The 140,599-nt window shown below is 37.0% G+C and overlaps 15 protein-coding genes and 3 pseudogenes across 27 annotated transcripts; 8 read left to right on the top strand and 10 right to left on the bottom strand.

The window, feature by feature from the left end:
- Positions 1-19,809: 19,809 nt before the first annotated feature.
- Positions 19,810-21,249, top strand: LOC140826815 (uncharacterized; annotated as a pseudogene).
- A 141-nt stretch (positions 21,250-21,390) lies between these two features.
- On the bottom strand, positions 21,391-23,006 carry LOC140826679 (transcription factor DUO1-like). Its single transcript, XM_073189183.1, has 3 exons — positions 22,648-23,006; positions 22,121-22,370; positions 21,391-22,035 (listed from the first exon to the last, which is right to left on the bottom strand). Exons 1-3 carry the CDS (start codon positions 22,854-22,856, stop codon positions 21,550-21,552), a joined length of 945 nt encoding a protein of 314 aa, XP_073045284.1. The 5' UTR covers positions 22,857-23,006; the 3' UTR covers positions 21,391-21,549.
- Positions 23,007-32,881: 9,875 nt separating this feature from the next.
- On the top strand, positions 32,882-34,843 carry LOC140828289 (homeobox-leucine zipper protein HAT4-like). The gene is made up of 4 exons (XM_073191275.1): positions 32,882-33,300; positions 33,592-33,881; positions 34,014-34,093; positions 34,384-34,843. The coding sequence occupies exons 1-4, from the start codon at positions 33,102-33,104 to the stop codon at positions 34,619-34,621; spliced, it is 807 nt and encodes a 268-aa protein (XP_073047376.1). The 5' UTR covers positions 32,882-33,101; the 3' UTR covers positions 34,622-34,843.
- Positions 34,844-39,598: 4,755 nt separating this feature from the next.
- On the top strand, positions 39,599-42,535 carry LOC140826677 (phosphatidylglycerophosphate phosphatase PTPMT2-like). Its single transcript, XM_073189181.1, has 6 exons — positions 39,599-40,416; positions 41,186-41,308; positions 41,552-41,645; positions 41,767-41,849; positions 41,953-42,042; positions 42,140-42,535. Exons 1-6 carry the CDS (start codon positions 40,207-40,209, stop codon positions 42,512-42,514), a joined length of 975 nt encoding a protein of 324 aa, XP_073045282.1. The 5' UTR covers positions 39,599-40,206; the 3' UTR covers positions 42,515-42,535.
- Positions 42,536-43,891: 1,356 nt separating this feature from the next.
- On the top strand, positions 43,892-46,655 carry LOC140826678 (peptidyl-prolyl cis-trans isomerase FKBP20-2, chloroplastic). The gene is made up of 7 exons (XM_073189182.1): positions 43,892-44,051; positions 44,660-44,732; positions 44,835-45,049; positions 45,131-45,240; positions 45,552-45,660; positions 46,023-46,099; positions 46,227-46,655. Exons 1-7 carry the CDS (start codon positions 44,003-44,005, stop codon positions 46,344-46,346), a joined length of 753 nt encoding a protein of 250 aa, XP_073045283.1. The 5' UTR covers positions 43,892-44,002; the 3' UTR covers positions 46,347-46,655.
- Positions 46,656-48,473: 1,818 nt separating this feature from the next.
- LOC140826676 (uncharacterized) lies at positions 48,474-51,042 on the bottom strand. 5 transcript variants are annotated; one of them, XM_073189177.1, is made up of 4 exons: positions 50,909-51,042; positions 50,095-50,208; positions 49,636-49,926; positions 48,474-49,111 (listed from the first exon to the last, which is right to left on the bottom strand). In XM_073189177.1, the coding sequence occupies exons 2-4, from the start codon at positions 50,200-50,202 to the stop codon at positions 48,545-48,547; spliced, it is 966 nt and encodes a 321-aa protein (XP_073045278.1). In that variant the 5' UTR covers positions 50,203-50,208; positions 50,909-51,042; the 3' UTR covers positions 48,474-48,544. The 5 variants fall into 5 exon arrangements, with proteins under 5 accessions (XP_073045278.1, XP_073045279.1, XP_073045280.1 ...); XM_073189178.1 differs by having other exon boundaries at positions 50,095-50,221; positions 50,909-51,027; XM_073189179.1 differs by having other exon boundaries at positions 50,095-50,221; positions 50,914-51,021.
- A 1,831-nt stretch (positions 51,043-52,873) lies between these two features.
- LOC140826675 (serine/threonine-protein kinase D6PKL1-like) lies at positions 52,874-57,011 on the bottom strand. 2 transcript variants are annotated; one of them, XM_073189174.1, is made up of 4 exons: positions 56,700-57,011; positions 56,303-56,419; positions 54,572-55,858; positions 52,874-53,907 (listed from the first exon to the last, which is right to left on the bottom strand). In XM_073189174.1, exons 3-4 carry the CDS (start codon positions 55,810-55,812, stop codon positions 53,028-53,030), a joined length of 2,121 nt encoding a protein of 706 aa, XP_073045275.1. In that variant the 5' UTR covers positions 55,813-55,858; positions 56,303-56,419; positions 56,700-57,011; the 3' UTR covers positions 52,874-53,027. The 2 variants fall into 2 exon arrangements, with proteins under 2 accessions (XP_073045275.1, XP_073045274.1); XM_073189173.1 differs by lacking the exon at positions 56,303-56,419.
- A 6,310-nt stretch (positions 57,012-63,321) lies between these two features.
- LOC140826673 (RGG repeats nuclear RNA binding protein A-like) lies at positions 63,322-67,739 on the top strand. 2 transcript variants are annotated; one of them, XM_073189172.1, is made up of 7 exons: positions 63,322-63,754; positions 64,568-64,895; positions 64,993-65,058; positions 65,166-65,301; positions 66,400-66,555; positions 66,697-66,753; positions 67,241-67,513. In XM_073189172.1, exons 1-7 carry the CDS (start codon positions 63,580-63,582, stop codon positions 67,250-67,252), a joined length of 930 nt encoding a protein of 309 aa, XP_073045273.1. In that variant the 5' UTR covers positions 63,322-63,579; the 3' UTR covers positions 67,253-67,513. The 2 variants fall into 2 exon arrangements, with proteins under 2 accessions (XP_073045273.1, XP_073045272.1); XM_073189171.1 differs by having other exon boundaries at positions 63,323-63,754; positions 67,296-67,739.
- Positions 67,740-70,501: 2,762 nt separating this feature from the next.
- On the top strand, positions 70,502-73,531 carry LOC140826672 (ubiquitin-conjugating enzyme E2 28-like). The gene is made up of 4 exons (XM_073189170.1): positions 70,502-70,723; positions 71,463-71,590; positions 72,405-72,509; positions 73,208-73,531. Exons 1-4 carry the CDS (start codon positions 70,654-70,656, stop codon positions 73,349-73,351), a joined length of 447 nt encoding a protein of 148 aa, XP_073045271.1. The 5' UTR covers positions 70,502-70,653; the 3' UTR covers positions 73,352-73,531.
- Positions 73,532-76,906: 3,375 nt separating this feature from the next.
- Positions 76,907-81,893, top strand: LOC140826670 (uncharacterized). 4 transcript variants are annotated; one of them, XM_073189167.1, is made up of 10 exons: positions 76,907-77,060; positions 77,163-77,460; positions 78,492-78,601; positions 78,899-78,967; positions 79,086-79,201; positions 79,383-79,437; positions 80,243-80,363; positions 80,767-80,814; positions 80,972-81,066; positions 81,523-81,893. In XM_073189167.1, exons 2-10 carry the CDS (start codon positions 77,364-77,366, stop codon positions 81,622-81,624), a joined length of 813 nt encoding a protein of 270 aa, XP_073045268.1. In that variant the 5' UTR covers positions 76,907-77,060; positions 77,163-77,363; the 3' UTR covers positions 81,625-81,893. The 4 variants fall into 4 exon arrangements, with proteins under 4 accessions (XP_073045268.1, XP_073045267.1, XP_073045266.1 ...); XM_073189166.1 differs by having other exon boundaries at positions 77,151-77,460; XM_073189165.1 differs by having other exon boundaries at positions 76,907-77,460.
- A 653-nt stretch (positions 81,894-82,546) lies between these two features.
- On the bottom strand, positions 82,547-84,770 carry LOC140826671 (nucleoside diphosphate kinase 1). The gene is made up of 4 exons (XM_073189169.1): positions 84,544-84,770; positions 84,147-84,195; positions 83,196-83,427; positions 82,547-82,815 (listed from the first exon to the last, which is right to left on the bottom strand). Exons 1-4 carry the CDS (start codon positions 84,592-84,594, stop codon positions 82,701-82,703), a joined length of 447 nt encoding a protein of 148 aa, XP_073045270.1. The 5' UTR covers positions 84,595-84,770; the 3' UTR covers positions 82,547-82,700.
- A 2,770-nt stretch (positions 84,771-87,540) lies between these two features.
- On the bottom strand, positions 87,541-95,049 carry LOC140826669 (uncharacterized). 2 transcript variants are annotated; one of them, XR_012116851.1, is made up of 12 exons: positions 94,627-95,049; positions 92,169-92,719; positions 92,000-92,089; positions 91,675-91,914; positions 90,931-91,152; positions 90,553-90,850; positions 90,163-90,479; positions 89,952-90,061; positions 89,790-89,875; positions 89,546-89,622; positions 88,021-89,455; positions 87,541-87,972 (listed from the first exon to the last, which is right to left on the bottom strand). XR_012116851.1 is itself a non-coding variant. In XM_073189164.1 (12 exons), exons 1-11 carry the CDS (start codon positions 94,847-94,849, stop codon positions 89,363-89,365), a joined length of 2,307 nt encoding a protein of 768 aa, XP_073045265.1. In that variant the 5' UTR covers positions 94,850-95,049; the 3' UTR covers positions 87,541-89,176; position 89,362. The 2 variants fall into 2 exon arrangements, 1 of the variants encoding a protein (XP_073045265.1); XM_073189164.1 differs by having other exon boundaries at positions 87,541-89,176; positions 89,362-89,455.
- Positions 95,050-95,714: 665 nt separating this feature from the next.
- LOC140826668 (tubulin-folding cofactor A-like) lies at positions 95,715-108,164 on the bottom strand. Of its 3 annotated transcripts, none has more exons than XM_073189162.1 (4): positions 107,937-108,164; positions 106,494-106,580; positions 104,095-104,153; positions 103,246-103,536 (listed from the first exon to the last, which is right to left on the bottom strand). In XM_073189162.1, the coding sequence occupies exons 1-4, from the start codon at positions 108,087-108,089 to the stop codon at positions 103,515-103,517; spliced, it is 321 nt and encodes a 106-aa protein (XP_073045263.1). In that variant the 5' UTR covers positions 108,090-108,164; the 3' UTR covers positions 103,246-103,514. The 3 variants fall into 3 exon arrangements, with proteins under 3 accessions (XP_073045262.1, XP_073045263.1, XP_073045264.1); XM_073189163.1 differs by having other exon boundaries at positions 103,246-103,533; XM_073189161.1 differs by lacking the exons at positions 103,246-103,536; positions 104,095-104,153 and adding an exon at positions 95,715-95,953 and having other exon boundaries at positions 107,937-108,161.
- Positions 108,165-109,269: 1,105 nt separating this feature from the next.
- On the bottom strand, positions 109,270-111,099 carry LOC140828288 (uncharacterized protein At1g28695-like; annotated as a pseudogene).
- An 8,000-nt stretch (positions 111,100-119,099) lies between these two features.
- On the bottom strand, positions 119,100-122,044 carry LOC140826666 (rac-like GTP-binding protein RAC2). Its single transcript, XM_073189160.1, has 7 exons — positions 121,479-122,044; positions 121,234-121,321; positions 120,682-120,791; positions 120,499-120,562; positions 119,772-119,836; positions 119,452-119,517; positions 119,100-119,362 (listed from the first exon to the last, which is right to left on the bottom strand). The coding sequence occupies exons 1-7, from the start codon at positions 121,617-121,619 to the stop codon at positions 119,264-119,266; spliced, it is 633 nt and encodes a 210-aa protein (XP_073045261.1). The 5' UTR covers positions 121,620-122,044; the 3' UTR covers positions 119,100-119,263.
- A 522-nt stretch (positions 122,045-122,566) lies between these two features.
- On the bottom strand, positions 122,567-128,381 carry LOC140826811 (cytochrome P450 714C1-like; annotated as a pseudogene).
- An 826-nt stretch (positions 128,382-129,207) lies between these two features.
- On the bottom strand, positions 129,208-130,948 carry LOC140828287 (large ribosomal subunit protein eL43). Its single transcript, XM_073191274.1, has 5 exons — positions 130,830-130,948; positions 130,187-130,226; positions 129,730-129,818; positions 129,517-129,599; positions 129,208-129,424 (listed from the first exon to the last, which is right to left on the bottom strand). Exons 1-5 carry the CDS (start codon positions 130,830-130,832, stop codon positions 129,361-129,363), a joined length of 279 nt encoding a protein of 92 aa, XP_073047375.1. The 5' UTR covers positions 130,833-130,948; the 3' UTR covers positions 129,208-129,360.
- Positions 130,949-132,734: 1,786 nt separating this feature from the next.
- Positions 132,735-136,902, top strand: LOC140826665 (probable serine/threonine-protein kinase PBL19). Its single transcript, XM_073189159.1, has 5 exons — positions 132,735-133,241; positions 133,513-133,939; positions 134,720-134,980; positions 135,609-135,731; positions 136,209-136,902. Exons 2-5 carry the CDS (start codon positions 133,589-133,591, stop codon positions 136,743-136,745), a joined length of 1,272 nt encoding a protein of 423 aa, XP_073045260.1. The 5' UTR covers positions 132,735-133,241; positions 133,513-133,588; the 3' UTR covers positions 136,746-136,902.
- The last annotated feature ends 3,697 nt before the right edge of the window (positions 136,903-140,599 follow it).

The following is a 140,599-nucleotide window of genomic DNA, read 5'->3' as shown; positions in this document are numbered from 1 at the left end:
ACCAATTGGCCCAGTTAATTAATAGGTCTGTAAATGAGGCCCTCCGTCGAAATCGTACTCCATCACCACCGCCACAACAACCTCCTCCTCCTCCTCCTCCTCCTCCCCCTCTTCCCGAGCATATGGAATCCATTTGGGAGGAAGTCAGGAGGCTTGGCAGGCGAATGGGGGGCCGACCTCCCGTATTGGACAGAGAAAGCCCACTCTCCCTCGAGATACTGAATGAAGACCTCCCCGTTAATTTCCGCCAACCAACCGTCAAGGATTATGATGGAAGTACTGACCCCGAAGAACACCTTGGAAGGTTCAATAATTCTGCTTTGCTTCATCGATACTCAGATGGGGTCAAATGCCGGGTCTTCCTTACCACCCTAGTAGGACCCGCCCAGAGGTGGTTCGATTTGCTCCCGCCACATTCCATTACCAGCTTTCGAGAATTCAGCACCCTATTCATAAACCAGTATGCTACAAGTAAGAAATACTTGAAAACCTCATTGGGCCTATTCAATTTGAAACAAGGAGATACAGATTCGCTGAGGGACTTCATTAGACGATTCAACAGTGCGGCCTTGGAGGTCCCAGCTGCAGCAACAGAAACCTTGGTAAATGCTTTCACGCAAGGGCTCCGAGGGGGACAATTTTTCAATTCCTTGGTCAAGAAACCCCCTCAAAGTTATGATGAGCTCCTGAGCCGAGCTGAGAAATACGTGAATCTTGAGGATGCACAAAGGCAAAGGCGAGTGGATATCCGACCCGATGATAAAAATAAGGGGAAAGAGAAAGTGGAACCAAGTAGGAAAAGGCCTGCAGAAAGAACAGAGGAACGGAGCCGAGGTCCTGGACCTTTCCCTTATGCCCCGTTGGCCATGAGTTTGGAAAGAGCCATGGCAATTTGCGAAGAAAGAAGAAAGTTAGAGCGCCCAAAACAAGCTGAAAAGGGGCCACGTTTACCTCCCTCAGATAAGTTCTGTGAGTTCCATCAAGAGTATGGCCATGTTACGAATGATTGCCAGAAATTAGGTGAGGAGGTCCAAAGGATCATGCAGAGAGACCCTCACATGAAGAACCTCTTAGCCCGACCAGAGGGAAGGTACCGAGATGATAGACGAGATCGAGGACCTCCTGGGGTGAATCAGAGGCCACAAACCCGGGAGAACCGACCCAACCGAGGGGGTCGAGATGACCCCCCGCAACATCAAGGCCCTCAGGTTCAGCAAATTGCTAATGATCCGACCAGAGGTACAATTCATATGATAACGGGCGGCGCCACTGACGGAGATTCAGGCAGAGCTCGTAAAGCTCATGGTCGGAGATTGGAAAATATGGGGTTAGACCTTGCCCCCAAAGATGACCCCATCATTGGCTTCGGGCCAGATGATATGAAAGGTGTTATGGCACCTCATAACGACGCCTTACTGGTCACTCTTACTATCGCCAACTATGACGTCGCAAGAATCTTTGTTGACACCGGAAGCTCAGTTAACGTTCTTTTCAAAAGAACCCTGGACCAAATGAAAGTGGAAGGTTTCGAGTTTGATCATATCTCTACGCCTTTATTTGGCTTCACAGGACATGCGGTCCAAACTGTAGGGCAAATCATGCTCCCCTTATCCCTAGGGACGGGACCTCACCGCATCACAAAAATGACATGTTTTACTGTGGTGGATGCCCCCTCTTCCTACAACGGAATACTTGGCCGACCTGCCCTGGCCGACTTCCGAGCTGTAAGCTCTACCTATCATCAAAAGCTGAAATATCCTGTAGGGAATGAAGTAGGAGTCATCAGGGGGGATCAGAAATCCTCTCGACGATGCTATGTGGATGAGGTAAGGCAAGAAGTCAAAAGATCTCGGACAGAGGTAGGGATGATTGTGGCCCAACCAAATATGACCTCCAGAAGAGAGGTTCAGCTCACCTCGGAAGAGGAGCCAGAAACGGTGGAAATAGGGGTCCAACGGAGTGTCAGGGTGGCGGCTGATCTTGATCCCGAAATTAAGCATGATCTGCTGGCTTGTCTGAAAGCTAATGTTGATGTATTTGCTTGGTCCTCACAAGAGCTTCGTGGGATCAGCCCCGGGATAATGGAGCACCACCTCAACACTCTTCCTGAAGCTCGGCCAGTCAAACAGAAGAAAAGGCATTTTGGTCCCGAGAAGGACAAGGTAATAAAAGAACAGGTAGACGAACTCCTTAAGGCAGGACATATTAGGGAGGTCTTTTTCCCTACATGGCTATCAAATGTTGTCCTGGTCCCCAAGAGCTCGGGAAAGTGGAGAATGTGCGTCGACTTCAGGAATCTTAATAAGGCTTGTCCAAAGGATTGTTACCCCTTGCCGAGGATTGACCAACTGGTAGACTCCACCGCAGGTCATCAGTACTTATGTTTGATGGATGCTTATCAGGGATACCATCAGATCCCCCTAGCAGAAGAAGACCAGGACAAAGTGAGTTTCATCACCTCCGAAGGGACGTTTTGCTATGTGGTGATGCCTTTCGGATTAAAAAATACGGGAGCCACTTATCAGAGGCTCATGGATAAGGTCTTCTCAATTCAGATAGGAAGGAATGTGGAGGTCTACGTGGACGATATTTTGGTAAAGTCCAAGAATCCGGCGGACCTTATAGCCGACCTCCGTGAGACCTTTGCCACTCTGAGGTCTTATGGGTTAAAGCTAAACCCACAGAAGTGCACTTTTGGGGTCAAAAGCGGAAAGTTCCTGGGATATATGGTAACAGAGAGGGGGATTGAAGCCAACCCCGAGAAGGTAAAGGCCATCCAATCCATGTCACCTCCTGGGAATCTCCAAGAGGTCCAGAAGCTTGCCGGAAGAATCGCGGCTTTATCACGGTTCATTTCGAGGGCGGCACACCGAAGTCTGCCTTTCTTCCGAGTCCTCAGAAAGGCCAAAAAATTTGAATGGGATGCAGAGTGCACGAAGGCATTCGAAGACCTGAAGACATATCTGGCTGAGCTCCCGATACTAGCAAAGCCATCAGCAGGGGAGCAGTTGTATGTTTATCTATCAGCCACCGAAGCAGCTGTGAGCTCAGTCCTGGTCAGACAAAAGGGCACCGAGCAGAATCCCGTATATTATATATCCCATGCACTCAAAGGAGCTGAGCTCAGATATACGACAGTGGAAAAACTTGCTTTGGCCTTGATCACCACTGCTCGGAGACTGAGACCTTACTTTTTGTCTCATCCTATTATGGTCCTCACTAACAGCCCTCTCGGAAAGATAATGACTCATGCTGATATCTCAGGAAGGTTGGTAAAGTGGACCACGGAATTGGGAGAATATGACATTCAATATGGACCTCGAACCGCAATCAAAGCGCAGGCCTTGGCCGATTTCTTGGCCGAGACTTTGCATGTGGAGATGGAAGACCTTTGGAAGGTCTATGTGGATGGTTCATCCACCAATGAAGGCAGCGGAGTTGGTGTGTTATTAATCTCTCCAAAAGGGGACGAACTAAAGTTAGCCGTGAGACTAGACTTTAGGGCATCCAACAATGAGGCAGAATACGAAGCGGTCTTAGCGGGTCTAAGAGCAGCACGGCAGGTCGGAGCTGCTCGGGTCCACATCTTCTCTGATTCTCAGCTGGTGGCCCACCAGATGAATGGATCCTACGACATCAAGAATGAGAGATTGATAGAATACGTAAAAGCAGTGGAAGCAGCTAAAGAACTCTTTACAGAACTGGTTTTTAAGCAGATCCCCCGGGAGGAAAATGAGGGAGCCGACGCCCTTGCTAAAATGGCCAGCTCGCTCCACAGCTGGAAATCAAGAGAGGTGGTGGTCCAAGTAGAGCTAAGCCCTTCTGTGCACTACCCATCTCCTGAACACGAAGACAATGACTGGCGCGCCGAGTTGTTGGATTACATGAAAGATGGGGTGCTCCCCGAAGATCCGAAGAAGGCTTACAGGATGAAACGAAGAAGCCTTCGATTTGTAATGGTTAACGGAACTCTTTACAAGAGGTCAACCTCTCGGCCTCTCCTCAAATGTTTGGGTCCCAAGCAATCTGACTATGTACTGAGGGAGATACATGGAGGCTGTTGTGGAAATCACTTGGGGCCTTACTTTCTTGCACGGAAGGCACTCTTGGCCGGATATTTCTGGCCCACTATGTTAAAAGACGCTCTAGCCATCGTCATCTCATGCGACAGCTGCCAACGTCATGGTAGGCTCCAACATCAACCAGCTGCATTAATGAAGAGTATTGTGGCGGCTTGCCCGTTTGACCAATGGGGGATCGACATTGTGGGACCTTTTCCCCCGGCCCCAGCTCAGAAAAAATTTTTGCTCGTAGCCATAGATTATTTCTCAAAATGGGTAGAGGCTGAGGCTTTGGCTAAGATAACTGAAAATGAGGTACTCAAATTTCTCTGGAAGAACATCGTCTGCAGGTTTGGGGTCCCGAGGAAGTTGATATCCGACAACGGAAGGCAATTTCAAGGAAGCCGGATCCAAGCCTGGTGTAAAGAGATGAAGATCCAGCAGCACTTCACCTCCGTGGCCTACCCTCAATGCAATGGCCAAGTGGAGGTCACCAATAGATCCTTAGTGCAGAGCCTGAAGACCAGACTCGGGAGCGCGAAAGGTAATTGGGTGGAGGAACTCCCCAGCGTGCTTTGGTCATACAGGACCACCCCAAAAATAGGCACGGGGGAGACGCCTTTCAGCCTAGTCTATGGAAATGAAGCCGTACTTCCGGCGGAGATCGGTGAAGAGTCACCTCGCGTCACATTCTATGATGAGCAAAACAATGAGAGACGAGCAGCAGACTTGGATTTCGTGGAAGAAAAAAGAGAAGCCGCGGCCATAAGAATGGAAGCTTACAAGAGACGCATAGCCCAGTCCTACAACAAAAAGGTCATTCAGAGGAGCTTCCAGGTGGGGGACTTAGTCTTTAAGAAGGTTCAGGAAGAGAAGGTCGGAAAGCTCGATCCAAAATGGGAAGGGCCTTTTAAAGTGGTGGAAAAGCTTAGCTCGGGTGCCTACTACTTAGAAGACTGGACAGGGAAGAAATTGAAGAGGCCGTGGAATGCTTATCACCTTCGCAAATATTATGCTTAGATATTGCTAGAAGCTTTAGTTTTTTTTTATGTCATTTACTTTCAATGCAAGGACGTCAGGTTTTGATGCTTTATTCAGATACATTAATAAAATTATGCATTTTTGTTAGAAATTATTATTATTGCAGATAAGGGTTTTCACCCTCAGTCAGTTCAGGAGCCCAGAGCTCACCTCATCTTGGTCACGCCAAGTATGAGAAGGGTTTTCACCCTCAGTCAGATCAGGAGCCCAGAGCTCACCTCATCTTGGTCACGCCAAGTATGATACGGGTTTTCACCCTCAGTCAGTTCAGGAGCCCAGAGCTCACCTCATCTTGGTCACGCCAAGTATGATAAGGGTTTTCACCCTCAGTCAGTTCAGGAGCCCAGAGCTCACCTCATCTTGGTCACGCCAAGTATGAGAAGGGTTTTCACCCTCAGTCAGATCAGGAGCCCAGAGCTCACCTCATCTTGGTCACGCCAAGTATGAGAAGGGTTTTCACCCTCAGTCAGATCAGGAGCCCAGAGCTCACCTCATCTTGGTCACGCCAAGTATGAGAAGGGTTTTCACCCTCAGTCAGATCAGGAGCCCAGAGCTCACCTCATCTTGGTCACGCCAAGTATGAGAAGGGTTTTCACCCTCAGTCAGATCAGGAGCCCAGAGCTCACCTCATCTTGGTCACGCCAAGTATGATAAGGGTTTTCACCCTCAGTCAGTTCAGGAGCCCAGAGCTCACCTCATCTTGGTCACGCCAAGTATGAGAAGGGTTTTCACCCTCAGTCAGTTCAGGAGCCCAGAGCTCACCTCATCTTGGTCACGCCAAGTATGAGAAGGGTTTTCACCCTCAGTCAGATCAGGAGCCCAGAGCTCACCTCATCTTGGTCACGCCAAGTATGAGAAGGGTTTTCACCCTCAGTCAGATCAGGAGCCCAGAGCTCACCTCATCTTGGTCACGCCAAGTATGAGAAGGGTTTTCACCCTCAGTCAGATCAGGAGCCCAGAGCTCACCTCATCTTGGTCACGCCAAGTATGAGAAGGGTTTTCACCCTCAGTCAGATCAGGAGCCCAGAGCTCACCTCATCTTGGTCACGCCAAGTATGATAAGGGTTTTCACCCTCAGTCAGTTCAGGAGCCCAGAGCTCACCTCATCTTGGTCACGTCAAGTATGAGAAGGGTTTTCACCCTCTGTCAGATCAGGAGCCCAGAGCTCACCTCATCTTGGTCACGCCAAGTATGAGAAGGGTTTTCACCCTCAGTCAGATCAGGAGCCCAGAGCTCACCTCATCTTGGTCACGCCAAGTATGAGAAGGGTTTTCACCCTCAGTCAGATCAGGAGCCCAGAGCTCACCTCATCTTGGTCACGCCAAGTATGAGAAGGGTTTTCACCCTCAGTCAGATCAGGAGCCCAGAGCTCACCTCATCTTGGTCACGCCAAGTATGAGAAGGGTTTTCACCCTCAGTCAGATCAGGAGCCCAGAGCTCACCTCATCTTGGTCACGCCAAGTATGATAAGGGTTTTCACCCTCAGTCAGTTCAGGAGCCCAGAGCTCACCTCATCTTGGTCACGCCAAGTATGAGAAGGGTTTTCACCCTCAGTCAGTTCAGGAGCCCAGAGCTCACCTCATCTTGGTCACGCCAAGTATGAGAAGGGTTTTCACCCTCAGTCAGATCAGGAGCCCAGAGCTCACCTCATCTTGGTCACGCCAAGTATGAGAAGGGTTTTCACTCTCAGTCAGTTCAGGAGCCTCATAGCTCACCTCAGCTCGGCATAAATTTTACGGTCCAAAAGTATGGTTAAGTTGCTGGCCGAGCTCCCATGGCCGAGCCGATCTCAGCGATGTTTTACTTTTACCAAGTTATTATGGTTAAGTTGCTGCCGAGCTCCCATGGCCGAGCCGATCTCAGCGATGTTTTATTTTTACCAAGTTAGTAGGGTTAAGTTGCTTGCCGAGCTCCCATGGCCGAGCCGATCTCAGCGATGTTTTATTTTTACCAAGTTAGTATGGTTAAGTTGCTGGCCGAGCTCCCATGGCCGAGCCGAGCTCATCGCTGTTTAATTATTACCGAGTTATTAAGGTTAAGAGGCTGGCCGAGCTCCCATGGCCGAGCCGAGCTCATCGCTGTTTAATTATTACCGAGTTATTAAGGTTAAGAGGCTGGCCGAGCTCCTATGGCCGAGCCGATCTCAGCGATGTTTTACTTTTACCAAGTTATTATGGTTAAGTTGCTGCCGAGCTCCCATGGCCGAGCCGATCTCAGCGATGCTTTATTTTTACCATGGTTAAGTTGTTGGCCGAGCTCCCATGGCCGAGCCGAGCTCATCGCTGTTTAATTATTACCGAGTTATTGAGGTTAAGAGGCTGGCCGAGCTCCCAAGACCGAGCTGATCTCATCGCTGTTTAATTATTACCGAGTTATTAAGGTTAAGAGGCTGGCCGAGCTCCCAAGACCGAGCTGATCTCATCGCTGTTTAATTATTACCGAGTTATTAAGGTTAAGAGGCTGGCCGAGCTCCCAAGACCGAGCTGAGCTCATCGCTGTTTAATTATTACCAAGTTATTACTGTTAAGTGTTCGGCCGAGCTCTAAGGGCCCAGCCGACCTCTCTTATGGTTATCGTGTTTGGCCGAGCTCCATGAGCCCAGCCGACCTCTCACAGCTCGGTCTCATTAATTCATTATTCTGGCAGTGCTTGGCTGAGCTTCGAGAATAATACAATAAAATGTAAATAGAGTACAACTCAAACTAAAAGAAGACTCGGGGGATCAGGCATCAGGGGGGAGGTTCTCTACAACCTTTTTGGCATCCAGGAAGTCAGCTGAGGTCCCCTCTGGAGGATAGCCAGCGTCATTGAATTGGGCCACCGCACCATCAAAACCCACATAGATGAAGTTGAGGGCCTTTTCAGCGACGATGTCCAAAAACTCCTCCGACTTCAAAAAAGACTCTTTGAAGACCTCAGTCCCGTTCGCGAGGTCAGCCCGGGCTGAAACAATCTCCTGCTGAGCTACGTTAAGCTCCTCCTTAACGGACTTTGTTTCTTCCTGAGCAGCATCCAGACGAACCTCAGCCAAGCGCAGCTCGTTCTTCAGCTTCCTAGTCTCGGCAACAAAGCCCTCCCGCATGTCGGCCTCCCTCCTCGCCAAGTTGGCCCGTTCCTTGTCCAAGGCCTCCGTGAGGGCAGCAAGTTTGCTTTCCAAATCGGCCGAGGTAGTTTGGAAGGACCTCGCCTCCTTGGAAGATTGCTTCCGGATATTATTGGCCCTGAATGCCACCTCGGCATTCAGCAGAGCGGCCTGCATTAGAAAAGTGTTAGCCAAGCTTAAGTGGCGTAAAGAAACAAGCTGAGGTCCGTTACCTCAGCACTTGCGCTGGTGGACCTCCTGATGAGCTCGTCCCAGTTCAGCCCATCCAAGAATTCCGCATCGGCCTTCGAGGCGATGTCCCGGAGAAGGGCCCCAGCAAGAGGGGATGGCCCTGCCCCCACGATGCGCAGGTCCTCCCGATACATATCGTACAGATTGGAACGGCAGCGGAGAACTTGTGAGGAAGTATCTGACCTCATCTGCCGAAGGGGCAGGACTTCAGTTTGAACAGGACCGAGCTCCCCGCTGCTTCCAGACTGCCCATGAGAACAGGGGGTCTCGGGAGCTCGGCGTTTCCGGGAGGAGCTCGGGGGAACCACTCGAGTCTCAGCAATGGAAGCAACAGTAACCTCCTCCGCGATGACCTCAGCAACCACGGCTTTGCCTTTGTCTGCACCGGCCGAGCTGGCCTTCTGTTGCCTCCGGGCTTCAGCCTTTTTGATAAGGGCATTCATGACTCTGGCAGCTGAGACAAAAGCAGTGGCTCAGGTTAAAAAAAAAAAAAAAAAAAAACTGTGTGTGTGTGAGGGGATCAGCAGGGGTCCGGCTAAAATTCCATACCCTCGTTGCCTTGGGATGTGACCTTGGCCGAGCTGAGCCCATAATAACTCAAGAGGTCCTCGGCTAAGAGAGTGGGTGTATGGAAACGCCGACCCCTGATCGCCCCGAATGGTCCCAGAAAGGTGCTGCTCTTGCGAAAGCCCGAGAGGGGGCACGGGAGCTCAGGAAGAGAAACCCTCCACTGAGAACAGATGTCCCACTGATCAGAGGGATGAACAAAGAAAAAATGGTTTTTCCAGTGTTTGTTAGAGCTCGGGGCCCCCTCAAAAAACTGACAGTTAGGCCGAGCTGAGAAGTAGAAGGGACCCTCCTCTGACCTTTTAGGGAGGTAGAAATGGGAGAAGGAAATAGGGTCGACTTCATAGCCTAAGGCTTTGAAAAGAACTACATAATTGCACAAGGTACGGAAAGCATTGGGAGTGAATTGGCCGAGGTGAATTTGGTAAAACTGGCTGAGCTCCTGAAAGAAAGAAGGAAGTGGAAATCGGAGGCCAGCCTCTAGTTGGTCCTGATAGAAGGTATAGTAGCCAGGAGGGGGATTGTTGGCTCGCTCCTCAGAGTGAGGAAATATGAAATCGTAATCGGCAGGGGCGCACGAGATAGCTCGGATGCGGAGCTCATCCGAGGTATCCAGCCACGAAGGGTGGAGCTCGAACCAGGGGTCGGACGTCCTGATTGGCTCCTCGGGGTAACTGAGACTGAGCTGATTCAGGGCTGCCCCATCATCATCAGGAACGAGGCGGGAGCTCACCCCCTCAGTCTCAGGACACTCACCTGACCCCGAAACGACTTCCATGAGGGGGTCGTACTGATCCACCTCACGGAATATCCCCTCGGAGGTCGACAAGGAAGAGGGGCGGGGGGAAACCATGAAAGCAGTACCTACGGAAGGTCGGGGAATAAGGCAGAGAGTTGGAAAATGAGAAAACGCGTGGAGGGTCGGAGCCGAGGTGAAGGAATCAAAGCGTAAGAGACTGAGTGTGTAGTATCCCGATACCTAATTTGAGTTAATTATTGGATAAATTCTATTTCGGTGGGATCGGAAGGACCGATCATGGTTCGGATCGTCCGATCAGAGATCGGATCGTCCGATCAGGGATCGGAAGGACCGGTCAGGGTTCGGATCGTCCGATCAGAGTTCGGACCGTCCGAGACAGGTGGCTGGACACGTGGAAGACATGCAGGTGGCTGGACACGTGGAAGACATGCAGGGATTCGGATCGTCCGATCAGTGTTCGGATCGCCCGAAGAGTACCGCATCGGATCGTCCGAAGTGGTTCGGATCGTCCGAAGTGGAACGGATCGTCCGATCGTTGTCTATAAATAGAAGCGCGAGGCTTCACTTTTCACTCGCCAATTCCGAGAGTTCCAGAGCGTTTTAGTCGTTTCTGATGGGTTTCTAGTCTTTTTCCGAGGTTCGGGCACTAGCGGGGAGCTACTGGTTTTGTAGCGGAGCTGTGCTCTAGTTGGGGGCTAGCGGCATCAGTGGGCTGACTACGGACGCAGGTATAGTTCTGGGTTCCCTTTGAGATTTGGGAGTATCTATTAGTCTAGTTAAGGCTTTTAGATGTGGTTTAGTGATATGGTATCACTTGGATTGTAGGCTTGATTCTAGGGCTGATTGCTAGGATCTACTGGTTTGAGGTACGAAAGTACTATCCGAGATAGCAGGATTGAGTATGCTTTACTATGTGTTGCATGTTTATATGTTGCATTATTATCTGTCATATGATGCATGGTTCATTATGCGGCATTTGCATAATCATGTTGAGCCTGATTATCTTTGAGATAGCCTGTTGAGAGGGTGCTCAGCCCTCATTTGTTGTGGATGGTTGGACCCCGTTGGCCGACGGTGGTCAGGTCACCGGTATATCCACATGTTCATTTGGTATGGGAGCCACCTCCTGGTGCGACGGCGCAGAGTGCTACATACCTTGACGTCATTTGTCTGAGCAGTATTTCGATATACCCAGATCCTGGTATCCAGTACATTTTGCATACATGCATGTCATAGTCTTGTATACTCATGCTTTCGGTGCTGAGCGTTTTATGCTCACGTCCTCGGTTTATCTCTGTTTTGGACACCCTATTCGATGGGGCAGGTCTCAGGTTAGACGGTCCAGGAGGGAGTGGACAGGGAGCTGGCAGAGGTTGATTCGTAGTTGTTGGTATTTATTCTTGGATTTAGTTCGATCTGGTTGTTTAAGTATTTTTGTACTTACAGTTTCGATTGGGTTGTATTACTTATTCCGCTGTTTACCTGATTCAGTTTTTAATGTTAATTTTGCATGCTTAAGTTCTGATTAGTAGGTGATCCTGGAACGGGTCACTACATTTATGGTATCAGAGCATGCATTAAGATTTTGGGATTTAGAACTGTTCTTTTGGGTTTAATCTCTGGTAACTTTTGTAGCTAAGAGATGTCTAGTTTTGACGACGATGCTAGTAGTCATGGAAGCGTTGGACGCTGGGGAGACCGCGACGATCGGGAACGTCGTCGAGAGCATCGAGAACGTCGTCAACACCGTCGTGATGAGCCTCGGAGTTTTAGTATGCATCGGTTCTTGCAGATGGGGCCGAAACCTCTTTCGGGCGGTGAGACTCCGGATGTTGCGGAGAACTGGCTTGAGAGGATGGAGAGCTGCTTCAAGACTTTTCAGTGCTCGGCGGAGCAGCAGATTGATACCCTTGATTTCTTGCTGGAGGGTGGTGCGCGCAAGTGGTGGAGGTCTACCTCTGCACCGATAGTTCAGCGACAGGGTCGAGTTCTTTGGGCCGATTTCCGAGCCGCTTTCATGTTGCTTTACTTTCCGCCAGCTCTTCTGCAGACCAAGGCGATTGAGTTGATCAATCTGAAGCAGGGAAGTTTGTCTGTTGATGAGTATCAGCAGAAGTTCTTTGAGTTGCTTCCATATGTTCCGCATGTCAGTGACAATGCTAGTGCCAAGTATAACCATTTTCTTCAGGGCCTCAATCAGGAGATTTATGATCGGGTTGTTGTCTGCGATGATCCGACATCGTATGAGGGCCTTGTAAATCGTTGTCGCCAGGCTGAGGGCAGTTTGTTGAGAGGTCGAGCCATGCAGTCTGCTCGTCCTACTAGTTCTTTGGGTCCCCGCGCCCAAACATTTAAGAAGGCTGGATCTACTTCTTCTTCCTCTGGATCTGGAGGAGTTCACCATTTTGGGAGGAAGAAAGGCCCGTGTCATAATTGCGGGAAGGATCATCCGACGGAGCGTTGTCGCAAGGTTGCGGGTGCTTGTTACAGGTGCGGTGAGATGGGGCACATGAAGAGAGATTGTCCACAGACGGGCGGAGGATCAAGATCTGGTTCTCAGGCTTCAGTTCATCAGAGGCCACAGCAGGGACAGTCTACTCAGGGTTCTAACCTCCGACCGCGTACTCAAGGGCAGGTCTTTGCTCTTAACCAGGATCAGGCTGCTGAAGAGAACGAGAGAGTTATCGCAGGTATCTTTTTATTATGTGGATTACCTGCTTACGTTCTCATTGACACTGGTGCATCGCATTCATTCATATCTGCGAGGTTTGCTAAGCGTCATGCATTACCCTTCACTTCTTTGGACGTTGTGGTATCTGTTTCCACACCGATGGGTCATTCGGTGTTAGCTAAACGTCTAGTTTTGGGTTGTCCTCTAGAGTTTGAGGGAAATATTTTAACTGCTAATTTGATGATTCTTGCGATGGAGGATTTTGATTGCATTCTGGGAATAGATGTGCTGACTGTGTTTAGAGCTACTGTGGACTGTTATCAGAAGTTTGTGCAGTTTCGTCCAGTTGAGGGCGACAGTTGGTTTTTCTATGGAGAGGGAGCGCGACCCCCGATGCCTGTGGTTTCTGCTCTGAAAGCCTGTCGTGCTTTAGAGTCGGGCGGGGAAGGCTACCTTATCTATGCTATTGATTCGTCCGCAGTTAGTGTCGGTATCAGTGACATTCCAGTGGTTTGCGATTTTCCGGATGTTTTTCCCGAGGAGATTCCTGGTTTTCCTCCCGTTCGGGAAGTGGATTTCGGGATTGATTTAGTGCCAGGCACGGCACCAATCTCTAGGGCTCCTTATCGTTTAGCTCCATCGGAGATGCAAGAATTGAAACAGCAGTTGCAGGATCTTCTTGACAAGGGGTATATTCGACCCAGTGTGTCCCCGTGGGGAGCACCAGTTCTTTTGTCAAAAAGAAGGATGGTTCTATGCGGCTCTGCATAGATTATCGGCAGTTGAATCGTGCGACGATAAAGAATAAGTATCCGTTACCACGGATTGATGATTTATTTGATCAACTGCAAGGTACCTCTGTGTATTCCAAGATTGATTTAAGGTCTGGTTATCATCAGCTTCGAGTTCATCAGGGAGACATATCGAAGACTGCATTCAGGACCCGGTACGGGCATTATGAGTTTCTGGTTATGCCTTTTGGGGTGACGAATGCACCAGCAGTTTTTATGGATCTGATGAATCGGGTATTTCGGGATTTCTTGGATAAGTTTGTTGTGGTGTTTATAGATGATATCTTAATCTATTCGCATAATCAGCAAGAACACGTACAACACTTAAGGATTATTTTGCAGACACTTCGCGAGAATCAGCTTTATGCGAAGTTGAGTAAATGTGAGTTTTGGACTGACAGAGTTGTATTCCTTGGTCATGTCATTTCTAGCAAGGGAGTTTCAGTTGACCCGAGCAAGGTGGAAGCGGTATTGAACTGGTCGCGTTCAACGACAGTAGCCGAGATCCGCAGTTTTCTGGGATTGGCTGGGTATTGTCGCCGTTTCATTGTCAACTTCTCTCAGATTGCTAAGCCACTCACTCAGCTCACTCGGAAAGATGTTTCATTTGAGTGGACATCAGAGTGCGAAGAGAGTTTTCTGGAACTTCGCAGACGTTTGACATCTGCGCCTGTTTTGGCTTTACCGTCTGGATTTGGTGGTTTCAGTGTTTACACCGATGCCTCTTTGCAGGGACTAGGGTGTGTTCTGATGCAGAATGAGCATGTGATTGCTTATGCGTCGAGACAGTTAAAGCCTCATGAGGAAAACTATCCTGTTCATGATCTGGAATTAGCAGCGATCGTTTTTGCTTTGAAAATCTGGCGCCATTATCTGTATGGTGAGCGATTTGAGATCTTCACTGATCATAAGAGTTTGAAGTATCTGTTCACTCAGGCTGAGTTGAACATGCGTCAGCGTCGTTGGATGGATCTACTCAAAGATTACAATTGTGAGATCAAGTATCATCCAGGATCTGCGAATCTCACGGCCGATGCTCTTAGCCGCAAGGTGAGGTTATCTGCTCTTCAGACTTGTGCTGTATCTGGGATTATTCAGGATTTCTGTTCGATGGGATTCAATTGTAAGCATCGGAAGGGAACAGAGAGTATCCGTATAGCTACTATTTTGTCCGAGCCAGTTTTGTATTCTCGGATTAGAGATGCTCAGATGTCTGATTCTAAGGTTCAGAAATTAGCTCGGTTGGCTGATGGAGATAATACTTCTGGATTCCACTATCAGTCCGAGGGTCTTTTGTGCTTATCTGGTCGTGTTGTTGTACCGGAAGATGACACTTTGAGGGAGGAGATTTTGTCCCAGGCTCATCGTAGCAAGTTGAGTGTTCATCCAGGGAGCAACAAGATGTATAAGGATTTGAGGACTCGATTTTGGTGGAAAGGTATGAAACGTAATGTTTATCAGTATGTCTTCAAGTGCCTAGTCTGTCAGCAGGTGAAGGCTGAGTATCGACGACCTGGATGGTTATTGCAGAATCTTCCTATTCCAGAGTGGAAGTGGGAGCATATCACGATGGACTTCGTGACTCACTTGCCTATGTCTGTGGGGAATAGAGATGCTATCTGGGTGGTAGTGGATCGGCTTACTAAGTCTGCCCATTTTCTTCCGTATAACAGAGATTTCACTTTCGATCGGATGGCACGGTTGTACATTCAGGAGATTGTACGGTTTCATGGTGTGCCCGTGAGTATCGTTAGTGACAGAGATCCTCGATTTACGTCTAGATTTTGGGGCAGCTTTCAGCAAGCTTTGGGCACTACCTTGAGTCTGAGTACTGCATATCACCCAGAGACTGACGGTCAGTCAGAGAGGACTATTCGTACTCTTGAGGATATGTTGAGATCTTGTGTGATGGATTTCGGGCCAGCTTGGCAGGATCATCTGCCACTGATAGAGTTTGCATACAACAACAGTTTTCATAGGAGTATTGGTATGTCTCCGTTTGAAGCATTGTATGGTCGACGTTGTCGTACTCCTTTGTTCTGGGAGGAAGTCGGAGAACGACAGGTCGAGGGTCCGGAATTGATTCAGCAGGCCATGGACAAAGTTCTTGTGATCAAACAGCGGATTAAGACTGCTCAGGATCGACAAGCAAGTTATGCGAACTCCAAGCGCAGACCTCTTCATTTTGATGCAGGCGAGAAAGTGTTTCTCAAGGTATCACCTTTTCGGAGGATTCTGAGGTTTGGACTCAAGGGTAAGCTATCTCCGAGATTCATTGGCCCTTTTGAGATCTTAGAATGCGTGGGAGATTTGGCCTACAGATTAGCTTTGCCACCGTATCTGTCTAGTGTTCACAATGTGTTTCATGTGTCCTTGTTGAGACGATACGTAGCGGATGAGTCTCATGTTTTGCATCCAACAGAAGTTCAGCTGAATCCGGATTTGTCTTTTGTGGAAAGACCGGTTTCGATCTTAGACCGGAAGGATAAGGTACTGCGGAATAAGACTATTCCTCTTGTCTTAGTGCAGTGGCAGCGCCGAGGTACTGAAGAAGCTACTTGGGAGCTAGAGAGTCGCATGCGGTCAGAGCATCCAGAGTTGTTCTAGTTGTAGTACTTCAGTTATGATTGTAATTTCAGTTGTACTTTCAATTGTAATTCATTCTTAAGTTGAATGTATTGATGTTCAGAATTGTCATTCTTCAGACTTGATTTCGCGGACGAAATCCTTTTTAGGGGGGAAGAATGTAGTATCCCGATACCTAATTTGAGTTAATTATTGGATAAATTCTATTTCGGTGGGATCGGAAGGACCGATCATGGTTCGGATCGTCCGATCAGAGATCGGATCGTCCGATCAGGGATCGGAAGGACCGGTCAGGGTTCGGATCGTCCGATCAGAGTTCGGACCGTCCGAGACAGGTGGCTGGACACGTGGAAGACATGCAGGTGGCTGGACACGTGGAAGACATGCAGGGATTCGGATCGTCCGATCAGTGTTCGGATCGTCCGAAGAGTACCGGATCGGATCGTCCGAAGTGGTTCGGATCGTCCGAAGTGGAACGGATCGTCCGATCGTTGTCTATAAATAGAAGCGCGAGGCTTCACTTTTCACTCGCCAATTCCGAGAGTTCCAGAGCGTTTTAGTCGTTTCTGATGGGTTTCTAGTCTTTTCCCGAGGTTCGGGCACTAGCGGGGAGCTACTGGTTTTGTAGCGGAGCTGTGCTCTAGTTGGGGGCTAGCGGCATCAGTGGGCTGACTACGGACGCAGGTATAGTTCTGGGTTCCCTTTGAGATTTGGGAGTATCTATTAGTCTAGTTAAGGCTTTTAGATGTGGTTTAGTGATATGGTATCACTTGGATTGTAGGCTTGATTCTAGGGCTGATTGCTAGGATCTACTGGTTTGAGGTACGAAAGTACTATCCGAGATAGCAGGATTGAGTATGCTTTACTATGTGTTGCATGTTTATATGTTGCATTATTATCTGTCATATGATGCATGGTTCATTATGCGGCATTTGCATAATCATGTTGAGCCTGATTATCTTTGAGATAGCCTGTTGAGAGGGTGCTCAGCCCTCATTTGTTGTGGATGGTTGGACCCCGTTGGCCGACGGTGGTCAGGTCACCGGTATATCCACAGGTTCATTTGGTATGGGAGCCACCTCCTGGTGCGACGGCGCAGAGTGCTACATACCTTGACGTCATTTGTCTGAGCAGTATTTCGATATACCCAGATCCTGGTATCCAGTACATTTTGCATACATGCATGTCATAGTCTTGTATACTCATGCTTTCGGTGCTGAGCGTTTTATGCTCACGTCCTCGGTTTATCTCTGTTTTGGACACCCTATTCGATGGGGCAGGTCTCAGGTTAGACGGTCCAGGAGGGAGTGGACAGGGAGCTGGCAGAGGTTGATTCGTAGTTGTTGGTATTTATTCTTGGATTTAGTTCGATCTGGTTGTTTAAGTATTTTTGTACTTACAGTTTCGATTGGGTTGTATTACTTATTCCGCTGTTTACCTGATTCAGTTTTTAATGTTAATTTTGCATGCTTAAGTTCTGATTAGTAGGTGATCCTGGAACGGGTCACTACAGAGTGGGGTTTGAGAGGGTATTTATAGAGGGACCTTGAGGAGATCGGACCGTTGATTTCGGGTGACGTGGGCGGCTAGGATGTTCTCGAAGATCGTGCAACTAGTCTTTGGCTTGACAGGTGGCAGTGGCGGTTCATATTCAGGTCGGGAACCTACAAAATTGAAAGTGGAGCGCCTCAGCTTTTCACAAGCTCAGCAGATGTCATAAATGGGTAATTCAGTGTAGCTCGGGACCGCTGGTCTCAGCTCCGCCCTCATAAGAATATTTCAGATCAGCACAGCGAACAGCCTTTTATGGCATGACGGTGTAATTAAGGGAATTCATCTGATAGCCCAGGGCAGTCGAAGAAGCCCAAGACTCAGCTCGACTAGAGGGTTTGCCTATCACATCAGGACATACCGACATGATGTCACGAAAGGCCAGCATAGCCAAAACAGCTTCTAAGCTCAGTCCAGCCGAAGACCACCAAGATCAGGCAACGGTGAGCCTCGGGTTTGTAACGTCAGCTCACCCGGCCGCTCAGCCATCTTAAGCTCAGCACGATTCAATAACCTTGACTTCGAAATAATCATGGGCAACCGGGAGCTCGCTCCACTACGAGCTTCTGGTTTTCAACGTCAGCTCGACTCGAGGGGGGGACTCGTGATACCCCCGGATGGAGGATGGGCTCGGCCCGCTCCCGATAGCCCATCTCGAGGGAGGCCCAGCACTCAAAGGAGCACTTGAAGTCATCAGCGGGAGGTCATCCGGGAGGTCATCCCAGCCGACCTCCCAAAACAGCAGGACCGTCGATCAGAGAGGGCGGCTGAGGTCCCGTGCCGACCTCCCTTGCCGACCTCCTCGCATGAAGCCGAGCTGACCTCCTATACCGAGCCGACCTCCTATACCGAGCCGACCTCCAACCAAGCCGACCTCCCAGAAGGTGATTGAAGGACAATTGGAGACTCTCCGGCCGAGCTCCCGAGCCGAGCTCCCAGGAGGTCCCAGCATCAGGCGGACTCATATCCACAAGAGTTCTTATTCAAACAATAAGCGCGTAGCCCACCCAGATCAAAGCCCAGAAAGGCAAAGCCCATCGGAGATCTAAGCAAATCTATCACGATATCTTATCAAATCTTCCGAAGATTCTGAGGATCCAATCCTACCAAAACTAGGACTCTATTGTTTCCCTATAAATATCAGGTTCCTTTCATTATTTTATTCATTCATACTTTTTCACATTCTCTTTGCACACACAGTTTTCTCTCTCAGTTTTCTGACTTGAGCGTCGGAGGGGCTACGCCGGAACAACCTTCCGGCCCCCTTCTAACACTCTTGTTTGTGTTTCTGGATTTCGAGGTATCTGATCCGAGCTCCCAAGGTGAAGATCCGACCTCCCAGACAGCGTTCAAACGTGTGGTCCGAGCTCTCCAAGCAGGGATCTGACCTCCCAGCTAGCATCACCGATTTCAGCGATATCATTATATAAGATTTTTCAATTTATCCCCATTGTTAAACATCATAATTAATCTTAGTGCTATAATATGATCGAGTACACAAATTTTTTTTTTTTTTATAATATTACAAAAAATTATTATCGCGGTTCAACGTGGCAATTCAAGTTTTATTTTAAGATTTTGAAATGTCTAAACTTCAAAGAGTGGGTCTCATGTGAGACCGTCTCACGGATTTTAATCCGTGAGACGGGTCAACCCTACACATATTTATAATAAAAAGCGATACTCTTAGCATAAAAAATAATACTTTTTCATTAATAACCCAAATAAGAGATCCGTCTCACGAATACGACCCGTGACACCGTCTCACACAAGTTTTTGTCAACTTCAAAAGGTATGTTCAAAATCAATGTGTTGCACCATATGATACTATACATTAAATTTTCTTATAATGTTTGCAATTTAGGAAATCTAGTAAAAAATTGCATGGTTGGCACCGATTAATTTTCCGAAAAAGCCAACATTATAAGATATTTTAAATTTTTAAACCTCATATTTTTATATGATAATCTCAAATTAGACTCACCCCTCAAAAATATAGATGATTTCAAATTAACTACACTAAAACATGAAGGTAAAAACTTGTCTGAAACGGTCTCACGGATCGTATTTTGTGAGAAGAATCACTTATTTTGGTCATCCATGAAAAATTATTACTTTTTATGCTAAGAGTATTACTTTTTATTGCAAATATCGGTAGGGAGTTGGTCGAACTCACAGATAAAGATTCATGAGACCGTCTCAGAAAAGATCCACTAAAACTTGAATACTCTTACCATAAAACATGAATACTCTTACCGAACTTTTAATACTTAAAATATAAAAACAAAAATTTTCTCATCATCTAAAATCCATGTCACAAAGTGACATACCCACGTGAGTTTTTGTATCGAGGATAAAGAATGAATCACAGGTCCTCGCGTGTGCTACGTTCAGGATATCCGGGACAAAAACAAAGTTTCAGATTTCAGAGTATTCAGCTAGCCGAGGCTGCCACTTGTCCTCCTGCCACATTAATGGCCGTATTCAACTGCTGTTTATCCCAGAACTCGAGGCCTCTCCTCCTCAACAACTCCAAAAAGCCATTTCCAATCATGGGCTCCTCCGAAATCTATCCTTAAACGTCGTCATTATGCGGCACGGCGACAGGGTAGACTACTTCGACCCGCTCTGGACCGCGTCTGCTATGAGGCCCTGGGACCCGCCGCTGGTTGATGCTGGGAAGGCCCGGGATTTCCGCACGGGCTGGAAGATCAGGAAGCAAATCGGGATTCCGATTCATCGGGTTTTGTCTCTTTATTTCTCCGGTGCCTGCAGATGGCATGTGGAGCGGTGATGGCCCTCTCCTCCGCGGAAGATAAGTTCGACGAGCTCGATGGTTTTGACTTCAACGGTGTTGTTATTGATCCCTCGAAAATCAAGGGTTGTTTTATGAATTTACTGTTTTTTGTATCTTCAAGTTGTCTGTAAATCGTAGCATAAGGAATACTTGGCGAATATGAGTGTCTGCGTTTTGCTTCTCAAAGTATGGAGATGGAAGAAGTTGCGTGGTTGGGTATGTGTGAGCTTTATTCCCAAAATAAAATTAAATTGACTGCTGACAGAGATTATTTCCAATTTACACTGACTTTTGTCTAAATTGTTTCATGGATAAACCGATTTCGTTAGCATTATATCTGCCATTTGTCGTCGAATACGTTAATTATTTTGCGTAGGTGTGTAAGACGATTCAAAATCCTTTAATGGGACTTAACCTTTTTTTGTGTAAGAAACCACTTGATCTTTTGTGCTGCATCAAACCTAATGTGGCTCCCAAAGACGAAATTTTTAGTTTCGACATCTCAAAGTGTGAAGCAGAATTGCCTGCTGGCTCGGTGGATAGTAGTGTCGAACAAATTTATAAAGAGGTATTTTTTCATAAAACTACTACATAAAATTTTTAAATGTCATGTACTAGTTCATCTTGTGATCAAAGTGGCTTCGCTTATAAAATGTAGCTACCAAAATGGCAAGAAACAGCAGAAGGTAGTTGGTCTCGGTATCTTGATGTGATCAAGGCTCTTGCCGATAAATATCCTTCTGAGAACTTGTTGGTTGTGACACATGGTAGGCTTTTCCATTCCCAGTTTCTTAACTTATTTTCAAGTCTTGATTTGATGCAAATATCGATTACAATGACATTGGTGTCAGGGGAAGGAGTGGCATCTTCTGTTTACAGATTAATGAAAGACATAGATATGATCTGTGAAGTTGAGTATTGTGCTTATTCACACTTGCGCAGACCTATCTTTTTTGGTGAATACAGTTCTTTTACAGCTGGAGACTTAGTTGGTTCACCCGAAGGTCAAGTTGGCATAACATATCTTTTGTTTAACAAACAATCAAGCAATCCCAAGCAGAACTCCAACTAAATCAGCATTTCATTCTATTTTGCTTTTTTGGTAATGGCCAGTTTTAGCCATATATTGAAGCATCGCCTCTAGTTTTAATAACACGTTGAACCTGCTAACTTGATTTATAGGATACATTGTTATGTTAGATCGTGATTTAAAGTTAATGTCTCATTTCAAGTTTAAGGGGGCCGACTGCAAGTACACTCGTGAACTCAATCATGCTGCTATATGAATTACTTAAATGTGCGAAGTACAAAAGGAAAAATAAGCATCTGCTACAAGAAACAACAACAAAAGCCAATGAGAGCCTAACTACTGAACGGCTAAAGAAACCCTTCATGACCATTCTGAAGGGCTTGGAAGTGGTTCAATCTGATCAAACATGTCCATTGGAGGGAAGTCTTCAACAAAAGTATCGGGCATAATCTTGGCACTACCAGAAACTTGAGAGCCACTCGTAGGTCCAAAACATGAAGGCACGATAGGAAGCTTGGCAGTGCCCAACATGGACCCGCTAGCATGTCCGAACACATCCAAGAAAGTAGGATCTCCAAACCTAGACACAAATTCTTGGCTTTCTACTGGTACAGATAAATCTGGTTGAAATTGTGGAATCTGATAAAAGGGTGGCTCGAGAAATGGTTTCTTTTCAAGATCATAGTAAAGCTGAAAAAGGCTCGAATCATAATAGAGTGAACTTGGGTAGGTTATATCCGGCAGTGGCTCCATCTTGATTGTCTTCTCGGTGTCATGAATCCTCGATGATGAGGACTGGGATTTGGTCACTGATTCTTCCTCTCTTGATGAACTGAACTTACGAGCCTGGAATTATGGTACAAGATCATAAGTATCAGAATTCCACCTATTTGTGCCGTATTGTGGAGGAAAAAATGAATTTGGTACTTACTTCTACGGAGGGATCATCATGGAAGAGAGGGGCCTGGAAATCCTTGATACTACTCTTATGTGATCTGCTGGATGATGGTGCAGATGTCTGCAGGATTCTTGCGAGCCTCTTCTGCCTGCTGCTCCAGAAATTCTTGACATCATTGTCCGTTCGTCCGGCCAAATACGTGGCAATGCGAGCCCATTTGTTCCCGAATTGTGCTTGCAGATCAATCACAGTTCTCTCCTCCTCTGCTGTAAACTTCACCCCACTGTAGAAAACAAAAATACTGATAAATAACACAGAGGAAAATACAATTGAGTGATTAAAAAAACTAAAAACAAAAAATAATCAACCAAATATCACAAATTGTCAATATCTAAACTTTAGCACATTAGAATTGACGAATGCAAATTTTAAAGCCCTTTAGCAGAGACTTCCTCCCTACACAAATGCAAATTGCACTAAAATGCACGCAAAAAAAACGAGGGTAACCTCAAAAAGTACACTACCAAAAATCCTTAACTTAAAGCACAAAAATTGCGTACTTCTTCAAGTCAGGTCGGAGTTTATTGACCCATCGGAGGCGGCACGACTTTCCGGTACGCTGCAACAGCCCTTTGGATCGAATGGAGCTCCAATCTCTCGGCCCATACTTTTTCACGTGATTCAGCAACACTCGATCTTCTTCTTCCTTCCATGGCCCTTTCTGAATCTCTTCCATTTCGTCGTAAATCATTCTGCTCTTCCCTTCCATTATTCTATTCAGCAACAGTTTTGAAACTATTTCGATCAATTCAACACCAAACCTTACGGGGAAAGGCAATTCACGAAGAAATATCCATGCGTAAATGGTGACCTTTGGCAAGAGTTCTTCAGCGGACTTTTGGCTTCGATTCGTGAAGTGAGATATTATGTTTTTTCAGTGTGTGTATTTGGGGGACACTGACGGTTAAGGCGGTTATGGCCACTATCTGCCCACTAATTAGCCCACATTCTCAACCTTCAAATTAGATGGAGGGGGGAATTCTGAAAGTACGGAATTGCCCTCCTCCTTAACCACTAAACCATGATTTATCGAATTTTCTTTTTTTAAAAAAAAATTATTTAAATGCTTTGTGGTTAGAATTCCAAAATTTAAAATATATAAATATATATATATATATCTATATATATATATATATATATATATATATATTGATTGGTGAAAAAAACAAGGCAAAAACTCGTGTGAGACGGATCTTCCTTTGGGTTATTCATGAAAAAGTATTATTTTTTATGCTAAGAGTATTACTTTTTATTGTGAATCGGATAGGGTTGACTCGTCTCACAGATTAACCCGTCGAGACTCACTCAAAAAACAATACTTAATTTCAATGGTCCAATCAAATTAGATTGTTTAAAATTGGGCTTGGATCTAAAATTTTAAATACCCTTTTCTGCTTAAATCCAATCAGGATCCTGCAGTCTAGCCCACCCAGTAAAGCCCACTTGGCCCCTCACTTACTTTAGAGTTAAATAACACCTTTTATTTTATTTAATTATTAAAAAAACCTTAATTGGTAACGTTTTCACTTATAAAATATGTAAAACTTTTCATTAAAAATTGGAATTTTTTTCGGTCTAAAGGGTATAATAATGTGATTGAAAATTATTTTAAAGTTTTGTGATTTACTATGTGAGTCATGCCTTGAATGTGAATAAAGAAATTCGTCCATCAAAATAAGTTCAATTTCATATCGACCCCCAGTGAAATCTAAATAAGGAAAAAAAAAGTCTATTAAACAATTAAAAAAATACACTTTAATTGTGATGTTATTTTATAACAGGACGAATATTTACTTTCGTAATCTCTATTTTCGTGTTAGGACTTCGCGAGTCTTCCTTAAACTCTAATTCCTTCCTCAATCTTCTTTATTTAATAAAGCGTGCGAGCAAATAGGCCGAAAAAAACCTATAACGAGTCTTTTGTCCGTGTTCTCGCTAACCGCAGATGAATGGAAGCCTTCCGGTAACTGTTGCTTTGAGGGGAGGAGGTCAGTTGCATCTTTGTAAGCATTATAAATACTTTAATGTCAAATGTACATGCGATAGAATGAGTTTTTTAGTAAATATTTTTTAAAAAAAAAATAATTAATTAAATATTTTGATTTAAGTCATCGGCAGTAATATGTGTTTTTTTACATCGTACACTTTAATTTTATCTTTTTTAAAGTTATTTCTCACTCCCCGTATTTTTATTATACAATATTTTTATTGGAGAATGTCTTCCACGTCCTGACCCTTATGATTTTTTATCATTTAAGCACGGGTGTTTTTATTTTAAAAAATTCAAAAAAATTATGACAACAAATATTTTTATTTTATATAAAATTGAAATCTTGCGCTGTACTACTTTTCTCATTGTTGTTAGACAGTGTGTTTTGGAAATGGCTCATCTTTTAAGCTTTACAATATCACGTTAGGGAAGAAACTAAACCACGTGCACAATCTAAGGAGCATGTTTTTGTTCACTTTTGATTCGGATTTTAGGTACCCGATATCTCGAATATCGTAAAATTGCACGTTCAAAATAGGTTTATTTCACCCTATCTTGTGAGGCACTGCCCCCATGAAGTGATCAAAGGCCCAGATTTAAACACACATACACCCCATGAAGTGATTAAAGGCCCAGATTTAATCACCATGTAAAATCAATGGCTGAGATTCTGTGAGGACACTACCTCCACAGGTAGCATCTACTCTACCTTCAAAATATTAATAATAATAATAATAATAATAATAATAATAATAATAATAATAACAATAAATATCACTATGATATATCTTAGTATTTATTCAAGTTAAATCATTAGTATAGTGGTGAAGTTCTTTTATTCTCAAAATACTTCTGGCCATCCAACTATTTTATATCATATTTTTCTTCACATTCTATTTTTTCATATCATTTCGATTTCAAAATTTATAATATATTTTTCTCTAAATTTTTATATAAAACACATGCATGTGGGAGTATTCTCATATACGAGAAAATAATTTAGTTTTAGAATTAAAGATTGTAGTTTTCGAACAAATAATCAAAACGATTATCGAACATCTTCATTATTTGGTATTATTCATCCAATTATCGTAGTACCACGTATTTTTTGACGCGTTCTAATATGAAAAAAACCAAATCTGTTTAGAGCTCAAACTTCCGTTTCACTTATTCGTTGTTCCAGTTTTGCCCTCACAATAAAATATTTATATTATGTAATAACTATCGAATTAATATATGGTATTAACAAATTATAATAAAATTAGGAGAGAAAATAGTAAGGGAAGTTGGTGAAAAATTTTCAATCAAAACATTTTTTTGGGTTCACTCTCTATCCACAAAATTATTGTACTATATCATACAAAATGTGGTACACTTCATGTGGAAATGTGGTATACTTTATGTAGAAATGTGATACTAAAAAAGTACTCAGAGACTGAACACACAAAAAAACAAATCGATGATCGGAGAAAATAGTAAGTGTCTTTAATTTTCAAATGCTGAATTATTATATTTCGACAAAGAAAGATAATGCACAATCCAAAGTGCAATGATTGCATATAGTTTGTACCTTTTTTGGAATTAACAAATAAACAATTATTACATATCTCAATCTATCATCATTTCCAAATAACCCACTGGTTTCTCCTTTGTTTTTTCAGTAGGTTTCCACTTACATTTTTTTTTTCAGAACACTAATATCGGATATATGTGGTGAAGTTCAAGAGAACTGACAGTCAATATTCATCAAAATTAAAATTTCAAGAAAAATAAAATATGTAAATACTATATATAAAATTATAGTGGAGATCAGAATTTATTAAATTTCTCAACAATCAACAAAGCATACGCGTTGAGTAAAGATGGTAACTGTCTCAGTATAGATAATGACAAAAATTTGTGTGAAATGATCTCACGGGTCGTATTTTATGAGATGGATCTCTTACTTGGGTCATCCATAAAAAAATATTATTTTTTATTGTGAATATCGATATTATTGATTCGTCTCACAGATAAAAAATTATGAAATCGTCTCACAAAGAACTTATTCGTTGATAATATCTGAGCTAGGATCAAAATATTACTTATTTTTTAAAAAAAAAATAATTCATCTCATTTCATTTAAATAATGAAGAGAATAAATATAGAATCATGAATAAATAGAATCTGCGACTTGTTAAAGCAACAAGGGTGCCACAGAACTGCACGTGGACTCTTTTTTTACATCATTTTTTTTTTCTCCCCTCCACTTTTTTTTTATATAGAACCACACCACCCCCACGTGAACCCGTGATTACACCCCGTCCACCCCACCACCACAAAATTGTTTTACTCGAAAAAAACAAATGAAAAAAGCAAAAAAATTATCTGAGTTTTTTTTTTAAAAAAAAAACTTTTGATTAATACATATTTAAAAATATTAATTTATTTATGGCTTATGTATCTCTCCCTATATAGCATCATCCTATTTGGATGTCCAAATATATGTCAAGATTTCATTTAAGTCATAAAAATTTAGGATGTATTTTCTCTATTTAATAAGAGTAATCGCATCGTGAAATTCGTTTTAGAATTTCAAATATATGCTAAAAGAAGGAACCCAATTTTAAAATTATAAATGGAGCATTCGAAGTTCAACTATAGATTTGAAAAATAACCCTACACTTAATTACACTTCGAAAATAACCCTAGACTTAATTTCAAATAAAATGGTAGTGGAAAAGTATTTCAAAAATAGAACAATATATTCCAAACACGAAGATTGCATGTCGAAATTACTAGTGGAGCATATATGTCGAAATTACTAGTGGAGCATATATATTGTCCACCGTATCTGATATAGTTGTATATCATTAATCTTTTGATTCTGGATAACGCAGAGGCTCTACGCATTAGCTTACACTTGACCCATTTATCTAGTTCATTGAGGGTTATCAAGTGGCGAGATTTGATGTAGTTTCGAAATAAGTATGACTCAATGTATTGTAGTCGGGATTCACCCGCTCTCACGTTAGTGAAGATATTTCTTGTTATCTGATGAGTTAATATTGCAAAAAATCTCTAACTAGAGTAAGAATATGCATTTGGGAAAGGGGTTTCCTCAGTTGCACATATCATATCACTGTTATTACTCAAAGATAGATCACATCGTTATGAAATTCGTTTGCAACTCTCGATATATCATGCATATTCGGTCGGGTATGAATCGAAGAGATCGTACTGTATGCTAACTATAATTCAATGTTCTTGCATTCAACTATCAAAGATATTCAGGAGATCATGGGGTGTTGCTCTAGACGCTCTTACCATGATCTGATGGGTGTGATCAGACTTGAGTTCTGACGTTCTTGATCAAAGGGTTGATGAAAAAAATTTGGCTAATCAGGATAAGCTCGAATAGGAACAAATGTTTTTCTAAATCACGTGAACTCACGGCAAGTTGTATTCATGAACCATTGAAGGCCACACGAGTATTGGTTTTTGTGTCCCCGTTGGGATAATCAAATTTAAGGAGTTGAATATTTTGAATTTAATTTGTTGTAGATCAAACAAATTTCTTATAAAATAGTTTATAAATTGATTTCATGTAATGAAATTTGTTGAATTTAGCTTGACTGATAGTAAAGCGAGGATAATGGAAATTCATGTGTTAGTTAAAGCGTCCACAAAACTGGCACAAACAAAAAATGGATCGGCACACTCCAAAATTCTAATTTTCATTATGTGAACGAGATTTGTATCCTCAATACATTGGTGTTGTTTGATTATCGATCGATGTTATAATGAGTTCACAATTATTTATTTAACAAATTTAAAATGTGCTAATTAAATAGCAAATTAATAAGAGTAACTGCTAATTGCAAAATTTTCATTGAACATTCTAGAATAGTCTAGCATATATTAATTAATTAATAATTAATTGAGTAATTAAATAAAAATTATTTAATTTAAAGTATAAATAAATATATGTGTATGTGTATATGTATTATTATCAAATTTTGATAATAATTTAATTATGCATGATATTTTCAAGACTGAGGAATACTTACGTGAGAGTTTTTTAATAATGAAAATATAATATCTTGATTCAAGAAGAGTTTTGATTAGATCATGAATTAAAATTTATAAATATTTCTTTAAGGGTTTTATTTGAAATAACATAATTTTTGCAGATAAGTTTTTGTTCCAAAAAAATCTATATCTCTCTCACACACAAAAAATCGACCGCCTCCTTCTAGGGATTTGGACGACACCTTCCATTGCATCTCTTCTGTGCTACCTAGGGCTGTAAAGGAATCGAATTTGATTCGAACTTTTCAAATATTAAATCGAATAATTCGAATCACTGCTAGAAATGGTGGACCTCAATACATGAATATAATACACACACACACACACTTAATAATACTTAATAATATTATATATATGTACTTAATAATATTTTATTTATTTCGCGAACAATACAATTTTAGCTCGAATTCGATTTAAAAAATATTCGAACATGTTCGAGTTCGGCTCGAATTCGATAATTTCGAATTCGAACCATATATTATTCGAACCGGCTCGAAAATTTCGTGAACGTGTTCGGTTCGTTTACACCCCTAGTGTTACTGTCGATTGTCGCCGCCGCCTTCCGGAATTTTAAATTCCGACCATTTATTAGCGAAACAAACTTCGTTTAGATCTTCAGTGCAATCTATACGAGAAATTCAGTTTTTATTCGTGGACCTGATATAAGAGATTGAAGAAGGTGGTTAATTCCAATATATCGTTCGTATGTATTTACAAGGAGGACCAACTCCGCTGATCACATATTGATTTGGTGTCTAGCTTTCTTAAACACAAAAGTAAATAAAATCTAAACTTCGTATTCATAGTTTAAATCATTTCACATTAAAAAAAAATTTAATTGTTAAAACACAACATTTTTAAAATTCCGTTTTTTCTTGAATATAACAAAACAGTTCATTAATATAATTTTGGCCGTATAAATTAAAAAAATGTGACATAGCTATCACACGAGTGGTAGAATGGCGCGTGCGAACAAGGGTCTTCGTAGGAGAGTGGATAAGAATAGATGAGGAATGGTGACGATGACATAAAGAGGGAGTATCCAATGATTGTAGGCAAAGTGGGTGTCGGGCTTGAGAGAGGCATGGTGCAATGCACGAGACTTTTCATGTGGTCCCACCTGTTGCCACGTGTCGACCATCGCACGTGAACTATGTTGTTCCCCCCACGTGATTCAACCTCACCAACAACTACTCTCCCAGTAAACCGATATTCCTCCGCATCCAAATCCCCCCTGATATGCTTTTCTTTTATATGAATAAAAATATTTTCCATTGCACTACCTTTTTTAAAAAACAATTACCTCCATTTATTATTATTATTATTATTGTTTAAAATATTGAATATAATCTTGTGATATAGAACCGGGATAATCAATTGATGTTGATTTTATTAATAAAAGTTCAAAGAAACTTAATGAATCACTAAAGGGCAAACATAAGTCAAAATCGATATAAAAAAATTTCGTTATATTCTGAATAAATTATTTTGGTTATTTATAAAAATTACGACTTCGTGGAGAATGAGTATCTTCAAAAGAATTGATATGTTCAAAAAATTAATGATACAAAATTTGTCAAAATTCAGGCATGGGATTGTATGATATTGTGACGGAAGTGCGCGATAAAATATGTAATTTAATAAATAGTTCTTCTTTTAACCAAATATTCTGGTATAAATACGCTCATGCTAACCTTAATCTTCGGTTGTAGACCAGGGGTGATGGTACGTCATTGCTAGTGAATCTACCTTTGCATTTTAAATTTAATGTTTTTTTTAATATTTTTTTCTGGGAATTTATTCTTTCTTCTTTAACATAATGGAAAATTATGATTTGAACTACACTCCCATTCTTTTAGAACACCAGTTTTTTGTCATTTATTGATCATTGCAAATTTTGGGTAATTTCATAAAACAAATCATCAGAAATTGTCAACCCATGTATTAAATGCTCGCCCCTTCAAGGTGCCACGAAGCAATCCTCGTATGATGGTCTAGGTGGTCTATGCGGATTTCCTTCGTGCCGTGAAGTAGGGGTGTCAAATGCACAGGATCCGTACGTGACTTAACACGAAAAAATCAAGTTCGGGTTAGAGTTTTTTGGATTCGGGTTGGGTTCAGATTAGGATGTGTTCGGGTTAGTGCCATATTAGACGGATTTCGGATTGGGTCATAGGTTGATCCGATTTTTTTGTTGTTGAAAATATTACTTATATTTTTATATATTGTATGTTTGAACAAAATTTATTTTATATTTATATGATAAATTTTCATCATTTAATATTTATTTTGTATATATTTTTTATTTTTTAATAATTGTTTATTTGATTTAGTAAATATACTTTTAATGTTCTATAATTAAACTTTCATATTTAAATCAGAAATTTTATTATTATGTGTTTAAATAATATTATTATTTTTTCCCGATTTTTTTCATTAATTTTTTTAAATAATAAAATAAATAAATAAAATTCAGGTTAGGCGAGTTAGACGGGTTCGTGTTTAGGTTGAGAGTTTTCGGATTCGGGTTGAAAAAAAATAAAGAAAATTCGTGGGTTGACTCAAAACCCAACCCACCCGACACGATTGACACCCCTACCGTGAAGTGCTTTAGTACTTATTTTTCAGTCTATATATATATATATATATATTATTTCGTGGACTTTTTTTGTAGAATTTTATATTATTATGTGTAACTTTAATTTTTAAAATTATGTACAAATTTTATTTTTTCTTGATTACATTTTTAAATTAAGTAAAAAATTCAAATAAAAAATTAATATTTTTATATAATATCACCTTTGCGGAAGAACAATGAGATACATTTATCGACTTCATCTCACCAACATCCTCTAACCATTGAGCATGCCTTAAAATTATTGATAAGAATATATATACCAATAACATGAACCCTAAACATCTATTCATACTAAAAAAGAATAATTTTATCGTACACAAATAAATTTTTTGTATTAATATTTTTGAAAATTCTAATTTGATTATTTATATTTGTTTCTTTGTAATTAATCGCTTATATTGTCAAATTCTATATTAATCAATTTTCTTTGTTTTGTTCCCAAATTGTAGTATTTTTTTCTGACGTGGTTACGATGAAACACTAGTGTGACATCAATATGATAATGTTCCACGTAATATTACATCAATGTTTTAATAGAAAAATATCTAAAATTATCAAAAGTGAACATAGATTAAGACTGAAATTTAACACTCTAAATGATTAAAATAATAAATAAATAAAAATATATAAACAACGAAAAATTTTGATTTTTCCTAAATATTGCAAATTTATAAAAAGAATGCGCGTGTAAGAAAATGCATGGTTATTACTTAGAAATTTCGAAAAACAAAGGAAATGCGAGCTTTCAAATTGATAAATTCGTAGTGGTGATATTTTTTAAAAGAGGACTAAAATATAAATATCCCCGAAAATGGAACTACCTGAATTATATCTAATCACATTATTATTATTTTTAAGATTGAAGATGAGATAGTTATAATTAGATTTCGAAATTTTGTACCAAATTTGAGAAAAATGTCAGATAAACTATAAATAATCGAAAATAATATCACATCATTTTCATTGAGTCCGTTTATTTGGATTGATGAGATTACGTTATGACAAAAAAATTTTTAAGATTATTAAAATGTTTGACTTTGATTTGAAATAATAATAATTAAATAATAATAATATATTTAATTTGATTGAATTTATTACTTTGTCACATCTTGCTAGCGATTAACACGACAGAAACCGGTTTCCGAGTTAGAGGACTGTCTCGTAACGTAGTATTTGTACATCATTAATTAATTGTTTTAATTAGTCTCATAAATTGTTTAATAAATTTAAGCATTAAACCTCAAAGAGACAAAACCAAACCGCACTTCACGTTTCTTACACGCTTGTGGGTTCCATCCAATGGTGCCGTGTAAAAAAAAAATTGTTTAGAAAAAAATTATTATATCATAACAAGATTTTGTCTTTTTTCTTTTTTTCACTGTGTGTTTTATATCTGACCGGGGTTCTTTCACCAATAAATTCAAATTTGACTTATAATTTAATAATATATTATTTTCAAGTCAAGAAAAAGAAATTTATAAAGTGAGACCGCTCCGGTAAAAGCCCTTTTAAATGGGGAGTCTCGCAGAAAAGCAAGATTTGACTTAACCATGGTTAGCCTTTTGGTAACTCGAACAAGTCTTTGGGACATGTTTGGAGAAATCTGATTATAAGTTTTCTTGTTGAATGCCCCACCAAAAGATTCACCGATCCAAATTTTGGTAAATATTTCATTTTAGATAACGCTTGTACCACTTTTCTTGAAGTAAATTCGCAATTCGTTTGTCCCAAACAAGGACTAAAACCCCAAGATTGAACATTGAATAGATGTAGGCACTAGTCAAGTCAAATCCCATGCAAAACTGCAAAAACGAAACTCAAAAAATCAAAGCCAAATCCTGTCATCATGATTGACCCAACACACATATCTGACACGGGTATCATTGAACATTTCTCTTGTATCTCTATACACCTCATGTACATACACATACATATATGTATGCCATATATATATATATATATATATATATATATATATATATACGCGTGTGTGTAGGTTCTGACCTATGTCATTTAAAATTTTCATTGTGATCAATATTTTTTGCCAGAATCATCAATTATGAAAAAGCTGTAACCTTTTCTTGAAAAATAAATAAATAAATTAGCCCATTTCGGAAGCCTCTCTTGTTCTCTTGGATTCGAACAAACTCTCTATAAAATTATTATCTCCAAAAGAGAGAAACAAAAGTTGGTTTGGTATCTTTTCTTTTGAATTGTGAGAAGAAAAGGGGGAGAGAGGAAAAAAAAAAGGGGAGATGGCAAAAAAAGATGATTGTTTAGGGTTGAGTTTGAGCTTAAGATGCCCGGAGAATCTGAATCCTGACCCTCTTCCTCCGCCTTCCGCCACGCGCCTAGCGGCAGCGGCCCCCTTGTCGTTGAATCTGTTTAGATCTCCTTCACCTTTTATGCAGCTGCAAAAAAATTCAAGAACTGATGCATTTCAAACTGTCGCAGGTATCTGAATTGGTTTAGATCAAATTGGTATTTTTTTATTTTACCATATCTTTGCATGTTGATTTTCGTTCAAATCTGAGCTGAATTTATATAAGATTTTAACTTTCAATGTCCGAAATTTGATTGTTATTTAGCCAAATTACTTAACTCATACCCTTAAAATTAAGTGGTAATTGTTATCCTCTGTTACTAGTTAACAATGAAATATTGCATGCATAGCATAGTTAAAGTTAGTCTTTTCATCTATCCTGAAAATCTAAAAGGAGATCTTTTCAATCTTGAAACTTTCAGCTCTCCAGGCGGAGCCCAGAATATTTCTTGGTGGGATCGATATAAATCGAACATTAACTGTAGTAGAATGCGATGAAGAAGTGATTGTTACATCCCCAAACAGCACAGTTTCAAGCATAAGCGGTAAGAGAAGTGATAGGGAAGCGAACGACGGAGAGAGAGCGGCGAGCAGCTCCATGGAGATAGAGGAAGACGGAGGCGACGCGGCGTCGAGGAAGAAGCTCCGCCTGTCCAAGGAACAGGCGGCGGTGCTGGAAGTGACTTTCAAGGAGCACAGCACTCTGAATCCAGTGAGTAGTGGCCTTTTACGAAAATATCCCGAGAGTTATGGATGTTTCGGCGAATAAATTTCCAATTTATTTAGCACTAATTATCAAAATTAAATTGCTTTCTTTATTATCATTTTTTTAAAAAAATTTCAGAAGCAAAAAATGGGACTAGCGAAACAGCTAAATCTGAGGCCTCGGCAGGTCGAGGTGTGGTTTCAGAACAGAAGGGCAAGGTTGGTAATAACTGTACGGATCTTTTGCGAAATAATGAGATTGACCAAATACGAAATTTTATAAAATATGTATTTGATTTAGATTAAAAAAAAGGAAGAAGAAGATCAGATTATGATAATCAATTAGTCAGCTTGAAACCAAATTTTATGTAATTTTATATTTTGTTTTATTTGTTGAAAATTTCTTTATTTTAGTAGAACTCGACGGAACTTTCCATCAAGTACCCACAAAGATATGCTAGATAGTATCCTTGATCTCAATTTGTGTATTGAATGTGTGGATGGTTCAGGACAAAGTTGAAGCAAACAGAGGTAGATTGCGAGTACTTGAGACGCCGTTGCGAGAATTTGACGGAGGAAAACAGGCGATTGCAAAAGGAAGTGAACGACCTTCGGGCTCTGAAGCTCTCCCCGCAATTTTACCCTCCAACAACGCTGACAATGTGCCCCCGGTGCGAGCATGTGGCTGCAGCAACCCGCGCTGCCCCCAGCCGCCAACCTGTCGAGACCAGTCGTCCCAAATCGTGATCGAGGAGGGTGCATGTAGATATGGGCATTTTGTAAAGAATAGATGAATTGAAAGTGTGTCGATTTAGTTTATGCGACGGTACAGAGTACTACCAGTTGGTTTATTAGTTTCGGATCCGAGATAGTCCACAAGCTTTGAACTTTTTAAATTTTTTTTATTTTACAAAGTGAATGAAAAATTAATTAGCTCGAGTACTTTACTTTGGAGCATATCAGTTTTAATTAAATGATATGTATATATGAAGTGAGTTTCAATTGATCTTTCGACTTTCTGAAAATTCAAATGATCTTTGACATTCTGAAAAATCAAATAAGCTTTGATTTCCTGAAAAGTTTATTTAATAATTTTTCCTTTACTGAAATCTCAAATAACATTTTCTGAACTGTTAATTAAGTTTTATTTTTTAAAGGGTAATTAACATTGTCAATTTATTTTTTAATATAAACACATCTTCCTCAATTTCAAATAAAAAACTTTCAGAATTTTTTTTATTTTTCTCTCGACTTCTTACATTGCTATTTATTACAAATCTTAATAAATTTCAGATAATGTTTAGTTTGTTTGTGTAAAATTTTGTGTTAAATTGTTACAGGTATCGCTGTTATTATCTTGTTTCAAATGTGTCAAAATGTTCACAATAGATGGTAATACTCAATGTCCAAAATGAATTTCGTAGCACATAAATAGGAGAATAATATGATTTAAAGAACTTGTAATATAACCTTATCTGAGCGAGATCGAGATAGGCATTGGTTCAAATATGATATTAAATATAATTTATTCTATTATTAATTGTATTGTAATTTACAATTATAACATCATATCACCCCTAATCAATATTTCGAAATTATATCCATCTCCCTCAACAACAAGAAATGGAAGAAAAATTGGTAAAATATCACGAGGTTAGAGATGCATAAACCTGTGATTTGTTACTCTTTTCTTAACCTTTTCGTTGTTTGTCTATGGATTGTCAAAAAGGTGTTGTGGATTATTTCTAATGAAACTAGCAGTCAAATAGGTGGTGGTGAGCAGATAGCACATAATATTTGTCAATTATCATACATAATCTTCAATTCTTTCCCCCTCATACATACACAATTCATGCAATTGAACGAGTTCAGAATAGTATTCGGGCCATTTCAGAGTTTGTCGAAACCTAATATGCATATGTGTATGCAATGTTTGATATTGAAAATTATTTTAGTTGACTTTGGTTCATTAAAATTTTTGTGACGCGACATCATAACGATTATTACACGTTTAAAAACAAAGTAGGTTTGATAAAATGCAGCGAGTGATCATATATTTGGTGGATAAAAAATTACATGTCTTGAATAAATAATGCCAATTGAAGGGTTGAGTAGGATAAAACATCCTATCCAACCTCATGCTCGACGAACACAATTTGTGAGTGAAAATTTTTGTTGGAACATTTCATGTTCGCAATCTTGATTTTGATGTTAACAAAACTTGTTATTGTGTTTCTAACATATTTACTCAAGTGTGAAGTTGCAAACACAAGAAGCAAGCTGAAACTGAATTATGCACAAACTGAATTTCTGGCAAGCTTCGGTGTTTTGATGATACTCTTAATTGGATGATTCAAATGACATTTCGTCAAATGGACTGATCTGAAAACTCAATTTGGAACAAGTCGTATCTAACGTCAGTTGGACAAATCGGATGTTATCATGGTCTAACTGATCGCTCAATTACCGAACTGATCACACGAAAACAGCAATCAGTTGGGTTTGAGCAGCTGCGGTATTTTGGTCATATCTCTCACCTCGGTTATCGAAACGAAGCGATTCAGTATGCGTTGGAAAGATAAGACAAAGATCTACAAATCATCTTCAGAAGTAAAAGTCTGAATCGAAGTTCACGATGCTGATAAATGACAATGAAGCTACTGGTTCTGCACAACTGATTTCAGCACACCAGCTGAAATTGAACCAACTGAACCAGCTGCTGACCAGCTGACCAACCAACTGAACTGAACCAGCTGCTGATCAGTTGAACTGAACGACCAGTTGAGTTGACCAGTTGACCAGTCGGGAAAATGCCCAGCAAGCTGAATTTGACCGTTGCAATTTCAAAAACAGTACAGACACTTTCCAAACGGTCATATTCTTGTGTCTAACGTATATATCATTGTTGGGGCTAATAAATACAACATATTGAAGATCAAACAAGAGCTTTTTAAGTGGATTAAAATCATGGGCAGTTAGCATGAATAAATCAGCTAGTTGAGAACACAAGCCCTTGTGTGAGGATACATTTGAGATGTACACTGTAAAGGATAAATTCCTCATACACACGATCACTCACACATATACAAGAGAGTTGAAGTTCAAAGATTAGTTGAGTGAGTCTTGCACAAAGACGTAAAACTTGTGTATGTAGTCTTTGCATATGAGACATTAAACAATATGCTGATTGTGAGGTGCTGCCTACAATCTTCAGTGCTAGGAGTTCAGTTTAGGCAGTGGCTAAGTCCTAGCCGAATGTGTTTGTACAAGTTGTTGTATAAATCAAAGTCTTCTAGTGAATCCTTCCCGAGGGGAAGAAGGGGGTGACGTAGGAGTGTTGAAATCTTCGAACATCCATAAACAAATTCGTGTCTATTTGTTTATTGCATTTACTTATCATTTTCATTGTTTTAAGGATGCATTGTTGAATCATTTTATGTGTTCGTCAAATACAAAAATATTGTGTACAAATGTTTGATAAAATGCTTCAACTGATATATTTTTACTCATTCAACTTTCATATTTTTTAAATGGTTTACAAAATAAATAATCGGGTTCTACGAAGGATTATTTCGAGTATATTCCGCTTGGTTTTTAACCAAACTCGATTTAATTCATCGGTGTTCAATATTTCAAGAACCGAGCTATTGTAGCTCAACGATTACCCCCTGGTCGTTCCTATCAGTTTTCAAATGTGTTTTATATTAAATATATATAAATTGGAATAAAATTATATTATATGAAGAATTTTATTGAACAAATGTTGGAATTTGAATTAAATTTAATGTTTGAATGAAAATTATGACTCATGAATGTAAGAATGTCTTTTGTTCTCCACATTCTTGAGTTAATCGTGATTCATGATTGTGAGAGTCTTTTGATTTTTCATATTTTTGAGTTATTTGGAGACTTTTGGCTTTTAATATTCTTGAGTTAATTGCGAGATTAATTGAGTTAAATCTTACATGACTTTTGGTGTGCATTTTATAGCTTATTAATAATGTGTAAATTTACTAAATCTATATATATTTTAAAAACATATTCAAGCCCTCACTGTATTACTTAGCTTTTCATTTGTCATCCGTTAAGTTTTGGTGATAAAGTGAATGTACGATTTGAGTTCGCCGAAGTAGTGAATTTGTGCTTAATTTGCTACTGGTTCAACCGTTTGTTTATTTCATTATTTCATAACAAATTTATTTTTCCAATTTATATTTATCTTGCCAATAGAAATACTATTTTATTTTACATTACAACAAATTTGTTTGTTGATATTTTGTTTGCCTATATTTTGGTGCAGTTTTGACATACAAACTCTATTTAGAGTGTGATGTTCGTCAATTCAAAGATAAACTTATTCAACTTATTATCTATTTATTTTGATACTCGACATATTGTGCCTAATATTGTAGATTATGTTATGAAAATATTATAAAATTTATTTCACGAACGACTTCATTTGTTTCTTGTATTTTATATTCGATTCTTGATCGAATCTAACATGTAATTGAGCTTGCTTGAAGATTTCTTCTCTCTTGTCTGGTTCGTGACTTTCTTCAAACCAAATTAGAGTTGATCCCAAAATATGGAAGACTGCAAACCCTAAATTATTGTAAAAAGGACTAAACTAAATTAGAGTTGATTCCAAAAGGTGGAAATAAAGAATAATATTAAGTAGACCAACCAACTCAATTGTCGTACCGATAATTTAAATAAATATGTTTGAATGATGTTTAATTATATTTATTTATACAGCCTAAACCATCCCCAACATAAAGTAAAACCTAACATTGTGGATATAATTTAAGATTTCCCATCGACACGAATTAAAATTATTCCATTTTTTTTAAATCAAAATTATCCACTGTTCTCTAAAATGCCACTGCCTTTTCTGTTAGTCTCCTTAATTTATGTTTGAAAATTCATACGTTCATTTTGTTTCTAAAAAATCTAAATTATAATGATTAATTTATTTTTAGAAAAAAATATACTTGATTACTTTATTTTAACAAGGAGTTCCTCATTTTAACGAACTTGAAAATTTTGATATGACAAAAACTTGTGTGAGACAGTCTCACATGTTATATTTTCTAAGACAGATATCTTATTTGGGTCACCCAAAAAATATATTACTTTTTATGCTAATAATATTATTTTTTATTGTGAATATCGGTATGGTTGACCCGTGTCAAAGATAAAGATTCGTGAGACAATCTCACTAGAGACCTATTATTTTAATATCTAAAGCAAAATTAAATTTGACCAGTAGTTATAACAAATTTTAGAACTTCAATTAGAAAATTTTTCTGACATTTGACCAGTAGTTATAATTTATGTATTTTGAAATAATATACCAAATAAATAATTTAATATAATTTTGAATTGATTTTACATCTCGTTAGGAAATTTTTTATACGTGTTAAAACTTTGGCAAAAACTTGTGTGAGACGGTCTCACGGGTCGTATTTATGAGACGGATCTCTTATTTGGGTCATCCATGAAAAAATATTATTTTTTATGCTAAAAGTATTAGTTTTTATTGTGAAAATGGGTAGGGTTGACCCGTCTCACAAGATAAGATCCGTGAGACGGTCTTACATGAGACCCACTCTTATTATATTACAGATCCGAAATTAATGGAGATTTTACAGAATAACTAACGTTTCCCATAAATAAATATGCACTATAATTACCGAAAAAAGGAATACGCACTGTTTATTTCATTATCGAGATAGGCTAAAACGTTAATTCCGTTTCGAGCCATGTATTTGTGAGAAAAGAAAGGCAGAGAGAGCTCTCTCCAAGATTTCTTGATTTTGTGCAAGAAAACTACACCCAACAACTCCTCAAAGGTTCCCTTGGCGTTTCAGATTCTTCCGAATAGGTTCCTTTCCTTGATTTTTAAGCGTATCATTTTTCACATCCCTTTTGGTGGGAATTGAGTTGAAACTTCAATCATGATCAAGAACTTGTTAATTCTTGATGTTAATTTCCTTCTCTTTTCTTGGAATTTACGGGTTTTCTGTACAATAATGAGAAATAGGAGAGTTTGTTGTTGTTTGATGTGAAAAGGTGGGACTTTATTTTATTTTCGGTGTTCTTGATTTATTTATTTTTCATTTTGAGGGTTTTTTTTATAAAGTTTTGTCTGTGGGCAGCTTTTGAAATTTATCATTTGGTGGAAAGATCAAATCTTGGTTTGGTAATCAGGGAGGGTTGTGTTGATTTTGAATCGGTCTTTCGCTTCTTATAATTAATTTGACGTGTCTAGATAGGGCTTTTCAAAATTTAGTTCAATTTTCAGTCGGTGATCTGTTTATTGGATTTGAGAAATGTATATTGAGGAACTGAGTGAGGAAGGTTGTGAGAATGGGGAGCAGAAAGTCTACAGTGGTGTTGCTGAAGGGGCTATTGTTGTTTGGGATGCGAAACGAGCGTTGGTTGGAGCTGGGGCTCGTGCTCTTTTCTATCCCACGTTGCTGTACAATGTTGTTAGAAATAAGATTCAGTCCGAGTTTCGGTGGTGGGATATGGTCGACGAGGTAGACATAAAATTTACGACACATTGTTTCAATGTTTCTTGCTTAATTTGGCTACATGAGTTACAATTTATAGTATAAAATTTGCACATTTTTTATTGCCGATTATAATTCTAGTTCATGCCTTAGATTTGACTTTGATAGTTGATATTGGCAACACAGATTGTAATTTTATTGGTGGACTGTTGTTCTTGAAGGTGCATATGGTCTAATGATATAGTTTGCTTTCTAGTGTAGGTTTGACTGTTTCCGATACCCTTTTTAAGTCAAAATCTTAGTATAGTTTATTTTTGGCGATAGCCAACTTAATCAAAAGGATGAGAAAAAGGAATACATTTAATTGGGGGTCAAATTTAGTAAAGTTTTAGTATTTTTCCGGTGGATGCATACCAAATTTCCTTAGCATGGATGAGCACATGCATTGTACTGGGTACATGAAATTTTTTTTGTATGAAATTATGATATTTGCAATTTCTCATGTGTTACCCCTTCCATATGCATTAGATCCCCCGTGAACTTGATTTTCTAGGACCACCCCTGGTGAGATCTTTCTCGTTGGTTGCGATTTCTATGTCTTGAATGTATAACTTGGGGATGTTTCTTGCTGATCCTTCTACGTCTTTCAATTCTCTCGTTGGAAATTTTTTTGAATGGTCACTGACTGGCATTTTGCAGTACTCACATGGACATGATTACCTCTAATAATTGTTTCTTGACGCCTCCCTTTGTTCTTATTATTATCAAATTTCTAAAGCTGCTTTCGTTTCGCTAGTTTATTTTGCTAGGTGCTGTACCATTTCCCAATGATGTTCCGCGCCTGAAAGCTCTTGGTGTAGGTGGTGTGGTTACCTTGAACGAACCATATGAAACTTTAGTTCCAACTTCCCTGTATCATGTATGTCTTCAAGCTTATTATTTGAAACTTTTGTTACACTTTCATTGGACACCTCACAGCTTTCTTAATCACTAAACATTGATATATTATTTAATTCCTACATACTTTACATTTCATGGTTTGCGAATGCCCCTCAATTTTTACACATTGGGTCATATTTGTTAACCAACTCCATGTACAAGAAAACTTGAGATACTTGTTTGTTTATTAATTTTACCTGATCAATATTTGCCTTCTTTGTAGGATTATAACATTGAGCACTTAGTCATACCTACAAGAGATTATCTTTTTGCTCCTGTGTATGGGGATATTTGCCAAGCTGTAGAATTCATTCACAGTAAAATTCGTTCTTACCTGATAAATTATTATATGTTTTTTACATCTATTTAAATGGTATTTATAACTTGACTTTATTACCTTAATAGTGTCATGTTATTTTTTTTTTAATTTTTTTTCAGGCAATACACTTTGTCACAAAATTACTTATGTTCACTGCAAGGCTGGCCGTGGCCGTAGCACTACAATTGTTCTCTGTTACCTGGTACGTGTGTAAATAAGCACAATTGAGACTTTATCTGTGTAATAAGCACACTTGAGACTTTTTATTTGAGATTCTTGGTTCAAATTTTATGGCATCAATATAGGTCAAACACAAGAAGATGACCCCCGATGCTGCATTTCAGTATGTGAGGTCAATCAGGCCGAGAGTTCTGTTGGCCTCTTCCCAGTGGCAGGTGTGATTAATTTCCCGTGACTTATTTTTACTGTCTTGTTGGTTTTTAAAACTTATTCTTTGGATAATGGCTGTCATTTGACTATGACAAAATCCAGGCGGTTCTAGATTATTATATGAGACTCAAGAAGCGGGAAGTCAAAACCTGCACGGATAATTCACAACGTAGAAGTTTAATTTTCCCTTTAAATGTGGACCTTGAAGATCTTGACTATGGTTCGATTGTGGTAGTTGATGAATCGGACCTTGATGGATACGAAGAAAATCGTGACACTAAGATAGGGGGACAGAACATGATGGCTGAGGTGAACCTCGCCTGTAGAGTACAGTTTGCTAGTCAGGCAGCAATAGCAAGGCTTTCATGCCTGTGGCTTCGCACCCACTCGGAGCAAAAGGTAACGAGAAAGAAAATGGGAAGCTCGGTGGGGAGCAGTCAGATAGGTAGTATGGGAATCGATGTACATGTTTATTGAGGCAAAGTTTTTGTGTCCCTACCTTCCTACGGGAGCAAAAGGGCATGAATTTATATGCATTTTCTTTTAAAATGCAAATTTGGCCTTACAAAATCCTTTAAATTACTCCATTTTGTCCCTTTTGGTCGAGTTTCTGTTTCAATCCTTTACAAGTTAGTAAATATTCATAACTGGATTTGGCAAGTGTCCAATGGTTTGGTGTATGGATAATGTCCTTTTCAAATTTACTTGCTAAACCGAGTGTTGTTAAATCTTCGTCACTTTACCGGTCTTATTTCTGAATTTTTAATTAATTATTATATATTATTCAAAAAGCACATTTAAATGTGATACATAAATATTTATGTGAAAAATATAAAACATGTATCAAATTAGTAATTTTCCAGAATTAAAGTATGTATTCTGTCGACAGATTAATTAATCGGGAAAAACAGAAATAATTAAAGACAGAGGTAAAATAAATTTCACTTCAAACATAAAATAGATGTTATTCAAGGTGATTGAGGGGGAAAAACGAAACTGAATGAATTTGCAAAAGAACAACAATGACGGTCATCCACGCCTATCTTCTAAACTTAATCTAGTAAAAAAAAAAAGAAGGTAATTTTAAATAATAATTGGACATTATCTTGACAAATATAAAATTAATCTTGCATATTAAAATTATACCAAAAGATATCTACTTTGACTATCTATTAAAATTAATCTTGCATATTAAAACTATACCAAAAGATATCTACTTTGACTATCTCATCCATCAAACTAAACTGTATCAAAGAGTACATTTCATCAAATTGTTTCAAGTGGTGTTGGTCTCACGTGCGATAATTTGAGATAATAAATATGAAAATAAAGAATAAACTGGATATCGAAATTTACGTAGAAAACCCTAAAAATTATTAGGGTAAAAACCACGGACAAGATGAAAAGAATTTCACTATAATATTTTACGGTGTACAACAACTCACTGTGTTTTCAAAGAAAACACACACTCTGTTAATACAAGAGAACAAACACCTCATAAATATTATAGAACTAAACACTCAAATACTATATGATGAGACTAAACTCTAAAAAGGGATGAATTCAAAATGAGGGTGGGAACTTTATTTATAAAACTTTTTGTTCATGTTTTTATTTTCAATAAAACTCAACGCGACTTCCTGTCACGAATTATTCATTCAATTTTCCGACATGCATTTAATTCATTTTTGCCGAGAACCGACACATAAATATTTATTTTCAGACATTAAAGCATAATAAACCAGCAAATGAAACATATGTAGTAAAAATTTCTTATTTTTTACACCAAAGTCCCGAATAAATTTTGCAGTAAAATTGCATTCTGAAACTTTCTCGGAAAAAAAAGACGTCGAATACTGGAAGAAAGATAAGGGTATAAATGGTAGTCCATTTATGTGGAAAAGGATAAAGCTCAAGCTGCACTTGCAAAATATTGAAATTTTGTGAGGAAAAAATAGAAAGATCATGTTTTTCCTCTCGTTTCCCATTCTTTCCTCTGGGAGCCATCTCTCGTGTAAGTCTATCTTTGTTTTCCATGGCTTAAGTCGGTATTTTGGGATTTATGCAAGTAATTTGGTTGCCGTTTGAGAGTTATTGTATAGTCATTCGACCGTGTATCAAATTTGTGTAAGGATGTCACTCTTTATATCTTATGAATCGAAGTGAATTTGAGTTATTTTCCTGCGGTTTTTGCTGGCAAACAGTAAAGCTCTGAAACCGAATGCACAGAATTTCTCTCATTGTTCAAGTTTGAAGATTTGTTGGTTGCTGATATCCTGATAACGGCGGCACTTGAAATATATGAGAAACAGTGATGTTAGAATAATATAAAACTCTAAATCTCACACCAAAAATTATGCAAATACGTGAAATTTTGTAGCTGTTACTGCCTCTGGAGAGTGGTCGACACAACGAGCTAGAATGTGAAAATAGTTGAAATTTTTTTGTTACTTTTCTGAAAATTCAACTTTCTCATCCTCTTGCTGGAATTCCTTGGACTACTGATGAAAGAATAATGCGACCATCCATTTCCATTTATCCGTGAACTTTATTTATATGCCCCTTATTTGTCAAATCCAGCGTTAGTAAAATATTCAGGCATTACTTTTTCCATCTATCCAGCACTCGGATCATTTTCCATTCAGAAGAGACTCTTGTCGGTTTCTTGTTCTCGCCGTAATCTACTGGGAAACGGGTAATGACAATTTTGAGATTACGCAAGTGCAACCATATTTCTCTATTATTAATGTGCTTCATTTGCCCTGGTTGCTTGCTTATGTCAACTCTACATGGCTAGAGAACAGACTAAAAGCTCGTTCAAATTTGAGGAGAATACTAAGCGGAGGCTTCTCCTTGTTCTCTTGGTCGGTTCCGGTATATTTCCTGCGCTGCCATCTTGTGGAAAGACAAAGAAACAAAACCCATATGATGAGAGGCGCCTTTTAGAGCAGAACAAGCGGATACAGAAAGAGAACGGTGTACCTGATGAGTTCCCTAATTTTGTTAGAGAAGGTTTATTCTTGCTTGTCTCGTTGACTCCTCTTTTCCCTTTTGAGGTTTATTCATACAACCTTATCACTACCGTAAATTCAGGCTTTACGGTGAGAGTAGTGACATCAGATGATTATGTTAAGCGAGATTCAGGTCTCATTTTTCGGGACGTTGAAGTTGGTAAGGGTGATTGTCCAAAGGCTGGCCAACAGGTTTGCCTTCGTTTCGCTTGGGAATGCCTTGTGTTGCTTTTCTGAAATCGATATTGATTATATAAAAATGAGAATCATGAGTCCAGTTAATTGCTTAGAATTAGATCCATTTATTTATATTAAGTTGTATTACTCCAGCTATTTGTGGAAATAACCTTATCCAAGATGTGTTTACTCGATACCACCAATAAGTGTTGTCTTGAATACTGTCAACTTCTCTGCAATAGCTTGTTTTTTTAATCTCCATTGTACAGAAGTATATCCTCTAACAAGAGGATAATTTCCATTCTTTTGTTTTTTTTTTTTGAAAGGTGACTTTTCATTACATTGGTTACAATGAATCTGGCCGGCGTATAGATAGTACCTACTTACAAGGTTCGCCTGCAAAAGTTCGAATGGGTACTAAGGCCTTAATTCCAGGTAACAAACATGAGAAAGTTATAATTAAGTTTTAGAACATACTTATCAGTGCTTATCTAATGCCGCACTCATGTACACATGAGCAGTGTGAGCCATTGAATATATTGTTCATCAGGGGCGGAACTGAGCCAATAGTACATGAATGACTTTCTCTCTGCTCAGGGAAAATCTTAAGTAGTAGTTTTTCTAAAAATTTATCTTCTCCCTCTAAATCCTGTTGAGCGCCTACCCCTCCCATCTCATCCCCTCCCTGGTATTCTCGGAATTACCCCAGCTGTGTGAAGCTCAATAACAGTAATATGCTGCGTCTCTGGCTCCATATTATGATGACGTAACCAAGGTGTTGCCAAATTTTTGTACAGGATTTGAGGAAGGAATACAGGACATGAAGCCTGGAGGTAAACGAAGACTGATCGTTCCTCCAGAACTAGGACCACCAGTGAGTACCAACACTAGTAGCTACTAATATCATACTTGGAACAAGTTCTTGTTAGCAAAAAGCTAAAATCATTCATTTTTTCTTCATACATTGACATTTATATTACTGATGAGGAAAACATTAACAGGTGGGGCCTTCCACTTTCTTTAGCTCCAAACAGTTCGAAGTTTTTGATGTTGAGTTATTGAGCATTCAAGATTGCACGAGGAGGACCATCGGGTTTTATTCCGATGTTGTGTGTGATTGAGCTGTTGTGTTTCTCAGTTATTTTACTGTAATGATCCGATGTGCGGGAATATGAAATCGCGAGTAGTTTCGAGGATGGAAACGGAGTAGAAATCGGAAGCTACGCAACTTGCATGAAAAATGACAATTTGCGATGAAATTTGAGGACGGTATCAGATTTAAAGTTAAATGGAGAACAAATGCAGCATCCTTGTGTTTATATAGAACACTTTAGTCACCATCATTTTAAGAAGCATGATAATCGTGTATAATTTTCTTGAACATAATTTTATAATGTAAAGTGCCCAATAATTTTTTAATATTGTTGATATTTATAATCTGTACTACCCTTGTTTCCAAGAATTTATTCATATTCTGTAAATATGTGCCACGCCTCACTTGGAATGCATTTCCATTTAAATCAGTTATGTTTCTGCAAGTATCGGAGCTCAAATTTCTGCAAGTGTTGTCACAGATCGTGAGAAGAGTGCGAAAAGCTATCTATTTCATGTCACCCATTTTACCAAGAAACATCTTCCTGGATAACTTGACGGAAAGAAGCGCCAGCACCGTGGCTGAGGGCACAAAGATGACATCAGGTATTGACTTGATCAGTTTGAGCTGAGGGAGGCTCTCCCTTGCTTTCTTGGCGAAGGCGTTAAAAGTCCAGCTACGATATTCACATTCTTCATAAATTTGATGAAAATCCCTTTTTCTGGCTTGTTTGCTGCTCCTTTCCATTCATCATAACATGCCTGCGTTTGAACAGGTGGAGTTGGCTATCCGTTTAGAACAAGGGTAACCAACACAAATGTTGGTTATTTAGATATGCAATTTCTTAAAGAATTAAAGAGAATAGTAAATAAACTAAGCGTTAAAAAATAGATAATCCATATGGCTCGTGCTCAAGTGGTTTGATGAATGCTCGAGTCTGAGTAGAAGGTACTCGAGCTCGGCTCAACTTCAGTAAAATCCAAGTTCAAGCCTAGCTTGGACTGAGCGTATGTACACAGAAACATAGAGACCAGGGGGGAGAGATAGACCTCAACTTCGTCTGGTCAAGGAACGTCGTAATGTTTGCCTGGCAATGCTGCATTCACGATGCTGAAAAGCATTCAAGGCCAACTCAAGAAATGATGGACATATTTCGTTTATGTTGCCACCAAATTCCAAAATATATTCGAAAATTTAAAGGGCTTTAACATTAATATTTGATAATTGATATTACCGCTGATTCATTGAAACAAAAGTTTATTTATAAAAAAAATTACTTGAAAATGTCAAGAATTTCCTAGATGGAACTCCTCAAAAGTCTTTTTATCTTTCTGTATGAATTGTTTGTGGAGTGTTCCCATCACCAAACTTAGCATATGCGTTGTTGGCAAACCTAAAATCATTGAATAGAAAAAGGTAAAGGTTATTGGGTCGTACCATCCAACCAGACTTGAATTATGTACATTTTAAAATTTATTGTAATACATGCCATTTTTTATATTGCAGCTTAAATTAATTTTCTCTTCATCAAGTACATATAGTAGTATTCCCGTAAAAAACCAATCAAGAATAAACTTGAATGTCTGATTTAGGATAACATTATACAGATAAATGACGTTTTATTTTTTAAAATTCATCGAGTTTTTTTTATCCTCCCGTATCTGTTCCATCCCTGAAAATAAATGATTAACAAAGAATTAAGGAAATCAAATGATACCCTTTTCCCATGAAGCTCAAGAACAATCCCATGGTGAATATGTCCACGGATTTAAAAAAAGAGCTATGAAATAGACATGTATATTGGGAAGACGAGTGAAAGCAAAAACTTTTGGAGTGTCTTGTGACGTTTAAGGTTGTTGACACAAGCAAGGAATCAATTAATAAAAAATATATTTATATTTTGAGATGTTGAAAATTGAGGGGACAAAGAATCTATTTATATATACGTACTTACTAATGCTCGATTCTTGGCTTTGCTTTGACTACAGATTTGAGAAAGATAAGGAGGGTTGCACAATGTGCTAAATTCTCCTTCTTTCAATGTTATCACCAAGAAACGCTTGACATGGTTCTTGAGTCCGAAGATTTTCATGACGACGTGTGCGATTTTATGATTTTCAGATTATTGATTTTTCAAAAAATGAAGTGTACAATCTGAAATATAACTAGCAATTATATAACATGTAGTTAAGCCGATTATAAATGTTTTCACGTGCATCATCATAGTCAACTAACATCCATAACTTCAATTATTTCAAAATGCATTTGCAGATTAGGAAGCTTACTAGGGAAATATAATCTCTCGCGAATTAGTAACTTATCTATATCGTTCCTTGCAGCAGCTGCCCTTTTGAGTAGACGAACTAGCGCATCCTTCTCCTTTCGAATCCAAATCCTCCTCTCATCAGACCATTGTCTAGGTGTTCCATGAAAAAGAAACCGGATTCCAGTTGCTCTACGAGAAAGACATTCAGAAATTCTATCGATCACATCTTTATCAGTGAGATATGCTCCATTAGAGTTTAAGCCGACGTCCACGTAATGAATCTCAGATATGCTGCTTAAGAGGCTTTCTTTTGAGGTGGGTATGACAGAGCTGTCTTCTTGGGAAGTTACTCCTCCACTCACGGTATTTTTTTGGGTCTCATAAAAACTAAGCTCGGTTAAAAGCTGGTTCAGTATGATGCCTCCTTTGCTGAATCCAAGAATTGCTGTCTCAGGTTTGTGTGAAGATGACGAAGAAGCTTCTGACTGGTAAGGCTCTTTCTGTTTCCCCAAGATTGCATTCGTTGCCTGCGATGATGGGAAACATGAATCTTATCATATGATTGCTGACGAAGTGAGATAAAGATATACATAGTTCTTGTAGTTTCGTCGCATAGTAGGTGTATTGTATGTTATCCATATAATTAACAACACTTGGAGTATATTATATACGACACTAACCGATTATTAACAAGTGATACGTCACAAATAAAATCCCCCAATAAGCATTTTAGACCATTTGGCATGTGGCAATACCCCATCAGTGTAGCTGAAGAAACAGATCGAGGTATGCAAAATATAGCTTATTAGGTTTCACTCTCCTACTTCCTCGAAGTTTGGGACCAAAAAGAGGTAGTTAATAAAAAAAAGGAATTTCCAACCACGATTACGTACACAAAGTCAAGAAACTCACCAACCCTTTCCAATGAAAGAATCATTGGCTTACAGTCATAATCTTGCGATCATTCATTATGGACGGAAGCAATAACTTCAAAAGGTAAATATACGAAATTCTTGATAAATGAGATTTCAAGCAATCTTGCAAGCCCTACCTCTCCAAGAAACTTTGACAAAAGCAGGACCAGCGATGTAGAAGCTGGGAATCCAGTAGCATCATATGTTTTTGGCTCTCCATTCTCATTAACAGACGGGATAAAATCCTTAAAAACTGCAAAAGGGCCATTGAAAATGGATGCCTCGACAACATAAGCATTAATGGACCCCCCAAACTTTGAAACCAAAATTTCAGCAATTTTCATAGGATCGGATAATCTCTCAATCACTGGATTTCCAGTCCAGTCCACTCGATCTCCACTAAAGAATATGGCATTTCCAGTAGGTACCTATCTCATGTTAAAAAATCAATATCACCATATAGAAGTCTAAATATTTTTAGTTTGCAACTTATTAGAATCACGTTCTATGGCCCACTTTGAGCTCTCCAAAATACTATGTTTGGTCATATGGACAAGTTATCGAAAGTCATTGTCCTGTAACTTATAAGAACTTACAGCGAGGTTTTTGGGTGAAGAAGAGAGGCCGAGCGATGCTGCAATTCGGTAGAAAGTACTGCTATTTGGATACAACTGAACTTTCAAGACTCTTCTCCAGCGATCCATGATACACTGGAAATTATTACTGGGCAATAAATAAATAAAACATAAAATAAACACAATATACCAATTGTTGCTTCAAGTTTTTACCACTTCCCCTGCAGCAAGAAAATTCTTACGTGAAGTGCAAAATGTCTGTAATAACAGTCTCAAAATATAAAGTCCATTCGGAAACATGTAGCAACCTCAAGGAAGAGAATCAATGGGTGCAATTTGAAGCATGTCGAGAGTAAGCTTGAACCTTTTAAAATATTACATATAAAATTATTTACTTTCTATCTAAGTTCACCTGAGCAAGATCCCATTTTGGCCACTACCCATAGTTTGTGAAGAACGCCCATAACTCTAAAAATCCAACAAGGCATTTTCAAGTGATCAAACAAAATGCAATCTTCGTACACGCACTTAAAAATAATTCTTAAAAACGATCAGCTTAGGAAAAGATAAAGAGATCAAAACAGTGCTAAAATATTAGCATCCAAACATAAAGCAAGTTGAGCTTAATCCATTTTAATGCAAAATCCTACAGCTCCTTTCCAATAATTCGAAACGAGGAAAAAAATTAAATAGAGTGCACAGATAATCTCTTGGGCATATTCACAAACAGCTTGTGAAATAAAAGAACATCGTAAAAGAATGATCAAGACTTGAAAATTACAAAAAAAAAAACATAAAAAGAGAATTAGAGAAAATTTGTGTCCCAGAAACGAACCTCACAAGTTCAATATGGTTGTTTGGCAAAAGACAGAATCTTGAACTCAATTAAAGCAACAGTTAAATCGAAGTCCCCTCCAGGGATTTCGGATTTTCCCCCCACTAAATTATCTTTCGATAAATTTAATAGAAATAATTATTAGTATTAATTAATATCTAAAAAAATTTTTTTATTAAATTATTTTTTGATAAATTTAATAAAAATAATTATTAGTATTAATATCTGAAAGATGTTTTTAATTTTCAGTTTTTCTCCACAAATTATTTCAGTTTTTCTCCACAAATTATTTTCGATAAATTTAATAGAAATAATTATTAGTGTTAATATCTTAAAAAAATGTATTTATTTATTTTAAAAAATCCCATCTTTATCCGTCCATTCTCAATGCAAGTGTGTACCACTAATGCATATATTATTATGTCAAAAAATGCATATATTATTTAATTTAAACTGGTAAATCTTGACACATAAACTAAATTTTAATATAGAAATAGAAAATATAAACTCGGATACTTCGTCGTTTATTTAAACAAGGTGATAGGTTTTGAATGTTCACTAGTATAATTTTCTTGATTTACTTCGTATATTCAATGAAGTCATAGGTAGATATTTGTCGAAGTAGACTCACGTGAAGTAATATAGTACCATTTTACTTCGTATTATCACCGAAGTCGTATCCAAGAAATTAGCGAAGTCGTTGGCCAGTTCAATGAGAGAAAACCGGTCCGGAATTAGATCGATGCCGAAGCAAAACGTCTTTTACGTAAAAATATTTTATAAGTGTCATCATAATAATTTTAATTCATTGATACTTTTAAATTATGTTTGTAAAAAATATATGACTAAAAACTTAACACATTTTTATAATCAAATGACGAAGTATTTGAGTTTTAGATTTTTTTTGTGATCAACTTATATTTTCAACAATAAATTGGAGATACACATATGTTTTTAGAATTTTACTCGTAAAATAAAGTATTAGTTTTATAATTAATTTCAAACAATATTAAAATATTGGATTCTTTAAGTTTGTTTTTTTGGAGTAATTGAATAATTGGTAAAATCAACAATGTAAGTGATAAATTGGTGCAATTAATAACTACATATAGTGAACCGGGTGCAAATTGATGCGATTTTTAATGGGTAATTTGCATCCGACTCCCCCAGATTTCATGTATTTGATATTCATTTCTTTAGACATGTTATAATTGCTACACATGATAATAAGGCATAAAATATTGGGAAGTAGATGCAAATAACCCGGTTTTAATATTAGTGGTTTGAATGTGTATTTTTTTTAAATAATTTGGAAGGACAAAATAATACAACTTTAAGACATCGTTTGGTGCAGAAAATAAAACATTAATTTATTAGACATTCTTGTTTGGGAAGGTGGTGAAAAATTCTCAATCAAAACATTTCTTTTGGTTCACTCCCTACCCATAAAATTGTGATACTATATCATACAAAATGTGGTTCACTTCATGTGAAAATGTGGTACACTTCATATGGAAACGTGGTACTAAAAAAATACCCAGGGATTGAATACAAAAAAATCGACGGCTCATAACTGAAGGCCAATTTCCCGTTCTTGTTTTGTCCAATGTTTGGCAAAATTTGTGTCATATACCATTATCTTATAAAATATACAGACTTTTTTTTTTTTTTTTTTAATCAGAAACTAGAATATACTGACTTCTCATTCTTATGACATCCACAAGTCAAAGCCTGAAGTTGTGTCTAACTATAGTGGAGTGAAATTATATTTGATTAAAAAAAATGAGAATCAAATATCATATATTATATAGTATCAAAATATACTAAATCACTACTTTTAAAAGGTAGATGAAAATGCTTGCTAGTAAAAGAGTTATAGCACAAATTTGTTTCTATTCCTTATTTTCTTGATAAATTCACACGTTAACAAATTGGTTTTTCTATGTGCAACACCCCGTTGCCAGTCTCCCAAATGCAAAAATCAATTTCCACAATCGTTTACTAAATCAATAATATAATAACGTTGAATTTCACACCTAATTGGTTGAGATACATCACCAAATATCTACAACTCAAGTTGGCAGAGAAAAACAAAGAACAAGAATCCTATACTTATAAATTAAAAGAACTCAAAATCCAGAAATTTACCTCCAGATTTCATTTCTGTTGCACCTACAATCGTTTTGCTGCCAGTGCCCACATCGACAGGCTGGAATTGCCCAGACATCACCGGAAGCTCCGGCTCGACTGGTCTTGGCACCTCTGGCGGCGTGCTGCAACGTATCAAAGCCCAATTTATGCCTTCAAAGAAAGGGTGCTGCTTTATTTCTGTTGCTCCTCTTTTCACACCGAGCCTATGCTGCGGTTCTTTAACTAGCAATCCTCTTATAAGATCCCGGCTAGCATAACTGGTAGCTGGTGAATCAGTGAATTTGAGCTGCTGCCCTACAACATTGAAAAGAGTGGCTCGATTTCCGGAACCCTTGAATGGTGTTTTACCATAGAGTAGTTCATGTAAGAACACACCGAAAGTCCACCAGTCTACTGCACTGCCATGGCCCTCGCCCTTGATGATTTCGGGTGCTAAGTACTCATGAGTCCCAACAAATGACATGGAACGTGCAGCAGTAGGTTCTGCAACTAGCTCGGGGAGCGTACCAGAAGTTTTCCCAGGCTCGGCCGGGGGCCTTCCAAACCTTTTCTTATTTTTTGAGGGAAAGATCCGAGGAAGGAAACATGAAGGCTGAATGCATGCTGAGGTGGGCTCAATACATGCTGGCTGTACACAGAACGCAGCCCCTCGTTTGGAGGGGTCAGAATCAAATGCAGAAGCTCTTATCAGGGTTGGTGAAACAGCACATCGCAGGGAAAGATCAAAATCTGAAAGCATAATGTGGCCATCTTCACGGACTAGAACATTTTCTGGTTTCAAATCCCTATAGACAACTCCAAGCATGTGAAGATACTCAAGTGCCAGTAGAACTTCTGCGGCATAAAACCTGCATCCATTAAATTGAGGTTAAGATATTCCTACATAGTGAGAGTGTATCAAGAGATTCAAGAATGAATAATTCATTACCATAATCGATAGGGTTTCATGTTTCTCAAATGTAAAGAAACTCCAGCAATAGGACTTGGTAAAATCTAAATAATTTAAACGTTTAAAACTAGTTTAGTTGGCCTTCGAATAACTTTAAGGTGATTTGAACAGCCAGACAAGTAATATCTAGCAGTTCCAAGAATCTCTATGCTGACACGGGCTGACATTAAAAAATTAGCACACCTCAAAACTTGAATCATAAATTAATCTCATACGATCGCTTCATGCAAAATATAAAAACTAAAAAAATCAGTTTGTTTGCATGGATGGACCATATCGAAAGAAGAGCAATTATCAAGTCGCCCTTCAAATGAAAAGAGAAGTAAAATCTTCTCCAGACAATGAAACTTTGAGCCCATAATTTTTCAAGTTTCATTTGGGTACAACAGAAATCTTGGTCCCGGTCCTGGTTATTGAGCGCACCGGTCACCACTAATCATAGCATGTCTGCAATTCCCATTGGTTCAGCAGATTTCAGAAAAAGGAAACAAAATGCACAGTGTCTCATATCGCAACGAAATTTCACAAGAGAAACTATATGAGCTTAAACGCATAATGATTACCTTGCAGCATATTCTGAAAAATGTTTCCCAGGTTGTTTCTGCCTCAGGGTATGAAGATCTCCTCCAGGACAATATTCCATGACCAAACATGAAAATCTATCTGTTTCAAAATGTGTGTACAATGTTGGCAAGAACGGATGATCAAGTAACTGCAAGATTTCCCGTTCCGTCTGGGCTCTTGTCAACTTCTTCCTGCTAGCAAGGGATGCCTTATCCATTACCTTCATCGCAAAGAAACACTGAGTTGTACTCAACTCGGAAAGATACACACTTCCAATATCCCCGCATCCGAGTCTTTTCATTAACTTGAAATGGCTCATGCCTAAAATACCATCACGTGATCGAATAGCAAGGATAGCCTTCCACCTAGGATCATTTCCCTTGTGAGGCTTATTCGCGCTGCCCGTAATGTTACTCCAGTTACTATCATCGCTTAGTCCGCTGCTATCACTTGCTCGACTGAGGCTAGATTTAGTACTCTCGAGCGAATCCCCAAGAATACTCTCTTTCGTACTCTCATAGTTCCTGTCCACACTAAGCATACCATCACTCATTATCCCATCGCTCTGGCACGTTCTAGTGCAGCTATTTCCCATACTCAAAGCCGTAGCAACACCGAAACTATCAATGCTACTATGTGGACTAACATTCCCACTTGGAGGTAATGACGTGTCCCATACACATTCCTTATCCTCTGAACACCGGAGGGGGTTTGCTTCGGTATTTCGGGATGGACGTTGAACTGAAAATGGGTATGATACAGCAGCTAAATAGATAGCTTCTTTGCTTACAACCTCTGTGGGTGAAGGCGGGATTGGTTTAGTACCCGACACCTTGATTGAAAAATCTTCCATAGAAGGGCCCTTTACAGACATATTTTTAAGTACATATTTTCCATCCCCATTGTTCTGACCAATTGGTAAATAGACAGGCCTCATCAAATCAGTGTCGACTGGTTCAGGAGGATGACTTACCCCATGAAATGAAGTAGAGCCTATATCATCAAATGCATCGCCACTGATGTTAAACGAAAGAATGCCTGGGATGTGTTCTTGATCCTCCTGCAAATAGATTTTCCCTTTCATTGCTTTGGCAGGAGTAGGTGAATCCAACTCAGAAAATTCCACCATCAGGGAAGGTTTTTGAACCTCGTCTCTTCTGGACAAATTGGGGTGACTCTTCACCTTCGCCGCAAAAGGCAGCTGCCTGGGAAGTTGTAGGGATTCGGGTATCCTTTCCATATCAGATAAGCATATATCATCAGAAGAATCTCTACATTAATTTACTCTGCCAAAACAAGAAACGATAGCACTGAAATCACTTCACGGATTAAACTCCCTTCAAATCTACTATTGGTTTGTTTATTCATCAAAATAACTACTACTGACTAAACTACTAAGAAATAAAATACTTGACAACATTGTGGAGAACGGAGCTTAATCAAGCAATGATATTTTTAATCAACAAAATACTCCTTGAAAATCTACAAAATCAACTATCAAATACTTTGAAGGTCTTGTGAATATAAAAGAAAGGCAGAAAATCCACAATGAGTGCCAAGCCTAGCAACAAGAAACAGGTGTAGATATTAACTTGTAATTGGGAGAAAATCAACTTACAAAAATATCACTTCTAAAACCCAAATTAAATGAAGTACCCACAGGTAAGTAATTTTATGTAGAAAAAAAAAATATACAAGCAATCGAAAGACAGAATCCTCGAGAAACTCACCAGCTTAAAAAGACAAAACAAATTACAAAAGATCCCAAGCTCGATCACCAGAACTTTAAACTTTCTTGCGCATTACGTTGTCATACTCTAATAATATCATAAATCAAGCTTCGATACCTTAAAATAGAAAATTACACATAGGCAAGAAAAGCTATAACTTAGATTCCACGTAAATATAACGGTTTCGAAACATAACCCAATAAATAAACAACCTAAAAAAATCAGAAAATAGCATCAAAATCTGGGAATTTCATTCTTTATGGAAAATAGAGAAACCCATATTAAAAAAGAACAGCAGTAATGCCCAAAAGCAAAACACGAGCAAATAGAGCATTAACAAGTGGAAATTGAGAAAACCCGTTAAACAAACAAACTGCAGTTATACGCAAGTATTTACCTTCCTCGTTGACACAGATGGGAACAAATGTCCAATAATTGCTAAAGAATGAGCTCGAGAAAACGCAGCATGCGAAAAGGAAAAAAAAAAGGAGACGACAGGTCGAGCTGTTTCTTGGAATTTTGAAATATCGCAGGGAAAAGAGATTAATAATAGTAGAAAAAAATGGGGATTCGTACAGAAGATCAGTGATTGCAGCTATTGCTATGGCTTTTGCTTTTTCAGAATTTCTTTTTTCCGTATTATTTCTATTGCCTCGTTCGAAGAGGCTTTATTCATGTGTTCACTGTGAGAAAAAGGAGAAGGGGACAGACAGTACTGGCTATGGCCACACCAAAGGGTAAGTGGGCACTATCTGGCTTGTTTCCAAAGATTAATGGTCCGTTTATTTTGCATATGATAAAAATTTGTATGATATAATTATTAAAATATTTGAGTTGAATGTCAAATAATAATGTATAAAATTTTATTATGAAGCGATGGCAAATCTTAAATTGACCGTAAGAAAAAAAAGTAAAAGACAATAATAGTAGTTGGAAGTCAAAAGTAGCGCCGGAGTGGCAGTAGCAGAAAGGAGATGGGGCTATGGTGTAGGGACCATTACACATGTGATTTTATCTCTATTTTAAGATTTTGTATTTCCTTCTTTTTTTAAAAAAAAAAAAAAAGATTCTGAAATTTTGTTTTATCGCAGACAAAAGTAATTTATGTAGGGCTATTACTTGAAAATTTCGTTTGAATACATATTTTAAAAAATTCATGTTACTAAAATATATGAATCTTCACTCACTCAGCTAACAAGAAATTTAGCGACTGAAATGATTGGCCAAGTATTTTATTGTTTTGACCATGAAACAATATGTTAATTTGTTTTGTTGACCATTTAATATTCCCCTCTTGCTTTTGTAGAAAGCTTTGGAATTAAGGAAAAAAACAATGTTAACATTGGATTGGAGGTTGCTTATTTTAATTAGAGACAAAAACTTGTGTGCGACGGTCTTATGAGTCGTATTTTGTGAGACATATCTCTTATTTGGATCATCCATAAAAAAATATTTATTTTTTATGCTAAGAATATTACTTTTTATTGTGAATATCGATGGGATTGACACGTCTTTATTAGCTTAACATGCAGCTTAGACAGTAGCCTAGACAATTAATTATTAGTTAATATAGAAGTTAAGTGGTTGTTAGTTAGTTAGTTAGTTAGTGAGTTTATATACATGTACACAGTGTCGTTCATCATTCATTCAATCAGTAAGGAATACAAGGAAATTTCTCATCTCTTTTCTTCGCTTATTCGCACTTAATATGGTATCAGAGCTAATCGCTCAGTTCTTAATCGAAGATCTCTGATCTACTCGGAGTGCTCGCCGCTCGCATTGTTGAGTCCATCGATTCAAAGTCAGAATTCGATCCACCTAATCGTTCAATTTGCTTGAGTTTCTTCTGCAATGGCACGAGCGATCACTCATTCTGATGATTCACTGAGTCCATACTACATACATCATTCCGATAGTCCAGGACTCGTCCTCGTCTCGCAATTACTGACCGGAGATAAGTTTGCCTCCTGGTATCGAGATATGGTTTATAGCTCTTTCTGTAAAGAATAAATTGGGATTTGTGGATGGATCAGTCCTCAAGCCTGATAATTCTGATCCAAACTCATTGACTTCATGGAAGAGAAGTAACAATATGGTGATCTCGTGGATACTCAATTCTGTTTCAAAGGAAATATCAGCAAGCATTATTTTTGCGGAATCAGCCTTGGAAATTTGGCAAGACCTCAAGGATCGATTTCAGCAAAGCAATGGCCCGAGAATTTTTCAACTAAGGCGTGAGTTGATCAATCATCGTCAGGGCCAAACGTCTGTAAGTGTATACTTCACAAAAATTAAAACCATTTGGGAAGAACTCAACAATTTCAGACCCCAATGTGTTTGTGGGAGCTGCTGTGAAGGGATTAGGAAACTAGAATTACATCATCAGATGGATTATGTGCTAGCATTTTTTATGGGACTCAATGAGTCCTTTTCCCAAGTGAGAAGTCAGATTCTATTGATTGATCCCCTGCCTTCGATCAACGAAGTCTTCTCTATGATCATCCAAGAAGAGAGACAACGTCAAATTGGTTCACAAGTTACACCCACATATTCGACTGATGGAATGACATTTGCAATCAAGGGCGAACCAACAAAATTCTCAAGTGCAGAACCAACATGTCTTTCCATTTCTGTACCACATTCTCTGATGTCATCATCCAGCTGGATAATGGATTCGGGAGCCTCAAGACATATATGCTCAAATCCTAAAGCGTTTATCTCTATGAGACCTATACAAAATTATGTGGTTACTTTACCAAATCATACACAAGTTAAGTGTTGCGTCTTGTGGCGATGTCAAGATAAATGATATTCTGATTATTCGAGATGTGTTATTTGTTCCAGAATTCAAATTCAATTTGTTTTCTGTAGGCTCATTCATTGCACATAATGAGGTGATTATAAGTTTCTTCCATGACCAGTTTGTGATCCAGGATCTCAGCCTCAAGAAGATGATTGGCAAGGGTAGACGAGTGGAGAATCTATATGTTTTAGAAGCAGCCAAGGTCTCTGAGTTTCTCACAAACACGATCTCAATTCAAGATTGGCACAATCGGCTAGGACACCCTTCCAACAAGATTTTGGAGTGCTTACAAAGTCGACTTAATTGTCCAAAGGTTATATTTGACAATGTTAAACCATGTTATATCTGTCCTTTAGCTAAACAAAGAAGGTTATCTTTTGTTTCAAACCATCACATGGCTTATTCTCCTTTTGATTTGATACATTGTGATTTTGGGAGACATTTTAATGCCTCAACCATACATGATCAACGATATTTTCTGACACTTGTGGATGATTGCACACGTTTTACTTGGGTGTTCCTCATGCAAACCAAATCTGATGCATCCATAATTTTTCCACGGTTTTATACTCTGGTGGAAACTCAATTTGACAGAAAGATTGAGGCCATTAGGACTGACAATGCTAAGGAGTTGGCGTTCCCAGATCTAGTTCACACAAAAGGCATGATACACAAATTTTCTTGTGTGCAAAGACCAGAACAAAACTCGGTAGTTGAAAGAAAACATCAACACCTATTGAATGTGGCAACATCTTTGTATTTTCAATCGAAAGTTCCCATCCGACTTTGGGAAGAATGTGTTCTCACTGCAATGTTTTTGATTAATCGAACTCCTTCTCCATGGTTACAACACAAGACTCCTTATGAGCTTCTATACAAGAACACATTTGATCACTCGATCCTCAAGGTTTTTGGTTGCCTATGCTTTGCTTCCACGCTCCATGCATCTAGACACAAGTTCCAACCACGAGCAAGAACGTGTATCTTTCTGGGCTATCCCCCTGGAATGAAGGGTTATAAGATGTATGATGTCCATACTTCAGAGATTTTTGTATCAAGAGATGTGATGTTTCATGAGACCATCTTCCCTTTTCATTCGGGTGCCATATCAGAATTTGTGGTAGATGTATTCCCTGACCTAGGTGCTGCCCAAGTCAGTCCTTGAAGATGTTCCCCCATTCGATAGTCCTCAGAATGCTCCAAGTATGAATATATCCGAGGATCCTCAGATCTCTACAACTGAGAATCTTTCCACTCAATCTGAGTCTCAATCCCCACAAGTTGATCTACAGGTTCGAACTTCTTCCAGAATGTCTCAGCCTCCGTCATACCTTCGAGACTATCACTGTAATTTGCTGACACATACTCCATATTCCGAGTCCTCAGTTGCATACCCTTTAAGCAATCATCTATCATACAACCTTATCTCACAGCAGCATAAAGCTTTTGCACTCAATGTCTCGGCACAATTCGAACCAAAATTCTATCATGAGGTTGTACAATACCCTCAATGGAGAAATGCTATGAAGGATGAACTATCGACCTTAGAAGACAATTGAACATGGTCTGTTGTACCCCTACCTCAGGAAAAACATACCACTGGATGTCGTTGGGTTTTCAAAACCAAGTATGCAACCAATGGATCAGTTGACCGTTACAAAGCTCGTTTAGTGGCAAAAGGATACACTCAACAAGAGAGTGTTGATTTCTTTGAAACCTTTTCACCCGTTGCAAAACTTGCCACTGTCAAGATTCTTCTTGCTCTTGCTGCTGTCAATGATTGGCACTTGGTACAGCTTGATGTTAATAATGCTTTTCTCAATGGTGATTTATTTGAGGAAGTGTATATGGATTTACCACTCGGCTATGCAAAGGCTTCACAATCCAAGTCTCCCTCCAACAATCCCTTGGTTTGCAAGCTTAATAAGTCTTTATATGGCTTCAAACAAACCTCTCGACAGTGGTATTCCAAGTTCTCCCACTCTCTACTTAACTTTGGATTCACTCAATCCAAATCAGATTAGACTTTGTTCACCAAATGAGCAAACTCCTCTTTCATTGCATTGCTAGTATATGTCGATGATATCATCATAGTTGGCCCATCTCAGCATGTTATAAATTCACTCAAATTGTTTCTCAAAACTCAATTTAAATTGAAAGACTTAGGCCCATTGAAGTACTTCTTAGGCTTGGAGATTGCTTGTTCCAAGGAAGGAATCTCCCTTTGTCAACGACAATACACATTGCAACTCTTAGAAGACACTGGTTTTCTTGCTGGCAGGCCTACAAATACTCCCATGGATCTAACTAGGCATCTATCTGTTGTTCAAGGCGAGTTACTTGCTGATGGTGCGATCTATAGACGTCTTATTGGTCGTCTTTTATACCTCACCATCTCCCGGCCTGATATCACATATGCTATTCATAAGTTGAGTCCATTTGTTGCTCAACCTCGCTCCGCACATTTAACAGCAACTCATCACTTACTCAGGTACCGTAAGTCATCCCCTGGCTAGGGAATCTTCTTCTCTTCCTCTTCATCAATTCAGATTAAGGCTTTTTCGGATGCTGATTGGGCATCTTGCCCTGATACTCGACGCTCTGTCACGGGTTTTTGCATGTTTCTTGTTGATTCTCTTGTATCTTGGAAGGCTAAAAAGCAGACCACCACTTCTCGATCTTCAGCTGAAGCCGAATACCGAGCTCTAGCAGGAACCACCAGTGAACTGGTTTGGATATTGCAGTTATTAAAGGACTTCCATATTACTTTAACTTCTCCAGCAACTATATTTGTGACAATCATGTTGCCATCCACATTGCTAATAATCCCATATTCCATGAACGCACCAAACATATTGAAATCGATTGTCATTTTGTGCGAGAAAAGATAGGTGATGGGGTAATCAAACTTTTTCCTTTCGATCGCATCTCCAGCTCGCTGATATGTTCACGAAACCACTCCCTTTTTCTTCATTGTGTGCTACCATGTCCAAGATGGCTATCAAAGACATATATCGTCCATCTTGAGGGGGCGTATTAGCTTAACATGCATCTTAGACCGTAGCTTAGACAATTAATTATTAGTTAATGTAGAAGTTAAGTGGTTGTTAGTTAGTTAGTTAGTTAGTTAGTGAGTTTATATACATGTACACACTGTCGCTCATCATTCATTCAATCAGTAAGGAATACAAGGAAATTTCTCATCTTTTTTCTTCGCTTATTCGCGCTTAATAGACTTATAGATAAAGATTCGTGAGACCTTTTCACAAAATACATACTCCTCGCTACAAAACCAAACACCTTTGATTTAATAACCAGGTACCACCCATTCTAATGGGACTCAAGTGTGATAATGGATCCCATTGCATGTACATAAGTTGGACCTATGGGTCCAATGACTCCTCCGATCCATCACATTAGAATTCAAGCATTCTTCTTCAATCACTTTCAGATATCGCATATAAAAGATGTTCTAATTTAAGTTAAACACCAGGTAGTACAGTGATTTTGGAATTAAAGGGTAATTTAGTAAAAAAAGGCATCTGAAATATTTCTATTGGGAGGAAAAAAGGTAGAGATAAGATAACGTATATGTTTTTCCTTGTAATGTAATAATAAATTATAGTTAGAGTGATACTACATGTAAATCAATATTTATACATCAAATCTTAAATCATAAAAATCAATACAAAAATTCATTTTGTCACAATTTCATGATATATTAAATACAAAATATCACAATATAATAATAATATCTTACAATATAAGTATATATGTAGTATGACATGATTATTGAATAATCAGTAAATAAATAAGAGTATATTTCTTGTGAGATGGTCTCACGAATCTTTATCTGTAAGATGAATCAACCCTATCGATATTCACAATAAAAAGTAATAATTTTATCATAAAAAAAGTAATATTTTTCATGGATGACCCAAATAAGATATTCGTTTCACAAAATACAACATGTGAGACTGTTTCACACAAGTTTTTGCCAATAAATAATAATAAATTGATAGATATAGATAAAATAAAAAAAGAGCTGGGATTTTTTTTTTTGGATATGACAAAGGACATTTTTGGAATAAAATGTGTTTATATGGATTCTTAATATAGGTGATTTTAATTAACCACATTTAATAGCACTTGCTCATTGGTACGGTTGATAGAATGAGTCGTAAAAAAATTGGACCAATCGTGGGTTTTAGGGGCATACCAAACAAAGCCTAAAGTATGCGCTACATAAATCTTCCCCAGTCTCACTCCTCTTCGTACGCTGTCCATTGCGGCTAGGGTTTCATTGAATCCTCCATCTCTTTCTCTCTTCCCTTCGTTTCTGGGTTCAAGTTTATGGATGGATCCGTTACCTTTATCAGTCCTAGCAATGAATAAAGAGTCGGATTAACGGCTTATCTTCTCAGCAGATCCGAAATCCCAGTTTTGCTTCTGTTTCCGTTGGGGTGGGGGAGCAATGGCGACTCTGAACCCATTTGATTTACTGGAAGACGATGACACGGAGGACCCATCTTTGTTGATTGCTGCCCACCAGAAGAAGATCGAGCCGAAGAAACCCTCGGTGCAGCCTGAAAAGCCGGTGCCTCCGCCAGCTAAGCTACCCTCGAAGCCTCTCCCCCCTTCCGAAGCTGGTTAGCTCTCTCCGTCTGTCTCTTTTTCTCAGTTTTACTTGAGCTAATGATGTTTGTATACGATAAATAAGAAGAAAAAGAAGCAAAGCATTTGGAGCCTAGCGTCGTTACGTGGACGTATTATTTGGGGTCTTGTTATCATGTCAGCATCTTTAATTTTCTTATCGGTGAATCTGAAAGTTTTACTTGCAATTAATTGTATTTGTTGAGGCGTATCCTGTCCCGACACGTCATGAGTGAAGTGTGTGTTCCCCAGCCTAAAGGCTCTAGCCCCTCTTTGAAATGCAAGAATTTCAATTAGCCGATTCATATTAGTTTGTACACCAATGGATGTTTTAACTTTTGATGCTAGTAAGTGGATTTTAAACTGTATACCATATGTTGTATGAGTGAATTTCTTTGCACAGAATCACCGATGTGTCCTAGAATCTTATGGCTCAACAGTCCATACTTTGACATGGCACCTACCTTGGGTCCACGCTATAGGCACAGTTCGTAATATTTATTGATTTGAAAAGAACTCATATCACATCCGAAACATCCTGAATAAGTTCTTTGGTTATCTACTGGCTATATTGATTGATATTGATTGTAGAGGCTAGCGCATTGGATTAAACTAGATAGGATATAGAGATTCTGCAATTATAAAGTTTGAAATATTTTGTGGTTATGATTATTTAAAGTTTTGTAAAGGTTGTTTATGTGCCTGTAAGTTTTTCCAAGTTCCAATAGGTGAGCCTTCTTGATGTAGTTTGAACTTCATTTTTTAAGTTTCTCTCTCTTTATTCCATTATTTTCTGCCTACTCGAGCAGTCAGAGAGGCGAAAACTGAATCTGGCCGAGGAGGGGGCAGCAGTAACCATGGACGTGGATATGTGCGAGGTCGTGGTGCTGGTAGTGGGTTCAATGGGGACGCAACCAACACCAGCAACTCACCTGGAAACAAGGCAATATCGGGTGCTCAGGGTACAACTGACGAGGCTGATAGTAGGGCTTCTTCTGGAAGGCGTGGTGGCTATGGTGGACCTCGTGCCCCTTTTCGAGGTGGCCGCCGAGGTGGTTTCAGCAATGGAGGGGAAGATGAAGGTGAACGCGACCGTCCTCGTCGAGCATTTGATCGCCATAGTGGAACTGGCCGTGGGTATGCTGATTTTTGTTGTCTTCTGGCTTATTTTTTCTGGGCTGTTCCTTTGTGGATCTTTTACTTTAATTTCCGATATGACCTTATTTTTTGCCAGAGGCGAATTGAAACGTGAGGGATCTGGCCGAGGGAACTGGGGTACACAGATTGATGAACCAGTTTCGTGAGTATTTTGTCTCCACTGATGAGATGACTTTGCATTGCTTTCTTATTTGCTTATCTTTTATCCACTTTTGTACAACTCTGCTGTTTTCTTTCCTGTTACTTTAGAGTGGTCGTGGAGGCTCCTAATGAAGGAGAGAAAATTGTGGACGCTGAAAAGCCCCCAGGAGAGGTGAATGCTGCAACTGATGGAAACAAGGAAGCTACTTCAAATGAAGTTGAGGAGAAGGAACCTGAGGACAAGGTAAAAAGTCTGTCAATAACATACTGATTTCAATCATTCTGATTTCAGTTGTTTGTTTATTCTTCTGTGGTCCATGAAATTGCTGTCCTAGTCTCTTACTTCCCCTATTAAATTGATTCTTATCTAATTTACACATGGAATTATGAGAACAACAAATATCAGGTTGCTCTTCGGCGTATAACTAGAAAAAAGATTAAAAGAAACTCTATTTAGTTCATGATTAAGTGGTTGAAAACTTACATTTGCTGCTGGATTAAAAACCGTATTATTTACTTGTATTGAGACTGCATATCAGGGCCTGATCGTGATTTCCCTTGCGCCTTACTTTTCTTATCTATCATGTACTATAAAATTTCAGTCCCAGAGTGTATATAAATAATCGACTTATTTCTTTTACATTATTGTGATGTTGTGTATTATGATATTTGTCTGAGTTTATTGTTATTTAATGAGAAATGTCGAAATCACGTATGGCAACGGTTTCTTCTCTAGTAAGTGGTGTCAGCATATTAGCTGTCTGATTGGGCTCCATCATACAAACCTAGCACATGCTGTTATCCACGACAGCTTCTTTCTCGCACGTGCGTTTTTTAAAAGCATTTTGCGTTGGTATTTTCTCATAGAAGATCATCTGTTAGTCTTTGACCTTGAGAGTTGAGACTTCATTGTGAAAGGACCAGTTTGATTGCGTGTGGGCTGTTGTATTAACCTGCCTTGATTTGATATTTGATTTTTGGTAATTTAATCACTACTATACTTGTTGGTTGATATGAATTAGGCTTGTCGCATATGAGAGTTGATTTCTATTTGTGACGTTTTGTCTTGCTAGCCTACTTGTTTCTAATTAGTTGGCCCTGTGACTTACCTGACATCCACAACAACCTTAGTTAGTGAACTCGTGATTGTGCATGACAGTAAACACATCAGTTATAGGTCCTTTCTAGTCATGGTTAATTGATTTTGTAACATTAGTCAGATAAATAGTTAACACACTTTGGAAATCTTATAATTTTGTTCAAATGTTTAGTTAATTTCGTGGTGGACATGGCCGCAGATTTGGTACCATGATTTTTAAATAATCTTTCCTTCAAACTGCAGGAAATGACTCTTGAAGAGTATGAGAAAGTTCGGGAGGAGAAAAGGAAGGGTCTTCAAGCTCTTAAATCCGAGGAAAGGAAGGTTGATGCAAAAGAGTTTCAAGCTATGAAGCAGCTTGCAAATAAGAAAACTTCTGATGACATTTTTGTCAAATTGGTGAATTGGCCTACTCTTCTCCCGAGTTCATTTTTTCCAGTTTCTCAATATATTTTTGCTTTTGCTTGAAATGTCACAGTTCATGGATGTGGCAAACCACTTTTGGGGCCTTGTTTTGAATTTGATGAGTGATTTTTGCAGGGCTCTGAAAAAGATAAGAAAAAAGAGTCAGCTGAGAAAGAAGAAAAGGCCAAGAAGGTATCTAATTTTCTAATTTGTTCTGTATGTGAAGCCAGGGTTTGTATACCGTGTAGTTCTTGTGACTGCATTCTGCATGTGAGCCAAACTTGTTAATTTTTCAATGCTGATTTGTGCCTTGGACCTTAGCATCCATTGAATTGAAATAAGGCACTTGACAATAAATTTTTAATATACATAGTTGATCAACATTTTCTAAAATATTTAAGAACATCAACGACGACTTTTTTAGTTGTACATACAATATCTTTACCCTCTACTAAACAATGTATCTATTGCTTACTCAATAGTTTATGTGATTTGGTGAGATGGGAAAGAATGAGAGATCTGAGATTGGTGAAGAAAAAACAGAGAAGAAAATTGAAAAAGAAGAATGAGAAAAGAGAACGAAAATGTTCGGGCATTGAGTAGGGCGGTGTTGACAATGGCATGCATTTTCATGCACGGGCATCTGTCCATTCGTTATTTTTGTGTTCTGTCATCATAGCTGGAATATTGATGACAAGGTCCACCAAATTCTGATACTATTTGCAATGATTCAGTCTGTCAGCATCAACGAGTTCTTGAAGCCTCCCGAGGGCCAAAGTTACTACAGTTCTGGTGGTCGCGGACGAGGGCGTGGTCGCGGCCCTAGAGGAGGCTACGGTGGAGCCAGTGACTCGAGCAACTTTCAAGCACCTTCAATAGAAGATAAAGGACAGTTCCCTACCTTAGGTGGCAAATAAGCTTCGTCCTGCTCCCCCACCGTTTCTATGCAGCTCGAACTTGGAATAATGGAGTTATTGTATCAAAAATGTTATTGAAGTTTATGCACTATGTATATTTACGTCTTTTCATGCGATCTCCATGTAGCATTTTCTTTAACTACTTTGCTGTGTTATTTTCGTTTCTTAAATTGTCGACATATTAACACTTGATCTTTGATTCTAGACATCGTTTTTGAGTTTTGTTTTGGTAATGCAAAATCACTTGCAGTTTAATTGCCATCACTTTTTGTCGGTCCCGTTTAGACATCAGTAACTATTTTTCCTGTGTGGGGGCGCCTGAATCCTGGTTCGTGACGAGGTATAGTTGACAAGACGAGTTTGGTACCTTTTTTTTTGTCCTTGCGCTGTTTGTGTGAGCGGTACTGATTAGAGTGCAGTGTTCAGAAAAAAACTGAAATAACGTCTTCTTGTACAGTCAGTGAAGGGAGCGAGTGTGGTTAGTTTGAATCCTTGTTGCAAGGGATACATGGCTATGAATGAAATGTAAATCATTCTTATTTTTTTTTTAAAAAAAAAGTGTTGTAGAAGCTAAAATATGAGACTGTTCTTTAAAAAACAGTTGAGAAAAGACAAAACGAAGAAAAAGGTTTTCATTATGAGAAAGAAAGAGAGAAAATCATAGGAGAGGTCAAATAAGATATCTCAACAAAAGTCAAAGTTAGGAAAGTGAGATTTTAGTCCCCATATTTTCATGTCAAGACATTTTCGATACCGGAACATTTAACTTTAACAATTTGATCCTTAAACTTCAAAAACATGACTAAAGTATTGCATTAAAATATTCAAAGACTAAAAATATTTTGACAAGAATGAGATTATAAAATAATTCTACGTTATTGAGTTATTTATCTTGTTATTTTTATAACTATATTAATGAAAAAGAATTGCACATTTTGAAAATAAATTTACACAAATGATTTGAAATTATTCAAATTTATTTATGATTAAATGCGTGAATATCCATACCATTCTATTAAAATCATTTTTTAATATAAAATCTAGGGGAAGTTATTTAAAAATCCCCGATCATAATATTTCTTTGCATTCACTCCCTACCCACAAAATTGTGGTACTATTTCATACAAAATGTGGTACACTTCATGTGGAAATGTGGTACACTTCATGTGGAAATGTGGTACTAAAAAAGTACCTAGGGACTGAAAACAAAGAAAAAAGGCGGCTGGAGACTGAAGCCAAATTTCCCGTAAAATCTATAAAATATTTAAGAAATTATTTTTTAAAAATAAACTCGATTGATTGACTTAAAAATTTACTATGATTTTTTTTTCCTATATTAAAATTTCATGATTATAAAGTTTGTAGGTATATATAGGGATGTCAATGGGTCCGGGTTTTACCCAGACCCGCAATGGACCCGCGTATATGGGGTGGGTTTGAGCATATTAAATGGGTCATGAGGCGGGTCATGGGTCCTATAATACCCGCCCCATATATATGTGCATATAAATATTTTAGGGTTTTAGTTTTATTAATTTTCATTTTTTTAGCAGTTCACCTCAACTATAACGATCTTAGCTATTCTTATGTCAACTGTTGCATTTGAATCTGCTTTTAGCAATAGTGGAAGAATAGTTGGTCCTCATCTTAGTAGACTTAATATTGTCTACTCACTGATTTTATATTGATGTGTTTAAATAATGTTATGACTTTTTTGGGGGATGTCAAGATTTTTTTGGAGAGATAGTAACTTTTTTTTATGTAATTCTTTATGTCGTGAAAATACTTTGTTTGTTATTATTAAGTGTGGTCGAAGACATGAATTAATTTTTCATAATATTGTATTTAGAGGCTTGTCTGTTTCATAATTCAGTCATGTGAGAAGAAAGATTACTTTTTTATTTTAAAAATACGGGTCTCACGGGTCTATCCGGCCCCATTTCGTATTCGAAGTGGGGGTGGGTCCGAAGAATATTTAACCGGGGTGGGGCGGGTAATGGGTCAAAGTTTTTTTCATAGAGGAGTATCTTGGGTTTAGCCAAACCCGCTCCATTGACATCTCTAAGTATATAGTAATAAAACAAGACAAAATAAATGTGTTTATATTATAAACACGATCCTTATAATAATAGTTTAATTTTTAACTTTTAAAATTTAAATATAGCACTTCTGGTCCATAAAATTTAAAAGAGTGACAAATTTAGTCTTCGCCATTAGCTTTTTAGTTAAAGATAACAACAGGGACTAAATATGTCACATTTTTTTTATCTTTAGGAACTAAAAATGGTATCAGTAAATATTTTGGGGCAAAAATTGTAATTATTTTCTTTCAAAATTAAGTATTTGTTCCTCTTTTTAATTTTTTTTATTAATTATTATAACCAAATTAGATGTAGTAAGTTTTTTTAAAAAAATATGCTCCTTCAAAAAATATAGCTAATATATAAAATTATGTTTCTATTAAGAGTTGTATTTAATAACTATTTTTTTTAATGATAATGGAACCTGCAGCCTTTATTTTTAATGTGTAATGAGAAATTCCGAACTAATACGATAATATACAAACCATACTAGTTAAATAAATTACATGGACCAAACTATTTGCGAATAACTTATCCAAAAAAATGTTAACAATTCATTATCAATGACGAAACTCTCACAAATTAACTCTGATTATATATAGTTGACAATACCTTTTCTCAGTTTAGCCCATCATTTTTATCTTTTACCAATTTATATGAACCAAAATAATTAAATATGAAACATAATATATCAAGACAAAAAATAAAAAAAATGCAATGATATTAACTACAAAAAAAAAATAATGAGTTTTTGTGGATGGTTTCACAAATCTTTGTTTTTGATACGGGTCAAACCTACCAATATTCAAAATAAAAAGTAATACTCTTAACATAAAAAATAATATTTTTTAATTAATAACTCAACTAAAATATCCGTCTCACAAAATATGACCCGTGATATGACAAAATACGATATGTGAGGCCACTCAACGAATTTTTTCCAAAAAATTAACAACCCTGTTTCTCGATGGATATTTGGAATAAGTTTAATAAAACTTCATTTTTTTTAAATATCTTTCTCCACATATATTCAATGTTTCAAGTGCAAGTGAAATTTCTGGTATAATTTGCAGATCTGTACGTTCCTTTTCTCGATGGCATCGAAACGGATCTTGAAGGAGCTCAAGGATCTCCAGAAAGATCCTCCTACTTCTTGCAGCGCCGGTAATTTAATGTTTATTGTTGTTTTTTCTTTTTTACTTGGTTTTCCTGCTGTACTTTGTTTGATTTTTGCGACTCTGGGTTTTTAGGGCGTTATGAAAGTGATCTGTGGGAATTTGATTGTTTTTATTTGTGGGTATGCGTGTTTTTGTTTCTTTGACCATTTGTTGCACGTAGAAAAACCATCCCGGGTGTAAAATTTAAGGGTCAATGAATTTCATCACCTGATCTTCCTTGTTGATAGTAGAATGGTTTTGAAATTTATTAAGATAACTAACTCTAAGTAAAGATTTTCTGCGTGAAGGAAATATTAGTGAATAGTGTCCTTTTAGGAGAGGTCTTGCTTAGAAAAATATCATTTACATGCATCAATACCTGAGCATAGTTATAACCGTAAGCTGGTTTTCTCTTTATTTAGTAAGTTAGTGACATGTACAAGAAGGGGTTGATTATATCAAAGTTTTCATGAAAAAGGGGCCAAATCAGGTGATTCGTAGAACTTGTTTCTTTTTCCTTGTATTTGTTAGTAAGATGCGTTTATGGGCATTTGAAACAGAGGATCAAATGATGACACACCATGCTCTTTTTGAACGGTTCATACTATGAATTGGCGTTGCCACTTGTTTGATTCGATTTATGGCTATTGATTTACTATGATATCAGTGGCACAAATGTGTTTACTGTTTTGAATTGCTGCTGGATGGAAACGTAACATGATTCTCTCTGTTGGTGCCATTGGCAGGACCTGTTGGTGAAGATATGTTCCACTGGCAAGCAACGATAATGGGTCCCCAGGATAGTCCTTATGCAGGGGGGGTCTTTTTAGTTACTATTCATTTCCCCCCTGATTACCCATTCAAACCTCCGAAGGTATGTGAACTGTAAATTACTGTCGGAACTTTTGGGTTACCTCTAGTGTTTTTTTTTTTTTGTATTCTGGAAAGTGTTCTCTGAAAAATATATTGAATTTTATGATGTATCTTTGCTTTTATTTTTCGGAGGAGACATTTTTTTAGATACGTTGAGTGACTGGTGCCATATTAGGGATATATAATATTGGTGTATAGGGTTTTTTCAAAATTAAAAGTAAATAATAATGGAGTGTTATTTCAAAGTGTGACAGACACACAGATCTTTTACTCTGCTACACTGGTACTATGATTAGTTTCATGGACCATGTTGTTCCTTGTTGAACTAATGCTACTGAAAAAGTTGAAATTGGATGCGCTGCTATGTAAAGCCCTAATCTTGGGAAATGAGCGATAGTCATTAGGCTTAGACCGAGTATTTGGTTGCTATGAATGAAGAATGATCTGATCCAATCAGCCCAACTGTGTTTGGTTCTGGAGTAATCCTGTGAAAGAAAGTAATTAATTTGATGGGTAAACATGATTTAAATTTCTTTCATTTGCTTTTGAACTTCCAAGTCCCAAGTGGTAGAATCACCTCCTGAAGTTTGTTTATATCCTTATATATTTGTCATGAAATAATCTCTAGTAAATTGCTTAACTCTTTTACTTGGTGCTTGGTCAACCAACTTCTTGAATTCCAGTGTAGTTTATGAACATGGGCGTGTCATCATATCGAAAGTTTCCAATCCATATAACTACCTTTTCTTTGTGACTCTCTTCTTAATTTCGCAACTTGCAAGTAAAAAATTATTTTATTATGGCTGATGATGCAGGTTGCTTTCAGGACAAAAGTTTTTCACCCGAATATAAATAGCAATGGCAGTATATGCCTTGATATCTTGAAGGAGCAGTGGAGCCCTGCATTAACTATTTCTAAGGTGACTTTTACTCAAGTTAAAATAGCCACCCTCTTATTTTTAACAATCTGTTTAGACATGAAACATTTTGGTTAGTTGTCAGTTACGGTTTTCTCATACTACATTCTTCAAATGATTCGTTGCATCTAGATGCAGTTGAAGCGTTCATGTATGCGCAGTTTGTGTTAGTTTTCATGCAGTCAAAGGAACTTGTGTCACAGGTCCTTAAAGTAGAAAGATCATGTTTAATTGTTTTTTTAATACACTGGTAAGACGGTCATATATCTGTGGAATCTGTTTTAAACCTATGTTATAATGGAATCTATGGTCTATATTTTTATTGAAATAAGCCAACAAAAATTTGTGCATCCACCACCTGCATTTATACAGTTCTAAGCTGTATTTGTCAATTGTCAGTGGTTATTCTTTGCAAGTATGGATGCCATTCTGGTGTTGATGAATGCACTCATTGTGCTACTATTAGGAGGTGTCTAGCTTCATCATCTTATAATTCTTTAAACATTTGGCAAAATTTATTAATGTTTTAAAATAGACACTTACATTTCATAAGATAAAAAATGATCTCGTAAGATGTTGAAAATGACTTTGCTAGGTTAGAGTAGGTGTTTCTATCTCGAGCAGAGTTTGTGTATGAAATTCTATTTACCATCTGATAGTCACTAAGCAGGTTCCTTTTGAAATCTTCTCCTCTATTTCAGGTGCTCCTCTCAATCTGTTCACTTTTAACGGACCCAAACCCTGATGATCCATTGGTGCCAGAAATCGCACATATTTACAAAACAGAGAGAACCAAGTACGAGCAAACTGCTAGGAGCTGGACCCAGAAGTATGCTATGGGTTAGTATCTGTTGGCTGTGAAGGATTGTACCGCAGCTATGTAGAAAACATGCGTGTGTGTCCCTTTAAGTTCTTGTATAATGGATAAACTTAGAATAGAACGTGTAATTTAATCATGGCCCTCTTTGAACGACAATTCGATGGTTTCTGTTATTTATATGGAATTGTTATTTCAAGGGATCCAATGTTTTTATTCGTCTATCGACTTTCCTCTATCCTTTTATGTAAGAATTGTATTGACCTTGGAACTAAAGCTGTACATCGCTTGAGTTGGTCGGGAGTTGTTTTAAACAGTAGACTCGTGTAATTATATAGTCATATCTAAATTTGTTGGTTTCAACTCTTCAAGCTTCTCCCTAAAACCTCAAATCAGGGACAAAAATCTTCAACTTTCTCTTCTGAAGTATATTATAATGTTTCTCTCGACCCCGTTCGTCCCTTGGGGTTACACTTAGATTAAATGATTTGATTTGGAGAAAGAAATTTAATTTGGAGGGGTTGAGAAATGAAATCAATCGTATCTCTTATTGTAACTGCTCAACTTTTAATTGAAACTCACTTGAATGATTGTGGGTCGGGGTCAGCAATAATGGTTGCCTCCCATCTCAACTTGCAAAGATCCATCTGTAAGATACTTTTCATAACTTTACAGAAAGAGGTGGGCAAAAACACTCTCTCTTTCTTTTTTTAAAAAAATTTCTTCTCTTTCTAAGAAAAACCCATAATTTTTTGAAGAAAAAGAAACTGAAAATATTGCTGTTTTGGCTAAAAGTGGCACCCCTTTCTTTTGGCGCCATGCTATAATGTAATTGAGTGAGTCTCATGTGAGACCGTCTCACGGATCATAATCGGTGAGACGGGTCAATCTTACCCATATTCACAATAAAAAGTAATATTCTTAGCATAAAAAGTAATACTTTTTAATGGGTGACCAAAATAAGAGATCCGTCTCACAAATACGACCCACGAGACTGTTTCACACAAGTTTTTGCCAATTAACTCCAACTATATAGTTTTCTAAACTTTTAAACAATGTACAAAGAGACAAGCAAATGCGTATGTATGTATTCGAATTATTATTTAGAAAATTATTATGTATGTTATCGCCCCTCCTCTTGACTTGGAATTTCGTCCACAATATTACGAGAAAGTGGGATCGACAAAGTTGTTTGAAAATGTTCATTCAACTTCAACATCCCACGCATCGTGAAAAGAGACTCGTTTCTTTTTAATATTCAATTAATTCTTCTATTAATTAAATATTAATACTATATTGCAGACTCGAGATCTTCATATGCGTGCGAGAACCGAGGAAAATATTACTGAATATAATGAAGAAATATTTTGGAGCTGTGGCTGAGATTTTAGAATAATAGTAAAAAGTAAATTAGATGATCGTAATTGCTTTTGTTTTCAAAGATAATTAAGAAATATTTTCGAGAATAAAACGAAATATGTACCCTCGATATGAAAAATTCAACTAGGAATTAACGAAACATTTGTAAAATAATTTGAAAATAGTATATTAAATTGGCGTAGCGGACTATCCACCAAACACAATGGCTTGAGGACGGAAACATTAATATTATACAAGGAAACAATTTGGCCATAGTTAATTTCTAAATCATTTTCACATGGACGTACTTGGTCGGTGTTCGCATTTCCCTAAAAATCTGAAACACACAGATAAAAGTGTGTTAATTGGTACATTATATATATATATATATATATATATATATATATATAGAATAAGAAAATTTTAATGTTTTTAATAGGGATATCCAAGAAAATCAAAGTGTACGCTAGATTAATTTAAAATCTTGTATTGATTCACTGACATGTAGTACTCCATTGTGAGAATATATTAAAGATTTTTTTTTTATCGTACCCAAAAAATTATAGGTTAATGGATTCCGATTCTCCCTTAAAATATATAAACATATAGTTGTCATTTCGAAATTGCAGGTTAGGCACACGGCATGCTAACCACGTCTATGTTTATTTATTTCATAGAATGAAGATATACATATATATATATATATTGCGCATTCAATGGATGAGTGATACTTCATTGGTGTTCACATAGGTGTGCACGGTAAATATGCAGCATATCAAAACTATATATATATATATATATGAGAAAGAATCCTGAAAATAGAAGTTTGCATGCCCCCACCAATTGAAAAGCACAAAAAAAAAGGGGGATGATTTAGCTAAAGCTTTACGCACTCTCATTACTTTCTTGTTATCGAATATTTATACTTTTACTATTAATATATATATTTCTTCCTTTTTCTTTCTCTCATGGAACTCATGAGCTCGAGTTTCACAATATATTCGAATGAAGAGACAAGACGAGCATCATGCATCGTGTATAATTTGTAACTCGCTAATTGTATTTTTATTATAAAATCTAAAATTCAGCTATTAGTAATATAATAGCTGAATAAGCGTGTTAGTATTAAGAGATTTGGATTTGAGGAAGTAATTTAAAATAACTCTATATTAGGATGAATCTGTCACAATGATTAAAAAAATAATTAGTTAGAAATTTGAAATCATTACCATACGAGTTTACTCAAATAAATTGACAGATTTGAATTTCTTATTTTCAAATTCATCGATCCAAATACAACCTAAAATATCGTTGCAACCATTTTTCAAAATGAGTCCACGTTCCTCCAACACATGCGTGTTGGCCATTATCATAACTGGTAGATGGTAATCTGGACATGCAATCACAACTTTAAGACAACACTTGCATTATGAGATGGTCCACTATTCCAAACATCTAATGTGGGAATAATTCCTTTTAAAGCTTAGCTTTTTCCTAACCACTTTTAAAACCTTCTTTTTTTTCTAATTCGCTATATATTTTTATTTATCGTTTGTTTCGATAAGTTAAACAAAAATTGAAGATTAAAAAAAAATTTGAAATTAATTTTTATATTATATGTTTTAGGGGAAGGATGACTGACTATGCCTTGTTTGGAAAGAAGAATAGGCTCATCAACTACGCAATTAACTGCAATTTTTTGACTTAGACTTGGATATAGGAAATGAGTTATTGTGATGCCGCATGAATTTATTGCTATCGACAAAATTATATTAAATCAGGAGAAAATAAGAGAAGAAAAAAGAATTTACTTTAATACACCAATAATAAATTTTATCAAAACGAGTAGAATAATGTTATATTTGCCAAAATCATCAAGATATAACAATTCATCGTATAATTATAGGCAAAAACTTGTATGAGACGATCTCACGAGACATATTTTGTGAGATAAATATCTTATTTGAGTCATCCATGAAAATGTATTACTTTATATGCTAATAATACAATTTTTTATTGTGAATATCGATAGGGTTGACCCGTCTCACAGATAAAGATACGTAAGACCATCTCATAAGACAACTACTCATGATTATATTACAAAAGTAGAAGCATGTGCGTTTAGAGTCATAAAATGTAGTTGCATTAAGCAAAACAGTAAAATTAGATATAAGATGATAGGTCGAAGAAACTGACAACTGAGAGGCTTTATTTAAAGCAAAAACCGTTACAAGTCCTCGCGAGAAATATCGCATCCTCTCTTAAAACGGACACATCAGGCAACAGAATGACACATTCTCCATTTACGCGCACAAACACACAGCAGGGACTCCAACCCCAGTTTCACATTCACACGGGAATCTCTTCTTCCTTTTATGGTAACGTAATCTACCTCTGAATTCGCGTATCTACGCAGGAACACACTCGGTTTCTTTTGTTTTTCATGGTTTTTTGTTGGTATACGACCGATCTTGCGGCAGTGAGGAGGAAATATTACGTTTCGCTGTAAAGAAACCTGCTCAAGAAACGCCTTGGTTCAATCGCGTTGGCTTGTCCCGGCTATGATTCGTGTTTTGGATAGCGTATTGTGAGTTTTGATTGGGAAAAAGCTGCTGAGGTGAAGTTTCTTTTTCAGTTTTCGTGGATCGATTGGAATTGGATATTGAGTTATACTTAGAGGAATGGAGGATAGAGGAGCTGGAGGAGGGGGATCGTTTGTGGCGGTTAGGCGGATCTCGCCGGGGCTCGATCGAGGAAGTGCTTGCCACTCATCTTCTGGTAAGTGCTGTATATTCTGTGTTCTTTTCTCATTTCTTTTTTAAAAAATCGACTCCCATCTCTCTATTATTTTTATTTCTTTCTCTCTCTTTCTTCATTTTCAGTTTCCACCTAACTTTATCCTCTCTTTCGTCTCTTCATCTATCTTTTTGCGCTCGTGTTCCTTTCGGCAGTGTGTGCGTGATTAGCTGTAGAATATTTTTGCAGTTAATCTTGTGAAGGTTCTGGATCTCTAAATTAAAAATTTTGCTTTAATTGATGCCTACTTGCATTGAGATTTTTGGTTAGTTCGATTTGTAATTTCCTAAATCCGCGCATATTTTCCTGTTTTTGGTGGAATTATTTTAAGAAAATTTGTCTGTATAGTTGCATTTTCTACTGTTGGAGATTTTTTTGTTCAATATGCCTCATCGTGATAAAAAATAGGTTAGCATAAGATGGCTTTGTGAAATATAAGTCTAAAACATTTATGTGAGAGACTGATAGCTGAGGAAAAAAAAAACAAGTTTATATAGCCGCGCGTAAAATTAATTAATATAATAACTCTCATGTTTGTTTCAATTTTTGGATTTTGAGCGTAAGATTTCTTCTTCTTTCATTTTTTTGAGTCCTATTTAATTGAAACCATCTGAAGTAGAGGGTGACGTAATGACATTTTCTCTCTTCTTTTTTCTCTATATCTTCTCTAATAGTGATGAGTTGGTGGATAAATTTGACTGATCCGATGATGTCTGTGATTGAAAGGGGAACGAGACTAAACACCTATATTTCTGTTGAACATGCGATTGTTGTCCAAAGAGAAACTTGTGTACCTCTGTAATAGTTATAAATGTAGTCTGATTCTATTGTCTCTCGTTGTGTGAAATTTAGTAGTGAGAGTCTTGATGCTAAAAAATTGTAGCTATTATTGATTTTACAAAAAGCAGAAGTGCTGGTGACTTCAGATTCTGAGCAAATAAAAATACTTGCGTGAATTAAAAATTTTGTTGCCTTATTCATACTCATCTTTTCCTATCATTTTCTTGTTACAGCCGAGGTTGTAGCAGGATCCACGGCATGGCTTGGTCGAGGCCTTTCATGTGTTTGTGCTCAGGGAAGAGACGGTGATGCTCGTCCATCATTTGATTTGACACCTGCGCAGGTAATATCCTTCTGGTGACTAGGGGAGGGGGCATATCTTTCCTATGGGCAAAGCTGGGTTTTTGTTAGCAGGAAAGTTTTAAAATGATAACCATTTATCTATGAAACATTTTGATTTTATAATGAAAAGATCTAAAAATAATAAGTCGTGGATTCCTGTTTCTGCATCATTGGCTGTTTTCATAATATCTATGTTAATGTTCAATCTTTCGAAGCTACACAGAGCTTGTTTAGTTTTTAACTTTGCATTGTGTTTAACCTGAAGCACAGGATCTTGATGTTTCATTTACTGTTTCAGGAGGAATGCCTAATCAGGCTACAGAGCCGAATAGATATTGCGTATGATAGTTCCTTTCCTGAACATCAGGTATATCCAGTAAGATGCTGATGTCTTCTCGATAAAGATCGGTCCCTTCTAGTTAAATCCAATACGAATTTAACTCTTCTCCTATTTCTCATTGTATTACATTGCTTTCATTTTAAAGGAAGCTCTGAGGGCGCTGTGGGCTGCTGCCTTTCCTGAGGAGAAACTACACGGTTTAATTTCTGAGCAGTGGAAGGAGATGGGTTGGCAAGGAAAAGATCCATCTACAGATTTTCGGTATATCAATGTTCTCAGTGGACTTTCTCTGGATTTTAAAATAGTAATCATAATATTGTTATTATTGTATTCAACAATAACTAAAACAATGGTGATAGAAGAAACTTCTTTTGGATCTCAAGGTCTCACACCTTTTCTAACATCATCGTTTGAACCTTTGCCACATGCCGTGTTCTTGCAGGGGTGGCGGCTTCATATCATTGGAAAATTTGTTATACTTCGCAAGGAACTATCCAGTATGTCCTCTTCTCTCTTTCTCCTCCCCACTCTCTGCGTGTGATGCATTTGTGTCGAGGCAAATGACTTGTTGCTCTTATTTATCTTTTTTTTTTGTGTGTGTTCGAGAACTAATTCTCTATCTCCTTGGTAGATTGGCCATAAATTTTGGTGAATGTGTCATAGTTCTGGTTCTACTTATTATCCATGTTTACATGAAACTTACAATTTATAGGTTTTTTCTTTATTTCTGCTCTCGTGGATCCATTTCTATGATTTGTAGTCTCATGTGACCTATATAGCTTCAATTGAATTTGTTTCGACCATAATGCATGGTATTTTTCTTAGGTGTCAATTCCGTGTTTATGCAATGAATATTTGGGGTGATAGGAAAAGATTTGAATGACAGCATGTGTTTTCTGTGCTTTTTCAAAAAGAAAAAGAAAAGCCTCATAATAAAAAGAAAGGATTTCCTTGTTCAAAATTGTGAATTCTGGTTAAAATTGAGGGAAAGAAGTGAAATGATATTTATTTATTTTATGTACCATGTCATGGTGAAATAGCTTGATTGCTGAAAGCATCATATATTTAATATGCTAGAGCATTAAACCTCTTTTTTCGACATCCTTTAGGACTGAGAAATATATACCAGCATAAAGGGTGGTTTTCTAAAGGACTAGTATTAGGAAGTAGAGGTGGAAGGATCGTGTGTAGCTCACAAGGACATACATGCCCATATTGCCCCATTCATCGGATTTTCATGATATTTATATGTAGATCTAAGTTGTTCAATACCCTCTCTAAGGTTTGCCAAATGCTTCACAGAAATCGTTTCAGGATCTTCTTTGGAAGCAAGAAGGCGATCGGGCTTTGTGGGAATACCCATTTGCTGTGGCTGGTGTCAACATCACATTCATGCTTATTCAGATGCTTGATCTTGAAGCAGGTGAATTGTTGCATGTTTTGAAATCCGAGGTGTTCATGAGAATCTCCCAACAATTTATTTATTCTTTAATGTGATTTTTGTTCTGCTTCAAGTGAAAATCAGCCAACTTCTTCCTGTCAATTATGAGAACAATCTAAATATTCTACATTTTGTCCGAAGTAAGGATGGTGGTTTTAATCTTTGTAATTAGCGCCAAAGTTGTCAATAAATGAACATTTAACATTGTTGGTGGAAATAAACTTACAACTAAAATCATCCAATTATCGTGTAATGCACTGTGGGATTTTGTATCAACTCTGTTTTGGAGTTTCAAGGATTGATATTAGTGTTATATATAGTATGTCAGCAAACACAAGACCCGTTTCTGTTTGGTTGGACCTAATCTCTTGCCACCTATTTGCAGTGAAACCTCGTACACTAGTGGGGGTCATTTTTTTGAAGTTTCTAACAGGCAAGTCTTTGTAACTCCTCAACAACCTTTGAGATCATGAATTCAGACTTGGTTTGAGAAAATGCATGTGCTAGTAGTTTACTCTTCCTGTAATGATACTCCACAAACGTTCTTATTTATTTATGGTGAATTCTTCTTCAATTTTTTCTCCCCACAGAAAATGAATCTGCATTGGACCTTCTATATTGTATTGCATTCAAGTTAATGGACAATCAATGGCTTGACATGCATGCTTCTTACATGGATTTCAATGTAAGTGTCAACCAGTTTATTCGAATCGAATAGAGTAGAAAATAACATGTTGCCTTCTCTTCAGCTCTTGCACATCGCCACTATTCTGAACGATTTTTTATAGACTTTCAGCAGGAAAATCGTTGATAAACGTTCCGTATGTATATTTTTTTTGTTGGCAAAGAGACTGAACTAAATATCTCAGTAAAATATTCACGTTGGTAGTATTAGATGTAAACTTTTGTAAACCTCTTGAGTTAGACACATTGAATAAGAGTGAAGTGCCAATAAAGTTGGATCCCGTATTGACGTTTGTCCTGTAGAAGAGAATAAAGTTTAAAAATTTGACGTATAGTTTTTATAATTCGTCCCTTATCATCACAGAGGAAGTTGCTATTTCCCCATGGAGGAAACTGCAATTTTCCCAATTTTGCATTTCCAATAATATAACTGCTTCATTCTTACATTTCATCTTAGACTGTGATGAAAGCTACTCGGCGACAGCTGGAACGGGAGCTCCTTCGAGAAGACATAACACGCCTTGAAGACTTACCTTCATACGAGCTTCTCAGTCGATAGTGTGGTAACCAACCATCGCATTTGAAAGACAGCATATTCATCGTATAGTTGATGCGCCTTTTTTGTTTGATTCATCTTCCTTTGCACTGGTTCTCTAGTAGTAGATTGTTTGGGTTTGGATTTTGTGATTTCTGAGTTATGGATTGTTCTTAAGAAACAAGAAAGAAACACACAAGGCAGAGTTGCCTTCATTTGCCAAAGCAGAAGAGTAATCAGAGCTGAGATGCCTTTTTTAAAAAAAGTGTTTTATGTGAGTGTTTTTTTATGGATATTTTATTGCATGAAAAGATAAAACAATACAGATTACTCGAAAAAGTTAGTAGGACGTCGTTCCATAAAAAGAAAAAAAAAGATAAAAGAGTGCTTAGTTATTATTTTTATGTTTTAGATGGATAGAGTTGAGATTTCTTGTGAGTGGTTAGAAATCGCAAATTCAATATGAAATCTTGATCAATGAATAATTTTTTTTTAAATAATAAAGAATCGTATTAACCTACAGTTTTGTAAAATCCAATCCAATCCAATCCAATCCAAAGCCAAATCTAAACTGAAAACTTACAAACCAAATCATTAATTTTTTTCCTTAAATTATGTTATTCCGACTCTAGATAACATTTGCATATGTATTTGGAATTTTTTTTATTTTACTAAAGAATACACAAAACAATCCCGTACATTTAATTCGGTTTATGAATAATTGGAGTTCTAATTTCGCTTTGAAATAGAAATTTCACAAGACCAAAACTACCCAAAATCTAATCACACCCCCTATTCCATTATCCAACGTGAGTTATGACAAGGATCAGGTAAAGAGCCCTTCCGACCGAACTGGGGTGGATTAAAAACTGAAACCATTTGCATACAATCGCGTGGATAACTAACTACCCCGTCAACGACTTAGCACCAAAATAACAACCTCAAATATTGAATATTTTAATCAACCGCAGGGAAAAATAGCTCCAATACATCATGAAGGTAACCATAAACTCAATTTGAAGACAAAACTCATAATCCAGTTGGATGGAATAACAGAGCCATACATTATAGTCTATGGGCATTCAGATCAAGAAAGACATTCACTCGTAAATCCAAGAATGAAGGCTGCTCCTCCATTCAGCGATTCCTTCTGGGAACCAGAGAGCAATCTCCTTCTTTGCACTCTCAACTGCGTCGCTACCATGAATGACGTTTCTACAGTTTCAAGCACATAAATAAGATTGCCAGCACAGAAAAACCATGGGTTTAAACGATTTTAGTAAACAATGCAAACATAAAACGAGAAACTGTGTTGCTTTCAGCATGTTATCTTCTTGTATCAAATTCCTGCATAACGGTATTAAGCATATCTAGCCTAATGTAGCAGTGCCAATAGATACCAGAATTTAACATCAAATCTCAAGTAAAACAGCATACAAAACCAAACAAATAAACAGATCGACCACACATCTTTGAATGTCGAGACCCATTAATCGATGGAAAAAACATGCAACGAATCCTTATATCCAGGTTACTATGAAATTGTCAATCTCATGTAGGATTTGATGCGGTATGAACAAGAAAGCCAAACTCACCTGCCAATGTCAATAGCATAATCACCACGGATGGTCCCAGGGGCAGACTCAGCAGGATTGGTGGCTCCAATGATCTTCCTGCCAGTAGTTACCACACCCTTGCCTTCCCAAACCATGGCAACAACAGGGCCAGAGATAATATATTCTACGAGCCCATTGAAGAAGGGCTTTGCTGATAAATCTGCATAGTGGCTCTCAGCAAAAGGACGATCAACAGTGATGAGCTTTAACCCTGTACCCAAAACAGATGTAAGATATCAAAAAGTGCACATAGAAATGCTAAGAAATCGACTTTTTAAAAGTTGGGTAGAACATTAGAGGGCAGAACTTGATCATCCATCATTTTCACGATGCAATGGGTCTTATGTTGTACTGGTGCCATAATCTGAGTCTAATTCTTCAAAACAAATATAAAATGTCTGATCTCAACATCTTGTGAATAACACAGACCAAAAAACATGTATACTTGTCACACAGTTCATAAAAAACACAGTTTTCACTGATGTGTACCGTTGGGAAATCCACTACATTAGGATAATACACATGTTATTAGCATGGGCCAGGAACAAGGTGAGTCACAGATCAAGAAAATTTTCTTAGTTTTCTACACCATATCAAAGCAGCGAAATAAAAATGAAATTTATACAACTTAAATTCTTTTAACAAAATGTTTTCGAATAGAACACGTCCCTAAACCCATGAAATCAAAATAAAAAGGTACATAATTATGACTAACAATCGTCATCAAAGAATGTGATTAGTGATTTCAGTTATACCTCACTTTTGATATAATACGAGAAAACAGAAACGTACAAATCAACATCAGACAAGGGAAAATAAAAGCCCACACGCTAGTTTACGACGAATTGTTCCAAAAGTAACCATGAATCCATTGACTACCATTACTATTGCTGTTGTAGATTAAACGAATACATTAGGGTAAAACGCTACCTTTCAAAGTGAAACCTTTCTGCTCAAACCTGCCAATAATCTCACCAACCTGAATCAAAACAAAGAAAGATACATAAAAAATTAAACAACCTTAATCTCAGTAACAAGTTGCTCTAAAAAACATACCAGATCTAATGTATTTCTTCAATTAAATTAAATTAGGATTAAACTAAAACCTATTACTTAAATTTCCTTCTTTACTTCCCCGAAACTAAGAAAAAAAAACTCAGAAATTTAAATCCAAACCACAAAACTTATTCAGTAATCCATACAGTTTCGATCTCGCAGAAGATATATAACCCACTTAGAATTTCATGAATATATAACACCAAACGTAGAAAAAGCATGAAAAAAAATTGATCAACATAGTACAATTTAGAACAAAAAGGAGACAAACCAGGCCTCTTTGAACCCCATCAGGCTTGATCATAATGAAAGTCTGCTCCATTTTTAGAGAAATTTAATCTAATCGTAACGTGAATTTTAGGTTTGAAGCAGAGGTTGAGGCTGTGATAACAATACGAAGAGACAGCTGTATTTATACTTGAACCAGGGGCTTCGAATACAGCCCCAAAAACCCTAGCAGCCCATTACTTTGGAATATTCGGGTGAATCCTTTCGGTGATTTCTTTCTTTCTCCCCTCCCTTTTCACTTTGTGCGGACAAAGATATGAACTGTAATAAAAAAAAGCGAGTCAATAAAAAATCTACAATCTCTCTTGTATTGAAAGCAAAAATTTATGAAAGACGATCTTACGGGTCATATTTTATGATAACATGAAAAAATCAATAAGACAGTCTCACGAGTCGTATCCAGGAAATATTATTTTTTATGCTAAGAGTATTATTTTTTACCGTCAGAAATATATAGTAATTTAGTTACCTTTGTGCACAATTTCGATTGCATTTGACTCAAACATGACATAATGATAATGGCTCGAGAATAATATGGACACATGGAGTCCACTCTAACCCTTCTTTTTTAAAAGAACTGTTGAATGACTTGTTTACAACTCGTTCTCGGATTTGAAATCCCATCATAGTATCTTCTCTTTCTTCAAAAAAAAAAAAAAATAAGTAAATTGTTTGATTCATTGTCAATTATTTCATATTTTTTTAAATTGAATCGATTAGAACAAACATTTTTTCAATTGTTTTGATATCCATTAATTCCGATGGTTTGTACGCATTTACATTGTTTTCGAATTAATTTTATGAGACAAAATGTATTAGTCAAAATAATCGTTCATATACAATGGGTGGCTCCTTTATTAACTCCAGTTTCTATTGCAATTGAAGACTGTACATTTTATTTTGAAAGCCATAAATTTATGATTGTTGGTAAATGTGTGATGTGCTACTTTAAGCGATCGAGGCAAAACTTTTACTTAATATTTTTGTTTCGTAGAGAGGGAAATGAGTGCAAAACCAAGATTATATATGCAAAATAAATCACCTGTTCCTATCCAAGAAAGTTCACATGCAGGTGCAATACATGACAAATTCCAAACTGAGGTTCCACAACGGAAGAAGCTACGAAGATTGAGCATAGCATGGTCCTTAATGATTCATCAAGAGCATAGCGCGAATCTACCAGTAGAAATCTGGAATATGAGACATTAAGGCATGTCGAATTCATGGAAGGTTCTTTGATTTATCCATTTGGTACACAACTTGGTGTGGAAGGGAGTCCTCTAGTTCACAAAAACCTACACACGCTATCAGGAATAAAAAACTCTCAGATTCACGAAGGACGTGTTGGCAAGAATCCCATCTATCGAGAGGCTCAAAATTTCTCGTGATACTCTCGTTCTATCACGCTCAGCAAGCAGAACGGTCCCATTATAAGTTTCAGAATATTTTCAATCTACAACAACTCAGAACATTGAAAATATACGTATACTACGATCTGGATACACCGATAAGGTGGGTTCTGGGGAGAAGTAAGTTCCACTTCCCACCTTCACTCTAAGAGATGACTCTGACCGGATGTTCGATTTCTTGGGAAGATTTGTCAATTGTTGGATGTTTACCGAGTCTTGAAGTTCTCACAACTGAAAATCAACTCATGCCAAGGGGACGACTGGAGTCCAACGAGGGGGACTTATGTCGACTAAAACTCTTGATGCTTCAAGGTTTGAACTAGGTGCACTGAACATCGATCAGCATGACAATCCCTTTCCTTGCTTAGATCAACTCCTAAGAGATTGTGAGAAGTTAAGAGGAGATCCCAAGTCCAGTTTGACACTGATGAAGTTGGAATAATGTAAATGTAACGAAGCAGTTTTGGCTTCGGCAGACAAGATACGAGAAATGCAACAAGATACAGGAAACGAGTTTCAAGTCGTATGAAGAGATCCTTCTCCAGTGGCTTGCTCCGTCCTACGGTCAGAGGATTTTACTCTCGTCTTGTCTTTCTTGGATGAATATAATCAGTTTTATTTATTAAAAACACAGAAAAAAATCCATACATCACCATGGGGGATGGATTTGGGACCTCAGTTTATTCATCATAATTACCATTGAATAACATTCCGATTTATTCTGTTAAAAACGACTTTCGCTAGCTACAAGAAAAATGCGATATAGTTTTATGGGTTTTTCTTAGAGAGAGATTTTATATTGAAGATAGTGATGTTTGGAAGAAGGATTTAATCTCCGGATTGAAAATAAAAAGTATGTTCAAGTCCTTTAATGTTGTATCCCACTAAGGTTTACTCCGGGTCCTATTACAGCTTCCTTCGAATTATAAATATTATTGCAGATTCACCACTGGATAAATACATCATAGCAGTGAATATACCGTGGAAACAAGTATCTTCTGCTGCAAAATCTCAAAATAATACCAAATAACAAAAGCTGAGCCTTCAAACTATTGGATTGCGAATTGTATCAGAGACCTCGAGCAGCAAAAAAATTGATCCAGTTCTTTACGGTTGTGTAAAACTAATATTTCTTGGGGGGGAAAAAGGTAAAAAAAAGACTGAAACTAATATTTTTTTGAAAACCACAACATATAAAAAATTTTAGAGAAAGGCAGTCAAGCGCACACAAATTTGTCCCAAAACACACTAGCGACGTATTCTATTATAAATATAGACATAGAGAATAAATTTACAAAGCTATAAACAGATAACATCGCCTAACGAATGAAAAGAATGTTCGTCAGTCGATACATGAAAAACTTGTTCTCCAAACTCTTTTAACCTGGGGAATTTCCAACCCTGTCTACTTCCGACATTAGTCGATAACATAATAAATAAATAAATAAAGAATGATCACACCTACATGCCATTAGTAAAATTTAGAGCTAACAACAATCGTGAGAAGTAACCATTACCATCTTTTTGATCAAACTCGCCAGGGCAAATTTGAGAACATATGCATTAATCTATTGGTAATATATTTCTTGGGTAGAGCTCCCGGTTCTCGGAACCACATGGGTTTAGACTTATCCAAAATAAATATAGGATCATTCCCATTACGAGAGAACCTCTTTCAGTTCTCTTTTAGAGGGCACCAATCAAATAACTATCTTTAAAGAAATCACTCAACCCAAGAACGATCCTATTATGTTGTATACACAGAGAAACTCGTTTTACCATATAAATTCACAAGGTAGGGACAAAAACAAAGTGCATTACTACCAGCATCCATTTTACCTCGTCAGTAACATCTCTCGTTCCATTTCCAAGTCCATTAATATCAGGTTAATGAATATTTTCTCTGGCTGATCCCGAGCATATGTCATGCTCTGGAAGCTATAGTAGGCATGGAATACCATCACTTTCAACAAAATATAATCATGGGCAGAATCAAGCCTTGACTAACCAAAATATGCACAATGTGATTTTGGCAGGGTTGCTGTGAGCACATGTCGAAGTTGGGTAGGGGGCCCTTTCTAAAGAATATAAGTACCAACTCGGGAGCAAAATAAGTTTCCAACACCACCAATTTCCCATCCACTTAGTATCAACATCCAATGCCATAACCAATGGTTTTCAAAAACTATTAGCACTAAACTCACATTCATAAGTTCCTCAGACTTCATCGAACACAAGGCCATCCCAAGGAAAGGTATCACTGACACGTAAGGTTTCTTTCTTTCGGTGTCGATCAGTTTGTTGTTATTCAGACACATTTTACAGTCAATCTCACTACGATCTATTGAAATGAAACTGTTTCAAGCATAATAACATAGCCATAGCGGTTAACATCAAATGCCATCAATGAAACATTGGTGCTTTAATCCAGTTTAAGCACTAGTAAATTCAATATCTGATGCAGGCGAAAGTAAAATAACACATCACTAAAAACAATGGGAAACCAATCGTCCAAGTAATAAGTTCATTTCAACAAACTAATGGTGCACCGAACAAAAAGAAAATCCCAACCCACTGATAAGCAAATCCTATCCAGTCAAAGCTCACTGCTTGAGCAATTTTGGCTAAATTGCCGACATAAAGAACCGGGGTTTTGTACATTATCTTACACCCAAACTTTTGCATCTATAAATCATAGAAATTCGGAAGGAACAATTGGCGTGGTTTAATAATGTAGAAAGCCCATCTTCAAAGACATTAACTCAAAATCCATTTTTATCATATCCAGATGACGTCTAATTTTGTTCAAGCATATAATGCCTCAAGATCGTGAGGAGCCAAATGTCACACACCTTTCAACAATTTCCATAGTGTCACCCATTAAACAAATAAATCACTTTCTTTCCCTTGCAGTTCAAATAGGGACCGACCAAAAAACAAGAACCCTTAAAAGTCCACAAACTGATATGTAGTCTTTCTTAATTTCCAAGAAAGTCAGAATACCTTAAAGCAGAAAATATACAGGATGATTAAAATATTCAAACACAGATCTTAAATAGTCTGGTACACAATCCAAGGCCTACATATTTCTCAACCCACTAAGAGGCTGCATAATATCAAACTCATGCTTCCGCTTGAAATGCAAGCATCCAAGTGCATAACTTCAAACAATCCACATCCTAAGCAGCCTCTTCTCAATTCCAAACTCTGCCACGGACAATGTCAAGAATGATCATAATTCTCCTCACCCTTCAAGTGCAGCACTTACGAAGAGGGTACATAACCATAACTCCGCACCATGATTAAAATCGAAACCAGCCCAGAGAATAGAATATTTTATCTGCTTCACCCAATAAAGGAGAAAAAGTAATGGCATGAAGAAAAAGACATACCTCAATAATATGATCCAGAGCCTCCACTTCCTGTATAACTATTGCCACTTAAACCGCGCCCAGAGTAGAGTGATGAGTAAGAACTACCACCAACCTACAAATTTCATAGAGAATCATGCGTTAGAAGGCCATTTCAAGAAATGAATACGAGAATCCTAGGTGATAAAAAGGATTACAAACATACATCATTCCCACGAGACATATAACCCCCGCCAAAGTTTGGTGAGTACATTCCACTAACATCACGGCCACCATATGAGCCTGCAAGGAGAATAATATCAATAATTGTTCCTCAAATACCGTCATTGAGATACACAACAAATAGCACTAAAAAAAACTAGCGTAAAAATATGTGTCAGATTAACTACTAAAAAAAATTCATTCAATTAAGTCTAAATCCTGAGACAAAGTTCAACTGTAACTCATACTCGGGCGATCAGTGTAAAGCCCATGAGAATCATGACCAGACAGGGAACTTCTACTTCCACCGTATCCTAGATTTGATCTTCCAAGCCTGAATGTAGAAGGAACGTTAAAAGGAAGGATAACAGCTTTTTTAACAAACCAAACAAAAGTAATAACTGACAGACCTATCACTGTATGCATCCCCATAATGAGTAACACTTCCAGCTGTATCATAATCCAAACGAGCCCGAGAATGACGCACTCCTGTCTCACCATAGCGTGATGGTACTTCGTCCTTGAATATAATATCAGTGTTAATTTTCTTATCTCGGAATTATCATGGTACGAGAATTGTATGAGATTTCTGGAGAACGCCTAAGAGGCTAAGGCAATTACCATAACAGCATATGATCGTTTGGACCCAGACATAGAATCATATTCACGTCCACGAACCTCACGGTAAACCGGAGGTGGCCTCTCGTACCTCTGACCGTAGCCATCATCAACGTAAGCTTTTCTCACAGAGTGAGACGTACCACCTCTAGGCACATCAGGGTAACCTGATCCATGTGGAGAATAATCATTCTTGTACAATTGACGTCTATCCAAAGAAACCCTGGAACTATAGTCTACAGGAGCTCTGCTTCTAGGAGGTGGAATCTCCTCACGATGAGCGTAGTCTCTCTTCAAACCTCCTTTGGGATATGGTGGGACTATAGAGAAAATATCAGAAAACAGTGCATAAAATGAAAAAGCATTTCTAACATATTCGAAACTTCTGCATACCAGGTGGTCTCCTATCATAAGACCTCGGCAAGGGTGGCATGGGTCTGCTCCTTGAAGGAACAGGCATAACAGGTTTTCTTTCTCGAATGCTTGCCGGCCTTGTGAATCCTCGATGAACCACAGATGCCAAACGAGGCCCATTTCCTCTAGAATTGTGAAGAGGAAGGCTACGAGGAACAGGACCCCATGAACTCCTAACACCCCGAATTGACCTGCGCACAGGTCGAGAATCTCCACGAGCAACATGTTTTCCTTTGCCTCTCTGAAGGGGCCTGGACAATCTAGCTCTAACTTTTGCCTGAAACATGCAGCAATTTAACACAGCTCAAACACAGGAGTACCGATAAAAAAAACCCACAGCAAAGTTTGAGAAGCAACCTTATTTTTGCCTTCACCCAAATCCTCATTATTGATGCTTTTAGCACAAGTCACAGCCGCATCATGGGTGTCAAATGTTACAAATCCAAAATCCTTTCGCCTTGCAGATGGCATATTACGGGCAAGCTCTACTTTTTCAATCTTCCCATATAATTTAAGAAGTTCCTTAACATGATCCTCATCCCAAGTAGCAGAAAGACCATCAATAAATACAGTCTTGACCTGAAATTATGTTGCAAAGTCAGTAAAGCATCAAATATTCAAGAAAGGTATCTAAAATGACATGCAAAATAAGTCAACCCATAATCCCAAGAAATTAATAAACAGAGAAATACAACTTTAATTGCATAAAATTTACCCTGAACAAATTTTTTTTCTGTATTCTGTGGGTGAGAGTGCATGTATTTACAAAAATGCAGGATCAATCCCATTATATATATACATGTATTGGTCAAACTAGATGCTCAACCTCTCATCAACATCTTCATTTTTTTATTTCACAGCACACGCTGTAATCAAGTCAGGAGTAGATCAACTCGTAACTATTGGAAAATAAGTAAATCGCTGGAAAGTGTCCAAGGGCCAATTCAAAACAAAAAGACACTTGTCAAGACACCACTAGAGATGTTTCTCGGATCAATAATTCCCACGTGCTACAAATGGTAGTATGGATGGAAATAAAGTTTTAACTAAGCAGGGAACTCCACCCCTTTAGCCAAGTAGAAAGCTTATCCACTTATGTACCTGAGCCATTATTTCATCACCAGGGTCGATGAATGAATCTGCAAAGGAAACTTTGGCAGGCCTATCAACACCAAACACCACATCCCTTTTCTGTAGAAGCTTAAAAGCATCCATGGCATCAGCCCGTGAGGAGAACTCCAAGAAGGCAAAACCACGATTCATCCCCACATTGTTACTGTCTTCGACCAATGTTAAGTCCTCAACATTCTCTACACCAAAATGCTTCAACTTCTCTTTCAACTGGAAGCACACCAAGTAGCAGTGAGCAGCAATTGAGAGATTTGCCGAAAACATATTGCCAATTAACAATAAACAATCTACTTACAGCTGCTTTTGTCCATGTCCTGCACACGTTACCTAAGAATAAAGTATCACTGTCTTGACTTGGGCTAACACCGCACTGCTTGCCATTAACCTGGAGATTTGGGTATTTAAGAAGTGACCCAATAAATAGTAAAATAATGAGTCATGACAACTACTTATCAAGAAAGTACCACAGGATTTTTTAGCTTCACACAAGCTCGTTTTGCTTGTTCCACAGTTGCAAAACGCAAGAATGCAAAACCCTTGTTTTTTTTAGTCTGAGGATTCATCAGAAGTCTAACTTCAGTGACTTCACCAACTTCACTGAACACTTTTCTTAGATCGTTCTCTGTAGCATCCTTGTCCAGTCCCCCAACAAAAATTTCAAACTCCTTCCTCTTGCGTCTTTCTTTGACAAGCTCATGGTGTTCTTCTTCCTCGGCAGCACTAATCATTTCAGTATGCTCCTCCCCAACACGCTCATCATCTTCTTCATGTTCAATTTCTTCGGCTACATCTTCCAATTCCTCCTCCTCAACATCTTCTTCTTCATCTTCACCAATATCTGCCTCATCCAATTCTTCCTCCACTTTGTCTCCTTCTGTATGATCTTCATCAATCTCCTTTTCATCATAATCTACACTGACATACTCCTCAGCTTCATATCCAGGGTCATTATCCTCAAAATCTATCCTTTCATCTTTTTCACACTCACCACCAAGTTCTCTGGCATCAACATCCTCTGCCATGTAAAAACAGTGAGATATAGATATCCAGAGGACACTCAGGAGATTGAACCCACTTCTGTTGTGCGGTAATCAGTAAATTCCTTCTAAAATGTAACCAATATACACGTGTAAAAGAAAAGAAAGTCAAATCCTCCAAAGCTCAGATAACACGTCTTTAGAACTAAAACCTTCACGTTCTAGCTATTCCGCTAACAGAAAAAGATAGGGCCACAAACCTCGAACTTTAAACCCATTTGCCTTCAGAAGAAAGAGTATATGAGAAATAAAAAAGGCAGCTGGAAAATCATATGATCGTGTGAAACACCATTCAATCTTTAACTCCACGAAGGAAAGGGTAGATCATTAAATTGCGATGATTTAGATCCTTTCAATGTTTAACTACATTATATGGAATATGTAATTAAGTTGTATGAGAATTCAGTCAATAATTGTGAGAAACACAAAAGGAGAGATTATATCCAAGTACAATTGATTGCTTTATCCTATGGAATTCTGTTTGTATGCTACTAATTCTCATCGTTCAGATAAGAAATCTCAACCTTAGTTTAAAAAGAAATTGCATACCATAACAAGAAATTATAACATAAATGTAGTTCCAAGAAAATCTCTTCTAAGCATCTCAACATATCGAACAAGATACATCAAATCTATATAAATATCAAAAAAGCTTAATGACTTTATTAAGATTAGGCTCATATAAGATTCCTAGCCTTTTGAGTGGATTGCTTGTCCACAACATTATGTAATCGTTTTCTTATTATTATCAATATAATAGTTTCTTATCAAAAAAAAAAATCTTCTAAAAGACAGAATTCTTGAGCACTTTTAAACTGGAACTTATCGTATCCAGATAAGAGAACAATTAGAAGATGAATGGCTCTGACTGTCAGATAGTATAAAAGGAGTTAAGAAAACTATATTATCGCTACAGCCAAATCCGTTATCCTCTTGCCTTTCAACTACATCGCTGGATAATTTTTTAGTTTAAGGGAAAGAATTGGCGCGTGCTTGACGCATGGCATCGGAACAACCAAAAAGACCTTTTACTGTAGAAACGAGTCAAAACCTAGATAATACAATTTTATGTCTTGGGACAAGTTAAGTAAATTATATTATGATTACCGGCAATGCCGTTATCTCTAACCTTTTACAACTACATTTCTAACTAATTTTCGTTGTAAGGGAAAGAATTGATGTGTCCTCTACACGTGGCATCAGCACAATGAAAAAAGACAGTTTTGTCTGGGAAAATTAGTAATGACCTAGAGAATATGATTACTGGGACGGAAAATGTTAATCAAACTACATTTTGCTACCGGTATTTCCATTATCCTCCAAACTTTTAACTATACTGTCAGCTGATTTTTCGCTCAGCGAGGAAATAATAGATGCATGCTCGTCACACAGCTTAACTACATAGGACCTTTTGAGTGCAAAATTTAAAACTCACGCAACTTATCCGACACAAAAACCCCAACTTGGGATTCAAAACACGATAAATTTCTCACCTCAATCTTGTATCATTTATAGAAAAATCTTTAGAAAAGCCACAGCATTATAACATGAGGACCCAAAAATCCTGAATCATAAATCGGTTGGGTGGTTAAATAATAATACTTCTTGATTTTGGACAGACAAAGAATGAATTGCAACCCCAATATTCCAATACCCATCAAAAGAAAGAAAATTGTCACCAGAAATCTACAGGCGAACAGGCACAAAACGAAATGCCCGAGGAAATATGTTCAGCAGCCTTGCATATCGCACTCTCAGAAAGAAAGCTAATCATACAGCAGAATATCTAACGTCCCGAAATTTTAAATGAATAAACATTACAACCAAAATACAAAAGCAAAAAAGATAAGTGATATCGAATTCATAATTAAGTATCTTTACTTACTCTTCGGAGAGATATAGCAACTCTCCGCCGCCTTCACATTTTCTCCAAGCTCCATTACCTTTCGCTGGGTAGTAACAGGTGGCAAATCTTCATCAGCCTCCTCCGCTTTCACGTTGGATTCCTCTGGATGCGCTTGTACATTCACCGACGTCGTTAAAGCGGCCCGCGTAGCCCGCTTGTTGCCTGGTCCAGGCGGAGTCTTCTTGGTCATTCTAGGTGGCATATTTCTCCAAATTCACCGTTCAAATATACACGAATAAATTACAAAACAATAAAAAAGGATCGCGACCAACGCTTGAAGATACGATTAATAATCTCGATAAAATTTTCGTATGATTGTTGAGTATGCCTGTGCCTCCTCGCAAGCGTATGTTCAACGAGAGTGAAACCCTAGCGCTGGAAATCTCTGTATCGTACGGTGACGGCCTCATGGCTCTTTTATACTTCGTAAACTGCACGCACACGTGTATTTTATACTTTCGTAATAATAATAATATTAATAAATCGGACGTATGAAAATTAAAATTTTGGTCAAATAAAATGATGGTACGAGACGTGGATAAGTTGTTCTCACTCGTTGTCTCGTGTCCTTGTACTAGAGTTCGGATCTTCTTCTCTTTGTACTAAAAAAAATAGGATATCCCATTTTTATATTAAAAAAAATAATAGGTATCTTGTAAGACGATCTTACGAATTTTTATTTTTGAGACGGATCAATCCTACCAATATTTACAATAAAAAATAATATTCTTAGCATAAAAAGTAATATTTTTTACGGATGACCTAAATAATAGATCTGTCTCAAAAATACGACCCGTGAGACCGTCTCACATAAGTTTTTGTCAAAAAATTTGATGTGTGAAATTGAGGAATCCAGATTGTTATATTTTGAAAGTTATTATGTGAAAGTTATTATTTTCAGATACCACATAAAGAAAATGTAAAAGTTTTATTTTCAGAACTAGAAAATGATTCCACGAAAAGAAAACCCAACAGACTAGAAGTCTTTCTGAAAATTCGCCCAATCCAAGAAAGCGGATGCCAAAAACACACTTGGATTAGGAATATAATTAATACTGCAGATAAGCTTGAATGCAACACGAGTTTTTTTATTAAAAAAAACACACATGAAGCAGGAAGTATTGAGCTCATCCAAATGTTGAAAGCTATGGTTCAATCCCAATGTAAATCAATCTATAACACAGAAGCAAACCGAGCTTTCCATCTAAGCCTCTGGAGTTTGGAATGTGTGTTCGATCTCAGAAATGATAGTTCGAGCATCTTGGATCTCGGGGGCTTCCTTTGGGTCTGACTCCTCGAGCTCAACCTGTGAAATAGGTTTCGTGTTAAAGTTTGGAACCAAGTTCAAGAAATGAAAATCTGGCATTCTACAGGTTGAAGACTTGGGGTGGCGTTGCGCCAAGCATAACATAAATTGGGGAATCAAACCACAATTACTTCCTAGTAGCAACTGTGGAGGCCCGTGCTCCTGATTAATATTTAATGACCAAACAATCAGGATTTATTAATGTAAACAGCGAAAGCGATTAAAATTTTCTCATTTTGGGCCTACAGAAATTTCGGCATGACCTATTCGTAAATAGGACATCCCAAAAATATCAAAATATCACAACAACATTTATATACTCGAAATAAAGTCATAACATCAATTCACAAACCTATAGCCGCACTGGCCAGGACTAAACACATGCAGAGCCGGCAAGGCTCGATCACACAACTATCAATTCAAAACATCGTAAAAATAACAGTACAGCTACACGGGGCATCTCCCCGGTAAATGTATGACTCCAGAATATAGTATATATATATATCTGGGAACTCTCAACCACGACTCGACGACTGGGCACCACTACCTGACGCTCCACCAGACGCGTCAAATCCTCCTGAATAACCTGCTATGGCATCAAAAACAACCACAGCATAAAAAGAAACGAGGGGTCGGGCCCCAGTACGACGAACCAGTAATATTACGACAAATATAACTGACATGAAATAAAATCAAGTACAATGTGATGCAATGCAATGTAATGCAATGCGTGAAAGGCAACAACAAAATAATGGATACCAAAGCGGAGTCCAAATGAAACGCATCAGCAACAGTAACAGTGGCCACCCGTGCCAGGACTGCAGCAACGTAATAACATGCCGCCGCTCATCCATGCACGTAGCATCGAGGGTACGGGTGCGACCCGCTCAGTCCTCATGCAAGTCATCAGGAGTGCTAATCCTACCCACCCACTCCATCGATGACGCTACAACTCGATAGATCAGTAACAATAGCAATCAACGGAGTCAAGGCTCGAAATGCTATGCACTAATGAGATCAACTCAAATAAATGCGTGAATGCAATCACGTTATTCACAAAAGCACATAAAGCACGCCACAACTCATACATAATACTTAACGTCATTTCACATCACTATAGACGTCATAATAAAACAGTTCATGCGTACCTCAACTGAACCCTTAATTTACCACGGAATTTCTTAAGGATTTCTCGAATAATCCAATCCTGTGGCAAATAATACATTTCATATCAACTTCAATTTATTATTCCAATATTCACTAATTTAGCCTAAAATTCCAAAAATCCATAATTTAGGCTTTAAAATTCCTAAAACTCATAGCAAAGTCAAATATAGCGATTTATTTAACTTAAATATCTCAATACCGGACAACTTGAAATTTCGAAAATTCAATCGTACCGAATCTGAAATTTTCGATATTTTCTAGGAATTTCCAAAATTTTCATTTTCTATTTCTAATGCTATAAACGCATCCCAATAACGATTTAACATTTCAAAAATCACAAATTCCCAAATTAATAGGCTAAATTCGAAATATTATCTAATTAAATTTCGAAAATTAGCTTAATACCTCCAATCGGCTCCGATATAGCACCTACAATCAATAATCCAATATATATTAATTTATTGGAACTCAATTGAATTAAAATCCCCAAAATTCGAAACCCTAAAATCATAATTATACCTCTGAAATTTCGAATATTACTCAAAACTTCAGATTCAAGCTTCACCTAGGATAACCCGAGATTTCTTTCAACTTTTCCGGCGAAAAACAGGCGGCGGGTTTCCGACGGGTTTCCGAGAGTCGCGAGTTTTCTGCGAAATTTTGGTATCAATGGATAGCTATCGTCGAGAGGATTCCGAATATGTATTTAGTTTAATTTTTAGACAAACGGAGCGGCCACAATCGACGAACAAAATTTTGAAAATGAAAAGAGAAAGGGAACGCAGCTTTCTGCCGATGGAGAGAGAAGAAGATGATTATCATTTCATTTTTCTTTTTTTTTTTTTTTTAACTTAATCAAATTGGGCCGGGCTTGGGGTTCATTTGGGCTTTGAGGGAAATGGGCTCTCACATTCTCCCCTACTAATAAAAGATTTCGTCCTCGAAATCTAGCATACACAATAGTTATACAAAAGTGGTTTACAAACATTTACCACTGATAGTACATAGGGAAATCAGAATACATGGAATAATTTATTACATTTTCAAACAAATGAGGCCATTCCTGACGCATCTTAGCCTCTAATTCCCATGTAGCTTCTTCTCTCCCATGTCTACTCCACTGCACCATAACCAGTGGAATCGTCTTATTCCTCAGTTGCTTCTCTTTGCGATCAAGGATTTGCACTGGATGTTCAACATAGCTAAGGGAACTATCCAACTCCACCTCATCAGTCCTCAAGACATGAGAAGGATCCGGCTCGTACTTTCGTAACATAGATACATGAAACACATCATGTATCGCAGACAAACTCTGCGGCAAGTCTAAACGATAAGCCAACGTGCCAATCCTCTCAACAATCGCATATGGACCAATATAACGCGGAGCTAGTTTCCCTTTGCGCCCAAATCTCATAGTACCACGAAACGGTGATACTTTCAAGAAAACCTGATCGCCAACCTGAATTTCTAAAGGCCTACGCCTTTTATTAGCATAACTGGCTTGACGATCCTGAGCTGCTTTCATTCTTTTCCTGATCATTTCAACCTTCTCTTTCATTTCTTGAATAAATTCTGGCATTGACATCTGTCTTTCTCCTACATCTTCCCAGCATATCGGAGATCTACACTTTCTACCGTACAAAGCTTCAAATGGTGCCATTCCGATGGTTGCTTGGAAGCTGTTATTGTAAGAGAACTCAACAAGTGACAATGATTCCTGCCAACCACCCCTGAAATCCATCACGACTGCTCGCAACATATCCTCGAGTGTCTGAATGGTCCTTTCAGACTGACCATCTGTCTGTGGGTGATATGCAGTACTCATCGCCAGCTTTGAACCCAATGCTGATTGCAAACTACCCCAAAACTTCGAAGCAAACCTGGGATCACGATCTGATACTATGGTTACGGGCACACCATGCAATCTCACCACATGATCGATGTACATTTTCGCCATTTTCTTATAAGTACAAGTACGATCATAAGGAATAAAGTGGGCTGATTTAGACAATCTATCAACAATCACCCAAATCGCATCACAACCACGATTAGAACGAGGTAGGTGTGTCACAAAATCCATAGCAATGTGCTCCCAATTCCACTGTGGTACTTCAAGACTATGTAACATACCACCAGGTCTCATTCTCTCAGCTTTAACCTGTTGGCACGTCAAACATCTAGCCACAAAATCAGAAATCTCTTTCTTCATACCTTCCCACCAGTAATGAGATTTCAAGATATGATACATCTTTCTCATTCCAGGATGAACACTGTGTCGACTACAATGAGCTTCACGAAGTATAGATTCTTTCAAATCTATCAAATTCGGAACCACAAGTCTACCTTGATAGCGCAGACATCCATCTGAAGCAACACTGAACTTTTCTGATTGACCTGTCTGAGTCAATTCTTTCAATCTATGAACATGCGGATCAGTTCTCTGTGCTGCTTTGATTTTAGAAACAATCTGTGGTTCAACTTGTATAGATGAAACTATAAAGTAGTCGCCCTTAGACTGATAAGTCCATCCTGAAGTTCCCAAATGCTCATGAATCTTTGAAATAGTCAAAGATGTCAACATTTTAGGCTGAACCTTTCTGCTCAGAGCATCTGCAACTTGATTCATTCGCCCTGGTTGGTACTGAATCTCACAATCAAAGTCTTTAAGTAATTCCAACCATCGACGCTGTCTCATGTTCAAGTCAGACTGTGTAAAAAGATACTTCAGACTCTTGTGATCAGAATAAATCACAAACTGTTCTCCGTACAGATAATGACGCCATATCTTCAATGCAAACACAATGGCAGCTAACTCCAAATCATGAACTGGATATCGAGTCTCATGTGACTTCAATTGACGAGAAGCATACGCAATCACTCGCCCATTTTGCATCAAAACACAACCCAGTCCATTTAAAGAAGCATCTGTACAGACAACAAATCCACCTGAGCCTGAAGGCAAAGCTAGCACTGGAGATGTGGTCAACTTTTCTTTTAAAGTCCGAAAACTAGACTCACATTCTGCAGTCCATACAAAACGTCGATCTTTCTGTGTCAACTGGGTCATAGGTCTAGCTATTCTAGAAAATCCTTCAATGAAACGCCTATAGTACCCAGCTAATCCCAAAAAGCTTCGAATCTCAGACACATTGGTTGGTTTAGGCCAATTGATAACAGCTTCAACTTTATTAGGATCAACAGATACTCCTTGTGCAGATATAACATGGCCTAAAAATAAAACTCTGTCCAACCAGAACTCACACTTAGAAAATTTGGCGTACAATTGCGCTTCTCTGAGTGTTTGGAGAACTAATTTCAAATGTTCTTTGTGCTCTGTTTTTGACTTAGAATAAATCAAGATGTCATCAATGAAAACGATAACAAATTTATCTATGAATTCCCGAAATACACGATTCATTAAATCCATAAAAACCGCTGGAGCATTAGTCAAACCAAACGGCACGACTAGGAATTCATAGTGTCCATAACGTGTCCGAAATGCTGTTTTAGGAACATCTTCCTCTCGGACTCTGAGCTGATGGTATCCGGAACGAAGATCAATCTTGGAATACACAGAAGTACCCTGCAACTGATCAAACAAGTCGTCAATACGCGGCAGAGGATACTTATTCTTCACAGTAGCCCGGTTCAACTGCCGATAATCGACGCACATTCTCATCGTTCCGTCTTTCTTCTTTACAAACAATACTGGAGCTCCCCAAGGTGACATACTGGGCCTGATATAGCCTTTCTCCAGTAAATCTTGTAGCTGTTCCTTGAGTTCTTTCAATTCTGTTGGAGCTAAACGATATGGTGCTCTAGAAATAGGATTTGTCCCCGGCATCAATTCAATGCTAAGATCTATTTCCCTTTGAGGTGGAAAACCTGGAATCTCATCAGGAAATACATCTGGAAAATCCTTGACAACGGGAATGTCTGAAACTTTCAATCGTTCTTCCCGTGTTGCATCAAGAGCATAGATAAAAAATCCTTCATTGCCGATTGACAACAACCTGAACATTTCCATTGCAGATACTAATGGAATTCGAGACTGTGAATCATAACCATAAAAATTCCATTTGCTGCCATAATACGGTCTAAATCTGACAACTCCATGGAAACAATCCACAGTAGCTCGATAATTCGTCAATATATCCATACCGAGGATACAGTCGAAATCAGACATAGCTAATTTGATTAGATTAGTTATCATAATATTATCCTCAAATCTAATCACACAGTTCAAAACTATCTCATGGGACATCAAGTATACACCGGCAGGAGTAGCAACTGACACAGTATCCAACAAAGGAATAGTAGCAATCTCATGCTCATCAACAAATGCGGCAGATAAAAATGAATGAGATGCTCCTGTGTCTATCAATATGCGTGCAGGATAGTCAAAAACATAACAAATACCTGCAATCACTCCTCCTGGTGCATCCTGAGCCTGGTCTTGAGTCAATGCATGGACTCTAGCCTGTTGTGGCACTGTAAATTGTTGCTGAGGAGGACCTCTAGGCGGTGGATAACCAGATTGCTGAAATGACTGTGCAGGAGCATGTGGCTGGAAAGCTGGTACTCGGGGAACTTGTCCAGACTGTTGTGGCTGAAATTGCTGTCTTTGTGCATTAGGACATACTCTGGCGAAATGTCCAACTTGACCACAAACGTAACAAGACCCCTGAACTCCTACACATTGGGAACTAAAATGTCGACCACCACATCGGTCACAATGCACAGTGCTAGACGACCCAACAGAACCTCCCCCTCGTGCACTGCCTGAACTGGAGGAGCTGGATTGAGACTTTTTCTTGAATTGCTTTCCTTTTGCCTTGTACCTCTGCTGTTTGGGTTGTTGGTATGACTGTACAGGCTGATATGGAGGTAAATCCACTGGCATTGACATACTACTCCCAGATCCCTGAGAAACAGATGATGGACCTGGCTGGGGATCTCCTCTAAGCAAACTTGCTTCAATTTTCTTCGCCTTTTCCACTGCTTGAATATACGTATTAGGCGATCCAGTCATCACCAACGTATGAACAGTCCGCTGCAACCCATGCAGAAAACGTGATAGTTTAGCCTGATCATTCCTGGCAACATGTGGAACATAGGGCAAAAGAGCAGAAAACTGTGAAGCATATTCCACCACTGATTTGTTGCCCTGTACCAACTGATTGAACTCTTCTTCTTTAGCAGCATAATATGATAGCGGTGCATATTCCTGGGTAAAGTGAGCACGAAAAGCATCCCAAGTAATACTTTCACCAGAGTCCTTCATTGCTTCTTCTGTGGCTTCCCACCAGAGTTGTGCTCGATCTTTAAGTTGGTAGATGGCAAGCTTCAATTTAATATCTTGGGAATACTCCAACAAATTAAATAGATGATTTATACTTTTCAGCCAGCTTGCTGCTTTTTCTCCGCTCTCGTTGCCAAAGAATTTTGAAGGACGTAGTTCTTGGAACTGAGAAATTATTAACTGCATTCCTCCAACTTTCTGTGTCAGTTGTTCCACTTCTTGCTCAATCGCTACCTGTCTAGCTCCAGGTCTTTCAGGTCGAGGAGGTTCTTGGTTAACTTCTTCTTCAACATTTTGAGCGACTTGTCCTCGAGGTCGACCACGTCTACCTCTAATGATATCTGCAAGTCCTCGAACATTTTGCGCCTCAGATTCTTGTGCTATTTCTTTTCCTTTTCTACCTCTTCCTCCAGGTGCCATTCTACCAGACACGAGGATTAAATCCACAGGCAGATAACAGGTAAAAGAAATTTATAGGCAATTTTTTTTTAAACTACATACCATGCCTAATCAGCTAGTCATTCTAATGCAGGTAAATTCAATCAAATCATACCAAATAATTCAAATAAGAGCAAATAGTCAAACACATGCACAATCATGTTATTTGTGTCTAGACTCAAGTGCCCTAGACTCTAATTCGAGCATATCCCAGTTACGCTCTGATACCAACTGTGGAGGCCCGTGCTCCTGATTAATATTTAATGACCAAACAATCAGGATTTATTAATGTAAACAGCGAAAGCGATTAAAATTTTCTCATTTTGGGCCTACAGAAATTTCGGCATGACCTATTCGTAAATAGGACATCCCAAAAATATCAAAATATCACAACAACATTTATATACTCGAAATAAAGTCATAACATCAATTCACAAACCTATAGCCGCACTGGCCAGGACTAAACACATGCAGAGCCGGCAAGGCTCGATCACACAACTATCAATTCAAAACATCGTAAAAATAACAGTACAGCTACACGGGGCATCTCCCCGGTAAATGTATGACTCCAGAATATAGTATATATATATATCTGGGAACTCTCAACCACGACTCGACGACTGGGCACCACTACCTGACGCTCCACCAGACGCGTCAAATCCTCCTGAATAACCTGCTATGGCATCAAAAACAACCACAGCATAAAAAGAAACGAGGGGTCGGGCCCCAGTACGACGAACCAGTAATATTACGACAAATATAACTGACATGAAATAAAATCAAGTACAATGTGATGCAATGCAATGTAATGCAATGCGTGAAAGGCAACAACAAAATAATGGATACCAAAGCGGAGTCCAAATGAAACGCATCAGCAACAGTAACAGTGGCCACCCGTGCCAGGACTGCAGCAACGTAATAACATGCCGCCGCTCATCCATGCACGTAGCATCGAGGGTACGGGTGCGACCCGCTCAGTCCTCATGCAAGTCATCAGGAGTGCTAATCCTACCCACCCACTCCATCGATGACGCTACAACTCGATAGATCAGTAACAATAGCAATCAACGGAGTCAAGGCTCGAAATGCTATGCACTAATGAGATCAACTCAAATAAATGCGTGAATGCAATCACGTTATTCACAAAGCACATAAAGCACGCCACAACTCATACATAATACTTAACGTCATTTCACATCACTATAGACGTCATAATAAAACAGTTCATGCGTACCTCAACTGAACCCTTAATTTACCACGGAATTTCTTAAGGATTTCTCGAATAATCCAATCCTGTGGCAAATAATACATTTCATATCAACTTCAATTTATTATTCCAATATTCACTAATTTAGCCTAAAATTCCAAAAATCCATAATTTAGGCTTTAAAATTCCTAAAACTCATAGCAAAGTCAAATATAGCGATTTATTTAACTTAAATATCTCAATACCGGACAACTTGAAATTTCGAAAATTCAATCGTACCGAATCTGAAATTTTCGATATTTTCTAGGAATTTCCAAAATTTTCATTTTCTATTTCTAATGCTATAAACGCATCCCAATAACGATTTAACATTTCAAAAATCACAAATTCCCAAATTAATAGGCTAAATTCGAAATATTATCTAATTAAATTTCGAAAATTAGCTTAATACCTCCAATCGGCTCCGATATAGCACCTACAATCAATAATCCAATATATATTAATTTATTGGAACTCAATTGAATTAAAATCCCCAAAATTCGAAACCCTAAAATCATAATTATACCTCTGAAATTTCGAATATTACTCAAAACTTCAGATTCAAGCTTCACCTAGGATAACCCGAGATTTCTTTCAACTTTTCCGGCGAAAAACAGGCGGCGGGTTTCCGACGGGTTTCCGAGAGTCGCGAGTTTTCTGCGAAATTTTGGTATCAATGGATAGCTATCGTCGAGAGGATTCCGAATATGTATTTAGTTTAATTTTTAGACAAACGGAGCGGCCACAATCGACGAACAAAATTTTGAAAATGAAAAGAGAAAGGGAACGCAGCTTTCTGCCGATGGAGAGAGAAGAAGATGATTATCATTTCATTTTTCTTTTTTTTTTTTTTAACTTAATCAAATTGGGCCGGGCTTGGGGTTCATTTGGGCTTTGAGGGAAATGGGCTCTCACAGCAATAAACCCAAGTTAACTTCAATCACTTGAACATTCTGGAGCAAAGTTCAACTAATAAATATCGTTAAGAATATGGATCTGTCGTAACTTTACCCTAAAAACTAGCTCAAAAGTGAGAATTGGTCACGTCCATATATACCAGTGTTTTAAATGATGGTCGAAGCGGCCGCTTAAGCGCCCATATATATTAGTATTCTAAATCGCGGTCGAGGTCTAAGGGGGTCTATATAGGCGGTCCGAGACTATCGGACGACCGAGATGGTCAATGATTTTAAAATCCTAGTCAACTGTTAAAGTCAAATAATTTTAAAATCGGTCAAAATCAATCAATTCAAAAACTTTAGATATAATAAAAATACATCTCAATCTCTTTTGTATTTATTTTTGGTTTCAAGTGTACTCCACCATCAACCAAAACCTGCCTCAAATCGTTTCCAACTGCTGATGTCACCGGCCACCAGCTTAATTATCTTGCTAGTTTATATTTATATATTTATTTGTACTTTGTCTATATTGTATTATGTTATAAGAAGTTTTTTATGCATAAACATTATTTAATTACATATATTACATAAAAAATTATGAGTATTTGTAACTACATTGCATGATTATATATAATTACTCATAAAAATTTGCTTAAAAACAACCGTCTAGTGACCGCCCCACCACATCCTCCCACCATTTAAAGCATTGATATATAAATTAATTCAGTCAATGTGAGACATCTAGCACACTGCACTCACGTCCAGGAATGAACAACTGGTACGTGAATTTTACAAAACATTAGCTAGGTGGCTCAAGGGTAATCCAACACATAGCAGTGAACCTGGACTTTTATATCATGTTAAGATTGAGAATTGAGTCTAACTTCACCCCAAATCTAGCTCAAGGGAAGATAATTGTTCAAATTTATATATACAACTCTCAAGAACTTAATTCAGCCAATGTGACTAGCTTTTGAAGTGGAATTAGATTTAAGTCTCAATCTTAACAAACATTAATCACAAAAACTCAAACAAAGACACGATATGATTAATTTTAAAAGTCTGAGACACCCCGGGAACAGTGAGAGGTGAGGTAAAAAGAAACACATATCACCAAGCTATCTTTTTACCCTATCTTTGTTTTTGTACAATACCAAAAGAATTTAAACCAGGAAAATAAAATCATTTGATACAGGATGGTCTGTAAAACAAATGCAAACTAGCTATCGACTTTGATTAAAATTTTGAAAACCTATCGTACAAGGATGGCAACAAAAATCCTTGGTCACTTAGTAAGAGCCTACTGTCAAGTAAACTCCTAGACTCCTAGTTAACTTCAATCACTTGCACATGTATTGACTTTTAAGATGCAAGACTGCTTCCTCATGATGTTGACTAAGGTGGAGGAGGAACAATTAAGAGTATCAAGAAAAGAACAAAAAAATGTTTTAAATAAAATAAAATAAAATAAAAATTACAACTCACCAGAAATCCTTTCAGGTCAGTTAGAGCAGCCTCCAGGCGCTTGTGGCAATCTGGTATCATCATCCTGGACTCAGCCAGAACATTTTCCTGAATTAAATACATCAAGAAAAGGAAGTTTTCAATCATTATTTTTTAAAAATAAGTAAACAGGAAAAGATGTGATCACTTCAAGACTTGTCTAGCCAGAAGAACCACAATTTCTGTCAAGGAACACCTCCACAATTCATAATTCAGACACCTGACTAACTTGATTGAGTCCCGTGCACCCTGCATAAGGCATGGATTTATATGTAGTCTTTCTTTTTATTTTAATCACCATGACTTATTGCTACAACTAGCTAGTCAGAAGGGTCAAATACCATTCGCCCAAGATTCGACACGAACAGTAACAAAAATTATACTCATAAATTTCTTTTTTCTCCTCCACACCCACCTTTCCCGTCTTCACCCTAAAAAATCATACAAAACTAAACTCAACAGACATCAAAGTTCTTAGAATCTTAACTGCCTCAACTATGACATTTTCAATAAACTGCCATACTTGTAAAATATGAATTGTGAGTGCAAACTTCTATTTAAATCTGCTGCATTGTAATCCTATCCATCGTTTACCTCCACAAGTAAACATACACAATCCTTTAAAGTAATATCAAATAATTTTGAAACAATCCAAGAGGCCACAAAAATACAATCAATAATCCTAATTAGGACTTCTTCATCGATGACAAACCCACATGAACATGTATATCTTCAAATTGTATTTTATGAAGACACCCCATATTAGTTCTAATCTTCAAAAATTACCTTCATCTAGCACAAAATAGACACTATGATCATTCGATGTACAAAGAAAATCACAGAGAAATGCAGAATGCAATTTCATGCTCGAGTAAGTACTAGATTTCCTACTCTAAACTTTGTGCACATTGCATTTATAATCCCTTGGCTAGTGAGCTAACTCCAATTACCTTCTTGTTTAGTCTCAACAACCCAAGGCACCGATGGACCTTCACATTTCTTGTCTACATCAAACGAAATAACTGGAAATAGCAATTTTAAATCTGGAAATGACAACCATCCCAGATGCATAATGATATCGAAATTATTGGAATTGAGAACCCAACCACGAAACAAGTCCTTAAAACAGACCTCACATGCTCACATAGGTACAAATGTAAATGAAGGAAGGCGGAACCCATAGACTAGAATAACATGATAGCATCCTAATTGATCCGACATTACAAAACAGAACAATCAAGCAATTTAGCAAGACAACTCAAAGCCGACTTTATTATTTCTTTTTCGGGTCAATTTGAGTGGTTGAATGCTCGCATTGCAGGTCCCCGGTCGTGGATCAGTATTACAGCTCAAAACAAATTTGGAATTCACCATCTCACACTTACATCCCAACAATTAAACAGCATGAAGCGTGCCAGAACTGACCTGCTGCTTGATGTCAAAAGGATCGGCGGCGTTGGCCTTCATATCAGCAGTTTTCGCGGCCTCTCTTTCCACCTCTTTCTCGTAAGAGTGAAGTTCCTTCACTATTCTCTTGCACGTTGAGGTCTTTATCTTCAGATTCCTTAGCGTCGCCATTTCTGCACTTCTGCGAATTCAAAATCACAATCACCTAAATGCGTGAAGCTAAAAAAATATTGAATTCAAATGAAGGGTTTGTAAAAAATAAAATAATTATAAAAATCTACGAGCAGTTTATTATATTTCTCTACAATTTAATTGCTGATATTGAATAAAAATATATTCGAAATACGTCTAAGCATAAAGTCTACGAGTGTATGCAAAAGATTATAATTTTAAAAAAAATAATTAAATTTATTAATGACAAAAAAATTTGTGAGACGGTCTTACTGTTTGTATTTTCTGAGATATATATCTTATTTGGGTCATCTATGAAAAAGTATGACTTTTTATGCTAAGTGTATTACTTTTTATTGTGAATATCGGTAGGGTTGACCCGTCTCATAAATAAAGATTCGTAAGATCGTCTCACAAAATACCTACTCATTATTAATTATACAAAAATGTGAAAAATCAAAAGTGAGAAGGGTATGAAAATGAAAGTTTATGCTGAGTTTTTTTAAGGTAGAGTTATTAATAAATATGTGATTTTCATATTAGTTTTTTTATAAAATAATAAAAATAATCTTTACATAACGTAGCTCTAATCTAGAAAAAAAATTATTTATTTATCAGAATATCAATCATTTTGAAAAATCGAAATTAACATTAGACTAACTTTGAAATTTTTAATTAAATTGATAAAAAAAAAACAAACAAAAACAAAAACAAAAAACATAAGCACATCCCGAAGATTAAAAAAAAAAAAAAAATTCCAAAAACTGATTTAAGTCAAAAGTGAAAATCAATTTTTTCTTAGTGATTCCAAACACTTCCTAAAACAAACATCAATAGAAATTTGTTCTTACTGATTGCAAACACACCCCGAATGCAATAGGAACTTAAAAATATGCTACTTTTGTGTGACAATACTAAAATTAGCTCAATTACTGTATTTCAATACCGCATATACATACAATCTCATATGCTTGTATAACAATGACTAACACTCGCACGGAATCAACAATTTCAGTTATTAATCAACTTTTTAAGTTGTAAAAAGTATGTCAGATGGCAACAAAAAATTTCGAATGTAGATTATGTATTTCACAAACTACCTAAAAGTATGTCAGATGGCAACAAAAAATTTCGAATGTACATTATGTATTTCACAAACTACCTAATGCTAAATCCCACGTAATGTTCGGTCACTCACTTCCATGAATTTACACATGAGGAATGATTCGTCCATCGAAAATTAGAACTATTATTACTGTTCTCGTTGTTCTTGAACCCTTTCCAGTCTCTCAAAACGGCCTTCAAATCGACCATCTTCGCTCCGATCGTGCGACAACAATTGGCATGAACCGTAATGACCACGGTAACATCTTTGCTATCACTGCAGAATCCACTGAAGTATAATGTATCAAGAAATCTTGGCATGAGACCTAATTGATCGAGAACGCCATGAAGCACTAATTGCTCCAAAACATCTTGTTCTTTCATCCCGGTTGAGTTCTTCCTCATGTCGTACCATATTTCGAATAACGATATAGTCCGGTTGTTCGATCGTACGTAGTAAAATCCTGTGTTGATGTTGTTGAGTTCAGAGGATGAATTGCCATTGTATGAATCTGTGCTTATTTGCAAGTCCAGCTGGTTTTCGTTCATGCTGAGTCTTGTGAGTGGATTCCTTAGCCATAGCACATCCGTGTCCTTCCATACAAACAAGAATAAATAATCATCTTGCTAGATAGGCATCATGTACACTCGGATATTTTACAATTTACTTAACAAATTTTGGACGCGAAAAAATTATTTATTGTCCATTTTTTGTCGTCGTAATGTGCGTGCAGAAAATATAAGGTGAACGACGAATTAAAGTAAATACAATGAAATAAGAGAGAAAAAAAAAATATAGGAAATTTAAATTTACAAGCATTTTTAGTTAGTGGCATTTTTTTTTCTTATAGAAGGTACCAAAGTTTTAATTAGTCGCACTATTTAGTATGCTATTTAATCTAAAACCAACTTTGATGTTCGTTTCCACGTACAATAATTAATTAAACGAATTAAGAGTCGACAATAATATACATAGAATATAAGCAATATAAAGACCATAAAAAGTGAAAGATAACAAAAAGGTTACGCATTTTTAGATAATTTTTAATTAAAATAAATATGAATAGTCCCACCAAAATTTAATAAGCCCCGCAAATTATAGAAGTAACTACTAACAAATAAGATCTAAACCTAAATAAAAGAAGGAAAATAAGAAGAGCATGAGCAATTGTATATTTTAAAATCAAATTAAATCTTAAATTTGAGAAAAAAATTCGAATGGCAAATGCTAATAAATTGAAGGAGCAGGAATACCGTGAAGATGAAGTTGTGCCGTTTCTTGGGACTTTAGTAGAAACTAGTCTCCCACATCAGCTCTATGAAAGACTTCGACATGAGCTGCTCTGCGGAGAAATCATCGCCGCTCCGTCACCAGCAGCTGTAACAGTGTCAGGCCGCGGACTCACCCCTCTCATACGCTGTCTTGTCCACAGCCACCACAAGTAAATGATCCAACAGCTCTCTTGTTCCTTCTCCCTCCCATAAACTCTCCAGAAAAATATCGAACATCGACGGATACTCGTTCTCGTGAGGCTCGACGTAAGCTTTGTTGATAATGGCGATAATCAAATTCTTGTTTGGCATTGCTGCATTTTCCAGGGCTATTTGCAGATCATCTTTCAAGATTTCCTGCAAAAGTTTCAAGAAAAGTACGTATACATATAGATTAATTCTCTGTAAACAGACGAATCCGAGAACAACGGGACAGTTAAATCACGTACCAAATTTGTGTTTGGGAGTGATCTGTAGGCTGAGGGTTTGATAATAGAAAATAGAAGAAAAAGGGTTAATGCAAAGAATATCGAGAATAAAACTACAACATCAGCGATGGAGAATTTGGAGCAACTCATTTTTCTCTTCAAATTTTCAGTGTTGATTCTTCTTTTAATGGAGATGGGATTGGGGATCGAGGGATTTTATTAGAAAGACAAGTTGGAGAGTCATGCAAATCACCTGAAATAATAGTCATTTATATTTAATAATCAGAGAAGGAGCTAAGGAGCGCCCGCTCACATCTCATCATATATTTATATATATATATATATATATATATATATATATATATATAAATATATGTATATATATATATATATAATTATGAAGATCTCATATTCGATTTATGATTTAAGTAAGTATAAACAGAAATGAGTAACTAGCGAAATGACAGGTATTAATTAGTTAGAACTAATTACGAGCGAGTATAATTTTGGGTGGACCGGAAATAACCGATTTAATGGATTATTTATCATTTTTTTCAATTATAGAATTTATTGAATCGAATTTATCGAAAAGCAAAATGAACGCCTGGCCCACCAGAGCACAATTAGGTTCAGTCTACTTTTGTGACAAAGTCACGTGCTAATTTCATTTTGCCACCGTGGACATAAACCAATTAAAATTTATATAAAAAGACGTATACAATAAAATCTTTATAAATTAATATTCGATAAATTTGTTGTAAAAAAGTAAAAATTTATGGTAAAAAGTAAAAATCTCAAACTCTCAAAATTTACCAAACTACATACTTTATAATATTTTTCTCTCTACTCAATTGTGATTTGATTCACGAATGAGAGATCTATTTATAGAGTTCCATTACACATAATCCAAAAAATAAAATACATCATTACCTACATCATCACACACAAATTTCTAACTTTACAACTCTTATTTTCAACATTCAAATATTCAACTATTACTTTTCAATATTCAGATTATTTATTTTCAACACTCCCCCTTGTGATGATGATCATGATACGATGATGTCTTCATTACGTGTTTTGTACTGCCTCGTTAAAAACCTTACTTGGAAAAACCCATTGGGATAAAAACCATAGTAAGAGAAAAAGAGTGCAGTCACGTAAACTCCCCATGATGTTGACATGAACAATTCTTCACAAATTTCGTAGATTGCGCATCCCAATATTATATATGTGCTTTCTGAATATTGACGTAGGAAGTGCCTTTGTGAAGAGATCTGATGAGTTTTCACTTGATTGAATGTGACGAACATCAATACATTTATTCTTCTCAAGCTCCTTGGTGAATGCGAAGAACTTAGGAGGAATATGTTTAGTTCTGTCGCTTTTTATGTATCCTTCTTTCATTTGAGCAACACATGCAGCATTATCTTCATATAGTATCACAGGCTTCTCATCGAATGATAATCCGCATGAAATTTGGATATGTTGGGTCATTGATTTTAACCACACACATTCACGACTTGCTTCATGTAGTGCAATAATCTCGGCATAATTTGATGAAGTTGTTACGAGCGTTTGTTTCAGTGAACGCCAAGATATTGCAGTGCCTCCACGAGTAAATACATATCCAGTTTGGGAACGTGCCTTGTGTGGATCAGATAAGTATCCAGCATCAGCATAACCAATTATACTTGGATTAACATCTTTTGAATACAAAAGTCCCAAGTCTGTCGTTCCTCGTAGATAACGGAATATATGTTTAATTCCGTTCCAGTGTCTCTTTGTTGAATATGTGCTAAATCTTGCCAACAGATTCACGGCAAAAGATATATCAGACCTTGTACAATTTGTAAGGTATATAAGGGCACCGATAGCACTTAGATATGGTACTTCTGGACCAAGAATATCTTCATCATCTTCACATGGACGGAATGGATCTTTTTCTATGTTTAATGATCTAACAACCATTGGAGTACTTAAAGGATTTGCTTTATATATTAAAACGTTTAAGGATCTTTTCTGTATAATTTGTCTGGTGAACAAACATTTCACATTCTTTTTGTTCAATTTGTAAACCCAGACAATACTTGGTTTTTCCAAGATCCTTCATTTCAAATTCTTCCTTCAAGTATGACACAACTTCTTGAATTTCCTTATTCGTTCCAATGATGTTTAAATCATCAACATATACAACAATAATTTCGCATCCGGATGTTGTTTTCTTAATGAAAACACAAGGGCATATTGAATTATTTACATATCCCTTTTTCATCAAGTGATCACTTAGTCGATTATACCACATTAGACCTGATTGCTTTAACCCATATAATGATCTTTGTAATTTCACAGAATAACATTCCCTGGGTTTTGAACTTTGTGCTTCAGGCATCTTAAATCCTTCAGGGAATTTCATATATATATTACTATCAAGTGATCCATATAAGTAAGCTGTAACAACATCCATAAGACGCATTTCTAAATTTTCAGATACCGCCAAGCTAATCAAATACCGAAACGTAATTGCATCCATCACAGGAGAATACGTTTCTTCATAATCAATTTCAGGTCTTTGAGAAAAACCTTGTGTAACAAGTCGAGCTTTATATCTTACTATTTCATTTTTCTCATTTCGCTTTCGAATAAAAACTCATTTGTATCCAACAGGTTTTACACCTTCAGGTGTAAGGACTATAGGTCAAAAAACATTACGTTTATTTAGCGAATCTAATTCAACCTGGATGACATCTTTCCATTTTATCCAATCCAGCCGATTTTTACATTCACCAAAAGATTTTGGTTCATGATCTTCATTATCATTTATGATGTCGATTGCCACATTATAAGAAAATATATCATCAATTTCATCTATATCTTTTCGGTTCCATATTTTTCCAGTATTAATGTAATTGATAGAGATTTCATGATTCTCGTCAGTTTGTGGTTCTGACAGAACATTTTCATCATCATGTGTTTCTTCAGGAACAACATTCTCTATTTTGTGATCATCATGTTTCTCTATGAATTTTCTTTTTCGAGGATTTTTATCCTTGGAACCGACTGGCCAATCATCATGTTTCTCTATTTTGACAGGATTTTGTGATCATCACGTTTAATCAATGATTCAGCCAATCCATTCTGTGTATGTACATGAGCAACAGGATGCTCGAAAATGATTCTCATAGACATACAATAATCATTGAAAGTTTGGGAAGTAAATTCACCAGCATTATCAAGTCTAATTTTCTTGATTGTATAATCGGGAAATTGATTCCTCAATTTTATTATTTGAGCAAGTAATCTTGCAAATGCAACATTTCGAGTTGACAATAAACATACATATGACCATCTGCTGGAGGCATTAATCAATACCATAGAGTATCTGAATGGTCCACATGGTGGATGGATTGGTCCACAAATATCACCCTGAATACGTTCAAGAAACATTGGTGATTCAGTTTGGATTTTGACTAGTGATGGTCTTATAATAAGTTTTCCAAGAGAACATGATTTACATTGAAACTTATTATTCTGAAAGATCTTATGGTCTTTCAGTGGATGACCACGTGTATTTTCTATAATTTTTCGCATCATTGTTGAACCAGGATGTCCCAATCGATCATGCCAATTGGTTAATATCGAAGAATTATCAACTACCATGTTTGATTCAATGGGACTTATATGTGTATAATGCAATCCAGTAGGGAGCATTGGTAGTTTTTCAATCACATATTTCTTTCCTGATTTATATGTGATAAGGCACATATATTTCTCATTCCCTTCATTCATTGTTTGAGTATCATACCCATGGGAATATATATCATTAAAACTCGACAAATTTCTTTTCGATTGTGGTGAATATAAAGCATCATTGATAAAAAATTTTGTACCATTAGGTAACAAAAATTGTGCTTTACCACATCCTTTAATCAAGTCTACAGGACCTGATATTGTATTCACCGTTGTTTTTGTTGGTTTTAGTTCCAAGAAATATCTTTTATCTTGGAGGATAGTGTGCGTTGTACCACTATCGGGTATGCAAACTTCAGTTTTGCTCATAGCATTTTCCATATTTGAACTTCAAAAAAATATGCAATGAAATAAATTACTGGCAATATATATTTAAATATAACACATATCATAATTATACAATAAAACATTATTCTATGAATACATGAAAAATAAATTATTGTACATTTATATTCTACCATTATATTGTTCATTTTCAGAGAAATCATTGAGAAAATCTGTAGCATCAAAATTGTTCATTTCTATCCCACCAACATGTTGATCATTTCCAGAGAAATCATTCATAAAATCACCAGCATCAAAATGAGTTGAATAACTCAAACGGTCACTGCGTTCAGTGAAGTTGGTCTCCTTTTCTTTCCCCTTTAATGATTCTTTATAAAGTTTACAAAGGTGCTCAGGGGCTCGACAAACTTTGGACCAATGTCCTGGAGTACCACATCTGTAACAAGAACTTTCATATCTTTTTGAGTGATTTTCATTAACACTTGTATTCTCATGATGCCTTTTCTGTGGATGGTTTGGGACGCTCTTTTGAGATGAGTTATAAAAATAACTATCTCTATTATTTTCAAAACCACGGCCGCGTCCACGACTACGACCAATTCCACGTCCACGTCCACGTCCACGACCTCGACCTCGACCAAAATATTGTTTTTGAATTTGATTTTGGTTCCGAGGTTTAAATTCATTTTTACTTACAGCATTTACTTCTGGAAATGCTGTTGATCCAGTGGGTCGGGACTGATGATTTCTCATTAATAGCTCGTTGTTTTTTTCCGCCACAAGAAGACAGGCGATGAGCTCAGAATATCTCGCAAATCCACGTACTCTATATTGTTGTTGTAGAGTAATATTTGATACATGAAACGTGGAAAATGTTTTTTCAAGCATCTCAGATTCTGTGACCTCATGTCCACAAAATTTTAGCTACGAGATTATTCGATACATCGCTGAATTATAATCACTGACTTTCTTAAAAACTTGGAATCTTAACATATTCCATTCATCACGGGCGGTCGGAAGTATAACTTCCCTTATATGTTCAAATCTTTCTTTCAATCCTTTCCACAAAGCCATGAGATTTTTTTCAGTCAGATATTCACATTTTAATCCCTCGTCGAGATGTCGACGTAAAAATATCATGGCTCTTGCCTTTTCTTGTGATGTACATATGCCATTTTCTTTAATAGTCTCGCTTAGACCCAATGACTCAAGATGCATTTCTACATCGAGAGTCCATGGCATATAATTCTTTCCCGTGATGTCGAGCGCAACAAATTCGAGCTTTGTTAAATTTGACATGGTGGTACTAAAAAAATTACGATGCATTTTATTAGTTAATAAATATTGCAATACAAAGTAACGGATAAACAACAAGTACAATCATTTGTAAAAATAAAGAAAACGCACGAGGAGGATATTCTCCGATAAATACAAGACTCGTGAGTATGATAACCAAAATAATTAAAATAACTTTGAGAAAGCCATCTTCTTTTTTCTTCGAAAAATTTGATGAAGAATAATTTTTAGAGATGAAGAGAAAGTTGTAGTGATTGAATGTGTTTGTGAGATCATATTTATAAGGCAAAACTAGCCGTTTTTTACCATTTATGACCGTTGGTGTTCAAAAAAATAAATGTATGTATTTGTATAATTTTATGGTAATAATATGATATATATAATATTAGACATGTTTAAATAATTATATATATCATATCATAATATTATAATGAGTGTTATAATTTATTTTGTTTAAAAACCTTATAGGCTTTTATACTTGTCGTATCCCTTACCGGGAGTGTGGGATGTCGTCTTAACATCCTCTCAGGATTTATAACAAGTTTATGAAAAATTTATTTTTATTATTTCTAATAATAACATTATATTGTATATTAAATAAATACACAATAAATAAATAACAGTAAAATAAATATAATTACTTTTGTTACCTTTTTCTTCTGTTTGGAGCTTGGAAAAGTATGTAGGACTTTTAGAGCTTCGTGCTGATAACGTGTTGTAAAAAAGTAAAAATTTATGGTAAAAAATAAAAATCTCAAACTTTCAAAATTTACCAAACTACACACTTTATAATATTTTTCTCTCTACTCAATTGTGATTTTCTTCACAAATGAGAGATCTATTTATAGAGTTTCATTACACATAATCCAAAAAATAAAATACATCATTACCTACATCATCACACACAAATTTCTAACTTTACAACTCTTATTTTCAACATTCAAATATTCAACTATTACTTTTCAATATTCAAATCATTTATTTTCAACAAAATTAATAATTTTTTAAGATAATATTTTTTCTCAGTCCCTACTTGTTCAATGTGATAAATTAATAATTTTTATACATTGATAAGGTAATATTTTTTTTTTGGAAGACTCTTATCTAAAAGTATGATCCTGTCAATATAATAAATTAATATTTTTCCAAAATTATAAATATAACTAGAAAACTTAGTAAAATATTATTTTATTATTTGTTTTTTTATGAAACATGTAGCGAAAATATTGAAAAGAAATAAAATATAATTTTATTGTTGTTTTTGTTTATACACTTACTTTTATTTGAAAACAATGAATTGAATCACTAACTTAGTTTTATAAATATATATGTAGTCCGAATTTTTTATAAATATTAATTCAAAAAATATGACATCAACATTGATTAAGCGCGCACAATGACTTTTTATGTAATTAAATTTATATTTGTTGAAAAAATATACTATATAAAATAATAAATTATTCATTTATCGATTAATTAATATATCTCTATATTAATAAAATTTCGTGGTCTCAGCATTATTAATTTTTAGAGGTTTTATATATGAATAAGATAAAGAAGATTGATATCCTTGTGGATTTATCTAAATATATCATTAATATTAAGTAGTAATCTCTACACGCGATGTATGTATATATGTGATATTTTTATCTTAAATTTAATATTAAGAATGATATAGTCATTTAAAAATTCACGATAAAGATTAAAGAAAATATTTTAGTTGTTTTAAATATTTTGGAAAGTGGAGATGACATTGATAAGCAAACACATAAATTTACTAAAATATAGTTTTATTAAATGAAAATATAATACTTTTATAATTTTAAGGTTGTATTGTTGATATTTTAAAAAAATCACGACGACGACAAAGTCATTTACTTTAATTTTTTTCCTACTTAATAATATCGTATAGATTTAAAACTAATTGCTATCACACACGTTGTGTGAGCATAATATTTATATTAAAATTTTCAATTATATAGAATTAATTTAATTTTAATTAAAGGGAAATATCACAGCTATATAAATATATATGACTCTACGGACAAAAACTTGTGTGAGACGGTTTCACATGTCGTAGTTTGTGAGACAGATCTCTTATTTGTGTCATCCATGAAAAATTATTACTTTTTATGTTAAGAGTATTACATTTTATTGTGAATGTCGATAAGGTTGACTCGTCTCACAGATAAAGATTCGTGTGACCGTCACACAAGAGACCTACTCATGACTACGTTAAGTATAGTTTGATTGGTTGGTTGAAAAATTAGAAAGAAAAATGGTTGAAAAGAGAGAATTAAGAAAAATGAAATAGTGGGTCTCGTGTGAAACCGTCTCACGGATCCTAATCTGTGAGACGGGTCAATCCTATCTATATTCACAATAAAAAGTAAAACTCTTAGAATAAAATATAACACTTTTTCTTGAATGACCCAAATAAGATATCTGTCTTACAAATATGACCCGTGAAACTGTCTCACACAAATTTTTGTCAAAATGAAAATGACCAAAGTTATAAATTAATGAAAATTTGAAAAACACTTCACCATCACACCAACAGCAAGATTCTCTCCTTTTGATAGATATGGTGACAAATGTTATTCTTTTAGGAGTAAAAACTAAAATTTGATAGTTTGAAAATTTGAAGTTCCATGGGACGTAATTACTTCAAATAAAATTTGATAATTTATTTGTTTTGTAGCAAATACTATCAAACTTTTTATCTCTACAAATTTTATGATTCGAAGTATGAATAATTATCTTAATTAAAAACATAAAACACTTCATTTTCATAATTCCAATATATTTATATTTTTTAATTGAAATCTGGATTATTTTTGAAGACCATTTCACTCTAAACCAAATAGAGGAGAAATTTTAAAGATCAAACCCCATACATGGAAAGGCTTGTAAGATATCAGAACAGCGGATTATGCAAAACCCAAAAATACATGATAAATCACATATTTTCCCAGGAGAAAATAAACTCGGAGAGAAAAATAGACATTTATAATATCAGCATTCTTGACTGAATCCGGATCAAAAAATCCGGCATGCTTTTGAGTATTTGGTCTGTTTCCTGAGCTTCGGTGGCCGGAGAACGACCTTTATCGCTGCATCAAACACAGCCTTCACATTCTGTATTTCAAGAATCGCTCGAACTAATCAGATGAGACACTCGAAACAACTTCAAGAAAATGCATGAAAAGATCGGGAATAGAACAAACCTGCTGTGTCTTGGCACTGCACTCGATGTACGCTACTGCTCCTATTTGCTTCTTTAGTTCTTCGCCCTGAAAATTCAAAATTTAAAATCCCAGATAATCAACCTTGTTGGTATAATAAGTTACTAGTTCATATCAAAATTTTACTATCAAGGGACTAATCTAAATCTTGAAATGTCTCATCAGAAAGAGCTCGTTCAAGCTTAAGTTATAGATATCACAAGTACAACATATATTCAATCCCCCGAATAATCAACAAAGTTATGATAAATTGATAAATTTTATAATGACAATTTAGCTTGAGGTAGAGTTCTCATATGTACCTGTTGGGTGGAAATAGTGAATGCTCCCGGATAGTCATTTTTGAACTGCTTGTCCTCTCTCAAATCTGGAATATCGTGAGCTCCATCAATCACATTTAGTGTCAATAATCGAAAATGGAGCCGAAGAGATGTCGATACGAGTTGGATCTCGAATAAGGATAAAAAAATTACAGTGCCTAGTCCTCGAGAGCTACTTATAATATTCGAGCTTAAAATACAAATGGAATTTAAAACGAACTCTTTTCATTGGCCGGATAGTGGCTTATTGTCATATTCTAGCCTACCATTGCAATATAAGTTAACAATGAATTTCAAGTTTTTTTACCTTTACAACAAGGAAAGCGCCATAGTTTGATCGTCGTGCTCCATAAACAACATACAAGATAATGATATGTTCTCCACCATTTCTTCTTCAATTGACTCAATGAACTAATTCAAAAGACGCAAGGGTATATATATCTCGGTTACCTAACCAGCACTCGTATATATTTCTATTAACATGATTCACATAGCAAATTAAACCCAGTTCACATGCATAACCTGTCCTTTGTTCCACCAATATATGTACCCAGAGATTCTCTAGAATTTCAAGATACTGATACGCTCAAGTGAAAAGAAAATTTGAAACTGTTTTTAAGATAAGAAACATTGTGGGAATATGATTCAAAATGCCAAGATAAAAAACCAAGCAACTAGTTTTCTTTTATGAGGAATGAAGAATCCTTACCTAGTTTTGTCCCCACAAGAACAACGGGCACTGAAGGAGCATAATGCCTTAGCTCGGGGACCCACTTCGCCAATGTAAAAAGTAGCACAAAAGCAAAAGAAGAAATAAGTATACACGGCATCAAGAAAAGTTTAGTGACTACCACTTGACTAAGCACGAATGTTCAAGGAAAAAGGTATTTACTTTCTTTGAAATGTTCTCAAAGCTTGGCCTACTTATAAGTGAGAAGGCCAGCAGGAAGACATCGGCTCCTCTGTAGCTAAGGGGCCTTAATCTGTTATAGTCCTCTTGACCTGCCAAAAGTCGTTTCAAATTTGAGAATCTATAAAAGAAAAGATCACATAAACATCATTCTTGCACGCGCCAACTAGCTATTGCTTTTATTCTTTTCTTTATGCTGTGAACTCTAAAGCATCGTCAGCTAAAAACAAGGTAAGGGCAAAAAATAAAAAAATATTTATATTTTGACAAAGATAATAGGATTGTATATTCATTTATTTAACTTCAAACGGATGATAGAATCGAATTTATGAGAAAAAGACTTATCAGAAATGATAAAATGACCATATGAACAACTCTAAGGCCTTAATTGTAACCCCAAGCAACAATAAACGAAGAGCTCTAGCTTCATGCTAGAAATAAAATGGATTTTTAAAGTAAGCAAGAAATTTGATGGCCATATTTAAAAAATCAGCAATAAGAAAAGTAAAGACATGAAGAACGGGATTGTTTTACCAGCAGTATCCCACAGGCCAAGATTCACAGTTTGCCCATCCACAGAGACATTGGCACTGAAGTTATCAAACACAGTTGGAACATAATCCTGAATCAATCAAGCATATACAGCATCATGGTCAAAACACACACACACACACACCAAAAAAAACATAGTATAACAGTGAATAAAGCTCAAAAAACAAGCTCAAAGAAAGAAACAGTAACACATACACTGTCTGTGAGCGTTGTGTGCATAAACTTACAGTGGGAAAGGTGTTGCTGGTGTAAGATATCAGAAGACATGTCTTTCCAACTGCACCATCACCAACTGTAACACATTTAATGAATTTGGTTGCGGTGGCATTTGAATTGACACTGCTATTCGTAATAGTGCTGGTACTCATTCTTTTAAATCAAAAACTCATGCCAAAAGAAACAGAAAAAATTCAAGAAAATCGATACTCCCAACTATTGCAGTAATATTTTCTCGAAGAAATTTTGGGGATCAAGGGAAACAGAAGGGACCCTTTCGAGAATGTAGCGAGGCGAAAAATATCTTCTTTCTCATGCATTAACAATGAGTATTTGAAATGACACTTTGTGGGGTTTAAAGAAGAGTGGGGGGCATGAGAGTAGGGAGAAAAAGCAAGATAAAGATTTTCTTGAGAACTTCTTTTCGACGGGAAGTTGCTTTATTTTGAGTTGTGTGAGTGGGAAAAAAGAGAGGAATGCTAATTCGCCATGATAATTTTAACTGGTTAAGAATTACTAAAAGAATGAAAGAAAAGGAAACTACTCGAGGAGAAAGTGAGCTTCCTGGTGCCTCGCAGTCGCACTTAGCTCAGTTTTGTTCTACGAGAAAATAAATCGAATATAATATGGACATTAAATAGGAGTATATTAGTACTGTTTATAAAATATCGAAAGTGAACTATATATTTTGGACGATCGAAAAGAAAAATATGAACTATATAATAGAGACGAATGAAATACGAGAAAGATTGCATGACAAAAAGAACTTGAAAAAATTCCTTTTCTAAAAAAAAAAAAAACCGAACACTCAAAAATATATTTCATTTGGGGGCAATCATCCCCTCAAAACCATTCTTCTTTTCGTTTTGTGTATTGTGATGGTCGATATTGCACTCAGTGTACATCAATTGTAAACTAGAAACTCAATGGTCACGTACACATGCTTGTATCGAGTTAAGAGATATTGTATAATTTAAATGAATAATACCGGATGATGACCGATTATGTTTTAAAGATTATGTTTTAAACTACGAAAGCTATATGTTCTGGAAGATCATATACATATTGAATTTTTTAACATGATAATTGAATGCTCCTACTTTATTATACTTTTATATTGAAATACTGCGTGTAAAGAACTTTGAGGAAGTCAAAGTACGAGTTGTAGTGGCACCTAGAGCTTTATTGTGTTGGCATTATGGTTTACTTTTAATGTAGGAAAATTACGGTGGTCTTGTCTTGTTTTTCAAAATATTTTGAAATGATTTTTGAATTTGAATCTTCAGAATTCATGTGAGTTATGGAAGACCAAGTAGTCAAGGTTTCAGATTTGCAAACGTAAATAATGAAAGGGAATCCTTGAGATGGTAGTGTCTCGAGTTTCTCAACTGTGATGCTGACTCCAAATTCAGGTAGTATAACCAATCTAAACACAGGCGAATGCCGGTATGTCGCGGCCAAAGAGAAGCTAAACTTGGCAAGAACGAGAGACAAAATGACCTTCAATTCCATCATTGCAAAGTTCTGTCAAAGCACGTACGAGCCCCGACTCCGAATGGCATATAAGCTAGTGGAATCTTGCAGGCTCCGGTGATCCCTTTGGCAAATCGATCTGGCTTGAACCGAGGAGCGTCTGATCCCCCAAAAATCTTGGTGCTGGTGAAGTATAGGTATCAGAATTCAGAATCTGAACAATTACGCCTTTTGGGACATGAATTTCTTTGAATTTGATGTCTTGCAAGGCTACTGGGGGGTATAGGCGTAATGTTTCTTGAATCACCATGGTTAGCTGCAAGTGAATAGGAAAGTAAAAAATCAGTGCTTGTTGCTTATGGATCTGACACGGAAAAAATGTTTCAAGGTGACACGTTTTCTTGACTTTGAGTCTCTCGCCCACCATATGTCACAATGGTGCAACGAGTCTGTGCAATGGTTTCATGGTACACACGCCTAAAAATCACATATACCGACAAATGATAAAGTTCCAAAAGTTAGCTGCACATCAAGCTTCATGACGAGGAGATAGCAGTAGTCTCGTGTCCAGCAAATATACCTTATTGCAGTTGTCGACGATAAGCTTGTCCATTTGACACATCTGTAGGCACACCATTGGCATCTCTACATTTCTCAGCTTCGCTGAGTATCAGTCGAAGCGAAGGAGGTCTTTCTTGCTGCCGTTGAGTCGTGCTCTTTTACAACCTCAAGTATCATTGCGTCTATTTCATTCTCAAGTCTCCATATTCTCTTCTTGTGTTTATTAGGAAGGTATCTGTATTAAAATTCGAACAGTAAGAACATATACTGTCATTGTAATTCTTATATAGGAACACTGACTAGTATGATTTCAATTCCAACCCCTCGACTTGAGCACGCTGATAGAATCAAAACATCCAGCTTAAATAGAAAGATCTTCAAGAAAATCTTGAAATGTGCAACATATGTTTTATCATTTTTGTGTAATGGCAACACTTGAATCTTGATAAAGTATTCTGTCTAATTATAATCATATAGAGAGAGCAATGGGGAGATCTTGATAAGTTGGCGAAAAATGATAAACTTTAGAGGTATGAGAATACATGATTACCTTTCAATATACATGAAAACTGAGAGTTCCGTTTCCACAGTGTAAATTGATGAGGGTGAGTGTTGTTTGTATCAGAATGCATGTGTTGTGCGTAGGTGTTGTAACACCCACGAAAACATGTAGCGGAAATTATAGTTTAACACATAACACGCAACTGGAATGATAACAATACGAGAGACGAGATATAAATTATGCACAAGTATAAAATACTTGCGCGGTGTCTCAGGACAAAATAATTCACTAGAAAAACTTGTAAGTTTACAAAAACCAATACTAGTGAAAGAATAAAACAACTCCCTAATTAAGGCGAGTAAAAAACAATTGCATCTTAAACCTCTAACAAACCGTATAACCAATATACAGAGGATGCATCAACTGAGAAGTGAAAAGTCTTCAAAAATCAACACACTAATCAAAACAGTGATTAGACGTTGTCTTCAGATGTTGTCAGCACTTCACAGCAACACTTTAACCATGGCACGAGATTGCTTCGATCTCAAAAACTCTTTATACAAATTCGTCTCTCAAAATTTTTTATGCTCTCTATCTTATTCTTTCCCTTCTCTTTTGAGTCCTATTAAACATGGAAAACAATTTCATTAGAAAACAAACTCTTTTAAAACAAGAATATAATTTCTTAAAGATATTATGATATAATAACTTAAAGATATTATGAGTCATATCAATCATAGTCTCATATCAAATATTAAATCTACACGAGATCATATCATTAATTCGAGATTATTCTCATGTCTAGAAAGACAAAACATTAAAGATATTAAAAAGAAAAATATATCAAGGAATAAAATTCTTTTCAATCTCCTTCTTTTTGCCTTTCTGGACAAAACAACCCAAAAATGGTTATACGGCTCAGCTCCCCCTGAGTTAGCAAATCAGTGACTCAGCCAACTTTAGTTGACTCCCCCTGAATTCTACCGTTAAGCCTCCCCTGAAAACAAACACAGTTAAAACAAATGTTGTATGTTAGATGTTGCAACATTTAGATCGTAACATCGAAACAGTTCATTAATCATGAGAAACTAAGATCAGAGAAAATAAAAACAACTAAAGTATTAAAACCATCAAGAGAGAAAAATGAAAGAAAACTCAAAATCTCATTATCCTTCATTACTGCCAGCATCATCATCATCAACCATTTTTGCTCCACTGGTTCCAGCTGTATCTACTCCCCCTTTTTGTCCAGAATGGACACCAAAATCCAGCAGAAGCTCATAATCAGCCACTTGATTTCATAATGTTCAATGGTCTTCTTACCATTTTCAATCTGTTGTCGACCATAGGCAATCTGAGCTTGAATTTAGGAGATAGACAGTGTTACATATAACCAGTAGGAGGGACATCTGTAGGAGGCGGTTTAACAGTCTCAGGCACATGCTCAGATGTTGTATCAACAGTGTTGCCAACATCCGGAGCAACACTAGAATTCAGCCAAGGCAGATCGATCTTTCTGTTGCCTTTGAAATAAGCAGGAGAAATATTCAGAGGATCTCCGACATGACATTGATCTTCATCAATATCCCCAATGAAACCTTGAGATTCCAAGATTCCATAAATCAGTGAAGGGTAAGACAGCTTGGTTTTCTTGAAGTCTCCTTCAGCATATTGCAATGCTGTCTTGAACACCAGCTTCCCAAAGTTAAAGGCACTTCCAGTACCAATAGAAAACAACACCAGGGCCTGAGATCTAGTCACAGTAGTAGAATTGGTTGACGGTGTCCAATTCCAAATTGAGGTCTTGTGCCGCACAGAGAAAAAAGAAGTGAGATTGGCAGCACTCAACTTCTTGGGATGGTCAGGGAACACTTTGATAAGGCCTCCAGTGAGCATCAGGTTCTCTTCAACTTCCTCCACATCAGGTGCGCTTAAATAATTAGGAATGGATGATGAATAACTTTACCGTTTATTATTTTCCCTCACATTCTAAAATTTCTCCTGCCCTCACTATTCATTTTTTTCTGCGCAAATTATCTCTGTGCTCACTGGAGGCCTTATCAAAGTGTTCCCTGACCATCCCAAGAAGTTGAGTGCTGCCAATCTCACTTCTTTTTTCTCTGTGCGGCACAAGACCTCAATTTGGAATTGGACACCGTCAACCAATTCTACTACTGTGACTAGATCTCAGGCCCTGGTGTTGTTTTCTATTGGTACTGGAAGTGCCTTTAACTTTGGGAAGCTGGTGTTCAAGACAGCATTGCAATATGCTGAAGGAGACTTCAAGAAAACCAAGCTGTCTTACCCTTCACTGATTTATGGAATCTTGGAATCTCAAGGTTTCATTGGGGATATTGATGAAGATCAATGTCATGTCGGAGATCCTCTGAATATTTCTCCTGCTTATTTCAAAGGCAACAGAAAGATCGATCTGCCTTCGCTGAATTCTAGTGTTGCTCTGGATGTTGGCAACACTGATGATACAACATCTGAGCCTGTGTCTGAGACTGCTAAACCGCCTCCTACAGGTGTCCCTCCTAGTGGTTAAGTAACAATGTCTATCTCCTACATTCAAGCTCAGATTGCCTATGGTCGACAACAGATTGAAAATGCCAAGAAGACCATTGAACATTATGAAAATCAAGTGGCTGATTATGAGCTTCTGCTGGATGTTGGTGTCCATTCTGGACAAAAAAGGGGAGTAGATACAGCTGAACCAGTAGAGCAAAAATGGCTGATGATGATGATGCTGGCAGTAATGAAGGATAATGAGCTTTTGAGTTTTCTTTCATTTTTCTCTCTTGATGGTTTTAATACTTTAGTTGTTTTTAGTTTCTCTGATCTTAGTTTCTCCTGATTAATGAAATGTTTCGATGTTATGATCTGAATGTTGCAACATCTAACATACAACATTTGTTTTAACTGTGTTTGTTTTCAGGGGAGGCTTAACGGTAGAATTCAGGGGGAGTCAACTAAAGTTGGCTGAGTCATTGATTTGCTAACTCAAGGGGATCTGAGCCGTATAGCCATTTTTGGGTTGTTTTGTCCAGAAAGACAAAAAAGAGAGATAACCATACATAAATACAAAAGAAAGAGGGTGAATCGACATTACTCATTACTTATTTTCCTCTGCTGTCATCGATTGTACTTGAAGTGAACTCAATTCAAAATTTGGTGCCTTAATCCTTGAACTCTGAAAAACCGTATCGATATGATTCTCTGAAGGGCATGAAGTGTAGAGAATACCTTTTCCCCTTTCCCATAGCTGCTGCCAAAGCAAGCTCTCGAAATTATATCTGTAGACAACTTGCGCAAATCCTCGTCTACCTTGATCTCCAGTTTTCCTACCAAGTCTCCAGTTTTGGTCTCCCAGCTTTCTAACACATCGAGGTTGATTCAGCCATCATGTTCACCATGCCCTGCAAAAATTATATTAAATGTTTCAGGAGAAGAAAGAAACGAATGGCGTTTTTAACATCTTATAGTAATCATATTGTTGGATTTGAAGACACATGTCCCGATAACCAAACAGCTTAACTACATAATTATTTAAATACTAAGACTGTACATGAGTAATACTGGCTTGTCTAAGTTCATGTAGTCACTTGTTGAATGAGAATTGAGAAGTACACCACATACCTTAACTTTATCAAGATAGAATTCAGGAGCGATGATCTTCCTTTGGTGAGCCCAATAGGGACCGTTCGATGTTAAGATGCCTCGACCGCGCAAAGGACCCCGATCCCTGAAAAGTATGTAGGCTTCCCAAGGTTAAATGAGGGCTTATTTCCTTGATCGAATCTGGATGTTTGAAGCACAATATCTGTATATTCCCCGTGGCATACACAAAATAGGTCCTGTAATCATACTTGGGGTTTATGCATCACTGCCTCCAAGTATCTATTTCTCAGCTTCAAAAACCAACTTGAGGAATGCTAAAAATTCACAACATACAATATTCATCTCTCCACTGCGTGAGATGTGGGAGAGCAGTGGATGGCCATGAATGAAGCTTCTTGCCAGAATCTGCTGATTTCGTAACCAGATTTTCCTGAACTCGTTTATTAATCTTCTTCATTTCAGCTATGTTTCCATATAAAAGTGAAGGCAAAGGCCCTCTGATCCCTTGTTTTTAGAGCTTCGATCGTAGCCTTGTGTACTTCCACGAGAAGGAATCTAAAGGCCAGCCAAATATCAAGAAACACCCACACAAAATCTGTGAGAAAATCATCGGCAGCGTTGGCCCTTTCAATTTTGATTCTTCTGCTTCCAACATCATGTCTTGTTCAAGTGCTAGCCGAGCGGTCGTTTCTTTTTCGAGAAGCGGTCCAGCTTCTGTCCAACTTTTCATGATCTTTCGACTCCCTGCTAACTCTTAACACTATATCTACAACTTACTAAAATTAAAGATTATTTTTTTCTCCATAGATTAAAAATACCAAGTTCTACAATTGTATCAAGTTAAAAACTAATGTGCGATCGACTCATTAAAAATAACGTGTGCTTCATAAAAGAGTTAAACGAAATCACATATTATGGGGAAATATGACATTGTTGAAAAAAATGTTAAAACTATTATAAGGCTTTTGTGTTTATTTTCTAAGAGATTTTTTTGCTACTTATAATTATCTCGGAACCAGATGTATTTTCACCTTTACGTATCTGTTATTTGTTTCTTTTCTAAAACCTTATTTTATATGCACTATACACACATTAATGAGATAATAATAATAAAGAGACCTTCTAACTTTATTTTTATCGTCGATTGAATATAGCATTATACAAAATCACCATGTGTTTCACCTTTGAAAAATTTTGGAGTGATCATAACACAACCCCGTAAACATGTCATCTTTTTCATCGATTCATTATGGTTTTTACCCTTCTGTTTGGTCATTGCACAAGTGAAATCAGTTTGGTTAGTTTTATTTTGCATAGAATTACATTAATTCAACAAATAAGCTCAAATATTTCACTATTTGATAGTGCAACTCGTTAGGTTTTAACTATGAAATGAATAGATGAATTGCAAATCATTAGTACATATTAAATACGAATAGGGACACATAAATATTTACGCTCTATTTTGTGTTATCTACACTCCACTTTATGTGTCAAATTTATTCACAACTGGAGTGTAAATAACAAAAAATAGATTGTAATTATCAACCCTTGAAAAGAAGTATCTTGAAGAGCAATACAAATGAATTCAAGTGCAAAATATTAGAGCAACAGCAGAGAGCATTGAAGGTTGCTCGGAAAGCATAGTTGCAAATATGCTCAACCATGGAAGTCTAAAGTAACATTCAATTCAACATGAAAACTTTCAATAATAACAAGAATTTAAACAAAAAAATTTAACTCTCGGTCTGCTCCCTCAACCTTCGGATGGTGCTCCTAACCGTCACGGCACTTGCAGTGCTGCAACAAAGATAAATGCGAGTTGGGTATTTAAGTTTACGAGGCATACATGTTGACTACAGGCAGAAATTGCATTTGTGCAAGGTTCTTACTTCAATGTATAAGCACCGCCGGCTTTCACCTTGCCACAGTCCTTGCAGCCCCAAATGCCAACAGCTTTCCTCTTCACTGCATACTGTAGTAGCAACATTGTAGCCAGAAACAACCGATTCAAACAAACAATATATTCAGAAACATGCACGATAGACCAAAGTGCGTTGTTCGAACTATAATTTTGGCAGATGCCATAAACATCCAACACGTACCTTGCCACAGAATTCACAGAAGTACTTGCTATGCTGGCTAACTTCCATCTTCTTAATCTGCTTTCTCAAACTAGCACCATAACGGGTGCCTGAAATGTCAGAAGATACTCTAATCAATCACAGCCAGCGTGGCATAGGAAGCAAATGTTGAGTTCAATTGCAAAGTAACCTACAGGTACACCAGACAAACAGCAGTCTATAGAATCAATTATTGTGATTTGAATTAGAACACGGAATATGAGATTCATGTAACATACTAACATGTTATCAAAATTCGCTTCCCAGAAAGAAAAAAAAAAGTAGCAAACTTACTTCAAAAGCATTCAAAAATCAGGAATGTTTCATTAGTCTCACACCCAATCAAAATAAGCTAGTCAATATTATCAACAATGCTAGTAAATAAACGGAGAAAAAAAGTCATCTCCATAGGTCCTGCAATTGGCACAGTACAACATACCATATTTTCCGACAATTCCAACCTTCTTGGTTCTTTTTGCCTGAAAAAATAAAGAACCATAATATAAAAACAAAATAGACAACGTTGATCCGTCCAACATGCATTAAACTCAAGCAACCTCGGATAAAGCAAATGAGCTGAAATTCACCATTTCACAAGAACACTAAGCTACAAAAACGTGAGGCCAATGCTTCACATTGAAGCCTACATAGATTCAGAGTGAAATTAACCATGATGAAATTCACTACCTCACAATTTTTTTTTGGCACGATTGCCCTCCAACCACCATTAAAAATTATACAGCAGACGAATATACAGAAAAATTGCATGTTACATACCGTGAACTATATCTAATACTCCAAATCTAAACGAAAGTAAAAACTAGTGCACCGACTTTCGATATGTCTAATTGAGATTGAATAAACTTAAATACATCAATCTACACAACCAAGAATTGAACAAACCGAACAAGAAGGAATCACTGAAAAAACAAAATAAAAAATTCAAGAAGCAGACACTGATATGGGGAAAAAACAATATAACTAAAACCAGCAGCATTAAACATAAAATAGCAAAATTTAAAACCATTAATCAGAAATTTATACGCATATGATATAGATTAGAGGTTCGTAGGAAAGATTACCATCGAAGATCGGTGACAGAGGAGACGCGAATCGAAGGAGAGAGAGCTCAGGCGTACTTAGTCTTGTAGTTATATATTGGCCGGGCCCCAGTGAAGCTGTGTGACAGCCCTAGATCGAGAGAGATGGACAATGGGTTTGTCAAATTAAGCCCATACATACAGGCCCAATCAGTCAGAAAAATAGGGGGCTTCGTGGTTTTGTCAAAATGATTTTACGATCATATTTTACAAAAAAAATTGGGATTATTTTTGAGGCCCGAAAATATAGGCCCAATAGGTGTCAAACTAGCAGCCTTTTAACTTAACAAAAGCCCGCCGAACAAGGCAAAGATTTATGGCAGACACTTTTTAACCTCAAGATAAGAAAAGATTTCTATTAATTTAGTAATTTAATACACCACTTGGTTCGTGGATGAGACGAATACTGATGAATACATAAATTTAATAAATTAATATAATTGGACAAGATAAATTATTTTTTTAAAATGGAAGAAGTAGAAAAGCGATATGGCATCGAAAATTTGGATAAAAATGATTAAGAATGATATATTAGATATTGATTTGAGATGAAATGTGAAAAAATTACATAATGAGACGAGATCTGAAAATTACATAAATAACAATAAAGTAAATAAGTTAATGCGTATAAATATTAATTGACGTGTCTGACATTGTCTTTGGTAGCTATTCGAAGAATTGAAATAAATAATATCGAAAAATGGACTTTTGGAGTTATGTCATAGTCTTCGTCTTCCATTTACTTACCCATAATTTCATCTATTTAACTTTATTTAAATTTAATTTCATTTAAATCCATCACATCTTGCAAAGACCTGTCCAAATTTTAAAATATTAAGTCTTTCCGAAAATGTTAGGTATCGAGATTTAATTTCTTTAAATTTTTTAAAGATGCCTCGATTTCGATATTCATCTTCTTTTAGCATTTGTTTTTAATTTACCAAAAATATAATTAAATTGGAGACAATAAACCCCTTGAAAGAGGAGACTCGTCGTTGTCAACAATCATGTAATATTATATTATATTATATTATATTAGTAAGTTTGAAGTAAATAGAATTACTAAAGTTGATGTCATATTTATAAAATTATAAATATATTGTATTTTTATTTCAAAACAAATATTATAAAAATATATTTTAGTATTGTGTATTGTTTAAAACAAAAAAGAATGACATTAATTTCGTTCTGCACATTTCAAAATTTACAAAAACTCGGGTAAGATTTCAATTTTAAAAACGATTCAAACTCATTATCAAGAAATTTGTCTCTTAGATTATTTAATTTCTGCATACATTTTTCTCAAATTAAACTTTAAAACATGACATTCTTCTTGATGATGATGCCCATTTCATCTCTTCATTCCTCCTCTTAAGACAAAGTGCATCTGTTCAAAATATTCTAGATATCTTCATGCGTACGACGATGTAGAACCTTTATTCGAAATTTCAAAATTGGCTATTTTTTTATCTTTTAATTGATGAAATGAGAGTCCCACAGGTCAACTCAAATCCCATTTCTTTGTCTTTTTTTTTATAATAAATCCCATTTCAATATATCTCGTGAACGACAGGTACTATACTACCAACTCATGGTCCAATCATCTTTAAGCAATCAGTTTTTTTAAAAAATATTATCAAATAATATAACGGAAATGTTTTCTACTCTGCTTTCGACATATTTTTATTTGTAATATTCTTGTTTATATTTATAATAAAAATAATATTTTTTTATGAACAGCTTAAATAGAATATTTTTTTTCAATTTAGCTTAAATTGAAGCATGAGTTTTTATGTTTGGTCAATCACTGCACATATTACATAAAAGAAAATAATTTTTAGCTTATTAGTTAATGCGAGTTTTGTGAGCTTTTCTTTGCATATCACAGGAAACAAGGGAACCCATTGGCCAAAATATTTAGGAGAGCAACCAACCTTATTCAGTGAAGCAAGAAAAAGGGAAGGAGGAAAGTTTGTTAAGAGAGAGATTATTTTTCATCTCACTTTGACCGCGTAGGAAGTTGGAATTTTCGCAAAAGATAGTCCAAAGGGTTGAACAAATCCTGGAAGAATAGATATACAGATAGTCGCCATCCATTCATCTATATATATATACATATGACACACACAAGCATTTATTGATCATATTATTTTTGCCTCACCTAACTGCGCTGTGCATTAAATTCTCAGTTATTGATGATTAATGGATAGTCCCCAATTACACACACGAACACACACACGCAAGCATCATTGAAAGTTTTCTCTCTTGAAGATTTCATCTGGGCTATCTCGTTTTTATCCATTTTCTTGATGTTTTCCAGCCGGGGGTAATGTTGGCTCTTCATGAAATTGCTAGTTCGCTTTCCGATATGTGATGCCTTTTGTTTTTAAAATGGTAATAACTTTCTTCTTTGGCCTTTGCCCTAATTTTCTGTTTTTTTTTTAAAGAAGCAGAATCTGAACTGATCATGCTATGCCTTTGGGTTGGTGATATTAATTGTCTTTCGTATTTTCTTTAAATTACTTTTTTGAGAGGTAAATTTTAATATACTTGCCACTCTTTAATTTGTCTTGAATCCACCTGACTAATTCTTTTGTGTGCGTGTGTTAGGATTTCCTTGAATTTCGATTTTTATTTTTCTTTTGGTTACTTTGAATTTTTGCAGGTTTCCATGGCAGTCCAGTGTTCAAAACTGAATCTTGAAAAGCCCCTTTCAATTTAAAGGAAAAAAGCAGAAGATAATGAAGTGTTTCTATCCTTTCAAGGAGAAAACAAGAAGCAGGAGACAAAACTCAGCCCCAGTTCTGAAAAATCAGAACAATTCTGATATCTCACAAAGTGAGAGGGTAACAAAATCGTCGTGCTCAGCCCCTTCACCTCGAAGCATACCTGAATTATATGAAGAAAAAGCTCGTCATTTAAGGGTTTTTAAGTTTTCTGAGCTAAAGCAGGCTACTAATAATTTTAACAGATTACTTAAGATAGGTGAAGGTGGTTTTGGATGTGTTTATAAGGCAAGCATCAAGCCTGCCGACGGAAATGGCGACCCTTTCGTGGTCGCCATTAAAAAACTCAATAAAGATGGCTATCAGGTATGCTTCTTGATCTCATGTGTGGTTAGCCAGCGGTTGCTGAGATCAAATTAAAGTCTCTGTTTGTTCGATAATGCTTCAAGATTATTGCTTTGATATGTGTTGGATTAGAGAACTTTATTCTCTTTCTTTTTCTGCTAGCAATCTGCAGACCCTTTTTGTGATCGAACCAGATTATGTTTTGTGAAGTGGTTTGGTTTCGGATGATTTCTTTAATTTGAAAAGTTTTTTTTTCTTGTTTTGGTTTATGTGATTATTCGGTCCTCCATGCATCAAACAATTCAATGTGGATTGATTTACAAAAGTGGCTATTGCAAACTAAACGTGAGAGTTACATTAAAGCATGGAAGGACAGTGGCAAGCATAGGAATTTCAGACAAGTGTGCGGCTTAGTGAGCTTTGAACGGATCAAAGCTTGGAGTTTCATAAAAATTACACATGAAAAATTAATTTTTTTCATTTCGGTCCGCCTTCGGGCCTGAAACACTTGGAGTTACAGAATTTATTTCATAACTACCGTAAGTCCTCAAAAGAATTAAAAAAACCGGAGTCCTCAAAAAGATTAAAAAAAACAAAAAAATGAAAAACTATCAAAATATGTGGTGTAAGTTTATGTGGGACCGTGAATCCATCGTGGATGACTTGATGTTCGATATCTTGCTCAGAAATTCATGCTAAAAATTGTGTTGCCGCCAACTTCCAGTTTATGAAGTGTTTTGTGAGTCAGCTGTTATATATTATATCGAAAAATGAATCATTTTAGTGCCTCGAACTGTTCAGGGTCATAAACAATGGGTAGCAGAAGTGCAGTTACTTGGTGTTGTAGATCACCCAAATCTTGTAAAACTTATCGGTTACTGTGCTGTGGATGGAGAAAGAGGTATTCAAAGGCTACTTGTGTACGAATACATGCCTAACAAGAGCCTGGAAGATCACTTATTTAGCCAGGCTTATCCATCCCTTTCTTGGGATCAAAGAATGCAAATTGTTCTTGGTGCAGCTCAGGGATTGGCTTATTTGCACGAAGAATTAGAAATCCAGGTTTTAACATCACGGGCTTGGCCATTGTTATGTTTCTACTGTTTTTTTGCTAGTGGTGGACCGTTTTCCCCCCTAAATGTCTTGCTGACAGTGTTTGCCCTGTGGAACTTCTTTTCTTGATAACCAATTGGCTTTACTTTTGTCACTATGGGCCCGAACGGGTGACAAAGTATATGGAGCACATTGTTTTAATATAGTCAAGATTGGCATTCGATTGGAGTTAATATGGAGTTTTCATTGTTGCCATAATTTGATTTTTCAAGGCAATTGGCTCAGTGCCTCGGTAAAAACTCTGCTCAAGCTCAAATGCAAGTGCTTGACAAGAGATACTCAAGGGCAATTGGTTCATCTATTAAATTTTATTTTTAATGTAATCGTCCTGTCATAATGTCAACAATTTTACAAAGACCTGAGGCATGTTTTTAGTTATGCTGCTTGATGTATGTGTTGTCGAATTGTGAGTCAGCATCCAAGAGTATAACAGTACTTGCACCAGACACAACTTGTTACCACCCTGATGAATGAAATGCATCAAATTACAGCGAACTGTTATCTCGAATTTATGAGCTCTACTTCAATAATTTGACCAGATCCCATGTAAATTATTTTTATTTATCCCAATGGTTAGGTTATTTATCGAGATTTCAAGGCATCAAATGTGCTATTGGATGGAGATTTCCATCCAAAACTTTCGGATTTCGGGCTTGCCAGGGAGGGTCCAACTGCTGGTCGGACTCATGTTTCAACTGCGGTATGTTCCCTGATCTGGTAAAATTGGCATTTACACTTTTTATGCGAAGTGTGAAAAACTTCTCATATTGTCTCTTGTTAGTAAGATTTGGAGCAAGCCCTTCTCTTTAAAGACACTATAGGTGAATCCCGCAGAGACAAGCAAGGGCAGTCTCCCCCTTAAAAAGGATAGATTCTTAAATTTTAAGTGTACCATCTTGAAAATATTAAACTCTTGCCCTCGGAATACATCTTTGATCACCCAAACTCAACAAATTTGTGATGTCTTTTACCTTGTTCTTGGTCAGCTTGTAAGAGATTGTGAATGATTTTATTGTCCTATTCATGTACTTTTAGGCTATCTCATTTCTTTTAAGTGAAAGTAGAAGCGAAGTTGGTTCTAGTCAAGCCCATCTGCATGCAGTCTCATTTGCATGGATATAATTGTATGCAACATAATACATTCATCAACTATCTTTAGAACCTAAACTCTGTGTAGGTCGTTGGAACGCATGGATATGCTGCCCCGGACTACATACAAACCGGCCATCTTACTACCAAGAGCGATGTCTGGAGTTTTGGCGTCGTATTGTACGAGATCCTAACAGGCAGACGGTCTCTAGAAAGGGGACGCCCCAAATCCGAGCAAAAACTGTTGGACTGGGTCAAACAGCATCCAGCAGATGGTCGGAAATTTGGCATGATAATGGACCCAAGACTTGAGAACCAATACTCCCTAACCGCAGCTCGTTCCGCCGCAAAGTTAGCCGATATTTGTCTGGTGAAAAACGCCAAGGACAGGCCGAAGATGAGCGAGGTGGTGGAAAATGTAAAGAAAATACTGCAGATTTCAGTGGAAGAAAGTCCTCCTACCCAGTATTTAGAAAGCGAAACGATGGAAGAAAAGCCCGAAATAGCCATGGGGGCGGCGGAATCCGCTAAGCGGAGACTTGCCCATTTGGCTAATTTGAGTGAATATGTCGGTGGAGGAGGTGGTGGGAGATTTATGATGATGCAGCGGAGTAAAATGGCGTAGATACGGAGTTTTCTTGGTTTATTGTAGTAGTTGTATAAAAGGACCATCACTTTTTGTGAAGATTTGAGTTTTCAGAACTTTGCTTGTGCAGCGATTTCTGTAGCTGTTTGTTTTCTTGTAAACAATTAAAGCAAAGTTGATCATTTTAAAAGTAGAATTAATTTCAGTAATCAGTTCCCTTATTAAAACACTTATTTTATTAATATATATATATATAAATAAAAACGTTAAATATGAAAGTCTCTTTCTTATGATTTCTAGATATTTTACTCCTCGGAGATGTTCATCTTACGGGCCCCTCCTATTCTGGACTTGGGCTAATCGTAGGAACAACTTGTCTCGTTTTGAAAGTGAGTCCAAGCCCAATAAGGCTGTTCTGGTTCCGGTTGGCTACCTTCAATAATTTTATTGTACAAGCGCCAAAATAATAATAATAATAATAATAATATTATGAAAAAAACTATTGTTAGACGATCTTACAAGTCGTATTGTGTGAGACATATATCTTATTTGGGTCATCCATGAAAAAATAATATTTTTTAAGCTAAGAGTATTATTTTTTATTGTGAATATCGGTAGGATTTACCCATCTTATAGATAAAAATTCACGAGATCGTCTCACAAAAAACCTTACTCTACTGTTAATATTTGTTGAATATATTCATTCATCAAGTAAAAGACTATTTGGAGTGATAGAATAACAGAAGCTGGGAGTTTGAAAAGTTTGGGCCCGTCATCACCTTTCTAGAAGCTTTTCAATACCCATTTATTATTATTATTTTATTATTATTATTATTAAAATTCCCATTTTTATTGTTTTCTCTTTTACGATTAGGATACACACACATGTATATTATTTGGTTTTAAGGAGTATTTTAGTCGGATTTTATTTAATTCATTGAAATGAAATATTGACTTTAAAATAGTGCCATATTTCTTACTTTGAGATTCATAATATATAATTAAATAATATAACATATGTAGAATTCGACATTTAATTTTTTTTATAAATGTTTAAATGCTCACCACGTGAAAATTAGTTGTAAATTAATAAGTTTGACATGGAACATTTAAACGAGTATGTACAATGTTGAATATTGGGCACCGATTTTTAATTAGTACGAGCTGAATTATAGACAAACGATGGTGATTTCTCCGTGAAAACTTAAAACTGGTCAAGACCATTTATTTCGTTTCACATGTTTTCATAACATATATATACATAACCAGCATGTTCTACTTTTTGGCACAGAATAAACTCTCCCGAACACAATAATATGCAAAACAAGTTAATACTGAGCATATATGTGAGGAGTAGGTCTCTTGTAAATGAGACGGATCAACCCTATCGATATTCACCATAAAAACCAATACTTTAGCATAAAAAGTAATAATTTTTCATAGATGATCCAAATAAGAGAACCGTCTTACAAAATACGATCCGTAAAATTGTCTCACACATGTTTTTGTCATATGCGAGACAAACTCACCAAAAAAAACATTGATGGGATGCTATCTACCCAATCCGTACACTGAGGCTACGTTTGGTTTGGGACAAAAACTTGTGTGAGACGGTCTCACGGGTCGTATCTGTGAGACGGATCTCTTATTTGGATCACCCATGAAAAAGTATTACTTTTTATGCTAAGAGTATTACTTTTTATCGTGAATATGAATAGGGTTGACCCGTCTCACAGATTATGATCCGTGAGACGGTCTCACATGAGACCTACTCTTGGTTTGGAGGATAAAATAAATTAATGATTAGTAAATAAATGATAAAGAAAATGATTGTCGTAGAAATGTAATATATGGTGTTATGTTTGGTAAGATTTTTAAGTGTAGGATAATTTTGAATTTTTTTATGAAAGGACAAAATTGTCCTTTCTTCTTTTCTTCTTTCACTCCGACGGCGGCGGCGACGTTTCAGCAACGTCGGTGCGGCCGGCTATCAGCGGCGTCGACGGCTACCGACCAGCCGGAAGTTATCGGTCGACGGCGACGGTCGGTGGTTCGGCGTCGGCTGGTTCTCAGCGGCTGTCGGCCGGCGGTGACGGCGGCGGTTGGTGGTCGGTGGCGACGGTCGTGACGGGAAGTGGTGGTGAGTTTGGATATAGGAGAAGGGTAAAATTGAAAAAATAGGAAGGATTAAGATTTGGATAAAAAATTCTAGGGGGTGAGGAGGTATTATTTTAACCCACCTAATATAACCTAATCATTCATAAGAAGTATTTACTTGGTTAAAATAATCACGCATACCAAACGAGAGATAAGGTGAGTTAAAAAAATAAACACACCTTATCACATCAACCAAACGCAACGTGAGAGCATAATTTCTTCAAATATTGATCTTTAAAAGATTGATTTTAAGCTTTTTTTTTTTTATAAAGAATAACTGAATAAGTTTTATCATATGCTTTAGATTATGATGTGAGGAAAACAAACAAATATACTGAACTCTGAGAAGAAATTCTAACCAACCCCATCACATATACTATTTCTTCTAGTTACAAAAAGAAAGAGATCAAGAAAAACAAACCTAAAAAGATCAAAACTTTTTATGGATTCAACTATCCTACGCCACTGATCAGACCCAAGATCTCAAATCTCAAGAACCCTCAACGGTTTCTATGAATCCGGGCCCGATCATTATCCCTCTTTTCCTTCTATTTTCCTACGTAAACTCGCTTACGATTTCTAAGGACTTAGGAGACAGCAACAGTGTTTGACTGTACAGATTCTTTTTCAGATTCGGTGTTCTGTCTCACAGTATTTGATGATCTCTTAGAAGAAGAGAGCTTCAATCTTTTTTCACTGGCTTCGTCTGTCTCGATCTGTTCCTGCCTGCATTCTTGGCTGCAAAACGGTGTGTTCCCTCTGTAGCAAATCGCATAATTAATCAATTCAAAGTTCAAACCCAACAAAACAAAATATCTTTATTCGTTGGGAAAAAAACTGCATTGATCAAGTAAAGATTGCGATTATCATCATGACAATCTACCTGAACAAAGATTTGGGTAACTGACCTGTACATGTAGATGTCACTTTTCTGGCTGAGTGGTTTGCGGCAAAGGAAGCAAGAATCTAGAAAATGGGGCTGGCGGTGTGTATCTTCAAATCTCGCGTAATATGAAGCCCCTGGCCTCATCTTTTGCGTGTATAGCGGCGGCGATGGCGGGTTCCTTCGTTGAAACCGAAGAGGAGAGGAAATAGTGATTGTGGGTGGAAGTTTTAAGAGAGTGGGAGGTGGCTCTTTTATAGGAGGCTTTGGCTGTTGGGGGATGGGAATAAATTTAAAAATCGATTATGTGAAGGAATATATATATATATATATATATATATATATATATATATATATATATATATATATATAGGTTTAATAAAGCATCTAATACTTGTTCAAGTATTTTAATCATCGTGTTAATGAAAGAACATTTCTCCGCTTTAATACATACTACTAAGAGATACACACGCGTTGCATGAATTATTATTATTTTCAATTTAGAAATAGTTGTTAAAATGAGATTATTACATAATGATATAGTATAGAAATATAAATATATATTTTGTTATAAGAGAGAAGTTATCCGTCGTTGAAAAATTAAAGTACTATAATTCTTCTTAAATAATTTATTCTCATTTTGTTTTCTTCAATGATATAATTTATGCTTGTTGGAGGGGTCCAGGTAGTTCTGTATCATCGTTGGTACTTTAGTACTACCCAAACCAAATAATCAGCTGCCATGTTTTGTTTCTTACATATATGATAGATCACGACTTCCCAATTTTCATTCAAGAGGTTCATATAAATAGAGTAGATCACAAGAAATTTAATGTCTAATGAAAAAGCAGAG

The sequence above is a fragment of the Primulina eburnea genome, chromosome 3 (assembly GCF_022965805.1).
Source record: "Primulina eburnea isolate SZY01 chromosome 3, ASM2296580v1, whole genome shotgun sequence".
Taxonomy (NCBI): domain Eukaryota; kingdom Viridiplantae; phylum Streptophyta; class Magnoliopsida; order Lamiales; family Gesneriaceae; genus Primulina; species Primulina eburnea.
This window is presented reverse-complemented; position numbering and strand designations above follow the sequence as displayed.

Coding starts and splice junctions, on each gene's coding strand:
- LOC140826679 (XM_073189183.1), bottom strand. CDS start 22,856: ATGGAAGGGAAGAGCAGAATGATTTACGACGAAATGGAAGAGATTCAG. Junction 22,371..22,647: donor CTCCGACCTGACTTGAAGAA/GTACGCAATTTT, acceptor TGTTTTCTACAG/TGGGGTGAAGTTTACAGCAG. Junction 22,036..22,120: donor ATGATGATCCCTCCGTAGAA/GTAAGTACCAAA, acceptor CCATAATTCCAG/GCTCGTAAGTTCAGTTCATC.
- LOC140828289 (XM_073191275.1), top strand. CDS start 33,102: ATGGCAAAAAAAGATGATTGTTTAGGGTTGAGTTTGAGCTTAAGATGC. Junction 33,882..34,013: donor AGCACAGCACTCTGAATCCA/GTGAGTAGTGGC, acceptor AAAAAATTTCAG/AAGCAAAAAATGGGACTAGC. Junction 34,094..34,383: donor TTTCAGAACAGAAGGGCAAG/GTTGGTAATAAC, acceptor TGGATGGTTCAG/GACAAAGTTGAAGCAAACAG.
- LOC140826677 (XM_073189181.1), top strand. CDS start 40,207: ATGTATATTGAGGAACTGAGTGAGGAAGGTTGTGAGAATGGGGAGCAG. Junction 40,417..41,185: donor GGTGGGATATGGTCGACGAG/GTAGACATAAAA, acceptor TCGTTTCGCTAG/TTTATTTTGCTAGGTGCTGT. Junction 41,646..41,766: donor AGCTGTAGAATTCATTCACA/GTAAAATTCGTT, acceptor ATTTTTTTTCAG/GCAATACACTTTGTCACAAA.
- LOC140826678 (XM_073189182.1), top strand. CDS start 44,003: ATGTTTTTCCTCTCGTTTCCCATTCTTTCCTCTGGGAGCCATCTCTCG. Junction 44,733..44,834: donor CGTAATCTACTGGGAAACGG/GTAATGACAATT, acceptor CTACATGGCTAG/AGAACAGACTAAAAGCTCGT. Junction 45,661..46,022: donor TACTAAGGCCTTAATTCCAG/GTAACAAACATG, acceptor ATTTTTGTACAG/GATTTGAGGAAGGAATACAG.
- LOC140826676 (XM_073189175.1), bottom strand. CDS start 50,373: ATGTTTCCGAATGGACTTTATATTTTGAGACTGTTATTACAGACATTT. Junction 49,927..50,094: donor CTTCACCCAAAAACCTCGCT/GTAAGTTCTTAT, acceptor AACATGAGATAG/GTACCTACTGGAAATGCCAT. Junction 49,112..49,635: donor TGTCAAAGTTTCTTGGAGAG/GTAGGGCTTGCA, acceptor CCATCATCGCAG/GCAACGAATGCAATCTTGGG.
- LOC140826675 (XM_073189174.1), bottom strand. CDS start 55,812: ATGGAAAGGATACCCGAATCCCTACAACTTCCCAGGCAGCTGCCTTTT. Junction 53,908..54,571: donor TTTTCAGAATATGCTGCAAG/GTAATCATTATG, acceptor TAATGGATGCAG/GTTTTATGCCGCAGAAGTTC.
- LOC140826673 (XM_073189171.1), top strand. CDS start 63,580: ATGGCGACTCTGAACCCATTTGATTTACTGGAAGACGATGACACGGAG. Junction 64,896..64,992: donor CATAGTGGAACTGGCCGTGG/GTATGCTGATTT, acceptor ATTTTTTGCCAG/AGGCGAATTGAAACGTGAGG. Junction 65,059..65,165: donor CAGATTGATGAACCAGTTTC/GTGAGTATTTTG, acceptor CTGTTACTTTAG/AGTGGTCGTGGAGGCTCCTA.
- LOC140826672 (XM_073189170.1), top strand. CDS start 70,654: ATGGCATCGAAACGGATCTTGAAGGAGCTCAAGGATCTCCAGAAAGAT. Junction 70,724..71,462: donor TCCTACTTCTTGCAGCGCCG/GTAATTTAATGT, acceptor TGCCATTGGCAG/GACCTGTTGGTGAAGATATG. Junction 71,591..72,404: donor ACCCATTCAAACCTCCGAAG/GTATGTGAACTG, acceptor CTGATGATGCAG/GTTGCTTTCAGGACAAAAGT.
- LOC140826670 (XM_073189167.1), top strand. CDS start 77,364: ATGGAGGATAGAGGAGCTGGAGGAGGGGGATCGTTTGTGGCGGTTAGG. Junction 80,364..80,766: donor GATGCTTGATCTTGAAGCAG/GTGAATTGTTGC, acceptor ACCTATTTGCAG/TGAAACCTCGTACACTAGTG. Junction 81,067..81,522: donor CTTCTTACATGGATTTCAAT/GTAAGTGTCAAC, acceptor ATTTCATCTTAG/ACTGTGATGAAAGCTACTCG.
- LOC140826671 (XM_073189169.1), bottom strand. CDS start 84,594: ATGGAGCAGACTTTCATTATGATCAAGCCTGATGGGGTTCAAAGAGGC. Junction 83,428..84,146: donor GAAAGGTTTCACTTTGAAAG/GTAGCGTTTTAC, acceptor TTTTGGGTACAG/GGTTAAAGCTCATCACTGTT. Junction 82,816..83,195: donor TATGCTATTGACATTGGCAG/GTGAGTTTGGCT, acceptor TTGAAACTGTAG/AAACGTCATTCATGGTAGCG.
- LOC140826669 (XM_073189164.1), bottom strand. CDS start 94,849: ATGCCACCTAGAATGACCAAGAAGACTCCGCCTGGACCAGGCAACAAG. Junction 92,720..94,626: donor TTGCTATATCTCTCCGAAGA/GTAAGTAAAGAT, acceptor TTTACATGGCAG/AGGATGTTGATGCCAGAGAA. Junction 92,090..92,168: donor TGAAGCTAAAAAATCCTGTG/GTACTTTCTTGA, acceptor CCAAATCTCCAG/GTTAATGGCAAGCAGTGCGG.
- LOC140826668 (XM_073189161.1), bottom strand. CDS start 108,089: ATGGCGACGCTAAGGAATCTGAAGATAAAGACCTCAACGTGCAAGAGA. Junction 106,581..107,936: donor CTTTTGACATCAAGCAGCAG/GTCAGTTCTGGC, acceptor TATTTAATTCAG/GAAAATGTTCTGGCTGAGTC. Junction 95,954..106,493: donor CTGACCTGAAAGGATTTCTG/GTGAGTTGTAAT, acceptor CCTATTTCACAG/GTTGAGCTCGAGGAGTCAGA.
- LOC140826666 (XM_073189160.1), bottom strand. CDS start 121,619: ATGAGTACCAGCACTATTACGAATAGCAGTGTCAATTCAAATGCCACC. Junction 121,322..121,478: donor CCAGCAACACCTTTCCCACT/GTAAGTTTATGC, acceptor TGATTGATTCAG/GATTATGTTCCAACTGTGTT. Junction 120,792..121,233: donor TGGCCTGTGGGATACTGCTG/GTAAAACAATCC, acceptor GACTTTTGGCAG/GTCAAGAGGACTATAACAGA.
- LOC140828287 (XM_073191274.1), bottom strand. Junction 129,600..129,729: donor TCTGTGAATTCTGTGGCAAG/GTACGTGTTGGA, acceptor TTGCTACTACAG/TATGCAGTGAAGAGGAAAGC. Junction 129,425..129,516: donor GGCGGTGCTTATACATTGAA/GTAAGAACCTTG, acceptor TCTTTGTTGCAG/CACTGCAAGTGCCGTGACGG.
- LOC140826665 (XM_073189159.1), top strand. CDS start 133,589: ATGAAGTGTTTCTATCCTTTCAAGGAGAAAACAAGAAGCAGGAGACAA. Junction 134,981..135,608: donor ACGAAGAATTAGAAATCCAG/GTTTTAACATCA, acceptor CCCAATGGTTAG/GTTATTTATCGAGATTTCAA. Junction 135,732..136,208: donor GGACTCATGTTTCAACTGCG/GTATGTTCCCTG, acceptor AACTCTGTGTAG/GTCGTTGGAACGCATGGATA.